This window comes from Microcaecilia unicolor, chromosome 3 (genome assembly GCF_901765095.1).
Source record: "Microcaecilia unicolor chromosome 3, aMicUni1.1, whole genome shotgun sequence".
NCBI lineage: Eukaryota > Metazoa > Chordata > Amphibia > Gymnophiona > Siphonopidae > Microcaecilia > Microcaecilia unicolor.
Genome location: NC_044033.1, coordinates 164,232,099 through 164,376,277, shown reverse-complemented (window position 1 = coordinate 164,376,277; position 144,179 = coordinate 164,232,099). Strand labels below are relative to the sequence as shown.

At 42.7% G+C, this 144,179-nt stretch overlaps 2 protein-coding genes across 2 annotated transcripts in view; one reads left to right on the top strand and one right to left on the bottom strand.

The window, feature by feature from the left end:
• Positions 1-55,011, top strand: part of LOC115464300 (rho GTPase-activating protein 18-like) — a 118,027-nt gene extending 63,016 nt beyond the window's left edge. The window contains exons 8-15 of the mRNA XM_030194691.1: positions 1,522-1,599; positions 4,478-4,637; positions 8,334-8,416; positions 12,029-12,235; positions 26,337-26,483; positions 42,728-42,852; positions 52,177-52,238; positions 53,894-55,011. Coding sequence (XP_030050551.1) covers positions 1,522-1,599; positions 4,478-4,637; positions 8,334-8,416; positions 12,029-12,235; positions 26,337-26,483; positions 42,728-42,852; positions 52,177-52,238; positions 53,894-53,985 — 954 coding nt within the window. The 3' untranslated portion in view covers positions 53,986-55,011. The remainder of the gene's footprint in view (positions 1-1,521; positions 1,600-4,477; positions 4,638-8,333; positions 8,417-12,028; positions 12,236-26,336; positions 26,484-42,727; positions 42,853-52,176; positions 52,239-53,893) is intronic.
• A 3,803-nt stretch (positions 55,012-58,814) lies between these two features.
• Positions 58,815-132,923, bottom strand: LOC115464858 (enoyl-[acyl-carrier-protein] reductase, mitochondrial-like). Its single transcript, XM_030195215.1, has 10 exons — positions 132,711-132,923; positions 122,263-122,360; positions 111,242-111,373; positions 103,303-103,446; positions 98,870-98,972; positions 87,910-88,012; positions 87,623-87,696; positions 76,938-76,998; positions 70,352-70,424; positions 58,815-59,489 (listed from the first exon to the last, which is right to left on the bottom strand). Exons 1-10 carry the CDS (start codon positions 132,872-132,874, stop codon positions 59,326-59,328), a joined length of 1,116 nt encoding a protein of 371 aa, XP_030051075.1. The 5' UTR covers positions 132,875-132,923; the 3' UTR covers positions 58,815-59,325.
• Between the last annotated feature and the right edge of the window lie 11,256 nt (positions 132,924-144,179).

The window sequence follows — 144,179 nt, the reverse complement described above, 5'->3', positions numbered from 1 at the left end:
CACTGGAGTCCGCAAATGCCTCTCCGGAACTATGTAAGCCACATTGAGCCTACTAATGACTGAGAAAATGTGGGATACAAATGTAATAAATAAATAAAAGTATACACTTGGGAAATATAACACTCTCAATGGTTAGGTGTTCTCAGGTGGAGAATGGGTGGAGTTGGGAGCAAGATCGACACCAATTTGTATTGTATAAAATACTGTGCACCTATTCTTATCGGCATGTCTTGGAGCAGGAGTAACTTTGTGTGGGAGCTTTCTGGTGCACTGTTTTATAAACACTATAACAATCCAACACTCAACTCACTATAGTATACATTTATACAAAACGGAGTGCAAAAATTATTTTTTTCCGAATGACCCCAGTGTCGACTCATTTCACATAAGATCTTATTGCTATGACTCACCAAAATCGTCATCGGTCAATAAACTTATTAACTTTCTTCATCTTTCAACCTAACCAACTTTTTATAATCATTTTTAGCAATATCTTTAAAATTCTTAACGTGCATCACAATGCACGTACCTTTGATGGAAGGATCCGCAACCAACATGATTCATGTTTCGTCCTCAGCTTCTTCAGGGTATGGTCCTCTAAAATGGAGAAGGAGAAGATACATCTCAATGCCTCAAGAAACAATTCAGTCCAATGTAGTGTCACCTCAGTGTAACATTTTCCATTTATTTGACCCTTAGTCTGTTGTGATAGAGACATATATCTGTTCACCAAGAATTGCAACCAGCTTCAGCTTTCATCTCTGCTTCAAAATGACCCAACTCATCACTGTTCTGTTCGGGTGGAGACCATTAACCAGTTCAGCAAACACAGGCAACTCCACTGTTCTCATAGGCTGTATTTCCTGAACAGCAAAATTGAAGATAAAATGATCCACTGTTTGCGTGGCGAGGTGTTTAATAACAAAATCCTATTCCAGGTTTTGCTGTTTCATTTGGTTTACTTAGGAATCATCATTTACATCTCGTTTCTGCTTCTACTTTTACTTATTACTTTTAACTGCAAGCATCAGATGTAACTGAAAAAAATTATTAAAAATTGGTGAAATTATTACTAAGGGACTGCTTTTTTTGGCACAGCAACCAATGTTTTATTTCTGTGGAATAGCAAAAGCACAAAGAAAGGATGATGCTAATATTATCCAGTATTTTTCTGAATGGATGGAGACAAAGAATATGTGAAGTTTCCTTCAAGTTTCCAGAGCTCTCAATGTTTCTTTCCTTTCATTGAACTGGACAGGTTTCTCAGCTAATCCAAAACAGCCCTTAAGCACCCATTAATTAAATTACAACCTTCTGGTAAATATTTGCTGTTCAAGGCAACCACCAAGAGCAATAAAAGTAGAATTAAAATGTTGTTGGCAAGCAGGATATAATAGAGAAGAAAAGCCAATAACATCACATTATTTGTAGTCAAAGCAGAGTATAGCTTTCTCAATTTAGTTATGGGAAATATACTATTTTTGGATGTTTGTCTGAAGCGAAATTGTATTATACTTACAGCTGATTTTCCATATAGAAGGCAAAGGGCTGGAAACTGAAGGTCTGCTTCGTATACCAGGTGGTGCAATGAGAATAAAGGTAAGCTTTCGTGGTTTTCCACAGTGTCTCAGAAATCTCTATATCGACTCTTTCTGGTTTACATTTTTCTTATGTCTGGCATTGTGTGCCATCAAAATCCATTTCACAATATCCTCCAGGAGTTTATGGTGTAGTGACTTTTTTCCCACCAAAGCGAATGTGCTTTCTGCTGCAAAGGAAACCCAGAGGTCTCCGAGCTCAACTGACAGCAGATTTTTAAAACTCATGGCTTTGTCTGTCATTACAGCAGCGATGCTGCGTGTCAGTCACACATAGGAGGCAGTCTTAGAAGGGACTTTATCCACTCAGGTAGGATCTTGTAAAATTGCCCAGGCGACACGTATGTAAAACAATATGTGCAGAGAAATTACAGCATGTACTGAGGATGGAGAGCAGATGGAAAGGAAGCAGAATTGACACATTTGTGCAATTTTATAAAATATGAGTATGTGCATAGATTCTTCCTGGCACACATGTTTGTGTATTATTTTGGTGGGGTAATTTTAGAAAGTCATGTAGACGTCTTATGTTGCCTTTATGAAACAGGCACAACATATAAATGCAGTTCTAAAAACTGGCACCTAGAGGTCTGCGCCGTTTAGTGCATCAAAGGCACAATTGATTGACAGGTGCTTACGGGCACGAGGTGCTATTCTACGAGGTAGCGCCTAACTGCAAGGGGAGAGTACTTGTGGATGGAGCTTGAGCAGGCTATGGGCATGTCTGCCAGTTACGTGTGTAGTTTTAGAATACCATAAATTGGGTGTGTCACTTGGCGCATTTAGGCACGCCAATTTATACCTGCTGTTGACATGGCATAAGAGGGCATGTCTAAAGATGGTCTTGTCAATGCTGACTTACACTAGTGTTCTATAATGGAACCATGGTGCCAAACTTCTGTTATAGAATTGACACAAACTGCACAGCATGGGGCACCTAAACTGAGGTGCCAGTTCATAGAGTTGCCACCTATGTGTCTGTGCTTTCACAGAGTTAGGTGCATTTGTGCATTTATAAAACTTCCTCTATAGACATGTAGATTCTGATGGTGGATAATGACCACTAGGCTTATCTAGCTTGTCCACTTTCTCTACCCTACTACAGATCTACACAGTGGCCAGATTTAGCCGTATTTCCCCATCACTGAAACGCCCACTGGACAGGATTGTAAGGGCCTCCAGGTTCAGGGTGTTTGCCTAGGTAGCAACATGGTGGAGGGTGAGCAGCACCTCCTCTCCCCTTTCCTACCCCTTCCTATTTACCCCTCCTCCCAAGTGGCCAGTATACCCCTTTTCTCTCCCGCTCTCTTCCATTCAGCATCTACTTTTCCCATCCCCTGTCCAGCATTTCTCTCCTTTGTCCTGCTACCACTGACCTATCTGTTCCCCAGCCTGAATCGCAAGTAGATGCTGCACTAGTATGGGACCTTTAAACACAGGCCTGTGCTCATGTGCTGTTGTGCCCTGCTCGCTCTCTCTCTCCAACACTTCCAGTTGGAGAGAGACAAGAGTGGGACGTTTCAGAGGATAAGCATGGGCCTGTGTTTAAAGGCCCCACACAGGCACGACATCTAACTGCATCTACTAGCCATTTGGGAGGAGGGGTAGGAAAGGGGAGAGGAGATGCTGCTCACTTGACATCCCCCTTCTATACTGCCACCTATGTAAACACCCTGATCCTGATGACACAGCTCTGTTCAGTGGGCATTTCAGTGATGGGGAAATACATCTAAATCTGGACGTTGAGGGGATCCTGAATAAGAAGGAGGGAAAAAGGGTATACTGGCCACCTGGGAGGAAGGGTAGGTAGGGAAGTGAAAGGCTGGCCACCTGGGGAGGGGGGAAAAATGCTAAACAATGAAGGAGTAAGGAAGGGAACTCAGATTCTGGACTACCGGGGGGGGGGGGGGGGGAGGTTGGGAAGGGGAGATGCTGGAGTACAGGTCATTAGGGCTTTGAACCATCCCAGGGCAGGGGTCTGGCCCTGACCAGGGTAGTCCTGTAGCACTACCTCTTCTCTTCTGTATCCTGATCCTTTGTCTGCCTAGCATTGGGCTTTCTCTAATTTGAAAGGACAGTTGTGGTGTTGGAAGAGCAGTGTCTCTGTAGGCTCCTCTGCTCTGTCTTAGGGCTCTAGTATAATGCCTTCCTTCCATAGCACTGTTACAGTATTAGGTGGTGGTAAATATAGCTGGATGTGCCCCCAGCCCTTGCAGCACCACTAGGTCTGAGCCGCTTTTGTTTTCCAGTGCACTTCCAGGGTTCTAACTTTAGGCTGTAGAAACTTTCTCCATTCCAGTCATCTTCCACTTCCTCAGAGAATCTAATGGTGTGATTAAAATCCCTCACCTTCAGAAAAGTGCCCAGAAGCTGATACCATGAGGCTGGGAGTCACAGAGCTCAATATTCTCCCACTTAACACTATTGTCTGGGTTTGTTTATATCTCTTCTGCCTCCTGATCTCCCCACACCCAAAGCATTTTCTAGTCAAGGCAATGCTCTTCATAATAAACTCTCAGGATTAACAACATATTTAACTTGACTGAATTTTTTTGCTCTTTAGTTTCTCTTGTATTACATACTTTATATTTGATGCATGTTTGTTCAAGGCTGTTGTCTTGTCTGTGTCTCCTTCCGGGTCAGTGTCAGGCTTCAACCTGGTTTTAAAAAACTATAAGACCAGTTCATCCTGTCAACATATCCTTAGGGATCTGGACACAGAAATATAAACTGAACCATGTTAGTGAGTATTTCCAATGATTCTTCCTTTCCAGGTTATCTGAAGTCAGTCGCCATTGATTAGAAAGCAGTTGGGATTTTAGGAAAACTTTTAAAAATATGACTTGCATGGAACAAACAGGTTTCTTCTCCATTTTTAGAGTCTTTGCCAAGAACTGGAAACCAAGTTTTACGAAGGACTTTTCAACTGGGATAGTGTAAAGCAGCATGATGCAGCCAGTCTTCTGAAGCTGTTCGTCAGAGAACTGCCCCAGCCTTTGCTCACCATAGAGTACCTCAAAGCTTTTCAGTCCGTGTGCAGTAAGTCATGCTCCCTTTCTTGAGCCAGAAGCACTAAGAGTCTAGGGAGAAAATGCATGAAGGAAGTGGGGTAGATTTTCAGTGCTATTGAACTGGGCAGGAGAGTAGGGCTGTCCCAAGGGCAGTGTGGCCACACAGGGTGCAAGGGTAATGGGGGTGTAGAAATCGCTTCCCGTCTATTGTCTCCTCTGTAGTGGCTATGGCACAGTGGGTGGGGTGGCAGCACTGAGGGGCATGTGCTGCACAGGGCATGAGTTCAGCTCAGATCACTCCTGCAAGAGAGACTCCCACCTGGTTAAATTATCCTGGCTAGCCCTAGAGCAGATATTCAGTGGAGAATGCCGCTTAATAGGTGCTCTGACAGCTGTGGCACTCTCAGGTTAGTGTCACAGTGAGGGTGGAGTTGGGGCAGAGCCATGAGTTCTCTGGGCACTGCTAATATTCAGGCAAGTTAGGACATACAATTAGTAGACATAACTTTCCTGGGAAGGTGTCTGTATGTCAGCACTGAATATTAGTCACACCTGGGTAATTTCTGATGATTGGGCAAGACCTGATAAGTCAGTGTTGTGCTCAGATAGGCCTGACATTGAAAATCTGGCTCAAATTCAGTCTGTGATGGTCAACGCCTTAAAATTAACTGACCCATACCAGCTGAATTTGGGGGGGGGGGGGGGGGGTGTTGTACCTCAAGGGTTAAGTATAACGAATGTAAGCCAACTGAGCCAGTGTAAGAAATAAAGCTCTATTTTCCAGCAGACTGCCTTGTTCCTGCATTGATGCATCTGCTGCCTAGTATGCTTGCAATCCAAACCTCACTCTGATGTGCCAGCAATTCAAGCCTCATTCCAAGTTGTGACATCATCAGCAAGTCCTTTATTAAGCACCTGGGAACTCTCATGTTTTGCCTTTGCAAGAGGTCTCTTAATCTTGTGTTACCTGTTTAGGACATTTCCCTGCTTGGCTTTGTTCCTGAGAATCTTGCTCCTGAAGGTCTGTTCTGTGGGTTTTTTTGAGTCTTGTGTTTCAGTGCTTTGCTTTGTTTCTGTGTGTTTGCTTTTGTACCTTGATCCTGAAAGCATGGCTCTAGAGCCACACCCTGCCCTTGTGCCCGTATGTGTTTTACTCTACCCTTGGCTCCTGCTTTTAGTCTAGCCCTTCTTTTGACTCTTGCTATAGTTAAGCTCTGTGTTTAAGCCAATCTCTGTGTTTAGCCAAGCTCTGTTTCTGTTTTCCCTGTTCTGTTTCCTGTGTGTGTAGTTCCTGTCTGTTAATTCTAAGAGTCTGTAGAAGCCAGCATCTTCCCTGATTACTTCACTGTTATGCACCTGTGTCTGCTTCCTCTCAGTCTGCCTGGCCTTTCCATTTCCAGCTGTGGGTGCTGGTAAGCACATTGCTTCTTTGTTTGTCTTCCCCTAGTCTGCTTAATCCTTTGCCTGCTATGTTTGCTTCCTGGCTCTTGATCTCTGTTTCTGCCAAGTTCTGTTCCTGTGTGTGTTTGAGCTAGGTTCTACTCCTGCTCTATGTTTGAGCTAGTTCTGTCCCAGTTCCCTGCTAAGCCAAGTCCCTTTCAGTATCCTGTTCCCTGTCAAGCCAAGTCCCTTCCAGAACCCTGCTCCAGAACCCTGTTCCAGTGAAGCCAAACCTGTTCCAGAACCCTGTTTCAGTGAAGCCAAACCTGTTCCAGAACCTTGTTCCAGTGAAGCCAAACCTGTTCCAGAACCTTGTTCCAGCTAAGCCAAGCCAAGTCTGTTCCAGAACCCTGTTCTAGTCCAGCCAAGTCTGTTCCAGAACCCTGTTCCAGCCAAGCCAAGCCTGTTCCAGAACCCTGTTCCAGCCAAGCCAAACCTGTTCCAGAATCCTGTTCCAGCCAAGCCTGTTTGAGAATCCAGAATCCTGTTCCAGCCAAGCCTGAATCCTGAATCCTGTTCAAGAATCCTGAATCCTATCCCTGCCTTCTTTATTGTCTTGCTTCTGTTATTCTTGTTGCCTAGCTCCTGCCCTGTCTTGCCTGCCTAGTTGTGCTTTGTCTTGTCTCTCTAGTCCTGTCCGAATCCAGCCCTTGCCTTGTCCTTGTCTTGCCCTTTTCTGGACCCAGTTTTAATCCAATTCTGTGTTTTGCCTTGTCTGGCATTTCTGGTTCCAAGTCTCAGTTTTAATCCAGTTCCGAGTCTTGCCTTGTCCTGTCTGGGTTCCAGTTCTGACCCTTTGCCTTCTTTTCCTTGCCTCGTTTGGATCCGGTTCTTATGTTGTCCATTGTGTTTAGTTATCACTATCCTGCCTTGTTGAGTCTGTTAGTTTATCGTAGTCCAGTCTGTTCTGATTCCTGCCTGTGCCAGCCCAGGTGATTTGTCTGCCAAAGCTCCAGCTTTGGTCTAAGGGCTCACCATTCCTGACAGTTGTGACAAGCCAGGAGGAGACTTTGTTTATGCCTATGCTTTAGATACCACTAACTCTGCATCACTGAACTTTTGACTGCATAACAGTATGGCCTATAACCATAGGATTGAATGAGAGTAAATAAAAGTGCAAGATAGCAGTTAAACAGTAGGGAGCAAGAATAGATCCTTGAGGGACACCACAGACAGAAGTGATTTTTCATATGTATAAGTTTATACTTGTTCAATCAAATTATTTTAAGATTTCCAAGTCAATTAATTTAGAGGGAGAAAAAGACCTCAGATGCTCAGCTTGTTGTCCATATTTTACAACCCACACATCTATGCGAACATCCTCATAGGTCAGAAAAACTTCCTCTAATAATTTTTGGAAATTTTTATAATTTTATTTAATTCTTTATCAATCACATTAGTTGCTTGCATGTTATTGCTAACATCGGGTCAATAATTTTCCATTCAAACCTTAGTACTTGAAGAATACTTATCTGTTTCAAAGAAGTCCGTCTCTTGCTTGTTCGGTTTGCTCAACAGAGCACCTCCGTTTCACAGTGTGCTTCTTCGGGAGCCAAACCGTTAGCTTTACTTTCTTAAAGTCCTGATAGAGTGCCCTCAAGTACATCCCCACTCTGTGGACTTCTTTGAAACACATAAGTGTTCTTCAAGTCCTAAGATTTGAATGGAAAATTATTGACCCGATTTTAGCAATAATATGCAAGCAACTAATGTGATTAATAAAGAATTAAAATTATAAAAATTTCCAAAAATTATTAGATGAGGTTTTTCTGACCTATCAGGACGTTCACACGGCTATTTGAGTTTTAACAATATGGACAACAAGCTGGGAATCTGAGGTCTTTTCCTCCCTCTAAATTAATTGACGTGGAAATCTTAAAATAATTTGATTGAACAACAAGTATAATCCTATTATTCTTGTTGTCATTGATTATTTGAGTATTCTAAGCAGCAAGATACTTGCCATATTAGGTTTCAGTAAGACATGTATAACTTTGAAATTAAATTTTTTGTTGTCTAATTTTTGAAAAGCAGTGATTTCCAATATTTCCAAAAAAACTGTTCTTTAAAACATGTAAAACATTTTTCCTAATCCCACCTTCCCCCTTACCTTCAATAAGCTATTACTCACGTGCAAATCTCAGGTTAAACTAAGATTTCCCTTCTTGATACACAGTCTAATAGAAGCCCAACATAGTCATTGACATCGTCTTAGGAATGTGCATAAGATGTCTGAGTTTTGCATTTTAATGTATTCCTTTTATTTTATTTTGCATTCTGACAGATCTTCCAACTAAGAAGCATCAGCTCCAAGCTCTGAATCTCCTTGTGCTCCTTTTACCTGATTCAAATAGAGACACACTCAAGGTAAAGAAATGTACTTAACTTTCAGTAAAGTACACATTGGGAGACAAAAACATTTAGGATTATTCTAGACCTGCTGCAATATAAGATTTATTCTTAGAAATAGACCATAGGGCACATGGCTCTGGAATGGGGGGAGCCACAGAGGTGCATTTTCAAAAGAATGTCCAAGTCAGAATTGGGATGTCCTGCTCATAACATCCAAAAAAAAAAACCCCATCCACCTTGCAGCAATTTTTGTACATGAAAGACGTCCAGATTTCCGGTTCAAAAATACATGAGGACATCCATCCCGAACAACCATTTAACATACTGAAATGTTTAAATTATAAATTGAGGAAAACAAGGCACATGGACGTCTGTGTGTTTAATTGTAATACATAAGTATGATGACTAATAAGTATGTACAATTTCTAATTGAAATTCAAAATGGCTGCTGAGAAAACTGCAAAAAAACTGTAGGGGGGTTACTTTTTTTTTTTTTTTTTTTTTTTGCCTCACCCTGTATGCCCACAAGTGTGCGTCCTGCCCATGTTGCACCCAAATTCCTCCTATTCACAGAATAGCGCTTAGGTGAAATGTTGACATTTTATACATGTATATAAATAAATAAACCCTCTTAAATGGCTGCAGGGGGTTGGGTGTGTGAGTGACACTTGGATGGCTATTCTGGCTGTGAAGAACTAAGGCCTGTGCCAGGCAGACTTTGTAGGTCTGGGTCTGTATATGGCAATCCAGTTTAGGATGGGCTGGAAAGGACTTCAATGGCAACTTCATTAGCTGGAACCAAGGACAGTGCTGGGTAGACTTTTACGGTCTGGATCCCACAAATGACAAGACAGATTTGGATAGGTTGGAGTGAGCTTTGACAGCAACTCCAGTAGGCGGAACATAAGGACAGAGCTGGGTGGACTTCTACGGCCTACGGCCCAGAAACGCCAAAGAAAGACTTGTGATAAAGTATATAATATAACATTCATTGTTGATTTAATCATGAATTGATAATGAATGTGATTGTTGGGCAGATTGGATGTTACTATATGCACACACATGCCATTATTCAAATCATTTACCTGCTTTTTTTGGTGCATAAATGTTAGTGTCCACCTTATAGAAATACTCCCTAATTGTCTGCCTGTAGGCTTTTCTCCCCGGGGAATCATTTTACGGTTAGGGGTATCCCGCTGTACTTTATATTTATCATTCTGCTTAGGGGTTTAATTTTGTGTTCAAATTTTCCACGCCTACTTTTTCCAGGGCTTTTCTCAGATGTAGGGGTGACTGGGAATATGCACTCCGTCACAAAGGGTAATCTTATAACGAGCCACCTAACTTTTATGCGGCAGGTATGTGTGTAAGTTACACCACATTTCTAATGGTTGTATCCCTCTGAAACTTTTTCCCACAGCAAGTACTAGCACGTGCTTATACTGGTTTACTTTCCAATTGAATGTATTACAGAATTAACATATAGTTTTAACAATTGATGCTTTTCTGTGCTTCCAGTCAGAGTGGTTTACATATTTACATGCAAGTACTTATTTTGTACCTGGAGGGTTAAGTAACTTGCCCAGAGTCACAAGGAGTTGCAGTGGGAATTGAATCCAGTTCTCCTGACCCTCATGTCACTGCACTAAACAGTAGGCTATTCCTCTGCTCCAAAGAGCTTGAACCTGGGTCTCCTGGTAGTCGGTCTGCTACACCAACCATTAGGCTACTCCCACATAAAACAACATTCTACCCATGGGAATAAGTTTTAAAATTACTCTCTATAAGGCCTGGATGATGATCAGCTGATGCAGTCACCATATAAGTTAAGCACTAAACCTGGTGCTTAAATTCATCTATATCTCAGTGCCATTATCTTTATTTATAGTAGCACTGAATATACCATGGGCGTAGCTGCTATGGGGCCACGGGGGCTTGGGCCCCCGTAAATTTGGCCCTGGACCCCCCTGCCGGCGACCCTCTCAACCCCCCCTCCCGCCGCCTGCTACCTTTGCTGGCGGGGGACCCCAACCCCCGCCAGCCGAAGTCTTCTTCCTTCGTTTGGTTTCTGACTCTGACGTCCTACACGTACAACGTGCAGGATGTCAGACTCACAGAAACAGAACGAAGCCCTGCAGAAACCAAACGAAGGAAGAAGACTTCGGCTGGCAGGGGTTGGGGTCCCCCGCCAGCAAAGGTAGGCGACGGCGGGCGGGGGGTCTAGAGGGTCATCGGCTGGGGAGGGTCAAAGTTGTTGGAGGTGTCGGCAAGGGCGGGGGGGGGGGGGTCGGTGTCGGCAATGTCGGGCGGGTGGGTCGGCAGCGCCGGGGGGGGGGGGGGGCTAAAATGTGCCCCCTCACCTTGGCTCTGGACCCCCCCCCCCCCCATCATTGAAGTCTGGCTATGCCCCTGGAAATATACATATTGAGCAGTGGCCACGTGTGCACTCTCATTTAGTTAAAGCCGGCTATTCAGCAGGCCTAAACTAAATAGATCCAGTTAGCGGCTGAATTTTGCTGCTGCGTGGTTAAATTCTAGCAACATTTGCACCCGTCCCCAAACCCAACCCTTCTTTCACGGATATTTGTTTATTTACATTTGCTATACTGCTTTTGCTAACTTGCAGATCAAAGTGGTTTACAATCTAAAAGGAGAAAGGAACTACATAATCTGACAGGAAAGAGTAATCAAACACTGAGAAATAAAACAGGCTTAATGACATAACAGACAGTGGGAGAGCAGGAAGGGGGAGGGATATGGATTGGGGAAAAAGGAGAAAATATGAAAAAGAAATTTCAAAAATGTACAAAACATCAGAAAAATTACAAATCCAGTGATTGGAGTTTGCAACCAGTCTAGATAGAGTCAAAGGCACGGTGAAAAAGCCAGATTTTTAAAGCTGGTTTAAATTTTTTCAAAGACAATTCAGTTCAAATAGATAAGGATACAGAGTTCCACAAGAAGGGGCAGCTAAAAAGAAAGCACAGTGTCTAGTAGATTCCAGTTGGGCTTGTTCTGGACTGGGCAGCACTAACCAATGATCATTGATAGAATGAAGTATGAGCCAGGGTATATCGAATTGTGAGAGATGATAAATAAAGGGGCAGACCTACCCTACCTGCCTTAAATGGAGTGGAGGAGTAGCCTAGTGTTTGGTGCAGCGGACTTTGCTCCTGTGGACCTGGGTTCAATTCCCACTGCAGCTCCTGGTGACTCTGGGCAAGTCACAACCCTCCATTGCCCCAGGTACAAATGAGCACCTGTAAACCGCTTTGAATGTAGTTGCAAAAAACCTCAGAAAGGCAGTATATCAAGTCCCATTCCATTTCCCGTTCCCTTAAATGCAAGCATAAGAGTTTTAAATATTATCTGCTGTTCGATACCTAGTTGTTTGGTGATTTAAATGGCATGATATTACCTGTAATTTTTGAAAATATACAAGTACTGGGTTTATGCAGTCGCCCCCACCGGCAAATATATAACTCCCACTGAATAGTGGCCCGACTTAGTTTATCCCTTATTTCCATAAGCATGTATGAAGAAAGGAATTGAAAAGCTTTTTCTTGAAGCTGCATCATGATTTTTCTTCCTATATTCCCCCCCCCCCCACCCCCCATCCCGTTTCAGGCCCTTCTTGAATTCCTTCAGAGGGTGATAGATTGTCGAGAGAAGAATAAAATGACTCGGAGGAATGTCTCAATGGTGATGGCCCCCAACCTCTTCACCTTTCATGGATTTCGCTCCAAGACTGTTGAGCAAAATGAGGCTTTGATGGCTGCTGGGACAGCCAGTGTCATGCTCCTTATGATTAAATATCAAAAACTCCTTTGGACCGTAAGTAAACGTTCTGTAAAGAATTACTTTTAGTTAATTTTAGAACATAGCATCATGACAGAAAGGGTCTGAAGCTGTGAGATAATACTACATGCTCGATTTTCTTTACTGGTCTTTCAAACTGAGTCACAATCAGGTGAGAATTTTAAAGCAGTACTACTAGAAAAACCAGATTTCAGTAATTGTTGGTTGACATTTAAAATAAATGAAATGCTGATGATCCTTCTGTCTTGTTATGACAAAATAATTGTGTTGACTGTTAAATTTGTCTCTTTAGCCAATCCCTATAACATTTGGACACATCTCTAACGGCTTTTCAGAAAACCATGCAAGCATGACATTAATGCACCAGTGATTCTTGTTTCACTTTCTTGTGAGGCACACTGGGTACTGGGAGCCATCAGGCACCTTATGAAGTTCTGGGTTCCTCTGACAGAGAAAGGATAAGTTTAAAAGTTCTTTCGGGTTTTGGACCTTCTTTACGTTTTCCAGTAACAAATCGCACAACCATATAGGTGTTTTGGTTGTTACATAAATAAAAAGGTTACTGATGTACAGTAGTTGCAAAGAAACAAAATCCAGTCACAGCAGTATTGTTCATCTGCAATGTCATTAAACGCAGCAAGAGGGGGTGGGGGATTCTACGGGTTCTCAAACTTTTGTCTTGGTTTTATGTAGAGACTTCCCAGGCTAGTCCCTGAACACACACTGATGTTTCTTCCCTATCTTGCTGTTAATTGCATAGCAGTTTTCTCTGCACAGGATCACCTTGGACATTCAAATTCCAACTAATAAAAAGTTTGATGCACGAAAACCTGACATAGTGGTGATGGAGAAAAACATGAGCGATATAAATGACAAATTATTATTCCTTGAATCGTGTACCAAGAAAATGTGGCAGAAGAATACAGAAATATTTCCCATTGTATTGAGTATCCAAGCACACCGTGATAAGTTACCTATACATATTGCATCTTATGAACTCCAGAAGGAAGCTGTTTTTGGCACAATGGAGGTACTAGGGCAAGCTTTAGCAGTCAGTTTCGAGAGACTGAGATCATACTCCACATACCCTGGCTTAGGAGTGAGATTCATTACTATCATGATGTGCACAAAACTAACACATTTGAAGACATTGCCCTGTCAATGAAATGTTGTTAAAGTCTTGTGTATGACCTTAGAAGAAGACTCCTGGTATAGAATCCCAAAGAAATTTATGTCATCATTGTCTTGGTGGAGAAGCTCATAACAACAGAACAGTCACAACCTGGAGTGTGACTTTCCACCTCTCTTCCAGCAACTTCAGAGACCAGAAACCTGAGATAGGCTGCTTCTCCAACATAAGACCTTTTTAATTGATCCAGTTTTCTCCTGGGCCTTAACTAAGTATGTATTGCAAATATCAATTTCCTCCAACACTGTTGTCTTGTTATCCAAATAGAGGTAGTTTAAAGCCTCTGAAATTCTCAGCAGTCAATTTTTTCTTGTCGCTGATCTACTTCCAAGTTTTGGAAGGTGCCATCCACTTCAGGTGACCACTTAGAAAAACTTTGATTAGAAAGTGTTCTGTCCATGACTATTCTGGTTTTCTGGGATGTTGACTACTTTGCAGAATATCAAGTCTAGTATAAGACTCTAATTTTTTAAAAAAAAATTTTTAGGTTCCAGAATTGATCACCTGTGTTAATTTTAGTGCCACCTTTGTGTCCAGAAAGGCAGCTGTGGTGGTATTTGGGGTTTTAATATGTAGATCAAAATCCCTCATGATCAACAATCTAGAGAAACTCTAGATCACCTCTTTAATCAGATCAAGAAGTTCTTGAGTAGGTGATGTATTACAAGCTACTTATATTAACCATAAGCAGACAGATTGGTCTCTCTTCTCCTAGCTGGATTAATTAGTGTCCAATGTTCCCATCAATCTGTTCCCATATGGCTTATTACGGGAACATTGGATACTAAAGGGTTAAAAGACATTTTGATTTAGTTAGATGGAGGCTGGTGACTCTGTGTTGTGTCCCCAGGTCAGGACTGCTAACCCCTCCACCTCATTTCCCTGGTCTTTATTGACGTTGGATATTAAATCATGTTGGGCATAGTTCAGCGAGCTGTGATCTCCTGGTTTCAAGTAGTCAGGTTTCCGTTATTCCTAAAATGTCTAAATGGTGTTCACAGAAGGCATCATGGTTCATTGGGGATTTCTTAATAGCTGATCTGGCCTCTGGTTTAATGGATAGTCTTGGAGTGCTGGGGATAGCTTAGGTATGGCAGGGAGGTAATTGTTTGGGTACTTTTAGACAGCTGTTTCATCTTTACCATTTATGTCCTCCCTGTTGATGCTGATCATAGTTTTCATTTTTCTACACCACTGCAATGCCTGAGGTCTGTTGTTCTACTGGGACAAGGCAGATTTTTAATGTTTTCAGTGATGATTAGACAACTTTCAATAGGCGGCCAAGCAGGATTAAGCTCTTTGGGTCAACAGGCTTTCAGTGGTGTTGGGTACAGATTTCACAAGTTAACACCGCAGGACTAAGGCCTTTCTGTATCATACATTAAATTACCTTGTTTTGCACTTCAGTGTTTGTTTTTATTGTTATCCTTATTAGATCTCGCTTTCAATGTTTTATAAGATACTTTTTTTTTTTTGCTTAAATAGCCATTCTCCCATCACCTTTAGGAAGCTGGCCATTGCTTGGTGGTCTTGGGCGTAATTCTGTAACCCTGTACTGCCTATTCTATAAAGAAAAGTAGGTGCCCATTTTCCTTTATAGAATAGTAGTATAACCAGGTAAGTATGTACATATGCATTTAAGTGCAAGCACTTATTCCAGCCATAGAGCTGGTGTGTGTACATTGATGATAATCACATAACTTACAGTATTCTATAAGTTAGACATGTAAATGTGCACCCATGTGCACACCCACCTGAAAAATATGCACTATATAAGATATGCTAGTATCTTGAATAGTTATGCTTATAACTGGTATGTAAATGTTAGCACCTATCTTATAGAATTACCCTTCTTATAACTGTTTGTATATTGTGCAATACGTTTTATCAGGGCTTTCAAAATGGTGCCCTAAAATTCACAACTGCTCTTTTTTTGTTTTCTATACCACTTCCTCCCTCCCTTTTGCTTGCTTGCTATGGAGCATTGTAGCCTTTAAATTAATTCTATAATGTGAGTGATTCTGTTAATGTTATACGAATGACCACATCTTTCTTGGTTGTCATATTTCTGATTCAAAGTTTTGGTTGGCTGTAACAAAATAGTAAAACTGTTGAAGTACAACATTTTTAATGATTTTCAGCATATGGATGTTGCCAGTTAACATTTCCTCCTGAACATTACAATAGACCATCTGCTTTATGATAAATTGGCATAACGGAAACACAGCAGACAGCAAAAAGGGAGACAGTGAGACAGCAGATTTAGCTGCAGAATACATGAGATCTTTCACCAGGCCAGAAAATTTAACAATTTAAGCAGCTACCCATGTAAAACCAGGGATTGAAAATTGCCCTTCCTTACTGCAACTAATGCTACTGGGCTGGGAAACAGTACAATTATTTTCATGTATGCTGCTAAGCATTAGGGAAGGGTAGGTCGCTGAGCAACATATGGAAATTTCAGTGTGCAATCTCCACAGATGCTTTAGGTCATGAACTCTGCACGTGCAAAATCAGGAAGCTGCAATTTGTAATTGTTTCCTGCTTTTTATAATACTTTGGCAACATATGTGAAAATTTGCTATGCAAGTGGAGGTTATTTTTAATTTAAGATCAGTAAAATTGATGGGGTTGTGCAGCATTTTTTATGTATTTGTTTTGCTGGGAAAGACAGATGTGTGTAAGCAGGGAAAGCAAATTAATTTTGATTTTGACCTTTTAAATAACAGTGACTGGCATTCAATACAGATCCTCCTGATTTTGCACTGTGATAATTTTTTAGAGTAACTTAGTAGATGATGGCAGATAAAGACCTGCACGGTCCATCCAGTTTGCCCAATAAGAAACTCATAGTATAACATAACATATATATTCTTGATCTTGATCTGTCATTGCCATTTTCAGGGCACAGACCATAGATGTCTGTCTGGCATTGGACATACTCTCTCCATACCTCATACAGAACAAGAGGGAAAGTGGACACAGCAACAATCTGGCAATCAATGTACAAAAACAAATGGTCATCACAAACCAATTTTATAGAATTCCTCGCAGAATGGGACAAAAGATGTAATATCATACTAGACGAGATAGCACCCATACAAACCAAAACCTCAAATAAATGCAACACAATCCCATGGTTCAACGATGAACTTAAAGAACTAAAAACACAATCCAGAAGACAAGAATAAACTTGGAAAAAAAAACAAAAATAAACATTGAATACATGGAAAGAAGCACAAAATAAGACAAACCAAAAGGAAACATTTATAAAGATCAAATAGGTACCAATTATAAAGACATGAAAAAACTATACAAATTAGTGGACAATCTACTAGACATCAAAACAGTAACAACATCGAACGTACACCTCCCACCTGCAGATGAACTAGCTAAATACTTCAAAGAAAAGGTCATCAACCTAGGCAGAAACCTGCCTCAGGAAAACACCAACCTTGAAACCTTCATTAACGAACTAGATCCACACCCAGGGGAATCCCCAGCAAACCGAACATGGACAAACTTCACCCATTTCACCGTTGAAACAGTGGTTCAGGCAATTAGAAAGTTCTCCTCCGCTCACTGCTTACTAGATACCTGCCCCAACTATATTATGAAAACTCCCCCTGAACCCTTTATTGAAGATCTCAAAGCCCACCTAAATTTCATGTTCCATGAAGGTCAATTTCCACTGGACAAAGGAACATTTTACTCTCACCCATTCCAAAAGACACCAAGAAAGGAAAAAAAAATGAAATCTCAAGCTACAGGCCAGTTGCATCAATATCTCTGGCAACGAAGATGATGGAAGGCCTAGTGACCAAACAATTAACAGAATACATCACCAAATTCTCCATACTGCACGAATCTCAATCAGGCTTCAGGCCCCACTTATAGTACTGAAACAGTGCTAATCACACTCCTGGACAAATTCAAGCAGGAAATCGCAATAGGCAAAAACATCCTCCTACTCCAGTTCAACATGTTGCGCGCATTTGACATGGTAGACCACCACTTCCCACTGTGAATACTCAATAAGATAGGTCTTATCAAGTAAAATCAAATTCAGAAATCTCCCCACCTTGGAAAGCAGAATGTGGCGTACCACAGGGATCACCACTGTTGCCTATACTATTCAACCTAATGATAATCCCATTAGCAAGGTCCCTATCCAAACAAGGCCTCAACCCATTCTTATATGCGGATGATGTTAGAATTTATAGCCCTTTCAAAAATAACCCATCAGATGTCACCTCTGAAATCACAAACAGCATGAACGCCATGGAATCCTGGGCATCAGCCTTCAAGCTGAAACTCAATAGAAAAAAACACACTGCCTCATTCTCTCATCCCAACACAATACTGAACATCCCACAACCATCAACGCCTTGGGCTCATCTCTCCCAATCTCAGACAACCCGAAAATCCTATGCATCACCTTAGACCATGACCTATCACTTGAAAACCAAGCCAAAGCCACAGTGTGGAAACTCAACGCATAAAACAATATTTGCCAAGGGACATATTCCACAATATGACCCAAACAATGGTTTTAGCCCACTTGGATTACTGCAAAGGAATCTACGCAGGATGCAAAGATCAAATCTTAAGGAAACTACAAACTGCACAAAACACGACAGCCAGGCTCATCTACGGAAAAACACGATTCGAAAGCGCAAAACCCCTCCTTCAAAAACTACACTGGTTACCAATCAAGGCACGTATAGCCTTCAAGATCTGTTCGCTGGCACACAGAATAATCTTTGGCCTAGCACCGGGCTACATGATCCAACTAATTGGCTTACCAGTTAGGAATACAAATAAATAGCCGAGATCATACCTAACCCTTCACTTCCCCAGATGTAAGGGCCTGAAATACAAATCAACATATGCCTCTAGCTTCTCCTTTATATGCTCCAAGCTATGGAACGCATTGCCGAAAGACCTGAAACTCATGGACAATTACCTAAACTTACAAAAAAAAACTAAAGACCCACCTTTTCTGAAAGTTCATCCCCACAGAACCAACTTAAACATCCAGAATACTGAAACATAACCCAAGTAATCACAAAAATAGACAGCAACAATACAAATCTATTGCTCAACCCTCCCCCCACGCCTACCACATTCTATTACACTACTACATCCAAATCAAATTCTAAGCCACCAGTCTATACAAAATATAATTACAGTCTTTCCACTCAAACTGTCAAAAATCCCCTATGATATCTCAATAGTCCCATACAAACTGTTAATTTAGACTGTTGTACTAGGCTGCGCATTTGGTTTGCTATTCTCTAAACAACTTACGAATTTTATAAAATATTAGGACAAAAATAATAAATGAAAGAAAGATTCTTAGATATAGAGAATTAGTTTCTACAAAGGGGGGAGAGCACCCCTTCGGGAAAAATCTTAGGTCATTGGATGGATCTGAAACTCTCTTTCCAAGCATGCTTAGTTTGTCAGAGTTTCTTTGTATGCAGCGTGGTTTTATAGGCTTTGGTGAGCATCCACCTCTCCTGCACCCTGGACCAATCATAGGCACTGCATATGTGCTGGAGACTTGTAATTGGGACTTTCATATGTGCTGGAAGCTTGCAATTGGTGTCCTTGCCATTCCTCTTTTCAGTAAATTACTTTTGTAACAAGATATACCAGGTATCTGAGTTGCCTTAGCAACATGAGGCCCCATCAGAGCATATGACCAGCCAGAAATTCCTTCATGTGGCTAATAGGAAAAGAGAGATGGGGGATGGGAAATAATGCAGCACACCTGAAGTAAAACTTTATAGCTAAAAATTATAGACACTGTGCAATCTATAACCAATTGTACTATGCACTTAATTACTCCGGAATCTGTAACCATCTCTCTGGAACCATGTAAGCCACATTGAACCTACCAATAGATGGGAAAATGTGGGATACAAATGCAATAAATAAATAAAAATCTACTGGATTTGCTGTCAAAAGCCCACTCTAGCCCATCCAGATGTGTCTAGCTGTAATTGGGGCACATAGAACTCTGCCCTGCATTAGCCTTATTTCCTAATTATTGGAGTTACCGTCTAAGCACCGCTAAGTTTTCTTTTGCTTCTGTTCTCTTTCCGTATAGGAATCCTTTGTGTTTGTCCCAAGCATTTTTGAATTAAGTTACTGTTTTCATCTTCACCACCTCCTGCAGGAGGGCATTCCAGGCATACACAACCCTTTCCATGACAAAGTACTTCTTGACGTTACTCCTTAGTCAACCCCCCTGCAACCTCAGTTCAAGTCCTGTAGTTCTATCGCTTCATTTATTTGCATACTAATACCTTTCAAATATTTAAACATCTGTATCATATCACCCCCTAGCCTTCCTTTCCTCTAGGGTATACATATTCAGTTCCTCAAATCTTTTCTCATACATCTTTTGGTACAAACCCCCTTATCATTTTGAGGTATATCTAAAAAGAGAGCCCTTTTAACTAACAATAAATAGATTTGATGGTATTATGATCTCATATTGAATGTCTCTGTGTGGCTGCCCCCCCCCCCCCCAGATAATTTTGAATTAACTATACCTAGTTCCATCAAAGTTTGTTGTGGAGGTGGTTCACTGAGGGGCATCTGACTTTTCTATTATTGGGGGTGCAGTAAAATTGCAGGTTTTCTCATAAGAAATGTATATAAGTTGAGCAATTTTACAACTTGGCACCTAGTTTAAGAGGAAAATCAGGTGCCTAGTTATACACTATGGGGTAGATGCACTAAACTTAACGAGCCATTAACGTGGGTTTTAAACTGGTTCTAGCCAGTTTAACGTGCAAGTAGTAAACCAGGACATGCACAAAAGGGCATTGTCCGATCACGTTAGCAGATGACGACAACGGAATGCAGATGAGCAAATTAGTATTATAATGTATATAAATTGTATTGTAATGAGATGCACTACCGTTTTCTGATTGCCTAACTGTGGAAAATCTAACGGGAGGTCTGTACCTCTCGGGGCTGCGCAGGATTTATTCGCCTCTAAAAACTTCTATAAATGTAACCCAAAAAAAAATCGGGAAAAAAACGTCCAAGTGCTCGTCAGGGACGTCCTTCACTGCCTAGCCACCTCCAAGTGCTCGTCAGGGACATCCTTCTAATGTGCCTAACATGTTCACGCTATCCAAAAATACTAGGACTAGAGGGCATGAGTTGAAGCTACAGTGTGGTAAATTTAAAACGAATCGGAGAAAATTTTTCTTCACCCAACGTGTAATTAGACTCTGGAATTCGTTGCCGGAGAACGTGGTACGGGCGGTTAGCTTGACAGAGTTTAAAAAGGGGTTAGATAGATTCCTAAAGGACAAGTCCATAGACCGCTATTAAATGGACTTGGAAAAATTCCGCATTTTTAGGTATAACTTGTCTGGAATGTTTTTACGTTTGGGGAGCGTGCCAGGTGCCCTTGACCTGGATTGGCCACTGTCAGTGACAGGATGCTGGGCTAGATGGACCTTTGGTCTTTCCCAGTATGGCACTACTTATGTACTTATGACATCCTTCACTGAAACAAAAAAATAAGGACGGCCCTGACAAGTACTTGGACGTTTTTCACCCAGATTTTTTTGTGATGGGTGTTCTTCTGTAATGACTACCACTGGAGAGAATCGGGACGTGCGAGGACGTCCAAATCAAAAAACTATTTGGACGTCTCTTTCGATTATGCCCCTCCTCCAGGTATCTCTCAGCCAATTACACCGTGTTTAGCTGTCACTGGTCCGCTAAACACTCTGTGATTGGCTGAGAGAGACCTGGAGGAGGGGCATAATCGAAAGGGACGTCCAAATAGTTTTTTTGGATGTCCTCGCACGTCCCGATGCCGGCGGTGGTCATTTGGGGCAACTCTCACCCCCCAACGCGCAAACATTCACAACCTGTTTGGCTTTCAGAACAGAAGTTGTTTTCTGGCTGCTGTGTGCCGGGCCAGCTCATCTCCACCTCCAGCGGCAACTATTATTGTTTCAGGAGGAGAGGGCGGGGAAGAGAAGCCCGGACTGTTGCGACACCTTCCTCTCCCGCCCCCCGAGCTGCGCGTTCCCGGGGAGGAGGGTCTGCATGGTCAGCCGCAATCCACCCTCTCCTTCCGAGAGTGGGGCGGCAGGGATCACCGGCTGTACCAGCAGTGACAGCTTGCACTCCGGCCCGCGGCTCTGACAAGTGTTCGTCAGGGACGTCCTTTTTGGACATCTTTGGCAATGTACAGAGCAGCCAGCATAACGCTTGGCTGCTCTGCACACGCTCGACCGGCCAACTGGCCTCCGAGGGAATAGAGAACGCAAATGGGCTGCAACGAGCAGCTCATTTGCATTCCATTTCCTTGATGCATGGCTGTTCCCTACCGATTCGCTATGGAATCGGTAAGGGAACGGCTCTTCCAAGGACCTTAGTGCATCTAGCCCTATGATATAAAAGTACATAGGCCCTGGAGGGATGTCACAAGCCAAAATGAATGGCTGAGCTATTAGCTGTACACACCCCACAACGATACTGTCGATTATCCCCGGCATCCTACCGATTTTAGAACATACAACATATGTACATAAGTGTATTGCCATACTGGGAAAGACCAAAGGTCCATCAAGCCCAGCATCCTGTTTCCAACAGTGGTCAATCCAGGTCACAAATACCTGGCAAGATCCCAAAAAAGTACAAAACATTTTATACTGCTTATCCCAGAAATAGTGGATTTTCCCAAGTCCATTTAATAACGGTCTATGGACTTTTCCTTTAGGAAGCCGGCCAAACCTTTTTTAAACTCCGCTAAGCTAACCACCTTTACCACATTCTCTGGCAACAAATTCTAGGGTTTAATTACATGTTGAGTGCAGAAAAACTTTCTCTGATTCGTTTTAAATTTACTACATTGTAGCTTCATCGCATGCCCCCTAGTCCTAGTATTTTTGGAAAGTGTAAACAGACGCTTCACATCTACCCGTTCAACTCCACTCTTTTATAGACCTATATCATATCTCCCTTCAGCCGCCTTTTCTCCAAGCTGAAGAGCCCTACCCACTTTAGCCTTTCCTCATAGGGAAGTCGTCCCATCCCCTTTAAAATTTTCGTCGCCCTTCTCTGCACCTTTTCTAATTCCACTATATCTTTTTTGAGATGCGGTGACAAGAATTGAACACAATATTCAAGGTGCGGTCGCACAATGGAGCGATACAAAGGCATTATAACATCCTCATTTTTGTTTTCCATTCCTTTTCTAATAATTCCTAACATTCTGTTTGCTTTCTTAGCCGCAACAGCACACTGAGCAGAAGGTTTCCTCGTATCATCAACAACGACACTTAGATCCCTTTCTTGGTCCATGACTCCTAATGTGGAACCTTGCATGACGTAGCTATAATTTGGGTTCCTTTTTCCCACATGCATCACTTTGCACTTGCTCACATTACAACACAGGCATCAATAAGTGGATTTGAAACAACAGCGCTTAGTATTGGTATGTCGCATCAGTTGATCGCAGTCTTCTACACTGGAAGCAGTCGAGATAGTGTCACTGAGCAGTTCCTCTGTCCCTGGGGATGTGCATGCTGGAGATGCAGGGAAGCAGATACCCTCTGGTGTGTCACCTGAGCCCCTCTCTGAGTTTCGGGAGCTTCTTCATGAAATCAACTGACCTCAAAGCAGTTTGAGAAGAACTTTCCACTTTGGCTGCTGATCTTCACAGAGAGATCATAGACTTGGGACGTAGGATGGAGGACTCAGAAACATGCTTGGAGGAACAACAAGAGGTCCTCACAGTGTTGGAGGCCTCTTTGAATGATCAACATATTAATCAGGTTTACTTGATGGACAAAGTAGAAGACTTAGAAAACCAAAGTTGATGCTTTAATATCCAACTTCGGGGGATATCCTGACAGTGCTGACTGGAATAACTGTGAAATTGTAGTACAAAAGATCTCCAGTATGCTTCTCTCAGAGTGTGACTAGTTGATACCACTGGACCATATATAACTCGACATGCTGCGCTGTGTCAGAAGTGAGTTCATACCCCTCACTTAGATATGTGCGAGACAAGGCTGTAAAATACCACTGGCAACATCTGTTTGCTCTTGCTTTTTATACGGAAGGAAAATTGTATCTTATAAAATCCTTGAATGAGGCATGAAAGATGTACCCAGATTTCGTGTTGGACTCTCCTACCTCTATACCTGAGAAAGTTGTAAAATCTGTGGTGACAGTGCCAAGACAGACTCATCCAAAGTGGAGAGGCCATGTAACTCGTCAAGAGTCGGGGACACAGCGCCCAACTGTGGACGTTGCCTGAAGATTTGGAGCAGTGATACAAGGGGTTCATTTCCCAGTTTCCTTTTTTTGGCGCTTTTTTGTGATACTGGTGATTCTTGGGGCAGTTTGTTAGTCCTTTCTGTTGTTTCCTATGAGACTTTTTCCTCATATCAGTTTGAGAGTCTTTTACCAGTTTTCACTATGTTGTTTGAATGTTTTACAGGAATAACAACAGGAATAACAGGAATGACTTTGAGACTAAAAATATGAAGGGGGGAAGTGTGTGTGGCATTCACTCTCTCCCATTTTGTCATGCCGTATCTGGCATTAGCCTTGCCTTAATTGGTGAGATGGGAAGGATGAGGAAGGGAGGCAGAGAGAATGGGAGTAGGGAGGGGGATTTGGGGATAGGAGGACAGGATATTTGAATTTTAGATGGTCATGTGCTATCTTGATATTTTCAATGACATGTTTTGATGGTGAGTGATGGAAAGCAATATGTTTACTTGTAATTTCTTGTGGCTGAACTAATCTGTATGTCTCTCAATGTGAAAGGCTTGAACGTGCCAACAAAACCCCAACTACTTTTTAAAGAAGCGGTGTGCCTGAAGGTGGACACGGGGATGGGGACGAGCCCACAGGGATGGAGACGGGACAAACTTTGTCCCCATGTCATTTTCTACTTTGAAGCCTGTTAACAAACTGGACTGTTATTTATGTTTGAGTGATGCAGACGATGGTATTTTGATTTTTTGGAAAAACAAGCAAAATGCTGGCCACAACTAACAAAATTTGCATGGGGGATCATGTACATTCTTCTTCTTCGTCAGATCGGAAATAAGCAAGTGTTGGTAGATGACAGTATATATAAGTGAAGCATCAAAGCATTTCAGTGACAGTCTAACAGGATGGGGGTGGATAGGTGAGAGACCAGGGATATGCATGGGAACATCAAAGCATTTCAGTGACAGTCTAACAGGATGGGGGCGGATAGGTGAGAAGAGGGTGACAAACAGAGCAATACAACTTTATGGTTTATAATGGGCTAGAAAACCCAGATCTCTGTTAAGTCCTGTCTGGTGGGTGTCAAAATATTTAATCATTCTGACTTCAAAGGTCTTATGTTCCTGTATTGTTTTAAAGTTACCTTTCAGGATTCTTACTATGAAATCACTGGTAGTGTTCTGGTTTTGTAAAGTGCTGCCCCACAGGAGTGAAATCCTGGCTGGCATACACCGTATCTGCTCTGACCTATATTGGAGAAACAAGCCAGATACTAAAGACAAGATTTAATTTACATAGATATCACATGAAAAATGCCAGTGCCAGTGATTTCTTAGTAAGAATCCTGAAAGGTAACTTTAAAACAATACAGGAACATAAGACCTTTGCAGTCAGAATGATTAAATATTTTGACACCCACCAGACAGGACTTAACAAAGATCTGGGTTTTCTAGCCCATTATAAACCATAAAGTTGTACTGCTCAATTTGTCACCTTCCTCTCACCTATCCACCCCCATTCTGTTATGCATGGGAACATCAAAGCATTTCAGTGACAGTCTAACAGGATGGGGGTGGATAGGTGAGAGGAGGGTGACAAACAGAGCAATACAACTTTATGGTTTATAATGGGTTACACTGATATTCTATAATGCACTCTCAACACCTTGGTTTCATTATAGAACAGACCCCTACCACATGGCTTCAAGGCAACTAAATACAGGCTCCTAGTTACAGAATTGCTCTTCCACTCCCTCATTCTATAAAGTGTGCCAACTTGGTGCCAAAATGGGGTAAATTTTTTATTTATGACATTTATATCCCTCAATTTCCCAAGGAGTCTTGAGTTCAATGTGGCGTACATCAAATAATCAAAATAGCTGTGGAAAGGAACATAGTAGTAGTGGAGTAGTTAATTAATTGTAAGTTGAAAAATTATATCAAGGATATACATGCAAAAATTGTTTGCAATAAACTGCAAGAGAAAATCAATTAAGTGCACTTTATTGCTATTCTATAGGGGGGTGTGCCTGTGGGAGGGGCAGGCCATGGACAGATTGTATGCTTAGGTGCAGAGCGTATAGAATACTGTAAGTTGCACAAGTGCCAATATTTAAGCGGTAACATTTACACCTGCCTTTCATATGGCATAAGTGATAGCACCTAAATATTGGTGTACAATGCTGACTTGCACTCTATTCTGTTATGGAATCTGGGCACCCAGATGCCCTTATAGGATACTATTTATAGGAGTGGATGAGTGGCCTAGTGGTTAGAGCACCGGTCTTGCAATCCAGAGGTGGCCAGTTCAAATCCCACTGCTGCTCCTTGTGATCTTGGGCAAGTCATCTAATCCTCCATTGCCTCAGGTACAAATTTAGATTGTGAGCCCTCCTGGGACAGAGAAATATCCAGAGTACCTGAATATAACTCACCTTGAGCTACTACTGAAAAAGATGTGAGCAAAATCTAAATAAATATCTATCGCAAAGAATTTTGGCATCTAACTTTTAGAGCCCTTTATAGAATCGCCCCTTATGTTTTATCTTAAGCTGTTCTGTTTGTGCTTTTCTGTGATAAATCTTTTAGTAGTTACAGTTCTGAATATTCCATCTTCTGGGTTTTCATAAAGCACAAAATTTCTTGTTTTGTTATTTAGATTCCAAAATTCATTATTGACCAAGTGAGAAAGCAAAATCTTGAAAATCAGAAGAAACTCTCGAAAGACAGGGCTATGAAGAAACTACTGAAGAAAATGGCCTATGATCGTGAAAAGCATGACAAACAAGAGAAGACCATAAATGAAGTAAGAAAATTAAAGTACTGGAAGTGTTTATAATCTACTATTAAATAATATTTGGAAGATACATGAGGGCCCGAAAGTGGTGGAGGGAGCCGAGACAATTCCAGTTGTCTCAGCCATATATCCATTATATGTGGTTTTCTGGTTAAACAAAAGTTACAGTTTACATTTGCTCTGTGAATCTCGCTATTCTGTTCCGTTCTGCGTGCGTAAGGGGTATTTATTAACAACAGCTGAATGAGAGAATTTGTAAAGTTAAAAGTAAGTATACCACAGTAATGCAAAAAAAAAAAAAGGGAAAATCATGCTCAAAGTCAACCTTTTTTAAAAAAAAATAATTTATTTATAATTTTTCATTTTACATGGATCACTTGCAAACAGTAATACAGAGATGACTGTACATTAATACAATATTAGAAGAAAACAATCTCAACTAAATAAATAGATTGTATACAATCTTTCTCTTTCTTAGACCACAAAATAAATAGGGAGAGTGAAACAAGACAAGGAGATCAATTAAACAACAGTAAACCAAGAAAACGTGGTATTAACCTGAGATTGTAAGCTCTTTGAGCAGGGCCTGTCCTTTTATGTTAAATTGTATAGCGCTGCGTAACCCTAGTAGCGCTTTAGAAATGTTAAGTAGTAGTAGTATTATCCCCAGTTACTATTTATCTGAATCATTATTCCACATTGATCATCTGGTTGGCTTCTTCAAACCCAAGACGATGTATAGTCAATTAATTTCGTTGGAAACATACTTATTGTCCAATATTAGTGGAAATAATACACCTGATTTCATTTCCCCCCCCCCCCCCCCCCCCTTTTAAAACCAGAAATTATTTAACAATTAAAGTAATCCCAGTTTCACAGGCTTCACTCCTTTTGAATTAATATACTAAGTGGAATCATTTCAGAGGAAAAAACTTTAGGAGTCATACCCGGAACTCTGGGAAAACAATCTTGATATTAATCATCTGTAATAATATTCATTTTGTTCAAACCTTTCTGGTCTATTAACATTTTAAAAATCTTAACCGTTTCCTATTCCTGTAGAAATTCATTTGCTGTATCAATTTTTCATTCTCAAAGGAATCGATTAGATTATCCATGTGGCTCACTAATAAGATTATATCTGAAGCAAAATTATTTACTATCATCGTTAGGTCCTGGTGCCTTCCAGATGATATTCAGTGTAACCTCCACGGGAGCCCAAAACTCCAAGCTGATAGCTCTTACAGGTTTAGGAGTGGCACTGCCGACATGGGTTCAGATGTAAACGACTTCCGTTTCAGCATACACTCCTAACTCACTCCTCCACTCCTTTGGACATGGTGGTTAAATGATTTGAGAGCGATGAAGTTGTTTCCAGGTCCAAGAGCATCGACGCTCCTTCGTCGACGCTAATCAAAGGACTCATCAACCCAGTCTTCTGTGGGCAGCTCGTCGCGCAGCGATCCCACACTTGCTGCACAGGGGACAAAACGCTGGCCATCGGCGGCTGTCCCCTTCCTCTCAGTTAAGGTAACTGCAGATGCAAAGAGGAAATTTCAAATAAACAAAGACAGAACTTCAGAGGACAGCTGGGTTGAGCGTACGAGCTTCAGGTCACCATCTTTCCACTCTCCCTAGTTTGGGACACTTTTTGTCTAGTTTCTCCTCAGAGGCCTGTCTGATATGGGTAACCCTTCAGCATAGCCCACTTAGTCATTGAAACATGGAAGCCCCTCCACCACTACAAGGTGGTGTCCCTTCGGAGGGGTCAAAGTCAACCTTAATGGTACCACACATAGAGCGGACAAAATGCAAAATCTGATTCACACCACTTAACAAAAGATAGAGGAAAAGACCTCAGAAAGACAGACCTGCCACTGCAGGTCTGTGGCAATCAGACAATCCTTGTCTCGTGCCTGTTTTCTATAATCATGAGTCAAAAACCCCCGACCAACCGCAAAGGTTGGAAGAAATTGTTCATATCTTTTGATTATATTTTTAAATATTTTTTTGCCTCATGCAATTGAAAAAAACAAAACAAAAAGGAAATAATTACTGTGTAACTGGTGCAATATAGTTTCGGTTGTCAACCGGGAGAACTATATACGTCAAGCTCAGACATCCAAGTTAAGCTGAATTTTGATTTATTTTGCTTGCATTTTGCATGTTTGGAACTATACTGCACTGGTTACACAGCAATTATTTCCTTTTTGTTTGTTTTGTTTTTTCAAGTGCATAAGGCAAAAAAAATATTTAAAAAATATAATCAAAAGATATGAACAATTTCTTCCAACCTTTGCGGTTGGTCGGGGGTTTTTGACCGATGATTATAGAAAACAGACACGAGACAAGGATTGTCTGATTGCCACAGACCTGCAGTGGCAGGTCCATCTTTCTGAGGTCTTTTCCCCCTATCTTTTGTTAAGTGGTGTGAATTGCATTTTGTCTGCTCTGTGTGTTACAGTAAAAGTAACCCACATTAAGCTGTTGCAGAAAAGGTGTGAGCAAAGGAGGCCATTTCGCAAAGGGGAGCTAAACTTGGCATCGAGAAATGAGCGCCAGAAACAATAATGTCAAGCGGTATTGTTTAATAGCAAGTATGTGGGTATGTGTCATTTAAGAATATTGGAGTACGGAAGGAGATGAACGCTAGCACATAACTGCGGTCCCTTATGCCACGTCAATGGTGGGCATAAGTGTTCATGGTTATCTTGTAGCAATTTGGTGCATAACTTACACTATTTTGTAAGTTATGTGTAAATCTGGTGATCCCGTCCATGCTCTGCCCTCACGCACACCTACCCCCCTCACATATACGCAGGAATAGCAATGCCCACATATGTTAGAGTAGTGCCAACCACATACAAGGGTACATGTCAATTAGTGGCATGTCGTACCCATGTTTGTGCTAGTATTCTGTAACATATGTGGGTATTTGGCGCCTACCTATAGGCACAAATTTTTAAAATTACCTTTTGTATCCAGATACCCTTTTTCTAGAGTGGACCTAATGATCTGTAGAGCAGCTTCCTGTGGTACTATATCAAGAGTGACCAAAATATCCAGGTCTTTTAAATCTGTGAGATCAATTATTTGGTGATCCACAACTTATGGAGACTGATTTCATTGGGGGTTTTTTGTATCTTTTATATCCTAAAATAAATATTCTGCCACTTAATATACTTCAAATAGCTTCACTTGCCAGGGAGATGGGGACTCGCATAGTAATAGATTTATGATAGGTTGGAAAAAACATAAAAATTGTATATTCTTAAAAGGGATTGAGTATACAGTTCAGTGTAAAAAAAACACTTTTAAAAATGTTAAAAATCAGCTTAACTGTGGTCATCTAATTGTAAATATTAAAATAATAAAAAGGTAATAAGAAAATAAAATATACAGTACTGTCTCAATTATCAGACCTAAACAAGACCGACCCATTGTTGGGTAAGCGAAAAGTTGGTTAATACAGAAAACAATGGTAACCCCTCAGATGGTGCATATAACAAAGGTACAGAGTTCCTGATTTTCAAAAATTCTCATACCAAAAAGTTCTGAAACAACTTAGAACTGATGATGACGACATCACCGGGGAGGGTCTGTTGAGTATGCCAGATGAGCGGATTAGTGAAGGTTGGATAATCAAGATTGTACTGTGTATCAAAGTATTTACCTTCTCCTCAACAAAATCCCACCATTGTCTATTATTTAAAAAAAAAAAACCCTTTTGTAGAATATATCTAACAATTAACCCTTTATCTGAACTTTACTGATCGGAATCCTGGCCGATCGTTGCCAATGATTGTCCATAGCAGTGTGACTGAATGTGACTTTAATTGAAAGAAGCTGAAAGTGTTCTAGTCTTAAATCTGGGAAAAAGCAGCACATGTTTTCAAACTTCAGTGGTGTAAAAATACAGTTAAACGCATTCCAAACCACCTTGTATTTGGTGTAAAGTTGTAGACGTTAATACTGCCCAAAATGATCCTTCAGATTGAGTGGAGTCTATCGGTGACCATAACCAACTCCCTAAAATTGTACTGCAGCACCAGTTTTAAACACACTTGCAGATCATTAACATGCCACAATACAACTAAATTTTAGATTGAAGGAAGTATACCAAAATCCCATCTGTAATATTCATAGGGTATGTCAACCAATCCTGGACAGTGGTATAGTGTTTACATTACGAAAGCATGTCAAACTCTTCCAAGTAAAATGGAAAAAGTTGTGAATCCCAACATTATATTCATATATCATCTAGGTCTGTGGCTTTCAACCCAATCCTCAGGAACAACCTGTCTAGTCAGGTTTTCAAGATATCCACAATAAATATGCACAAGATGTATTAGCATGCACTTCCTCCAATGCATATTCATTATGGGTATTCTGAAAACCTGACTAGCCAGGTGGTCCCTGAGTTCTAGGTTGAAAACCACTGATCTACACTACAAAATGACATTCAATTAAGGGCATTTCACAATGTGCAGTGTATTTTAGGAAAGGTTTGCTGAAGCTGGTGCCTTTTGTAAAAGAGATAAGACTGTGGAAGAAACATGTGTATGACAGCATATATAGTGGGAACTAGCATGTTGTAAAAGAACATGTTAAAAAAAATAGCAGCGTCCTTCAGGGCTTTTGCACATGTGAGCACTGGCACAAATTTATGTGCAATGGTACCTTTCAACACCATGGCTTATCCAGTCTGCCCATCTGTTCCATTTACTCTCCCTATCACTCCCTTAGAGATCCTATGTAGTTGTCCCAAGCTGTCTTGAATTCAGATACTGTTTTTGTTTCCACTACTTCCACCGGAAGGCCTGTTCCATGAATTCAGCACCCTTTCTGTGAAGAAGTATTTCCTCGGGTCACTTTTGGGTCTATTCCCCTTTCACCTTCATCCTATGCCCACTCATTCCAATGTTTCCTTTCAATTGAAAGAGATTCACTTCCTGTGCATTTTGTGCTATATAAGTATTTAAATGTCTCTCTCATATCTCCCCTCTCCCACCTTTCTTCCAAAGTATACATATTCCTCTCTAATGGACTTAAAACTCTTCAATTGTCAACAAATATTCTTACACATTAATTTAACACTTTTTGATGACTCTCTAATTAATTAAAGTCTTTATTAAATCATAATCAACTTCAACATACAAACTGTATATATCTTATGTCATCGCAACTTACATGACATATTTCAACACTCCCTATATCCACATTCAAAAATATTTAAAACCAAACTCTTATAAATGTGCTTTGCTGGAATCCCCGTTGTTAAGTCCTTCCATGTGACATCAACCGTCACAAAGTACCCAAAAGGCATCAACTGCTTCTATACTTGAATATATGGCTAATGACAAAAAAAAAAGTGTCGTGTTGCACAGTCCTGCTGTCCCATCTGAACAACACAATGTGATGAAAAATCCTTGTCATACAGTCCCACTTACCCCAAAAGCGGAGCAATGTTAATAAAATACTGGAGAATGAAAATCTTTCATCCAAGAAAACTCTTGAGGAAACTGATTATTTTGATGATTCCGTTCAAAATGTCCACTTCACAATCACATTTTTGCTCGCAGTCTCAACATCGGCCATGTTTCACATAAAGCATCAGCAGGAGACCACACCGAGTGAGACTCGCACTGCTCCCACTATGGCGTCTGATACCGCTGAATCAGTGGGTGGCGTTAAGGGCTCAGGCCAGTTTTAGGCATGCGCTGGTTTCAGTTTTACCGCATACCCTTTTCCTCTCCCATTTTTAAAAAGCCCTTTTTGCAGACACGGTAAAAATGTGGCCCAGCGCTCACCTAAATCTCGCGCCTACACTACCGGAGGCCACTTTACTGCGGCTTAGTAAAGGAGCCCTTGGTTATTAGAAAACTCCCAAACTCTTATAAAGCAACTCAGGTTTGGAATGGCCTCCTTTTAATCTTCTTTTTCAGTTTTCTGTAGACATCTGAAAACTTTCTTGTTTGAAAAGGTTTTGGTTACGTGCTAATTTTCTGTTTTTATACTATAGTTTCTGATGTATATTTTCTTGTAAACCACTCTGGGCTCAATTAAGGGGGAAAGGCAGTCTATAAGATTTCCCTGAGGAAACTACAGCAAAACCTTTTAGATAGGTTTTACTGTAGTTTCCTGAGGGAAATCTTACCCATTAACCCTTGGATTTTATATATGGTGCCAAAAATTAGGCACAAAAATTTGGGCACAATCCTGAGTGGGCAACTTAATTGGCTAATGAGCCAGTTAATGGCAGTAATTGGGCACTAACAGTTATTGATGTTAATTGGCACCATTTGGGTTTGCATTTTCATCTTGCTAAGCACTATTCTTTAAAATGGGAAAAAAGAAGCAGTAGATCTAAAAAATAAAACTCCACAAAGTGCAAAATATACAAAATGTTCAATTTATTCACCACTAAAATAATAAATACATAATTACAAGCCCGACATGGCCATGTTTCGCCCTCTCAAAGGGCTGTGTCAGGGGCTTGAAATAGAACTGTCAATAAACATACAAAAACATATTAGTATAAATGATAAAATCAAAAAATATCTTTAAAAATTAGAATACAGACCATATGTAAAAACATAAATAATTGTTAGCCATATGGATGGTATTTATTTATTATTTTAGTGGTGAATAAGCGCTGCACACCTTGGAGTTATTTTGAGATCTACTGCTTTTTTTCTGTGCTGAATTTTGTAGATCGATTGCCTATTTGTTTTCATGGGACTGTTCTTTAACACTGCATGTCCAAATCTCATAGCACCCAACATGGCCACGGGAAGGTCATGGACTAGTTCTGAAAATGTGCACACAGTGTTGTTATGTCCCGTGTATTTGCGCCCAATTCAAGGAATTGCATCTGGTTTCAGCAGGCGTAAGTACTGGTGCCCAAATGAGTAACTATCATTGAGCAGGGGTATCATTTATTCTACGCTCTAGCTACAAGCACAGTTGAAAGCTAATGTTTCTGATAGTCACCCTGATGTTTATGTTAAAATGGTAATTAGAAATTGTAGAGGTGTGAAAAGAGGTGGGAGGTTGACCACGGATACCAAAGACTGGAGAGATGCAACCTGGAGTGAAAAATCCTTTATTGATAAAGCGACTCGACACAAACGTTTGTGTTTCAGCCGCTGGGCCTGCATCAAGGGGCTGGAATTGGGGGTGGAAGAAAGGGGCTGGGGCTGACAAGAGGGAGCAGTGGCTTGGCAGTGGCCCTGATTTAGGGGCTAGGAGAAGGTGGCTGGGTATGAGAAATAGGGATTTATGGTACCAGATGGTAGGCGTGGCAGAAGTGGTTTGATGCTGGGAGCAGATGCAAAAACTTGCTCTCATTGATGTGACACCAGAGTTTGAACAGAATGTTTTTGTAATTGTACTTCTGCTCTGCGCCTGTTGCTCTGAATTTTATTGGTTGATTTGGGAATGCTCCATGTAATTGAATAATTATACCTTATGGGGGCAATTTTATAGCTGGGCAACCCAATTTGGGCCTGCTAATGCTGCACGCTAAGTGCCATTTCTATGAAAGCATTTGTGCACCAAGATGCTGTTAAGGAATACTAACCTAAGTCGGCATTGATGCAGCTAAATGTAGGCGTGAACATTACTCTATGTCTATAGCAGCAATAACTGTTCATGGCTAAATGCTGTTCTTCAGCAAGTAGCTTATTACGTGCACACTCCTTGTACTTATGTGCTAAGTGACTTGTATGTGTGAATATTATAGAATAGTGCTTTAGCACAAGAGTGCATGAACATGAGAGTGCATTATGGACCCTTTTACAAAGACACGTAAGGGCCTATGCTTATCCAGCACGCGGAAAATGGGCATTATCACCTGGCTACCGCATGCCCCAGTCGATAATTCCAAATTTGGCGAACACCAAAAACACGCAGTAGAAAATATTTTCTACTGCAGGGCGCCTACCTGGCGGTAAACGGCAGTTGGCGCTGCATGCTTACCGCCCAGGTAGCGTGCGAGACCTTACTGCTAGGTCAGTGGGTGGCGTTAAGGTCTCAGGCCAAAAAAGGACGTGCGCTGGTTTCAATTTTAGCGCACGTCCATTTCCAGCCCCTTAAAAAAAGGCCCTTTTTCTTAGACGAGGTAAAAAATGGCCCGGCATGCGCACAAAAGACACGCTCGCACTACCACAGGCCACTTTTTACCGCAGCTTAGTAAAAGGGCCCCTATATGTGTGTAAATGCTAGTATTCAATAACATACGTGCATAAATAGTGCTTAACTTTAGCACCATGTTATAGAATCAGTATATATATGATTTACAAGAAATGTATTAAATGTAAATTGGTGTGGGAATTTGGGAACTGAAGGTGAAACAGGGTGGAGCTTAGATCCCCCAAACAAAAAAGCATTCTGCTGCCCCTGGGAGGAAAGGGAGAAGGTGCTAGACAGAGGTAGGGGGGAGGGAGGGAGAAGGGTTTGGAGGACAAAAGAGAGAGACAGGGAGAGGAGATGGGTGGGGGGGATGCCGACTAATGGGGGGAGGGGGGTTCGCAAAAAAACCCTAGCACTGGCCCCGATTCTGCAGTATCCAGCATAACTTGCTATGAGCCCTGGCCTAGAAGAGCAAGTAATTTAATCTAAATCCAGACGTTTAATCGTAATTCACCAGCACAGTTTCAATTAGAACATTTACCCAGATCTACAATTTTTCACAAGGTTTTTCCTTTATTCTATATCTCAATTGCCTTTCCAGTGGTAGCTGAAGGCAGATAATGGGGAAAAAATTAAGTCAGTGCTTGGTATTATTATAGGATTACTGTGCTGAAAGAAAAATGAAACCGATAAAAATTCTTAAAAACATTCTGTGGGAGTAAGTCAAATACTCCCTAAAACAAAAAGGGGTTGTTTTTTTTTTTTTAATCCCCTACAAGTCCCATGTTTGGAGGCAGCATATGAAAACAATATCACAATGAAGACTGCACACTGTATAATAAGTCACCAGCACAAGACCTCAGTTATGTGAGGACATCTTGTGGTAAGATCTGGAAATTGAGGCCACCTTTTGATTCCTCACTGAGGGGCTGATGTTCAAAGCTTACTGTGCTAGCAACGTCTGCTTTAAACTGGTTCTAGCCAGTCTAGTGATCACGTTATTCAGCGTCTAATGCACAAAGGAGCTCTGCATAGTTTTTACCATTCGGGGTAGCAGCTAACGAAAATCCTATGCAAATGTATTGCAAAGAGCTCATTAATATTAAAAAGAGCATTCTGAGCGATGCACAGACATTTCCATGTGATGCACAGAAAGGAGCACCCATCTTTAATGTGCAAAATTTTCTGTCTGGTCTGGAGCTGTCGTTGTTGGGCTGATGATCAGAAGCAAACGCAGGCGCTAGAGGCTGTTATTGCCATACTGGGTCCTGCATTTGCTACCGCCCCATGATCAGAGCCCCCGAGCATGTGAAACAACATGCTCACAGGCTCTGAACGCAACTAGCATGCAAATGCATGCAAAATAGGGCTCAGCGCAAGTAGCATGCAAATGCATGCTAAACATTCATCCCCAATGACCAGAGCACCAAAGATTGGCTTGCTGGCCGTGGCAAACCCTTTGCCATTTTGGAGCTGATGTTAGGGTTTGCAGACCATTGGGGAGGAATGGTGAGCCCTGTCTAGCATGCTTTTGCATGCTAACAGGCCCCCATTCCCCTAAATGCAGCAGCTCTCCGCAGGAACCCCGACTTGCCCCTCCCCCCAGCGACAGGGGGCTGGAGGTCTAGCAGACCTCTGGTTCCCCCGGACACTGGTTCTGGGGGCTGGAGATCCAGTGGGTCTCCAGCCCCCCCCCCCCCCCCCCCCCCAAGCATCCCTCAGATGTCCCTGATGGCCCAGTGGGCTGCTGGTTAATTCTCCCCCCACCTAGTGGTCTAGCGGCCCTTCCCCACCCCCCCCTACCTTCAGTTGGAGGAGGGAGGTGGCCTCCCTCCTCTTCCATCGGATGCGCTGGGCAGGGCTTCACACCATATAAGAGTTTCTCCCTTATATGATGTGAAGCCCCACCCAGCGCATCTCAGGATGCACTGGGCAGGGATGGGCGCCTCCATTTTTGAGGCGGTGCTGATGGAAGAAGAGGGAGGCCACCTTCTTTGCAGGTATTCTGGTCATTTACACACATTCTTAGTACCTTCATATTGACACCCTCCTTAGACAATTATCTCATAGGGGTGAATTCTATATATGACGCCCCCCCCCCCCCCAAAAAAAATCGGTGCCGAAAAAAGCGCTATTCTATAAACCACGCTTAAAGTTAGGCGTGGTTTACAGAAAAATGCTTATGCTTGGGAATCGTGCATAAAGTCCATCTGCACCAACTGAAACATGTTTTGCTGCTTTTTATCCCTTTTCCTCCAGTATTATACTGAGGGCCTGATATTCAGCCACAGAAGTCAGTGGTTAAATCTGCCAGCCGCTGTGATTAAAATAAAACCAGATATTCAATGTAGGTACCCGGATACCGTCTGGTGCTGGAGATCAGCTTTCAGCACTGACCCAGAAGTGTTAATCGGTTAGCTGTGATATTCAGACTACTAACTGGATAACAAACCAGAAAAAGGACGGCCTTTTTTTGCAGTCCTAACTTTATTCGGTTGGTTTTGTGGTTAGTGGTCTGAATAGGGCTGCTAAATAGATAACCTCCAACTCTTCCCGATGTCCGCCCACAGACAACCCCAGCATCCTCTGGATAGGGCAGCTGAGAGTATCCCATTTGCCAGCCCTAGCAATGCCTATGAATGTCGACCACTGACATGCACGCCAGTGCTTTACTGCTTGTGCTTTTCTGGGAAGGAACATCTTATTTTTTTGTCATCTTATTTGTATTTTGTTCCTGTGTTGTCTTGCATGCTGTCTGGCACCTTGTTTCCAGTTCAGCTTTGTCAGTGATTCGCGGTCGCATAGTCTGGATTTGTGTGCTTGTATTGCTGATGGGTGGTATTCTGCTAGTGTGTACATTTGTGCAGGATTCTACACCAGTTTAACATTGTTTTTTTTTCTTTTCCACTGCCTTCCAGCAAGAGGTGCATTGGTATTCTAGGGCTGATTATAATTGCACTGCCACATTTTCATAAGATAGCCGCTGTCTGAGTCCCGGGAATTAGTGCCATTATGATATTTTAGGTTTGCTCTGTAGGTGCTGAATGCGTGTGTTTGAAGGGTTTGTCTTACTTTACAGAGTGCCTAGTAGCAGAGGGAATTTGTGCTGTGGTTCAGGTGACACTACGATTTGAATGTTCTCTTTTGCATGATGATTAATAAGGAGAAACTGAGTTCTGCTGCACACATTATTGATGGAGTTTCTGTGAATGCAAATATTTGTTTACAGAACTGGAAGTAACAGGGTTTGTATAAGTGATTTGAATCATTTTGTATAGTTTTGGATTAATTAATTTGTTACATTTGTATCCCGCATTTTCCCACCTATTTGCAGGCTCAATGTGGCTTACATAGTACCGTAGCAGCGTTCGCCGGTTCCGGTCTGAACAAATACATAGTGTGCACAAGTACAAGTTGTGATTGTGGTAGAATATGGTTCGTATACGGTAGATACCTTGGGAAACATTAGGTAGGAAGAGGGAGATTGGGGTGAGTCCATTAATGAGGAAATAGGTTATGGACTAGAATTAATAAAGTGCAATAATGCTTTTAATGCGCATTATTAGTTAATAGATCATATTGCATACAATGGGCCCTGCAGGAAATATTGCATATTAATGTACATTAGCATAATCTAATGCAGTAGTGCACTTTCAAAAATCTAGCCCTCAACTCCCATGTACTGGGACTGATTGAAGGATGTTCACTCCTTCTATCTCTTTGTCTTTATCTCTCTCTTCCCTTTACCCATCTACCTATGTCTTTTCATTACATGTGAAGTATTGCTTCTGCTCTTCTTTTTCAACTTGGTTGGCCCCAAATTTTCCACCAGTCTGTCTTGCTTTTTGTAACACGCTTAGTTAATAGGCAGGCTATAAATATTTTAAATAAATAAATACTGTAAACAGTAAGCCTGTGCTTTCCTTAGAAACCTTCTGTGCCTGCGAGCCAGGGGCGTATCTGGGGTTCGGCGGTAGGGGGGGCCAGAGCCAGAGTAGGGGGGCACATTATAGCCCCCCCCCCCGCCGCCATTGCCACCCTCCCTGCCGCCGCCAACACCTACCTTTCCTGGCGAGGTCTGCTTCCTCTAAAAATATTCCTTGAGCTGAGGTCTTTTAAGTTGTTCGTCCTCGCTCCCACTCCTCCGTGCTGCTGTTCAAACTCTGCGGAATCCAATTTCGGAGTCTGTCTGACGTCACAGCACGTCGACGTACAACGTGCTGCAACGTCAGACAGACTCCGAAACTGGATTCCGCAGAGTTTGAACAGCAGCACGGAGGAGTGGGAGCGTGGACGAACAACTTAAAAGACCTCAGCTCAAGGAATATTTTTAGAGGAAGCGGACCTCGGCTGGCGGGGATTGGGGTCCCCCGCCAGCAAAGGTAGGTGTTGGCGGCGGTAGGGGGGTCCAGGGCGAAATCTGCGGGGGCCCAGGCCGCTGTGGCCCCACGCAGATACGCCCCTGCTGCGAGCTGGGAAGACCAAGGATCCTGAAAGTCAAGTTCTTGAAATCCCCATAACCTTTCCTTCTTCTTCCCCACTGCACCCAGTGATAATTGTTGCTACCAGCCCCAACCCGAAATGTTGCAAGTCTTCTGCCCATTTCTGTTTGCTGCATAATTTCTGAGTAGCATACTTGCAGGATTTAGTGTTTCTTCACAGTGTTTGGCAGTGGTGGGATTTTGTGTTGCTGTTACTGAGGTGACAGCAGAATTTGAACATACATTTGTTTTGTATGGCAAGTGAGAAATTTGAACCTGATGTGTTGTTTCCAGTTATTCGATATGAAATTGAATGGTAGGTAAATTCACACTAAGCTTGGTGTCAGCAGTGAAATATGTAGATTTTTTTTTGTTCAGCTGTGAAGTTTAGTTTTCAGGTGTCACATACAGTACAAGTCCAAAAATTCAGACTGCTCAAGGATTGGGTCAGTCCAGATTTTTGGATTTTCTGTATTCTTAGGCAGTACTTTTAAAATTGAAATACAACGTCTCTCTTCCCCATGCAGCGTTTCTCTTCTTCAAAGGAGGGGGCCCAGGCTTCTAAAGCCTCCCCCCCCCCCCCCCCCCCCCACTGTACAGTCCAACATCTCTCCCCTCCCGGTCTTGCCTGTGTCTAGCTCTCTCCCCAGTGTACAGTAACTTTTCAAAAGTCTTCCTTGCTGCTGCACCAGCAGTAGCTTTACTCAAAGGCTGCATGCACCGGGCCTTTCCCTCTGACCTGTCCCGCCCCTTCTGATGCAACTTCCTGATTTTGGAAGGGCATGATGGGTCAGAGGGAAAGGCCCAGTGCAGGCTGGAGGCAGCCTGTGACTACTACTCCTACTTATCATTTCTATAGCGCTACTAGACGTACTCAGCACTGTACACTTGAATGTGAAGAGGCTGTCCCTGCTCGACAGAGCTTACAGTCTAATCAGGACAGACAAACAGGACAAATAAGGGATAAGGAACTTCTAGGGTGGGAATGATAAAACAGACATGGGTACTGAACAAGTGAGTAAGGGTTAAGAGTTAAAAGCAGCATCAAAAAGGTGGGCTTGCCAGAGATAGAGCTTGACATACTGACTCAGGAAGTCTATTCCAGTCATAAGGTGCAGCAAGATAAAAGAAACGGAGCCTGTGAGTAAGGCTGCCGCTGGTGCTGCAGTATGGAAGACTTCTGAAAAAGTATTGTACATCGAGTGAGAGAGTACCATGAGCTTGGCCAGGAGCGGAGGGAGCCACGCTAGACCATCTGTGTGAGGTGGGAGGGGGGGGAGAGAGGGAGATGGTGTGTAGCACTTGTAGTCCCGATTCTCGAGCAGTCCAGATATCTCAATTTTTAGGGGTCTGGATTATCAGGCGGTCCGTATTGCTGGCATCCAGATTTTTGGACTTTACTGTGCATGAATATTGTCTGTCAGGTGTATAACAACAGAAGAGAGGTTGAGAACCCTACTGCTCTAGAGTAACAATGAAGATGAATTAGCTGGAGAACATTTGGCTGATTTGGTGGAGAATCCTTGGAAGATTTGCTGCAAGGTTAATTCATCCTCACTGTTACTCCAGAGAGAAGTGTGCTTTCTGATATGATCTCTCTAGTTTTCCCTCTGACACAACCTTCTGGCAAGACATGTCCACACTGGGCACATTTGACTAATTGAATTAAAATCCTTATTTTTTTAGTCCTCTACATTTGTGGGTCTGCTGTTTGTTCTGTTTTGTTTTGTATCACAGATCTTCTGCCTCTTTTGTGGCCCCTGAACTTTATTGTTGTCATAATCTTATGTAAACCGCTTCGTGTCCTATGTTTAGCGAAAAGGTGGTATAGAATGCCATGATTAGATTAGAACATGACTAAAGCAATACATATTTTTGCACATTAACACAATAGCACACTTTTGTGAATAAGCTTATTATAGAAACCCGGAACAGATTGGCAGATAAGAAAGCATATGGCCTATCCATTCTGCCCATCTGCCTAACTTCTCAGCTCTATAGACCCTTCCTCCCCCTCAGATCTTCTGTGCTTGTCTCATGCTTTCTAAAATTCAGATACTGTCCTTTCCACTGGGAAGCTGTTCCATTCACCCCCCCCCCCCCCCCCAACTTTTCTATAAATAAATATTTCCTTAGCTTATTTCCTACTCTACCCCCCTTTCATTCTCTGTGACCCCCTTGTTACAGAGCCTCCTTACTATTGACAGATGCCCACTGACCCTGTAGGTATTTAAATATCTCTGTCATATCTTCCCTATCCCACCTTTTTTCTAGGGTATACATATTTAGAACTTTGTTCCCATATGCTTTATGATGGACCATTGACCATTTTATTAGCTGTTCTCTGGACTGACTCCAGAGAACCAGACTGACTCAGCCTGGTTTGGACAATTACCTGTTGATTTTGCTGACTACCTGCTATTTTGTCACAACTGTAGCTTTTTTTGCATTTGGGCCCATAGATAGATCTGAGATTGGCATACATTTATGGAAAATCCACAAATTTACCCAGTAATACCCCTGTCATAACCATAGTAAAATGCTTCTAGACACATGTGCAATGATAGTAAAGAGCTTACACACCGGGAAGGGGGGAGGTGCAATGTGTTAAAGTTGGAAAAATACACATGTGCACCTGGGGGTAATTTTCTGAAGGATTTTTCAAGTGTAATAGCCACTTCTTCTGTTACCCCACAGGATTCACAAGTACAAAGATACACTAAGATAGGAAGGCATGTATTTGTGCAGCATTTCTGATGCCATTTCAGAAAGAGAGACATAGGGCCGGATTCAGTAAACGGTGTCCAGAGCTATTCTGTAAAAGGCGCTCCAGGATTAGCATTGGGTGCCGAATTCCACGCCCAACTTTGGGCACGAGGACTTAGCACCAACTGAAACCAGGTGTAAATCCTGGTACACATATGTGGTATTCTTTAATACTGCACGCAGTTTTCCAGAACACTCCGACCCACCCATGCCCCTCCCAGGTGAATGCCCCTCCCCCTCCACTTTGTGGATACACTTAGGCACTAACCTATAACAACTGGGCGCATGATGACCTGCCATTTCAGCCCTGTTTCCATGCTGAAAGTTGGCCACAAAATTAGCACCTAACTTTAAATTCAATTCTTTTGATAGCCTCTTCTTAGGTGCCTGCTTAGCCTTCAAACCTAGATGACCTGTGTGCACCCGCGTGTTTTATACAATACATGCGTATATGAAAACCTTTCTCCTCTCCACCCAAACTACACCTCTGGGAATGCCTACATGCAACAGTTTTAAATGCAACATTCATTGAAGAGGCTAAGGGGAAATCAACTTTATTTTCTGCCACAGAAAACAATAGGCACTGTATTATAACAACACACAGAGCTAAGAGCTACAAATACTAAACTCGGGTTTCCTTTCTAAAATCTACCTCTCTAATTTTTTCCAACGTATCTCAGTAATTTACCTCGCATAGCAGGCTGAAAATTTCTTTCATATGTGGTTGCTGTAAATGTTTGGAAGATGCACGTGTAACTCTGCTGGAGTGTTTTACAGTTATCAGCGTACTTCCATTCTAAGTAGAGTAAATGATGCTGCCTGCTACCTGTCTGAATTAGTAATGTTTCTCCTTGGGTCTTTTGTTTTGTGCAGGTTGACGTTGCTCAGGGCGTGATAAGGGTACAAGCCCCTCATCTTTCCAAAACCTCCATGGTTATACAGCTGACTGAAGAGCTGAAAGCCAGTGACGTGCTAGCCCGATTTCTCAGTCAAGAAAGGTATGTAGAAATCCCTCACTACAGTTTCAGTACCAAAATGAGTAAAGTGGTGTCGTAGCCGTTTAAGGTAATAACATAGAAATAAAATAAAACATAGAAAAGAAAATAAGATGATACCTTTTTTGTTGGACTAACTTAATACATTTTTTGATTAGCTTTCAAAGGTAACCGTTCTTCTTCAGATCAGAAATGAGCAAATGTTGACCTATCAGAATACCTAAGTGAAGCATAAAAGCATTCCAATGACAGTCTCACAGGAAGAGGATGGGGTGGGTTAGGTGAGAGACAGGAAGAAATAGATTGCTGATAGTGACTAAGCAGTAGAATTTTATGGTTTATAATGGGATACAAAACCCACATCTTTGTTAAGTCCTGTCTTGACTTTCCAAAATAGAAAATGTATACTTACAATTCAATAGTAATAAAAGATGAGTGAAAAGTGTTTTGATAGCAATGATATGAGTTAGTTGGGTAAAAGAACAAATATGTTCCTATTTTTACCTATCAGTAAAAAAAAAAAATTGATATTCCAGGTGTGCTTTCATGAGCAAAAACATCACGTTTAGATTTTGTTGTGGGTATGTTTTAATTTTGCTAACACTAGATGGTGCCCAAGATTTTCAAAGACACTATCTTCAAGTCAACATCCAAAGCTTTCTCAGTAGTTGAAAGATTGCACCGTTCTGATTTGGGAAAAATTATTATTTTTTATTTGTTTTAACGGAAGAAAAAATATTCCATTTTGAAATATGGAATTGCAATGCAGGAATAAATCTAACAAATCTGTTCCCATTTAGATTTTTCTTCAGAGGACTTCTTAGCTGTTTGACTGGAGAGGTGAAAGTTTAACATAAAGTGTATAGAATCCAGAAATGCTTATTATTCGTTCCAAGCACTTTGCTTCAGAAATGAAATTGTTTCTTGGATGAGAGCATCTACCACTACAGCAGACCCATATTTATGTACTGAAATACCAAAACCTCTCTCTCTCTCTCTCTCTCTCTCTCTCTCTCTCTCTCTCTCTCTCTCTCTCTCTCTCCTCTCTCTCTCTCTCTCTCTCTCTCTCTCTCTCTCTCTCTCACAGTGGCATACCTAGGGTAGTTGACACCCGGGGCTGGTCGTTTTTTAACACCCCCCTCCAAAATCCAGTACTAGGCATACCGAGAATACAAAACACTCAGGACCTATAAAGCAACTCTAGCATACCAAAAGCAGTCATTTCTACAAGTCAGACAAGGAAAAGGAAAGCATCTTAAACACTACAGTGAGCACTAGAACATCCAATTCACCTATTGTAAAACGAAACCAGACAGAATAGTACAGATCGTCAATCCTGCACAGTCAATGCCAACTGAAAGCCATGTCTTTTTCACAAACACAAATACACCCTAATCCACTATAGAATAAGTAATCATAAACTTTCTATTTAGACAAAAATTAAACTGAACTCCCAAGATGCCAGACTCTACATACAATGCAACACCACAGAAACAGAAAATGTCCCATAGTACTATGCAAAATATAAAGACAGCAGATGAAAATTTGAAAAACAAAACTAAAATACCAATCACCACAAATTAACAAATATAAATAAAACAAATATAGAAAATAAAATAATAGCATTTTATTGGACTAATACATTTAGCTTTCAGAGGCCAAAACATCCTTCCTCAGGTCAATACAGTATAGTGCTGTTACAGTATCCTATCCTGAGCTGAGGAAGGGGGTTTTGTTCTCCGAGAGTTAGTCAAAATGTATTAAAATTAGTCCAATAATAAGATTACCTTATTTACATGTTCTGTTTATAAACATTTATAAGCTTACAATTACTCTATATTTGTGCAGGTTTGGAATCAGGGATACCTTAACCCATAGGTTCCCAAACTGTACGCCATGGCGCCCTGGTCTGCTGCAGCACCCTGGTGCGCCACATTGAACTCTTAGAGGTGCCATGGAAAATCCTGACCTCCCTGCTGCTTCCCACAATCCAGCTTCGCTCCCTATTTTCCCCTACCGCAGGTCCAGGATCTACCACTTCCTCCTCCTTCCCCCGCCACCACTTCAGTGCTTGCAGCTTACATTTTTGGGCCATCCGTGATTCACACAGGCTCTGTGGGGACTTCACTTTGCTGTGTCCGGCCCTTGGAACAGGAAATTGCATCAGAGAGGGCTGGACGTGGCAGAGGGAAGTCCCCGCAGTGCCTGTGTGAATCGTGAACAGCCTGAAAATGTATGTAAGCTGCAAGCACTGCAGCGGCGGTGGGGGAAGAAGAAAGCGGCAGCAATCCTGGACCCGAGGGAAGACAGGTAGTGAGTAATGCTGGATTTGGGGATGGCAGAGGTTGCTGGACTTATGGGAGGAGGGGGCTGCAGGGAAGGGAGAGGTGTGTTGGATTTTCTTGGAGGAAGGGATCTGCAGGGAATGGAGATGTGTGCTGAACTTTCAGGGAGGAGAGGTGTACTGGAGTGAGAGGAGGGGACTGTAGGGAAAAGGAGACCTATGTGGCTGGGGGGGTACAGAGACCTATGTGTGTGTGTGTGTGGGGGGGGGGGGGGGGTGCTGCAAAAATTGCTCAGACACAAAGAGGCATATTTTCAAAGCACTTAGCCTTCCAAAGTTTCATAGAAACCTATGGAACTTTGGAAGGCTAAGCGCTTTGAAAATATGCCTCTTAAGGGTGCAATGAACTGAAAAAGTCTAGGAACCACTGGCTTAACCATTAAATGAAGTGTGCAGTCTGGATGGCAGCTTCTTGGGGGATTGGGAAGGGAGTGAGGGACAAGTAGCTGCATTCAAGACAAGCAATAGGTCATTGCATCCATTCAAATGCAGAGAACCATTACCATGTACTTTATCTGCAGGTAGGATGGGCAGTTTTCGAGTATCCATTTACAGAGATTGACTTTTAGAAATTGTCATCATTATGTAAATGTGTATAAAATAAACAAGATGCTCAAAGCTCCAATGCTGTACAGAACAGCGCCAGAAAATAACTTCCTAATGCTCAACGCTAATAGTATGCAAATCATCTGTATGCTGTTAGCGTCAAGCATTAGGAAGTTAACAGGGAGGATTGTGTCTGGCATAAGGGTTCTGCTCATGTGCCGTCAAACTTAGGAGCAGGAGGCACCAGTACGGCAGAGGTTGTGGATTCTGGATTTAAATAATGCAATAATCCAGCTCGCTGCATACAGCTTTGCAATTTACTCATGCTTTTAACATAGAGGGTGGAAGAAAAACAACCTGTAGATGTGATCAGCAGATCACAGAAAACCCCCAGAAACTTTCCTCCTGATCTTTTGTGGTTCCAATTCATTCTGAACCACATATGGGACTCTGGTGCTGTTTAGTGGCAGCATTTGCACAAGTGTCTGACTGGCACGATGGTTCCTGTGAGTTACCTTTTACTTGGGAGATGAACAGAAAGAATGCCTCTCCAGACACCCTAACACGAGCTCTGAGCTGGCATTAGGTTTCCAGCGCTAAGGGCGCCCTTATGAAGTGCTCTGTTCTTTGAGCATCAGAGAGAATAGGAAATGGCCCCATTTATATCCTTTTAACTACATTAACATGCTATTTACGCTGATTGTGGGTGAGCACGTTGTTCCCACAGTAAGTGCCTTTGAACATTTTGCGCTGGTAAATGCAGGCACTAGTCCAGCGCTAATGGCCTCTAGCACCATATTTGCTTCTGAGCATCAGAGCCAAAGTGCAATGTCGGTTCGGTGCAGGATTGTTCTGGGAAGGGGGTGATGCTGGGGTGATCATGTGTGATGGGTTCTATGTCCTGTCATGTAGGAAAACCCAGGGGCTGGGGAAAAGGATGAAGGCGAGGACTAGAAACTAAAAACTGAGATCAGCCTCCACAAGGAGTTACATAACAGAAGTCTGTGATGAACCATTGAATCAATCGCTGTGGATAAATGCAGAGAAGGCAAACCACCTGAATGCTAAAGACGCCCCCCTACAGTAGTGGGCTGTTATTCCTCCCAAATCCGGTTCCTGGGTGGGGCTTAAATGAGGAGTCTACTGCCCTATAAAAAGGTAGAAATTGAGGCCAGTTTTCCTGTTAGAAGGCCAAATGGAATGAAGCTGGGCCAGAGGCTGAAGACTGAGCTGCATGGAAGGAAGGTACTGAATTGTTATTATTTTTCCTTGTGGTCTTTACCAGTTGGGCTGTTTTCCCAACATAGTGGAAATAGGATTATGTAGATTTATACCCTACCAACAGGTAGATGTAGCTAAAAGGAAAACATGAACGTACCTAAATCTGCACTACCCAAGCTGCAAAGGACTCAGATACAAATCAACTTACGTGTCCAGTTTTTCCTGCATAAGCACACAACTGTGGAACGCATTACCAAAAGCCTTAAAAACTATGAACGACCAACTAAACTTCTGGAAAACACTAAAAACTAACCTGTTTAAGAAGGCATACCCTACCGATCCAATATAAATGCCTGATCTCTGCAACACAACAAAACTAAAGAACGTAATGGACATAACACAACTCTTCCGTTCTCCGATTCCCTGGTATGGCTGTGCCACATGAACTTTATCTTACCACAACATCACTTTGTATTTGTTTACACCGGAGTCTGTAACGCCTCTCCGGTACTATGTAAGCCACATTGAGCCTACAAATAGGTGGGAAAATGTGGGATATAAATGTAACAAATAAATAAATAAAAGGAATAAGCTATGAGTGTGGTGACAGGAAGGCAGGCTCTTACAGTACATCTGATCCAATATTTAGTTTTAATTTGCATTTATAACCCACTTTACTGACAAGTTCTAAGCGGTTTACATTTAACAGTATGTTATCAAAAGATTAGCTAACATTAATTAGTAATAATTTACAGCAGAACTGTTCAGGATTCAGTAACAATATTACATTACATCTTAACTAGCTAGACATTATATAGATAGATATAGATAGAGAGAGACCCCCCCCCCCCCCCCCCCCCCCCGGATGGTTCACATCTTACTTTGTCTGCTTCCTCTTTCTCCCATGGTCTTCGCCGTGGTCTGCATCTTTCTATCTGTCTTCTTTTCTTTTTTATGCTTCCATTTTCTCCCGTGCCCCACCCCTGCCATTGTCCCATGGAAGTGTAGTCAAGATCTCTGGTGACCCCAGAATGAGGCATGGAATGCCCCGAGAGACAATTGGAGCATCAGAATGAGGCTTAGAACACTCATTGGTTGAATAGTGAATACCATCCAAAAAAACCCACAGGAGTCTGTTGGGATTAGGAGAAAACAGAGGTCTGCGAGCAAGTAAATAATAGCATTGACTTTTGCAGGTACGAGTGGGGATGGAGGAGATTAATTGTGGGGATGGAATGGATCTTAGCGGGAAAGGGCGGATATGGATTAGATTCAACTGTGGATGACCAGGATGGGTGAAATTTCAGTCTCCATGTAACTCTGTAGTCCAAAGAGTGGTTTTCTTGTTATGAACATAAGAGTAGCCATACTGGGTCAGACCAATGGCCCATCTAGCCCAGTATCCTCTTTCCAACATTGGCCAAGCCAGGTCACAAGAACCTGGTAGAAACCCAAATTGTGGCAACATTCCATGCTACAAATTCCAGGGCAAGCAGTTGCTTACCCATGTCTGTCTCAATAGCAGATTATGGACTTTTCCTCCAGGAACTTGTCCTGGCTGCTGCATAGTCTCAATACATGTTTAAGCCAACAATAGTACTTACTAGCAACATTTTACTCACTAGTTTCAACCGTAATGTGTTTTCCTCTCCACCACTGAGATACACAGCACCCACAACGTATGATCATTGTGCTGTTCTGCAATTACACATCTATCTTTCATAGCACATATTTGCAACAGGATATATATAGGGGTAGAGCTCACACCTACACATTTAACTTATAGAATACCATAAAATACACAGCTATCTCTGGCATATAGGTGTGAGAATATACACCAGCTCTATGGCTGGGGTATGTGGTTACGTGGAAATACTTTGTGTGCATATACCCAGTTAAGCTGGTATTTAAGGTTTCCAACTGGAGATTCACCCAACAAGGTTGATCCAGTCCTGCGTTTACCCCATTGCATTCCGGGACTTGTAGTCTTGCTAATCTTAGGGATGCAATAGGCAAATCAGAATTTCAAGTCCCAGCATGCAGTGAGGTAAAACCCTGGACTGGTTCAATCCCCATCGGGCACTAGTATTCTATAAAGGAAAGTACGTGTCTATATTCCTTTCTAGAGTAGACTCCTACTAGATGTCCTGTTATGGAATTGTCCTTTTTGGATGTTAATTCCGCCAAAATATTGTTTCTGCAATAACGATATGATTGAGCCTGGCCACATTTCCTTATCAGAGACTTAGTTCCTTCTCTACATTCTGCCTGTCTCCCAGCAACTTTTTTTCTTCAGTTTTGCTGCCTGATGTGCCTAATTGGCCAGCAGGATTTTTTCCTTAAAACATTCTGCTGGAGATTTTGAAAGTAGCAAATTAATGTAAAGTACCATGTTAAATGGAACAGCATCAGGAACTTAGTAATTATGCTGCTGCTTGGCCAACAGTGTCTTGTGACATGCTATGTTTTATATATTTAATAGCTTATGGTTTATCTGGATTTAGTGAATCACCTTTCCTGGGTAAGATAACAAGACAACGTACATTAAAATCAAAATAGCTTAGAGAGAAAGGAACACCATTTCATTACAGGAAAGTAGCAGCAGGAGATGAGTCAGTCATAGGTATGCAGCCTTTCATCTTGTACTTCTCCCTATTTTTGTCCCCTGCCATCCCTGGTGATTGAGCATGTAGGTTTCTATTACGGATGGGCTGTCATTTGCAATGAAATGTAATTCACCAAAGATAGTGAGCACACTGTGCAAAGAGAGCATACTCTTATCCAGTAGTGCACACAAACATGATGGTTTGCACATTCTTCCACCATCAGAAAGAATGCATCCTCTTTGCACATAGTACACATTTGTTTAAGAAAAGTGCACACTCATAAGGACATTCATATTTTGTTTCATGTTTAAACATAAGTAAATGGGCTATAAGCCCTTAATGCAGTCCATTGGTTTTGTTATATTTTGTTTTTCGATGACTTATAGAGGGGCATAATCGAATAAGTTTTCCTGAGGACGTCCTCACAGGACATCCTGGTGAAGGGGCGGGGAAACCCGTATTATCAAAACAAGATGGGCGTCCATATTTCGTTTCAATAATACTGTCGGGGACGCCCAAATCTTGACATTTAGGTCATCCCTAGACTTGGTCATTTCTGATTTTCAGCGATAATGGAAACCAAGTACACCCATCTAAGAAATGACCAAATGCAAGCCCTTTGGTCATGGGAGGAGCCAGCATTCGTAGTGCACTGGCCCCCCTGACATGCCAGGACACCAACCGAGCACCCTAGGGGGCACTGCAGTGGACTTCAGAAATTGCTCCCAGGTACATAGCTCCCTTACCTTGTGTGCTGAGCCCCCCAAACCCACTCCCCACAACTGTACACCACTACCATGTCCCTGGGGGGAATAGATGCTGGATAGGGGGTGTAATAGATAAAACTCTCTCACCCATCCCCGTAAATAAAATATTTTCTAGAATGGCTGTGAGACTGAGATGTGCCAGTGGGTGGAGCACAGGAAGAATGGGGCAGGGCTGGGGCATGTACTAAAAATCTCCCTCTCAAAAATCAGGACCCCTGATGTACCCTTTCTACATAGATCCCACATCTCACCTCACACTTCTCTGTCTCTCATTTATAAACATGCACACCATCATACATCCCTCTCACACACACATACACATTCCCTCCCTTTACACACACACATATATATATCCCTTCCCTGTCACCTAACTAAAATATATCCCAGCATGCCTCTCCACACAGACCTGCCGGAGCCTGCCAGTGATGTAAGGGCAAACACACCATTCTATCACACTGTAAGTGATCACTTTCCCACTTGTATATGAAGTTTTTATCATTTTTAATTTAAAATATGAGTTAGCTCTATATCTGGAGGTACTTGATGGTGCTAGAATTTTAGCCCCAGAATATTAGATTATTCTGTCGTTTTTCGCTGGGGGGGGGGGGGGGGGGGAGGGAGATAGGTCCTACATATTGATTTATCCTTCATAATCACATCTGGAATCTATTTTCTTTTTGTATTATACTCTGTAGACACTCAGGCTTATTTTCAAAAGAGAAGGGCACCCATCTTTCGACACAAATCAGGAGATGGGCGTCCTCAATTGCTTTCCGTCGCGGGACTACCAAAGTTCACGGGGGTGTGTCGGAAGCATAGCGAAGGCAGGACTGGGGCATGCCTAACACATGGGCGCCCTCGACCGATAATGGAAAAAGAAAGGGCGTCCCTGACGAGCACTTGGGCGACTTTACTTGGTCCATTTTTTGTTACAACCAAGCCTCAAACAGGTGCCTGAACTGACCAGATGACCACTGGAGGGAATCGGGGATGACCTCCTCTTACTCCCCCAGTGGTCACCAACCCCCTCCCACCCTAAAAAAAAAAACTTTTTAAATATTTTTTGCCAGCCTCAAATGTCATACCCAGCTCCATGACAGCAGTATGCAGGTCCCTGGAACAGTTTTAGTGGGTTCAGTGCACTTCAGGCAGGCAGACCCAGGCCCATTCCTCCCTACCTGTTACACTTGTGGTGGTAAATGTGAGCCCTTCAAAACCCACTGTACCCACATGAAGGTGCCCACCTTCACCTCTTAGGGCTATGGTAGTGGCGTACAGTTGTGGGGAGTGGGTTTGGGGGGCTCAGCACACAAGGTAAGGGAGCTGTGTACCTGGGAGCAATTTCTGAAGTCCACTGCAGTGCCCCCTAGAATGCCCAGTTGGTGTCCTGGCATGACAGGGGGACCAGTGCACTACGAATGCTAGCTCTTCCCACGACCAAATGACTTGGATTTGGTCGTTTCTGAGATGGGCGTACTTGGTTTCCGTTATTGCCAAAAATCGGGGACGACCATCTCTAAGCTCGACGTAAATTTCGTGAGTTGGGCATCCCCAACTGTATTATCGAAATGAAAGATGGACGTCCATGTTGTTTCGATAATACGGGTTTCCCTGCCCCTTCGCCAGGACATCCTGCGAGGACGTCCTCAGGAAAACTTGGCCGCCCCTTTTGATTATGCCTCTCCACATCGACAATGAGCAGAATGCAGATGTCCAAATAATTAGTGACAATACTGGCTAAAATTGACTTGCTACCATCATAAAATCCCACAGGAACTCTTAAAGGAAGTGAATATTTGCTGCTGGCCAGATAACTGACTGACTGGTGTTTGTTTTCTAACAGTGGTACTGCTCAGAATCTTAAAAGCGAAGAGGTTTGCTTGTACGAAGTTGGAGGAAACATTGGTAAGAACTCTTCTTCCATGCAGCTGTGACGTTATTACCTTGGGCTGTTTATAAGAGTAATTTGTATTATAGTTTATTGCATATCATGGAGGTCATTTTAAAAGTGTCTGCACTAGAAATTACAGCATTTTCACGTGTAGATTCCCAGGTGTTGTCAGGTTTTACACCGACTCGGAGGCCTGCACGGATTTTTAGAAAGTTCTCATTTCTGTCAAGATCATATACGAGGAATTAAGGGAATAATTCTCCTTAGTCTCCCATTCTTTTATTTTGACTTCCAAATTTTTTAAATATCACTAGTTAGCATTTATATGTATAGGTGCATAAAAAGGCTCCACCTTTATAACCCATTTTCAGAGGTAAAATACTGATTTGCACTTTTAAATAAGCTGTTCATTATTATCATGTGCTTGGTTTATCCTTGATTCTAGTTTTCTGTTGTGGGGATAGAAGTTTATCTTGCCTCTTTTTGTACCTATTTGATATGAATTACTTTGCTTTATATTGTCCTGTGCTGTAAACATTCTGGAAATAAATTAAAATTAATCATGTTAGGCTAGTCCAGACGTACAGGTTTTGCCCTTCTTCCAGCAGATTGGTGGAGAGAGGGGACACAACGTCTTCCAGTGACATCATCATTGCTATTTAGAGTGGTGCAGCTCTGCAACTTGCCAGTATTCTCTGTCTCCAGCAGATGGTTGCATTTGCTGGACTGGTGCAACAGGATCATGGAGTGATCCTAAGGACCCAAAGTAGGCTGGGAACCCTGGTTGAGTGGATCATGGACTTCCAAGGCAGTGGTCTGCGAATATAGCCCTATGATTGAGCTGCCCATGAGGGGAAAAGCTCCTGGAACACTGGCCTGCAGGCGCCTACTTTATTTGAGCCGGGAACAGCTGGGGTCTCCTGACTGAAGTTCTTAGTGTGGTAAGGGGTCTCCCTTAAGAATTGTCCACTAAAGCACAGCTTCTCAACCCAGTCCTTGAGGCATATCTAGTCCCGTCAGGTTTTCAGGATGTCCACAGTGAATATGTATGAGATAGATTTGCCTGCACTGCCTCCATGGTATGTAAATCTATCTCACACATATTCACTTAAGGACTGGGTTGAGAAGCACTGCATTAAATTCAACAAGAAGGGATCAAATATCAAAGGGAAACTGGCCTTCTGTGGCTGTGCTCTATGCCAAGAGAGTGCTTACAGAGCCACAGCAGCAGCCAAGGAATTGGGAGTCGGCACCAGGGAAGGAAGTAGGGAAATCCCCAGTAAGCTCTGGTGATGCCTTACCACAGAAGTCACTGCAGGGCCTGTCAGAGCTGTTAGCAGTCAGAAGATAGATTTGGAAAGGACTATATCTTATTGCTGGATGTTTGAAATCTTGACAATTAAATCTGAGATCCCCTATTAATTAATATATGTCCCTGAAGCAGGCACAAGCTGAAATGTGGCCATGTTGGGCAGGTAATTTTTGTACCAGCCAATGAACTAAACATTATTAAAAGTCTTTTTACTGTGCTGCTTTGTTTTCTTGATTTTTCAAACTTTTTCTTACTGTGGCATTGTCTGTTGGTTTTTTCACCTCTCTTTGATGGAGCTGTTAGCAGAGCACTTCTGATGGCAGCTTACAAGTTACATGCTGTATTGCCTTTTTACAGGGGAGCGTTGCCTGGAAGATGAAACCTACATGAAGGACTTGTCCCAGCTCAACCCTAATGCTGAATGGGTTATAAAGCCGAAGTCTTGTTAGAACTCTCAGAGAGCCATAGAGGAGCAATCCAAGTAGCATCTAGGAATTCACTTTCATTTCTCTTCCATTATAGTGATAATAGAAAATTCTCATTCCTGTGGCATACTGTACGTATGATCCTGTGTTTCTCAAAAAGATTCCTTCCCATCTCTAGCCTGGAAGCAGAAGCAACCTGGCCACTCAGGTTTTCAAGATGACCCCTGTGAATATGCACGAGATGGAGATCCACAGTATGCAGATCTCTCTCATGCACGTTCGTAGTGGTAATCCTGAAAATGTGACTGGTTAGGTGTGCCTCCAATAGAGAGTTGAGAAGGCTAGACTAAAGAGTCTAAGCACACTTCTGCGTGCCGGCTGTTAGGAAAGTACTAAATGTACTGCCAAGAATCACTTGCCAATTGCTTCTGGAACCTTTCTGGTACTCTGGACAAAGAACATAGAATAGCAGAGACAATAAGATTATGGTTTTAATTTTCCAAAGAGTGAAGGTGAGTGGTAGTGGTTGGAGTGGTAGAGTAAATCTGGATGTTCACTGCTGGGGTTGCTTCTGTTGGCATGATCTACTCTGGCATATTAATATAAATGCAAAATGCAGTGCACTTCTGTAAATGATAAAGGAAGTGTTTTGTATAGATAAATATTTTATATATATATGTATGTATGTATGTATGTATGTGTATGCATATTGTATCTGTATATTTTGTAAAGTGACTTGCCTTTCCATTGAAGCAGGATTTTCTCCATACGAACAATGGATTCTTGCATGTTTGCATGAGGATTCAATAACTAAAGACATGTATTGATATAGATCAGACTCAAAGCACTGTTTCCCAGGGATTCTGCCACTCCATCTTATGGTATTTGTAATGAGAATGGAAAATCTATGATGTAAATAAGCAATTTGATGTGTGATCGTACACTAAAGTAAATATTTTCAGAGCACTATGTTGTAGTTAGTCTTATAGCTGTGCTGTTGGAAAGGTGTAGAGCAAACAGAGCCTGTATGTTTAGTTGCACTTTAGATTTCACCAGATATATTACTGGTATTTTGATGGTCTTTTAAATCATAGTATAAGAATATAATGCACTGTAAATTTCTGCAGCCTGCTCTCATGGATATGAGATAAGTTTAAATGATTTTGTTGGATTAATGACTTCAATTTTTTTTATTTGAAAAAAAAAAAAAAAGATATTTTATAATGCAATAAATTTAATGACTCGTCCCTTCTGGTGTCGGTCTTGTAGAAAAGTGTGAACAGCATACAATTTTTAAAGAACACAGAAAAATCCTAGGCAAATCTACAAAGCTGCTTTGGGTCTGTAAAATGTTTGAGCAGGTTTTCTCAGTTTTGCAGATCAGATAAAATCCACTTCAAGGTTTTCAAAGAGCTGCTTCATATTCTTTACATCATCTTAGAATTTTCCCAAGAGCAGCCCGAACAGAAATGGATTTTCCTAGCAGATCTGAGGAAGAATTTGTAATTTCCATCAGATCTGAACAAGGTTCAAATCCTCCTTATTTGAGCTTGTTCTTGAATCATTTATATATCTGTAGTGCCTTGTACACCTTGAAAATGCAGAAAACTCTGTAGGAAAGCTTTACCTAAGTTTTATAAAGGTACATCCCTTATTATGAGATCTGCACAGACTTTTTTGTAGTTGTATACATAAGAACAGTTTCACCTGGGTAACTAAGCAGTTATACAGGTAAAATCAGCAGCTGCAAATTGCCCTCCTCAGGTAACACTACCTCCTTCCTCAGGTTTGTTCCCAAAGAAAATGTGGTTTCCTTAAGTGGAGCCTTACGGAGTCTTTTAATAAAGTGTTCTTAGTTTTTGCACTTAACGTGCCTTAACAGCAAATATTAGTAAGCTAACTTTAAAAGCTGTGATCTAATTGTTGGGGAATACCTAGCACGTCCTCAGCAATTAATGCACTGAGGGGCTCTTTTACCTTGCGGTGAGGCTTACCGTGCGCCAGGCTGGAGCTACCACCAGCCTAATGTGGGTGCCAGTGGTAGTTTATCCCGTTTGCACGGCATTTCTGACACTAGCTGAAATATTACCCGGTGGTAATCAAGTAGCACCACGCGCTACCCAGTTACTGCTGGGTTAGAGCGGGAGTCCTTAGTTGGCGGTAAGTGCTCCCCCTCCCACCTGGCCACTCCTTAAGAGCAATCTTACCATATGGCCATTTCTTTTTTTTTGGCCTTTTACCCGCTGCAGTAGAAAGGGCCTGAGTGTGTGGCAAAAATGGCCTTCGCCATTAGTGCAGGGCCCTTTTTACTGCAGTTTAGTAAAAGGGCCCCTGAAAGTTTATTAGTGCATGTACACTTTTTGTCGATTAGCGTGAAGGCACTTAGCATCTCCCATTTAGGAAATGGTAAGTAGCTCCGTACAGTTAGTGTGTGGTAAGTACTACATGCCAACTGTGACATGAAGTCTCTATCCATTCTTTACCTACTCCTCGCCTCTTATAATAACAAGGTATAACCATATCTGCCAAACTGAAAAGCTGAGGGCCTTGGTGATACCTCTGTCCAGGCCTCCACATTATGCTTTACCCCATCCAATGGTCTTCAAGGGCAAGAATGATCTCCAGTTGGTCCTGTCTTCAGAGTGAGGGCCAAGAGGGTGATGGCACCAATTCATTGCTGGAAGTGGGATTTTGTTTTGTTTTTTTTGGTGGGAAGGGGTGTTTTAAGACTGTTGTAGCCTTTTACTTTTAACACAAAACAAGCAAAATTGTTTCAAATGAGAGCACAACCCCACCTTCAACCTCTTGCTGGATTCTACCCCTAAAAGAGGTAAATACATAGTGTTTCAAAACATGGTTGAGATGGTCATTCTCGTGAACTGAGATGGTTACCGCAGATCCAACTCTGGGTAGTTGTCACGAAATGCCTAGCCATCTGCCTGGGGTTACCCTGCAGCCACTGAGAGGGCTATCAGCACAGCTCAGGTCCACTTGCACCTGCCACTTGTGCTCTACATTAGAATCCTCCTCCCATTGACTGGGTCACAACCACCTCTGGGCGAGTCTCCCACTCTCATATTATCCCCAGTGATTTCTAGGTTACTGGAGGCCACACTCCCAATGGTCCCATAGTTCCCAGAAAGCACTCACAGACTCAAAACAGAAACCTCCAGGATTCTTAATCAGTCCAGACAAGCAGGGGTAATAAACTAAAAATGTTTATTGTAAGAACTTGAACATTGCACTTTTTCTGTTTCAATCAGCAAAACAATAACAGGCAACTTAAATATGGTTAAATATGGATCAATTATAACACTATCTAAATATCTGTATGCTATCTAAGTAATACCTGGGAAGACCAGGACATATAACTGTTCACAGGGCCTCAGCAAAGATACCCTACTCTCTTTTCTTCCTGGCTAAGACTGGAGCAAAAGTCAATAACTCCTGGGTACCTTCAAACTCCAGGCTAATCAGAGCCTAGAACAACAGTGTTTGAAAATAGCTGGCCACATCACTATAGGCACTTCCTGTTTCTGTGTTAACAAAAGAAGGAAAGGTCAGTTCTCTGTAATGACTTTAAACAAACAATCACCAACTGCTGGCTGAACTAGAAAAATACATTGCAGGAAAATATCAAAACAATTATCACAGGCTTAAAAACCCACTGTTCTATCATAGGAGTGTATGTTTTATTCATATATATATATCAAGCTTGTTGGACGAGGGGGGCAAGAGCTCAGGAATAGTATGTTAGCTAACTCTTGTTACCTTGATCATGCCACAGACTCTGAAAGCTGCCCTGCCAATGGGTGATGTCAAGCATTTGGAAAGCTGCTTTACATTTAGTTAGTGGTCATGACTGTGTACGAGTTTATAAAAAACTAGATGACATGAAATGTTTAGAAAGTGGAGGAGTAGCCTTAACGCAGCAGGCTTTGATCCTGGTGACCTAGGTTCAATTCCCACTGCAGCTCCTTCTGACCTTGGTCAAGTCACTTAACCCTCCATTGCCCCAGGTACAAAAACTTAGATTGTGAGCCCTCTAGGGACAGTGAAAAGTACTTACATATAATCTGCACAGCACTACGTACAGCTAGTAGTGCTATAGAAATTATTAGTAGTACTAGTAGTAAAGCACTTATTTTCACTTTTTGAGTTGTTCCTAGCATCAGATTGTCTTGTGGTTAAAAGAAGGCACAGTGAAACTTGGCATGAATCAGGGAGGAGAATGGGGTGAAAATGATATGCTGAATTCAAGAAGCATGAGCAAGACACAAGGTGGTATGCAGTGACTCCATTTTGTGCTTCCTGCAGTCAAAAACTATTTGCACATATACTTCAGATAATAGTAAATCAGGTCAGCCTTGTCAAATTATTAGATGGTTGAATGACACCACAGGCTTTAAAGAGCAAAGGAGCATGAGGACATGTACATATTAATCAACCTGCTATCTTCGGGTAGATAAAGCGATTTAAGCGACCAGAAATGGCTCCTGGCTGGTTAAATCCACTGTTCAGGGCTAACTAGGCATTTTCAGTGGCATTTAACCGGTTAATACCGCTGAAAGCGTCCGGTTAGCACCTATGCCAAAACCGGTATTTTGGGGGTGTTCTGGGGTGGAATCAGCACTTGGTTGGTTAAGTGCCGACATTCAGCACTTAACCAGCCAAGGTCACTACATAAATAGGACCGGGTAAAAGTCAGCCCTATCATAGCCGGTTAAGTTATGGATATTGCACTTTATGGGCTCCGTATTTGCTATCTCTGCAAACCTAGAAATTCAATGCCAGTGCCTGGATATGGCCTGGCATTGAATTTCTGGGTAAAATACTGGTGTCACTGGCTGAATATCAAGTCCTTATTTTTTTTCTCACATCATAGTAAAATACATTTTAATATAACTTATTTTTGCAAGTCAATAGCTTCATAGATGCATTAAAATGTCTCAACAGATGGTGGCAGGGAAATGAGGGTTAACTAAATCTGTTGGCCTTGAATCCTATTTCCACTATCCAGGTCAATGGGGGACCATCATAAACCAACAACTCCCCCCCCCCCCCCCCCCCCCCCAGCTACTTGCCCTGAATTTGATGTACATAAGCATAATAATGAAAACACTGTGTTAGAACAGACGGTGTTTCATAGCTTCTTATGGAATCCTATTTGCCATTGTATACTGTCATAATTTGCTTTGAAAAGTTTATTTTAAATCAAGCAATTCAGCATGTTACATCACACTCTTTAAACTGCCAACTTTTCTCAGTTTCATGAAACAATGCTATTCTTTGAATGCTGTGTACCACAAGAAGTCCTCAATTTACTGTGTTGTAATTTCCTCTCAGAGCAATCACGTGCAGTATTCATTCCATCATTAGCACATGTTTCTTGGAATAAGATTTCATAGTGGCGTCCAGTGCCACTTTGTAGTCCTGAAATGGAACCTGTGTGCAGGTTGGAGCAGATAGTTGTCCTCTTCTAACCAGCTCTGCCAATTCTGCAACCATAGCTTTTATCTTGCTCAGATCTGTATCAAAATGAGAATTGTAAAACACAAATCATCTTTCTGCTCTCTCTTCTCCTGCCTCCATCACCTTCTCCTCTCCACTCAGAAATACCCATATTACATTTCAGTGACATAGCCAGACTGCACATTTTGGGTGGGCACACAATGCATTTCCTCTCCGCTGTCAACCCCCTGCCCATATCTGCTCCCCATCCCTCTCCCATCTCCTTAAAATTTAAATACCTTATTTGCTGTGTATCCCCAAGCTCCTGCCAGCTGAAGACATTTAAAGGCCCTCTGCCTTCCCCCCAGCTAAGCTTGACAGCCAGATGCAACGTTCATGAGCCTCTGACGACAACACCCCAAACACGAACTGAGTATGTGCACAGTGCTGGTATCAGTGACTCAAAAATGGACTGCTGAGTTTGGCTAAAGGGAGTTTTGGGGTTTTGGATATCTTCAGCTAGTAGGGCCTGGGGTCGCTGCTAGCTACAGCAAAGGTTCATCGCTACTGGATCGGCATGGGCCCAAGCCCACCCAGGTGCACCCGTGGCTATGCCTCTGCTACATTTTCTATGTAGTTTTGATAGAAAATGAAGAAAACCTAGAAACTTTACTCTTACCCTTCCATGTACTCTGAATCTATGACACAAGGCCTTTTTTGATTGGGTTTTTTTGTAAGAGGAATATGTATATTTCATCCTAGTTTTGACTTGCTTTATAATTACTCTACATTTCAATAGGCACATTGTGCAACAAGACAGACAGAGCAAGACTAGTTGTGATCAGTGGAGGAAATGGTGCATATGAAAGCAGCTTTTTAGGGATAAGGGTTGGGGGCATAAGAGAAGAGGGAGTGTGCTTATGGTGTCGCTTAGGGAAGTGGCTTCAAATGGTTTAATTTTGGGCGTCCACCAAAAATAAAACCTTTCACTTACTGATTACAAAGTTATTTACAATATTAAAGAGGAAAAGACCACAGAAACCTCCACATTCCAAATAAGCAGTAAAGGGGGTTACTTCAGTGGTTTCCAAACCTGGTCCTGCAGGTACCCCAGCCAGTCAGGGTTTTAGAGTATCCACAATGAATATTCATGAGAGAGATTTGAATTCACTGCCTGCACTACAAACAAATCTCTCTCATGAATATTCATTGTGGATATCCTGAAACCCTGACTAGCTGTGGTTCCTCGAGGAACAGGTTTGGGAACCACTGGGTTACCTATAATGGGCAATCCAAAATGGCAGGGCCTTCTTAACTACAAAACAAAAAAAGAACCAGTTGGGGTTGACCAATGTGAATTCAAAATGAACCTATCAGAAGCAGATTTACAAAAATACAGCCCAATCAATGGAAATATTCAAAACCTCAGGATTGCCGAAGGCTGAATGATTTGGCTCAAATGCCTCTGAAGCAATGATTGGAATTTTGCAAAAGAAAAGCCTCCATTGGGCAGGAGAAATGGACTTTATAGTTTGAGAATTGTGAATGACAACATGGTTTTGCTGAAGATAAGTGGCATTTTTGATTATATTGTATTGCATGGCATGCTAGTTTTAAGGGGTTTTTTTAGGACTGATGATCATAAGTAACTCATTTATTGCGTGTTTGGCATTTGGCGGTTTCTGAGGTCCTTTTCCCATTAATATTGTAAAATTTGTAATCATTAAGCAAATGGATTTTTTTTTCTTGGATGGTTGTCATATGTTTGCTATCCTGCTTTTGAATTTTAAGTGGGCATACCATGACAGAAATGAGCTTCACACCAGCGCCAAAGTTATGTTGGAAATGATCTCAATTCTCTGAGATTCACTACTAGTGCTCATTTCAACACTTTGAGTTGTTTCAAAGAGAGTGTCCTTCTGGAAGTTATAAGGTGTAATATATACAGGCAGTACAGCAAGGTGTGTGTTATGATCCTACTGAGATATGCATGGTAGCGACAGGATCTCGGTCCTGATTGGCTATGTCAAGGATTGGGCTGACGTCTGAGGCAGATGATGTCAGATACCAGACCCTATTTAAGCCTACCTCTGCTTCTTGAAGATGTTCTAGTGTTAATTCCCTGGGCTGTGAGCTTATCTTGTGATTCTCTGTTTGTTTGTCTGTGCATGTGGCACAGTGTGAGTTCTCTCTGTGTAGTTAGCCTTTAACCCTTTACTTTCTGTATTTGCTGTTTGTGAGAACTAGCTCCTTCATTTAGCTGTGCTTTTTAGCTCAGCTGTGAGCTGTTCCTTTGTGTGGTTCCCTTTAACCCTTTACTTGCAGAATCTGTTATTTGAATCTGTTTGGGCTGCTCTTCTGTTTAGCTGTGGTCTCTGATTGCATTTTGTGGTATGTAAGGGTCTTCTCTTTCTCCACCCATAGTTCAGATTAGTCACTTGGCACTGATGTTTCTATTAGTAATGCTGTGTACGTGCTTTTCACGTATAGACAATATCCTGTTTTCTTGCATCAAGCTTTTTATTTGTAGGAACAGGAATGGTTCGGGTGATCACAACTTCTTAATTTTCCACAGTTCTATTGGGATCATGATCTCAGTGTTTTTGTTTTTTTTAACACAGCAAATATAATATTTTGATAGTTTCCAGTGGGTGTAAGACATGCTACATTACTCTGACTTTTTTGTATGCAAGTTTTCTGACATTGGGACCTTACTCCCAGCAATCAGATGTGGGCCCATTTCCAGATCAGGGATACAGAATCTGTTTTTGCTGTACACTATTTTTTTTATTGTTGGGAATAGCCAGATATAAAGTAGCAAAAAGACTAAACTTTGTGGGAGAAAAACGGTGCTACAAATTTTATACCACCTAATATATGATATATGACCAGTTTCGATCACAAAGAATCTTTATACCTCAGTGAAATCACTATGCTAAGACTCAATAAAAGCCTGGTTTTATAATTTCACGCATCAATCCAAAAAACATTTTATATTCAAAGTCCATCAATTATGAAATAAAATATCAAATCTGGTTCAAAGTTGCTGAATCATTCAGTCATAAAATGACTTTTAAAATGAAAACAGCAAAATGAACACCAACAGTACTAGCAGTTCACATAATCTATCAATAAGCCCCCAAAATGTAAGATTATCTATAATGCTCCAGTTCTTCATATCGATTGTTGCAAATTTATTTGCACAACCTATAGTGGAAGAAAAGAAAAGATAATGACACCTCCCCTATCATGACTACCAAGACAGTTACTAAGTGTTAACTTGAAAAGATGGCATCTCTGCTATTTATTATATGTACAAAGTGATATACATTGATTATGTGAGTGAACCATCCAATCCACAACATTTTGCAAGTGGCTAACAAATGATAATGAGCAGGGGAAAAAAAATGACATTTTGTGTTTTTTTGCTGATACTGCGACACGCTATTTGGAAATAGCATTCAATATTTTCAAAGAGATTGCACTCTTAACAAAAAGACTCCTCACAGGAAAATGAATACAAATCACGACATGGGGAAATAAAATGAAAATTTGGGGACTGCCCATCTCTAGTGTTTATTGTTTACTTTTAGAAATGCTTAGAAAAAATAGTGCCATTCAAATGAAAAGTTCAGACTATTGGGATATACTAATCAAAGATGTATGCTTAGACCATGTATATCCTGATGTTCTGAATGCTTCATCTGAATGGTTTTCATTTATGTAGAAATTCAATGAAACAGCCTAGATCAGGAGTTCTCAACCCAGTGCTCAGGACACACCTAGCCAGTCAGGTTGTCAGGAACAAAATGAATATACACTACTACTAATCCTTTCTATAGTGCTACTAGATGTATGCAGCACTGTACACATCTATGCAGGTACTTCCTCTGTCCCTAGAGGGCTCATAATCTAAGTTTTGTACCTGGGGCAAAGGAGGGTTAAGTGACTTGCTCAAGATCACAAGGAGCTGCAGTGGGACTCAAACCCAGGTAGCCAGGATTAGAACCCACTGCACTAACCATTAGGCCACTCCTCTTCCATGAGATAAATATGCATACCATGGATGTAAGGCGTGCATATCTATCTCATGTATATTCAGGGCCGGCTCAGTTTATGGACCAGGTGAGGTGGTCAAGGGCACCAAATGCCCGAGCATTTGATGTCACCTGGCCCATAAAGCACCAAAGTTTTAAGTTTCTCTTACCAGCGGTGATAGATCCCGATTCCAAGGAGGTGTGGGCACTGGACAGCACTTGTCTTTAGTACTTTTCTCTTCTCTTTGCCTTCTTCCTCCTAGCCTCCTTCCTCCACTGGATGCTGACTGACATTCCTCCCAGGGCCTCAGCAGCTGATAGGTGCACATCCTTGGAACTGCCCTCCCCTCTCCACTTTGAAGACACGCTAGTTGTAGCTTGCAAGGCACACTGGGAATGGATGACCAACATCCAATCTCAGCATGCCTTACAAGGAGGAGCAAGGCGCTGAAGCATTTATACTGCTTCAGTGTCGACCGTGTTCTTTTTCTTCGGCCTTCCGCCTCCACTGCCTCTGCCAGCATGCTGACCAACCCACCCACATGCCTGCTGAGTGCTGTGATCCGCTTTTGCTGCCTGGACCACCCAGCGCCCACTTATACTACCTGTTCCTGCAACCGGAGACCAACGGCACCACACCTCTGCCATGGCGCTGCCTGTACGAGTGCCGATGACTGCTTCCTACCATGCGTGCCAGCTGCCTCTGCTGGACTTGCTGCTTCTGTTCTGCTGCTGCCACCGCCCAGGTAAGGGGTTCGGTCTTGTAATGTTTTCAGGGGGGGGAGGGAGATTGAGCGCTATAGAAATGATAAGTAGTAGTAGTGAAACAGAACGGTGGAAGTTGAAATTGCTCTTGGTGGGGGGGAGTGGAATAATGAAGTAGTTGGGGGGGGGGGGGGAGTTCTGCAGGACTCCAGGGAACCTGCCTGGCCCTAGAGACTGAAAACACAATATTGAAGCACCACCCCTTCCTGGTAGCAATGCAGTTGGAGGACACCCGCTCAGCTTAGAGGAAACAGTGCTACCCAGTCCATGGCCCCCTTGCCACATGCACATTGAAGAGTTTTAGAAATGTATATTCCAGCTTATGCAATATAGATATCTAAATGTTGGTTTATACACCTCTAAAACCTGAATAGTGTTCTCAAAGAGAGGGGCATAATCAAACGGGGCTGGACATATATATGGCCGGACATCTCTAAGGCCGGCCCCATAAAGCGGCATACCCGACCGCATTATCGAAACAAGATGGCCGGCCATCTTTTGTTTCGATAATACGGTCGGGGCCGGCCAAATCTCAACATTGCCGATAATGGAATCTAATGGTGGCCATCTCAAACCCAGCCAAATCCAAGCCATTTGGTCGTGGGAGGAACCAGCATCTGTACTGCACTGGTCCCCCTCACATGCCAGGACACCAACCAGGCACCCTAGGGGACACTGCAGTGGACTTCACAAATTACCTTACCTTGGGTGCTGAGCCCCCCGAACCCCCCCCCCCAAAACCCACTCCCCACAACTGTACAACACTACCATAGCCCTTAAATTGTAAAGGGGGGCACCTACATTTGGGCACAGTGGGTTTCGGAGGGCTCCCATTTACCACCACAAGTGTAACAGGTAAGGAGGTGGATGGGCCTGGGTCTGCCTGCATGAAGTGCACTGCAGTACCCACTAAAAACTGCTCCAGGGACCTGGGTATGACATTTGAGGCTGGCACAAAAATGTTTACTTTTTTGGGGGGGGGGGGTGGGAGGGGGTTGGTGACCACTGGGGGAGTAAGGGGAGGTCATCACCGACTCCGGTGGTAATCTGGTCAGTTGGGGCACTTTTTTGAGGCTTGGTCCTAAAAATAAATGGACCAAGTAAAGCCGGCCAAGTGCTCGTCAGAGCCGGCCTTTTTTCCATTATCAGCCGAAGCTGGCCATCTTGTAGCCATGCCCCTGTCCTGCCTTCGGTACCCTGCCAACACGCCCCCTGTAACTTTGGCCGGCCCTGCAACGGAAAGCAGTTGAAGCCGGCCAAAATCGGCTTTTGATTATACTGATTTGGCCGGGTTTAGGAGAAGGCCGGCCATCTCCCGATTTGTGTTGGAAGATGGCCGGCCTTCTCCTTCGAAAATAAGCAGGATAAGCACCTAAGTCAATTAGCATACCTTAAAAAAGTTCTAACGTGCATTAAAAGTTTGTTATTAAAATGAATGTGTGGAACAAACTGCAAAAATGTCTGCAAAATCAGAGAAAAAAACCCCGAAACAAATGAAAAACGAACAACATTTTTTCACCTTGCGCACATCCCTATTGGAAATGTTTTTCTTGGTGGAGGTGTGGGGGGGGGGGAGGTCTACACTAAATAGAGTGTCTCAGACATAGCTGAGTGTCAAAGCCAGAAGCAGTAGGAGGACAAAAGCTCTCATTTGGATCAAGGGAAATGAGTTGATAGTGGGGGACGCAGGCTAAGAGCTTCCAAGTCATCCAGATCTTTTCATGCGGGATTTGCTATGTGGATTGAATGAGATTGAGCCACAGGCCAGACATTCCTCATCTGTGATTCAGGTGCTCTAGATCCATTTTCCTAGCATCTTTCCAGTAGCCCCTTCAGGGACTGATAGATGGTGCAGGCAGGCCTATGGTGGGCTTCAATAGTTTTTCGTTTGATAACACTTGAATTTTACAGATTGTGGGGCAGGCATCACTAATGGAAACCAAGGGGTCCTTTTACTAATTGTGGGGCAGGCATCACTAATGGAAACCAATGGGTCCTTTTACTAAACTGCTGTAAGAACTAGCATGTGCTTGCCGCAGAATAAAAAGGTACTAATGTGGGATCCACTCAAGCATCTTGTGGTAGTTAAAAAATAGCTTTTTTTTTTAGCATGGAAGCTGTGTTTGGACTCTGGAGGTGGAGAGTAGGCATGTCTTGCACTAATTGGTTAGCGCATGGGCATTGGTGTGTGAGGACTGATTAGCGCAGGATTAGCACGGAGCTCCTACTACCTACAAAATAAGTGGCGGTAATGGCTCCCTTGCTAATTGGGAAATTAGTGTGTGACCATTAATAGAAAAAAAGAAATTGTGGCCTCAGCGTATAGGAAACATAGTAGATGACGGCAGAAAAAGACCTGCACGGTCCATCCAGTCTGCCCAAGAAGATAAATTCATATGTGCTACTTTTTTTTATTTGTACTGTCCTCTTCAGTGCACAGACCGTAAGTCTGGCCAGCCCTATCCCCGCCTCCCAACCACCAGCTCTGGCACAGACCGTATAAGTCTGCCCAGCACTATCCCCGCTGCCCAACCACCAGCCCCGGCACAGACCGTATATGTCTGCCCACACTAGCCCCGCCTCCCAACCACCAGCTCTGCCACCCATTCTGCCACCCACACATTAAAAATAGCACAGGGCCACTTTTTAGCGCAGCTTAGTAAAAGTGTCCCCAAATGAAGCGAAAAACAAACCAAATTGTTATATTTGTTTGTTTGTTTTTTTCATTTCATTTTCCTAACAAATGAAACAAAAAGCATATCCCAGCTTTTTTTTGCATGGTTTTGTATTACTTCTTAAACTGCCTGATAAAAAAGGAGCATATGATTCTTACTGAGGATTTAGCTATTTTTTTTTCTATTACTGAGGTGACCGCAGAATTTGAATTTTCTTTGCCCATGGTACGCCAGCAGTGTCAGTCATTTCAAACATTACTTTATTTAATTAATTGATTTAATTTTTGTAGTCTATCTTTCAAAATTACAGATGACACATTCATCAGACACTGTGACATGGTTTCTGAAAAATTTATATACATGCAATCCAAGTTTAATATTAACAAGTGTGATGTTCATTTATGAGCTTTTAAAGGGCTGCTCTGGGAGGGGGTAGAACTGGCATGATCCTGACTGTTAATCAACATTTTAAAGGGAAGCTCAGGAGCCTGAAAGTTATCTGGGGGAAGATATACAGCTGAAGATTAAACCTAGGCCTCGTAGATGCCCTGAGAACACCTTTGAAACTTAATGCCGAATACCTTTTTGATGCCAAATGCGGAAGCGAGTCAAAACTCTCATCATTAAGACCTCAGCCTTGGTTAGTGTGAATTTGTGCATCTTTCATAAATGCTCATGATTTACTTATTTTAAACTAGAGATACATATTCATTTGAAATGACATGGGACGTGTCAATTTTTGTCGTTTGTAACTAATGACAGGAAAAGAATCAGAAATTGTATTTTTTTCCTGCGTCATCAGTAATGGAACACTGTTGCTCAGGAATGCAAACCTTTTATCAATAACAGGTCCTTTTATAAGCTGTGGTAAAAAGTGACCTTAGGACGCTCCTAGGCTTGGTCTTTGCCATGCGTTAAGGCCATTTTTACCGCAGCCATAAAAACATCTTTTCTTCTATTTTTTTTGCATTAATAAACAAGCACTAATTTTGCCATTAATGTGTGTTTTTTCAAAATTACTGCCACCCAGTTTGTAGGCAGTAAGGACTCCTCAGTTATCCATATGCTAATGTAGATGTGCTGATTAGTGCAGGAATGCACACTCTCTGCCCCTGACATGCCTCCTCAAAAAAAAAATTTTTGAAATATATTTTTAGTAGATTTTAAAGTTACCTGTGGATGCCTGTGCATGTCCTGTGGTACTCCATTTGTTGTTGTTGTTGTTGTGTTAGGCACACATTAGTGCCAATTGGAGCTTGGCAAAAGGACCCCTAAGTGAACTATGGTGCAGTAATGAGCAGCACAGCACCATTGATGCCATTGCCCTCAAAACAAAACACTCCCTTGCCTCTTGCTTGGTATTAGTGTTCATAAGAACATCCTAGGACAGACCAAAGGTCCATCAAGCCTAGTACCCTGTTTCCAACAAGTACCTGGGAAGATCCCAAGCAGTAAAACAGATTTTAAGCTTCTTATCCTATAAATAAGCGGTGGATTTTCCTAAGTCCATCTTAATAATGTTTTATGGACTTGTAGGAAATTATCCAAACCTTTTTAAAACCCTGCTAAGCTAACTGCTTTTCCCCACATTCTCTGGCAATGAATTCCAGAGTTTAATTATACATTGAGTGAAGAAATATTTTCTATGATTTGCTTTAAATTTACTACTTAGTAGCTTCATTGCGTGCCCCCTAGTCCTAGTATTTTTGGAAATAGTAAACAAGTGATTCATGTCTACCTGTTCCACTCCACTCAGTATTTTATAGACCTCTATCATATCTTCCCCCAGCCCTCTCTTCTCCAAGCTGAAGAGCCCTAGCTGCTTTAGTCTTTCTTCATAGGGAAGTCACCTTTCTCTGTACCTTTTCTAATTCTACTATACCTGTTCTAATTCAATCTTTTGGAAAGCAGGGTGTGACAATTAAAAGATGGTTTGGGAAGCAAAGAATAATTTTCTATGAATTACTGTAATTGTAATTTTTATTTGTTTGTTTTTTTTTGTTTATTCTGAGTTTGTAATCTGCCTTGTACGTTTCTATTGAAACAAAAAGGCCGAAAATAAGTTTCTTGTTAAAATTAATATATAATAGATTTTGCAGGATTTTCTTTTACCAACTAAAGGTTTTATTTATATGATGGCTACTGAAATCACAAACAAATCTGTAGAAATCCCCAGAGTGTCATAGCAGCCTATGGTGTCACCTCTGCTCACCAGAGATGTTTGGCAAGTTTTTAATATGGGCAGGGCATCAGTGTTCATTAGCCAGTAGTAGTGTGGATATGAGGAACCACATACGAAGGAGCCAGCAGCAGTACAGGAAGAGGTACAGTAGTGGGGGTCCCACACAATCAAAGCAGTTGCACCACACCCTCTTCTGCCATTAGGTTTGTGGCAGTGGTGTCCAAGTTCAGTCCTCAAAGGACACAAACAGGGCAGGTTTTCAGGATGTCCATAAAGAATAAGCATGAGATTTTTTTTTTCATATAGTGAAAGCCTATTAATTAGGAATACCCTGAAAAGTCAGCCTGTTTGTGGTTCTCGGGGACCAAACTTGGACTCCCCTGCTCTATGGTTTCTGTGAGTGATGTATTATGGAGTTTAGAGCCCAGGAATATGTATTCATTTATTTGCGTCGCTTATAGCCTGCTCAGAGGTCCTGGAAGAGAAAGCGGTAAGCCTGCATTGGGCTTACCGCTTTCTCTTCCAGGACTGCTGCCAGAAGTAGTCCTGCCCCAAGCACGTGCCATTTCCAGGGGAAAAAGAAAACCCCCGGAAATGGCTTGCGCAGCGGTAACCTGGCTGTAGTTGGGCATCGCCATATGCTGCCCAGTTACCGCTGGGTTATCGTGGGAGCCCTTATCGCTACCTCAGTGGGTGGCGGTAAGGGCTCCCCGTCGCATGGACATGCGGTAATAGTTCTCTTACCACATGGCCATGTGTGCCTGGGGTTTTTTTTTATCCGTTGTTGTAAAAAGGGCCCTGGCGTGTGGGAAAAGCGCCCCCCCCCCCACGCCGCTAGCGCAGGGTCCTTTTTCCCGCAGCTTGGTAACAGGACCCCATAGTAACCAAACAGGTACCAGCAGAAACATACATAATAAAATTAAAAACATACATATACAACAACATAATAAACCGAATCACAAATCTCCACCCCACTTTTCTCATCAAGTGTATGTTCGCACAAACAAATATGATTTTAACCATCTCTTAAATTCATTCATTGAGGACAAAAGACACAAAGCACCACATAGTTTGTTCCATAGCAAAGGGCCAGCTACGGCTATGGACATCGCACTATCACAAGTAGCTGAATAACGGACTGCTACTAAAAAGGCAGTGTCAATTATCACGTCCTTACTGATCTCAGTGAGCAGGCTGGGTTCTAACGTTGCAGAACTCGGTTAAAATACTCAGGAGCCATCCTATTCAAGATCTGCAAAATATGCATCAGTGAGACTTACCATGCATGTTGTTTCTCTTCCACTGTGTCATCCAAAACCCACAAATGTTGATATCTTTGAATATCAGTGATTTCTTTAACAGAAAAACATTAATGATAAATATCAATAGTAACGCATTATTCCCTAGAAAATAGCTCAAGGTTTGAGATTTAGAAAGCTGATCAAAGATGAGAATAAAGACCTGCTTTACTGAGGCTTTTTTTCCAGTTTGTGTCCATAGGTGGAAAGGCTTAGTTAACCTGGGGCCTAGATAAACCTTCTGCCATTACTCCCTCTTTGACATTTTGGCTTCATTGGCTACCAATATAGGGCTAAATTTAAAACTCTATGTCTGATCTTCAAGGCCATGAAAGGAAATGGCCCCGAGTATCTGAAGAATAGGATGATCCGCCACACACCGCCAAGGGAACTAAGGTCCTCCCAAGGACTTTCATTAACTACACCCTCTCCAAAAGACATTACACGATATGATACCCGCAAGCGAGCCTTCTCCGGAGTAGCCCCCACACTCTGGAATGCATTGCCTGAAAGGCTCCGCTTAATGCAAGACTACCTCTACTTCAGGAAGCAGGTGAAAGCTTGGATCTTCAACCAAGCCTTTAATGGAAGAAGTAACTAACTTGTTAGTCTCTCTCACACACACAAGGATTGGCTCGGGCTGCACATACTGCAGCGGAACATGTTTATCCACTCCTACCCTAGCTGATATAATATTTAACCAGCTCTCTGACCTCACGTGCAACTTTCTTCAGATCAATCACCTTACTTTCTAACTCTTCCTACTTTCTTACTCATCTATATGTTACAACTTTGCCTTACCCTTCACTACCAATTATAATGTTCTAGTACATGTTGTGTTGTCATTGCTAGTAGTATACCATGCTATACTTTGTATTGTTGTTCGAATATTTTTACTGCTCTGCCTCCTACTCATGTTTGATCTATTCTTACTGAACACCACCTTGAGTGAATTCCTTCAAAAAGGCGGTAAATAAATCCTAATAAATAAATTTTGATAATTAAACTCAACAATCAAGATCATTCCAATACCCCCTTTTCCACAACAATCCTGTTAAGATGCATAATTGGACATCATGACTAGATTCTATAGATGGCACCTGAAAAATTGGCACCAAAAATATTTCCACCTAGGCGTATTCTGTAAACCGTGCCTAGATTTAGGCACGGTTTATAGAGTATGCCTAGCCAGTTTATAGAATATGCCTAGCGGCCATTCCTGCGCCTAACTCTATGTGCATCCATTTATGCCAAGTAAAACTTAGTGTAAATACTGGCAACTAAGTTAGGCACAGAACAGGTGTATTCTATAACCGTGTGCATAGATTTTTGGAATGCCCATGGTCCGTCCATTCCACACCTATAGCCACACTCCCTTTTTGGCAGTGCACATTAGAATTTATGCACACCATTTTACAGAATACACCTAACAAGTTGTCTGCATAAAATTCTAATTACCAATTAGTATCAATAATTGCTTATTAAGTGGCAATTATAGGAGCTGATTGGCTTATTAAGTAAATAAATTGTGCATGCAAATTTAGAATACAACCAGATTTGTGTGTGCAATTTCAGTCACGCTATATAGAATCCGGGGGCATGCTTCTAAATATTAACCTTTGCTTTGTAAGTACGCCCACTCTCCCTTCAGGTGAAAGCATGTGCTGTTGGTTCTTTGAGTTAGTGGGGCAATAAGACTTATCGTTTTCCTTTGACTCAATGTAGGGAATGTTTTTTTCCAGAAGTCCTCTACTTTTGCAGTCCCAAATCCTCAAGGAATCTGTTCTAAGCAAAATTTTTCATCATTTCAATACCTAGCTGCAGAAATCTGGAATGCTTTACAGTTAAGATTCAAATTATTTCAGATTACATGGTATTCAGAAAACAGTTAAAAACATTAACTTTTTAACAAATATCTTTATTCATTTTTTGGTTATTGTAATATTTGTTTTAATTTGTTAGTTGTTTACATTTTTGTTATTTGTAATTCTTCAGGTTTGTTTGATTTCTTACAATGTATATAATTTGCACTGAACTTAAATGTTGTTGCAGAATATGAGTATCCGTATCAGTACTGATCTTGCCACCCATCAGAAGCTGTAGCCTGGGGCAACCGCCTAGTATTGCCTAATAGATAAGCCAGTGCTGCTCTATTCCACCACAGCTGCTGACACGCTGCATTCCTTTTAACTGCTTGCTTGATACTGGGGATATTGTAGCGCATCAGATGGCAAGATTTTTGATCATACAACATCTGTTTTGAATGGATTGCATTGGCTACCAGTTTCAGCCAGGATTTCATTTAAGATGCTGTGTTTGGTGTTTAAGGTTTTTTATCTGGAAGCACCAGTGTATTTAAGGGACAAAAATATGCAAGCCACAGTACTTTCATAAGAACATAAGAACAGCCATACTGGGTCAGACCAATGGTACATCTAGCTCAGTATCCTGCTTCCAACAGTGGCCAATTCAGGTCCCAATTATCTGGCAGAAACCCAATTAGTAGCAACATTCCATGCTACCAATCCCAGGGCAAACAGTGGCTTCCCCATGCTCATCTCAAAAACCTCTTCCTCCACTTTCTATCTCAGTTGATAACACCCTCATCCTCCCCGTCTCATCTGCCTGCAACCTCGGAATCATCTTCAACTCCTCCCTCTCCTTCTCTGCGCATATCCAGCAGATAGCCAAGACCTGTCGCTTCTTCCTCTTTAACATCAGCAAAATTCGTCCTTTCCTCTCCGAGCACACTATCCGAACTCTCGTCCATGCTCTCATTACCTCTCGCCTTGACTACTGCAACTTACTCCTCACCGGCCTCCCACTTAGCCATCTATCCCCCCTTCAATCTGTTCAGAAATCTGCTGCACGTCTTATATTCCGCCAGAACCGATATACTCATATCACCCCTCTCCTCAGGTCACTTCACTGGCTTCCGATCAGATACCGCATTCAGTTCAAGCTTCTCCTTCTTACCTACAAATGCACTCAGTCTGCTGCCCCTCACTACCTCTCTACCCTCATCTCCCCTTAAGTTCCCGCCAGAAACCTCCATTCACAGGACAAATCCCTCCTCTCAGTACCCTTCTCCACCACCGCCAACTCCAGGCTCCGCTCATTCTGCCTCGCCTCACCCTATGCTTGGAACAAACTTCCTGAGCCCTTACGCCAAGCCCCTCCCTGCCCATCTTCAAGTCTTTGCTTAAAGCCCACCTCTTCAATGCTGCTTTCGGCACATAACTCTTACCTTTCAGGTAATCTAGACTGCCCCAATTTGACTGCCCCTATCGGACTGACTGTTCACTTGTCCTTTAGATTGTAAGCTCTTTGAGCAGGGACTGTCTTTCTATGTTAAATTGTACAGCGCTGCGTAACCCTAGTAGCGCTTTAGAAATGTTAAGTAGTAGTAGTAGTAATAACAGACTATGGACTTTTCCTCCAGGAACTTGTCCAAACATTTTTAAAACCCAGATATGCTTAGCGCTGGTACCACATCCTCCAGCAGTGACTTCTAGAGCTTAACCTTTCTTTGAGTGAAAAAATATTTCCTCTTATGTGTTTTTTAAGTATTTCCATGTAATTTCATTGAGTGTCCCTTGGTCTTTGTACTTTTTGACAATGTGAAAAATCGATTCACTCATTCCCGTTCTACACCACTCAGGATTTTATAGACTTCAATCTATGATACAAAATACGGCTGCTCGTATTATTTGCCGAGCCACAAAATACGATAGGATAACACCCCTCCTATACCATTTAGATTGGCTCCTGATTGAAGTTAGAATAAAATTCAAGTTAGAATTGAAGTTAGAATAATTCTTACTTTTAAAGAATTATATTCATCAAGCCCGGCATATCCAGCAATTTTACTGTACCATATTTACCGACTCGTACGCTCCGGTCTCTCACTGATAATAGATTAGTAATTCTGTCACCTCAGAAAGCTAGTTGGGAAACTACACGAGCATAAGCTTTCTTTTTCTTATCTCCTACACTCTGGAATTGTCTTCCAAAAGAAATCAGACTAGAGGAATCTTATACTCGCTTCTGTAAGATTTTAAAAACACATTATTTTTACAATACATTTGAAAATAATGTAGGGTGAAGCTATAAACTAAGCTGAATTTGTTTTGTTTTTAATATGCAGAATTATATATTTGTTTGTGTGAATGTTATTTAATTCTTAGAATGGATGATTGTTTGCTGTGCTTTTCTATTGACAAATGGATTTCTTTGTATATTTGTGTTTTAATTGTATTTTATGATGTAAACTGTTCTGCTTTGCAAAGTGCAATAAGTAACGGTATAGTAAATAAATAAACGATAAGCATATCCCCCCCAGCCATCTCTTTTCCAAGCTGAAAAGTCCTAACCTCTTTAGCCTTTCCTCATATGGGAGGATTTCCATTCCCTTTATCATTTTGGTTGATCTTCTTTGAACCTTTTCTAATTCTGTTATATCTTTTTGAGACGTGGTGACAAGAATTAAACGCAATACTCAATCTGGTCGCACCATGGAGTGATACAGAGGCATTATAATATTCTTGATCTTATTTTGCATCTCTTTCCTAATAATTCCTAGCATCCTGTTTGCTTTTTTGGCTGTTGCTGCACACTGGGCAGAAGATTTCAGCGTATTGTCTACAACGTCATCTACATCTTTTTCTTGAGTGCTGATTCCTAGGGTGGACCCTAGTATCAGGTACCTATGATTTGGATTATTCTTCCCAATGTGCATCAGTTTGCATTTGTCCGCATTAAATTTCATCTGCCATTTGGATTCCTAGTCTTCCAGGTTCCTAAGGTCTTCCTGCAATTTTTCACAACTGGCATGCGATTAAGAGGATGGCATGACTCCCCTATGAGGAAAGGTTAAAGATGTTAGGGGCACAATGAAAGTTTGTGCTTTTGGCCGCTTTACTGGTTAAGAAGTGCATACTACAGTCCTGGGTGACCCCCACTCCTCCCTTAATAGCAACATGGCACTGCTTTATAAGGGAGTTGGCGGAGTGGTTATCCACCCAGTTTGCCTTGTCCACCTCTGTGGGGCAGCGCCCATATCGAGACATCTGGCACAGATATATGGCGTACCAGCACCTTTTTTCACCTGTCCTGACTTTGAGCTGCACTCTCTCTCTCTCTCGCCGCTGCCTCTGCACCAACGGTAGCTGTCCTAAGTTTCTCTCCCGACCCCCCTCCCCATACCTGTTCCAATTCAACTTCGGAGCACTAACAGAAGCAGTGTTTCACATTCAGCTGCCTGTTCTGCATCAGCCCAGGAATCTTTCTTTCTCTCTGCCACGGTCCCTTCAGAAACAGGAACAGAAAAAGGGGGTGGGGCGGAGCGCAGCAGAGAGAAAGAAGGACTCCTGAAACGACACAGGGCAGGCAGTTGAAGGTGGAATGCTGCTACTGTTAGCGCTCAGAAAGGGAAAATTATTTTGAAATGTACGTGGTAGGGGGGATGCATGGGGAAATGTTTAGCGATGTTGGCAAGGGAGGGGGCGCAGAAGAGAGACACGGGGAGGGGAAAATGTTCATTTGACCCAGGCACAAGGGGTGGGGGTGCAGGAAAGAGACATCCTAGACTCTGAAGTGGAGGTTAGAAAAAGCGGGAGACGGCTGACGGGGTGAGCCTATCACAGTGCTTCACCAAAAGCCTTATGTTAGCCAGCTTCTGGTGGGTTTCTAGCTGGAGACTGTTGTTGTGATGGCTGGGCTGAGATGGGAGGGAGATATGAAAATAGAAGTTGTGAATGAAGGCTCATGGCACCATCTCCCAGTGAACACTGCGTCTGATTGAGCTGGAAGCCCAAACCAGTAGAAGGACACTTCCTGGCTTAAAAGTTTTAAAAAAAAAAAAAGCCTAGGGTTTAAATATCTTTCACTGCTTTGCTACTTTGGGGATATTCTGATGCACAGTTAGTTTGAGATGTCATTCATTATGATCCTTTCTTGGAGACATAATTCTGGTAATGTTTCATGTATCTAAAATTGAAATACAAATGTTCAAATTTCACACACATCAGCATAACTAATACACATTAAAAAAGTTATAAAGACTCCTGCTTATTGAAAATTAGTATTGTAGTCACTCTGGAAGCAATTTTCAAAGTTATGTGGGTAGGCAGATCTGAAACCAGTTCTCAAAGGGCAAGTGCACATAAACTTTCAAAAATTATCCAAGGAAGAAAATACATGGTGATTTGCAGAAAAACAATACATCATTTAGTATTTTCTGAATCTTCTCCTAGTCCTGGGAACTCGTCCCCTGCACATGGGAAAAATAGATTACACATTGTTCCACAGCATCCACCCGTGATTTTGACACTTTTCAGATGCCAATTTACCCATGCAAAGCAGTGCTTCTCAACCCAGTTCTCAGGGCACACTCAGCAAGGAGGCTGTGCAGACATATTTATCTCATGCATGTTCAATATGGATATCCTGAAACCTGGGTGTGTCCCAAAGCTTGACTTGAGAACTGCTGATATAACAGTTTACCTGGATAAATGACTTTTGAAAACTGCATCTTAGTACTATTTCCTGTGAATTGAGATCCACTTACAGCAGGCACTGGCACTGGCTTCTTTGCCATTCCACCATAAGTCACCATAGTGCTCCCATATCTGAAAGACAGAAGCATTTAAAACAAACTGGAGAAAATATTTCTTCTCTCTACATGTAATTAAACTCTGGAATTCTTTGCCAGAGAATGTAGTAAAAGCGGTTAGCTTAGCGGGGTAAAAAAAAAGGTTTGCTTGGCTTCCGAAAGGAAAAGTCCATAGACCATAGCAGCATAAAATGTACTGTTTTAGGATCTTGCCAGGTACTTGTGACCTGGATTGGCCACTGTTGGAAACAGGATGCTGGGCTTGATGGACCTTCAGTCTGTTCCCGAATGGCAATACTTATATACTTATGCAGAGTGAGAGCCATTACAAGGAAAACACCAACAGATGCAGTCAGTAAACACACACTACATTTTAACCTATATTGCTGCATTGCATTGATCTGAGTCTATATTAGGGAATTTCATATAGGTAACATCGGGGAGATGAACACTTTCTTACTTGGCTTCAGGCTTCTCCTGGTTCTACCAAAGGGGTTCTCAACCCAGTCTTTGGGATACATCCAGCCAGTCAGGTTTTCAGAATATCCACAATGACTATGCATGAAATAATATAGTTAAGGTAGTATATGCAAATGTATCTCATGCATAGTCATTGTGCATATCCTGAAAACCTGACTGGCTGGGTGTGGACTGGGTTGAGAACTCCTGCTCTACCGCATTCAAACGTGGTGAAGTTCTGAGATAGCAGCTCTTAGGGTAGCATAAAAGGGAACTTTGAGGCATAATCTATTAGATAGTGGTTAGCTTCAAGACTGCAAGAACCTTGTTCAGGGGTCCTTTTACTAAGGTGTGCTGAAAAATGGCCTGTGCTAGTGTAGGCGTGCGTTTTGGATGTGCACAGATCAATTTTTCAGTGCACCTGTAAAAATGCCTTTTAAAATTTTGACCTGAAAATGGACGTGCGGCAAAATGAAAATTGGCGCATGGCCATTTTGGGTCTGAGACTTTACCGCCACCCACTGACTTAGTGGTAAGCTCTCAAGCATTAACCAGGCGGTAATGGCTATGCGTGTAGGTCCGATGTTTTATATCCTGGAAGCGCGGTGGGGCAGAAAATAAAAAATATTTTCTGGTGCACATAGGGGATGCACGTAGAAAATGAAATTACCACCCGAGCCACGTGGTAGCTGGGCGGGGCACCTACGCGGCTTAGTAAAAGGGCCCTTCAATTCTTTGCTACTGGACAGTAAGATATGGCAGTGCCGATAGCAAATTGCAAGCGCTGCTGCGGGGGTGGGAGATGGAGGCTGTGAAGTGCTGGAGAGGAGGCAGCGCCAATAGTATTAAATGGAAGCGCTACGGCGGAGGTGGGAGAAGGTGAGAGACACGGTGACAGAGGTGGTGGGACTGTTCTGGATGGGCCTGAGACAAACCTAGGCAGGCTTGGGCCCATCCAGGCCCGCCCATAGCTACGCCCCTGCTTTATACAGGCACTATCATATCTCAAATATTTGTTTTGCGCATGCCCTTAGATTAGTTTTTTTCTGTTGTGTACTATACTTCTGAGAGGGTTTAGACATGAATGCGCATGCATTTTTGCCCTAGGATTATATACATTTTGAACTTTGTTTTTGGTGTGCTGTTCCTTTAGCATTTCAACAAGGTTCAATGTTTGTTGCTTGGTTTTTCCTTAAGAGTATCATTATACCATTAGGTTTAGCAAGTTTTGGGTTCTATTTGCACACACACTATCTGTTTCCAGAATCGAACACTGTTTCCTGCCTTCTCATTCAACAATGTATAGTGGAACCCACAATTTACTGTTGAAATATATTTCAGATCGCTTGTAGATGCGTCTTCTATTGTTTAAACACTGAGTTTATGTCTCTCCACGGAATATTGTTGCTTAGCAACATTTTCTGTTTTCCTGCACCAAGGATTAGACCAACAACATACAAATAGTATACACCGTATTCTCAGGTTGGTTTCTGTGCTTTGAAATAGCCATTCAACTTCTTTGTCCTTGTTTTTATCTCACAGTGATTTGTATGTTAAGCACTTTTTCCACTTTGTATATATCTAGATATTAAGTTTTCATATTTTTCTCCTCATCTGTCTCCTCAAGCCATAGCTATAAATGGCACACTTCCATTAAATCTCTCTCTTGTACCTTTTTAAAATTATACATGATCTATGGAACTAGCCTTATAGAACTATCCAACACTGACATTTCTATGTTCATTTATTTATGTAAAGATTCATTGTTTTGTGATTTTTCACATAGATTTGGTAAATTTTACATATTGTTTTTACCCCTGTAAATGTATCACATACTGACATCTTTTTGATAGTTCACTATGGGCCCTGTTTACTAAGCTGCACTGTAGGCGCGCTAGCATTTTTAGCATGCACTAAAAACTATCTCACGCTAACACTAGAGACACCTGTAGAAATATATGGGTATCTCCAGCATGAGCACACACTAAAAACACTAGTGATCCTTAGTAAACAGAGCCCTATGTCTTATGCATATACTTTCCTAGCTAATATATATTCAGATTGTTTATGTTAATTCTCATTTGTATTTTATGTTATTATATTTAATTCTGTATTGTTGTTATTTTACATTTAATGTACTTATATATTATTTTATTTATATATATCTACTTTAGACTCCTGAGGCAGGCACCTTTGTGCTGAAACACAGCTGCTTTGTCGAGTCTTTTGGTGTAATTTCAATAAATTCTTACAGTCCAGTACTTTGGCATCTCCCATGTGTTCTTTGGAAGAGCCTGCCCACCCTACTCTTTGATTCGTATATACTATGGTCCTAGGAATAGAGCATTCCTCCACATCCTTTGGCTGATCTCTCCTGTTCAGATGCAGGACCATCCTTGAGAAAAAACATGTGTACCAGCAAGAAAATCCTAACAGTCTGAGAACCATCTTTCAAGCACCTTGCCTTACCTGACTTATGAATTTATAAACATAAATGCCCTCCTATACTTTAGTTCTTAAAAAGACTTTCTAGTGCTGAATTGAGGGGGACCTTGCCCCCCCCTCAATGTAATCAGCTGGATCTTCAGAGGGATGTAAGTGTTCTGGAACCATCTGGAATATTACTTAACCCAGGCAACACTTTGATTCTAAGTGTAATAAATGACCCCACATGGGTGGCAATGCTTTCCTTACACTAACTTTATTTCCTGCACTGTTTAGCCAGCACTTTATATGATATTTTCCTTTTTTGCCTGGAAGGTGATAAAGTGGACATATAGTTTAACCTTTGCTTCTCTTTTCTAAAATACCTGAAGGAGTGCACGTATAGTTTTCCAGTATGGGGCTAATTCTCTATGTGGGCATCCCAATGCTGTACAGGTAGAGACTATTCTAGAATGGAATCTGGGCACCCAGATTTTGTTATAGGATGCTGGTGTAACACAGCATCGATGTATCTTACATTTATGCATCCCTCTGTTACACCAGCTGTTCTGCCCCCATTTGCTTTGAGGCAGGCTATTTATTGTTTGTGTGTATACGTTAGAATTGCCTGGATCTTTAAAAAGGGTTGTATCATACAGCTACAAGTCTCTGTAATCTTATAGTTCCCTGTAATGTGCTCTTTCAGAGCACATGTCCAGTTCTCTATGTCTTATGGGACTCTTTCTGTTGGCTTGCCTTGTTCTCTGTTCATGCTGAGCAAATTGCCCATCCCCCTTCTCTCTCCATTGGGTCTGTAAGAGTTAGTCTGCAGCATAATTCCTCTGTGAACTGAAACTGCTTATACTGTATTTCTGTTGCATGATCCCTTCAAGCTACTGTAACTCTATAAAGATTTCACCAATATAAAGTATAAACAGCATTACTATTCAGCATGTTGCTGCAATTCTCCCAGCCTCTTTTGCATGGAAAGAGAGCTGGGTGAGAACAGGCTCCAAGCTTGCAAGGCAAAAAGTCTTGTCCAGCACATTTGAACTGTAAGTTATTTTTCCTTGTTTAATTACTGCGTTAAAGATGATTTTGGTTCAAGAGTTCTGAGTTTTCTCATAGGGATGTTCTATACTCTGGTTTAAAGTGCAGCCAATGACCCCAGTGAAAGAGCAGAACACCAGCCACGGAGCTGGAATAACTGTAGATGCCTAAAAGGGCATGCATAGTTTATGCTCACCTTTTACAGAACAGCACTTTCTTGCTTTGCTGCTGCTTATGTGTGTAAATATAGACTTACCCGCAAAAGTGTTGGTATTCTGTATCATTACCCCTCAAGTGGTGCATAAATGCAGGTGCTCAGTTATAGAATTTGCCCTTCATGTGCCTAGAAAGCAGCCATCTTACAAATTTACACATTGACAAAATGAATGGCACAAACCCAGCAACTTCCACATGGATAAATTAGACCCAGATATGCCAGGCCATGTGCAAGCACAGGCACTGAAACTCCAGGTCAACCATGAACTTGGAAGCTATGTGGATGCTGACCAATATTCAGAGCTGGTGCCCAGAATCCTTATTGGGCAAAGATAGGACTGTTTTTTAATGTGGTCCTGTTTGCTCACTTAGTTATGTGGGCTCAGGCACAAAATATGGTCAATGGCTGCATATATGCATGTTCCGTCCAAGCTTGTGCCCCTGTATTGCCCTGGCATGAGCTGGACAGTGCCATGGTGTTTAGAGGGTAAGTTCAACAGCTCTACCTGGTTAATTGCTGCTGAATATCTCCTCTTGCTTTGTTGATTGGGTTTATATGGGCAGAAGCCTCTCCTCCCTGCTTAAACCCCTTTGAATATCTACCCCAACTCCCTTAACCCCTCTGGCTGAAACAAGTACTTTTTGAAAACAAACACATGTCTTTGAGCTGGTGTAAAAACCTGAGGTGAAATTTCTTCCCCATACAAACACATTCGCTTTGTAAAATGAGGACTACATGTGTGGATTCTAGTCCTGCCAATATCACGTTTCCAGACATGTCTGCATGGGGTGGATCTCCACATGTACATAACGACATTTACACTGATATACTGCAGACGTGTGTAAATACCAATTTCAGGAAGCTGCTGTTTCCATATGGATGTGTTTCTAAAATAATGACCATAATATTATTGGCTGGGTCACTTAGAAGAGTCATTGGTATCTGCTCTTTTCATCCCATCCTACAGTCACTGTGGTGAATAAGGTGTTGTACTGGAAGGACAGAGAAAGGTGAGTAGATTGTGGTGGCATGTGCTTTCCCTTGGCAGCTCTGATATTGAGTGAGGGCTATGGTGAGGGACTAAACTGAGGAGAGGTTGAGAGGCACATATTAATATTATATAATCCTATATAATAAAACTCACCCTCAACGTTCTGAGGACACTGACGTTACTGTCAGTTCCTGCGGGCACTTCCTTCCGGTTCGAAGCTTTCGTGGTGGTGGAGCCACCAAAAACACTGTGTCTGGGCCCCGCCCACGCGTCAAACGTGATGAAGTTGAGGGTGGAACAAAGGCATCAAAGAGCGAGGGCGGAGCATTGACACTCCAGGAAACGCCATCGACAAGGGCGCAGCGCTCAAACTCCCTTCCAATTGGCTATGACTGCCTCCTGCCACTCCCTGGCACGCCCTCCCTCTCTCCCCTCCAACTTCCAGCCCCACCCTTGGACCACTCTCCAAAGTCGCCGGCGCCGCTGGACATCACCCCGCCCTCAGCCCTCCCTCACTCACCCTCCTCCCCGATGTTCACTGCCCACATGCTCTGGCCACTCAGCGACCCGTACTCTCCGCACGGCTACAGGTCCCACCTACAACCACTCAAATGCGGCGCAAGCGCCACCGCCTCAGTTCCCGCGTCAAACCTCCCAACCATGGATCTTAGTGAACCCTTCTTCCTCCTGCTAGCCTTTCCCCTTTCTCCCCGACCTCCTCCATCAGGGTTGCGAAGGAGGTGCAGCACCGGCTTAAGCGGAAAGGCGAGGGAAATAAAGGCAGCCAATCACTAGCGCTGAATGGGAGGTGTGTGTGCGAGCCCACATCGTCTGCTGGGAGTGTCGTTTCCGGTACCTGCATGGACACAAACAAGAGCGTGCGACTCAGTAACTGATGCGCCGACAGCTGTTGTCCTTGCTCCGCGAGAGATAGCACCAGTTGCCTTTTCCGCAGCCAGCGGCTATTCCCCGCTCCCGCACGAAGTAAGGCTGCTCTCAACTTTTTCTGTCCGAGGGAGGGGAGACAGTTGAGCGCTGCATGAACAAATCTAACAAAGAGAGTCATCTAGCTACAGCCAGAGTGGTTTCAGTCCTTCAATCTCTAGGCTGGGTCGTCAATATGGCCAAAAGTTACCTGACCCCCTCGCAATCTCTAGAATATTTGGGGGCCAGGTTCAACACAGCCTCGGGCTATGTGTTTCTTCCCGAGCAAAGGTGGTGCAAGCTTCAGAATCAGGTCCGTCTGCTCCTGAGGATGCCCGCCCGTGAGCTTGGGACATTGTCCAGCTGTTGGGATCGATGACGGCCACCTTGGAAGTGGTGCCATGGGCGAGAGCGCACCTGAGCCCTCTACAGTATTCTCTACTTCAACGATGGTCTCCAGTATCTCAGGATTATCAGTGCAGACTTTCCTGGCTCCCTGCGGCCCGCCTCAGTATGGAATGGTGGCTCTCGGACAGCATGTTGCGGCGGGGAATGCCACTGGCGCTCCCCGATTGGTGTCTAGTGGTGACAGATGCCAGCTTGAAGGTCTGGGGTGCACATTGCCAGGGGAAGCATGCCCAGGGTCTGTGGACGCCCGACGAGTCGGAGTGGTCTATCAACCGCCTGGAGTTGAAAGCAGTGTTTCTGGCTCTTCTGGCCTTTCAAGTGACCCTGGAAGGATTGGCTGTCCGAGTGATGTCGGACAACATGACAGCAGTGGCCTACATAAATCGACAAGGCGGCACTCAGTGCAGAGCTCTAGCCGCGCAGGCCGAACAAATTTGCCACTGGGCCGAGCTGCATCTACAGTCCCTGTCAGCAGCTCACATTGCAGGTCAGAGCAACGTGCAAGCCGACTATCTAAGCAGGCATCAGATCGATCCAGCGGAGTGGGAACTAGCAGACGATGTATTCCTGCAGATATGTGCCAAATGGGGCAAGCCAGTGATGGATCTTATGGCGACCAGTTCCAATGCCAAAGTCCCGTGCTTCTTCAGCAGACGGAGGGATCCTCTCGCTGCCGGGTTGGATGCCTTGGCTCAACCCTGGCCCCTGGGCTTGCTGTATGACTTCCCTCCGTGGCCCTTGATAGGGCGAGTGCTCCTGCGGATTCGACTGCATCCAGAAGTGGTGCTCATCGTCCCGGATTGGCCCAGGTATGCGGACCTCCGACAGATGCTGTTGGAGGCTCCCTTTCCATTACCTCTGGTTCCGCACCTGTTGTCACAGGGTCCAGTGGCCATGGAGGACACCTGCCGCTTTGGTCTTATGGCATGGCGATTGAGAGGGTGCAATTGAGAGATAAACTCTACTCAAATAAAGTAATTTCCACTCTCCTGCAGGCCCGTAAGCGCTCCAGTTCCGTGGCTTATGCCAGGATTTGGCGCCAGTTTGAAGTCTGGTGTGTTTCAAGAGCGCTTTCTCCGTTGCGGGCTCCTGTCTCGCCGATTCTGGACTTTTTGCAGGATGGTGTACACAAAGGCTTGGCCTATAATTCCCTGCGGGTGCAAGTGGCAGCATTGGCCTCCCTGCGTGGCAAGGTTGAAGGCGCGTCCTTAGCTGCTGTTTTAATCCAGATGTGGCACGGTTTCTTAGAGGGGTGCTTCGGCTCCGTCCTCCCATGCGGGCACCTTGTTCAGCTTGGAACCTGGGGTTAGTATTGAAGGCCCTTCAGGGGGCTCCCTTTGAACCGCTTCGGTGTGCTTCAGAGAAAGATTTGACACTGAAGGCCGTCTTTTTAGTGGCCATTACCTCGGCGAGACGGGTGTCAGAGCTCCAGGCGCTGTCCTGTAGAGACCCTTTTCTGCAATTCTCAGAGTCAGGGTCACGGTTCGGACCGTGCCTTCCTTCATGCCTAAGGTGGTTTCAGCGTTTCACCTAAACCAGCCTGTTTTTCTTCCCTCCTTTGTTGAGGAGGAGTTTCCAGGTTCATTTGGGCAGTTGCACCTTTTGGATGTGCGCAGGACTCTGTTGCAGTATCTGCGAATTGCAACTTCTTTCAGGACCTCTGATTATCTTTTTGTGCTGTTTGCAGGTCCTCGCAGAGGGTCTTCAGCGTCTAAAGCCACTATTGCCCAGTTGGCTCAAAGAAGCTATCTTTTCAGCATATCTGCTGTCTGGCAGGGCTCCGCCTGAAGCCTTTAAGGCACATTCCACAAGAGCGATTTCCTCTTCCTGGGCGGAAACTGGAGCACTATCTCTTCATGAGATTTGCAGTGCTGCAACATGGGCTTCTAAGCTCTCTTTCACCCGACATTACAGGCTGGATGTGGCTGCCAGGAGGGATGCGCGTTTTGGAGCACAGGTGCTAGCGCGTCTTGTGGCTTGTTCCCACCCTATTTAGGGATTGTTTTGTTACATCCCATACGTAATGGCTTCATCTGCTTGATGACAAGGAAGGGAAAATTAGGTTCTTACCTTGGTAATTTTCTTTCCTTTAGTCATAGCAGATGAAGCCATGAGCCCTCCCTGTATGATTGTCTGTATTGCAGTGATTCTGATTTTAGGTGCTGTTCTTGTTTCCTGAAGTTATATTCCTTCCTTGGGGAGTCTGAAAACAGTCTTCAGGATTCTTGTTACAGTTATAGGAGGATGAGTTCATTCCCTCCAGTTCATGTTTTGGGAGGATGAGTTTATTCCCTCCAGGAGGATGCAAGCATTCCCTCCGTTTATACAAAGTGGAGGATGAGTTTATTCCCTCTAGGAGGATAAGTTCATTCCCTCCTTTTTTTGAGTTCATGCCCTTGTTAAGGGGCCATCGTTCGCTGTGAGGAAAGTTCATGTTATTCCCATTGCAGTTTGCCATACTGCTTTGGAAGCTTCAAATACTGAAGAGGCAGTGGAGCTGGCTGGCCATGAGGCACTGAGAAAAGTTGAGTGCTCTCTATCTCCCCCTGCTGGTTGATGGACACAACCCATATGTAATGGCTTCATCTGCTATGACTAAAGGAAAGAAAATTACCAAGGTAAGAACCTAATTTTCCCTTCTTCTCCTTGATATGGTATGAGTACTTTCATGCTGCCATTACCGAAATCATTTGGCTCAATGCGGATTTATAGCTATTTCTGGGATGTCACAAATCAATCTAATATTCCACATAGAATAAAATTAGATATGATAGAATTTCCTGAATAACTGCCTACAAAATAGCTTGTAAAGTTTTCAGCTCTTATATTTAAGGCTAAAGTGTTCCAAAATTTAGCTGCTTGAAAACCGTAAGATGATATAAAAACAGGTACTCCCAGTCTGAAAAATATACGAGTTCTAATCAGCAACTGATGCAATTTGACCCAAAGCTCTTGCTAAATCTCTGCGATTACCTCTCTAGCTCTTGACCCAGTTCTTTGAGCTAGATGCTTATTCCTCAACCACTATAGCAGTAGCAGGTAGGCTGGCCAGAACACAGTGGCTTAGTATGAATGCATGTTCCCATGTCCAGGGCTCCTGTAACCTGCTCTCCCACCTAGCATGTGATCTCTGAGGTTTGAAGCTCTTGAGTGCTTCAAACTTCAAGGTGATCATGCAGCAGAGAATCTCATTTGGACTCTGCAAACATGGGGTTCCCAGTGCCTGGAATCTGGGGAAGCAGCATCGGTCCTAGAAAACAAGGATTTACTTGGGGCTAGGAAGAGCAGAACAGGGAAATGATCCAAGCTTGTGGGAGATGATGGGTAGTCACAAATTGAGAGATGAGTTAAATCCAGGGCTTGATTTGTGTCAGAAGGGGGTAGAGCAGCATTCTAGCACTTCTTGTGCCTCTGGAAGTAATGTCACACAACCTCCAGTGTTCTCCCCGCCCACTGTCTCCTCCCCCTCCCCCTGGGTCTAACTTCTCTCACTACTGTTCCCTCTTTGGCTGGTGATCTGTCAAGTCTTGTTGTTTCTCAGCTCACCCCCCCCCCCCCCCCCCCCCATCCAGCATTTCTCCCTTCTGGCAATCCAGCATTTCCTCTTCTCCCTTAACCCCCCCTCCCCCCCCCCTCAGTGTACCTTTCAGAAGTTCTCTTCTAGGGTTCACTGACAACTATCAGTAATTCACATACACTACCGTGCCAGCCCCACAGCCTTCTGTCTGATGCAACTTCCTGTTTCTGCATAAACGGGAAGCATCAGAGGCTTTAAAACCATTGTCTGACTTGGGTTGAATATTGCCTAGAGTGTTATTTTTTGAATGACTGTATAACAAAAATTGTCAAATAAATTTAAAAAAAATGAAGGATTGGCATGCTAGCCTTTTCCTTACCACCATCCTCTGCTAGTATCATTAACTTTCTCACAGCTGCATGAGAAAGTTAATGTGCTTTAATGCATGGGGGATGTGAGCTTAGAAGCTCAACATTCCTCATTTAAATAATTACCTTGCAATAAATTTGATCCTGAATCACACTGGGACAGCAACATTTTCTGGTGCACCACTAATTTAAGCAGTCACTCTATAGCCCTGACCTCCGCCGGCCTGCAAAATGTTCAGTTGGAATCCAAGCACTAGATCGCACAACCAAAACTGTACTTACTCCATGTGAGCGAGCAGATTTCCAGCGCTGTGGCCTCCCACACAGTTCAGAGCTAGCTTAGGTTTCCTAATCTCCTGGTAAAGAAAGCAACACTGTGACCAGCATAATATGTACAGTACAAGAAAGAATTCATTATCGCTGTCACTAGGTTTTACTCTGGACACGCTTCTAACAAAAAGCAATCCCAGAGTCTGCACTGAAGCTCTGTGAGTAAAGCAAAGAAAGCAATTTAGAAAGGCAGTAATAGGATGGAATGGAGCAGATGAAGCGTATTCACACAAAATTACCTTAAACAGGTTAGTCACTTCTGGTTCCTGCAGCGTTTCTTCTGTAATTACAAGGTTGGCTCCCAGGGATTTCAATTTCTCTTTTAGTTCTTTCAGGTTAGGTCTGTGGAAGTCATGTGGGAGATCACAGAACAGGGAATTCAGCCCAGTACAATAAAGATTAGCTAGTCAATGAGGGGGAGAGTGCTGGCATACAGGTGTACATTACCAGGGCAATTCTGTAAAGTCTGCGCTGACAGTTATGCACTAATTAAGCATGTCAGTTCATTAGAATAATGGCATATACTTTCATATGTGTCCTCATATATACACAAATGTCAACACCTGCGTATCTTACAGGTGGGGTCTGGTTGGAGCACTGGCAGGATGCCGCTTGCATGCGTAACTTATAGCATACTGTAAATTATGCGCATATCGTGCACACCCACATTTCTCCCAGCTTGGGGTCGCTGCTAAGTGCCTGCCCCTAACTTATAAGTACATATTTTATTTATTTATAGCCTGCTCAATCTACCATTCTCTGTTATGCTAGTATTCCTCTATAGAACAGGTTCCTATGAGACACCCTCTGGGCACCTCTCTATAGGCACCCAGTTATTGAACTCTACCCTAAGGAGGCAATTTTATAAGCAACCTGAGCCTGTAGAACAGCAGTTATAAAATTATTCCCATGTAGATGCACATAATAGTAAACACTAGGAGGGCGATATTGAGACTGCAGAAGGGAGCCTGGCTAACTTCTGCAGTCAGCGGTGAACACGAAAATTCAATGCCTTGGAGGAAAGGAGAAACAGGGGTGATATGATACAGACGTTCAAATATTTGAAAGGTATTAATCTGCAAACGAATCTTTTCCAGAGACGGGAAGGCGGTAGAACTAGAGGACATGAATTGAGGTTGAAGGGGGGCAGACTCAGGACTAATGTCAGGAAATATTTTTTCACGGAGAGGGTGGTGGATATGTGGAATGCCCTCCCGCGGGAGGTGGTGGAGATGAAAACGGTAATGGAATTCAAACATGTGTGGGATAAACACAAAGGAATCCTGTTTAGAAGGATTGGTTCTGTGGAATCTTAGTGGAAATTGGGTGGCGACGCCGGTAATTGGAAACAAAACGGGAGCTGGGCAGACTTCTACGGTCTACGCCCTGATCGTGAGTGAATAGATAAGGGATGGACTGGAGTGTAAATTTAAGGGGCTTCGATGTTAGCTTCAGAACTTAGTACAAGAACAGTACTGGGCAGACTTCTACAGTCTGTGCCCTGAGAAAGGCAAGGACAAATCAAACTCGGGTATACATGTAGAGTATAACATACCATGTAAAATGAGTTTGGACAGACTGGATGGACCGTACAGGTCTTTATATGTCATCATTTACTATGCTACTATGTTAATGCTGGGGCCGTATCTGGTGAGTGGCATTGAATTTCCAGGGTTTTTTTGGCAGCTAAAAACATTGGCTAACCGGCTAAGTTATAACAGCCAAAGATAGACCTGCTATTTACATGGGTCTATCTGGCCGCAAAACGTAGCCAGTCACCAATGAATATTGGCACTAACAGGCTAGCTCTGTAATCAGATTGTAAGCTCTGTCGAGCAGGGACTGTCTCTTCATGTTGAAGTGTACAGCGCTGTGTACATCTTGTAGCGCCAGTGTGTTTTTTCTAGCAAAAAGGGTTCCGGTACTCAAATGCTAGGCCACCCTTTAGGGGTGGGGTGATCACTGAGGGACCCACCCCATCATAGCTAGGCCCCCTGCAGCCAGTCATAGAATTTATGACAAGACAGAGTTGGTGTGTAGAGCCTGAGCTCTTTCATTAAAACTTGGGGTCCAGGGGTCAATTTTAGCAGACAATGGAAAGGTACTCAGTACCCCCAAGTACCCCCTCAAAAAAAGCCCTGTGTAGCGCTATAGAAATGATAAGTAGTAGTAGCAGTAACGTCGCAAACAGGGCTGGCTGAAGGGATAGTGGTGCCCTGAGCCAACTGGCTTTGGCAGCGACCCTCCATCGCATCACATCACATCCAATGCCACCCCACCTTGGGATAGCATTCTTCCCCTGATACAGTCTCTTCTTCTCTGTCCCCTTCCCCAAGGGGCTAGCACTGCTTCTTCACATCTCTCACCAACCCCCGTGGTCATGTAAAGTTTACATTGATCGCCAATGGTAGCAGCAGAAGCTTGACAGGCTGCCTTCAGCCAGACCCTGGGTCTTCCATATGCTGCATTCCACCCACAGGAAATTGCATCAGAGGAGGCAGGATGCTTCAGAGGAAAGACCCAGGCTCTGACCACCTCCAACTGACATAAACTTTAGAGAACTGCAGTGGAATGAGTGAGGTGAGAGAGCAGTGCTGTACCTGTGGGGTTGAGAGAAAAGGCTTAACCTTTAGAGCAGGTGAGGTCAGAGGCTGGGTATTTTGGCACCTTTAATTGCCAGCCCCCTAGGCCAGAGCCTCACCTGGTCCATTGGTTAAGCCAGTCCTGGTCACGCGACATAGCCGGTGACCGGGCTAGCCGCTAAGCGGTAAGATTCAGCCAAGATAGCCAGCTATCTTATGCTGAATATTAGCGCTTAGCTAGCTTAAGGCTTTTTAACTGGCCAGAAAACATTCCTGACCAATTAAATAGTTTTAAATATTGGACAGTTGGAAAATATAGCGCCTAATTTTGTGCAATCAGGCATTTCTGGGGCGGATCGGGGCCAATACTTGCAGAAGTGCAGATTCTCATTGGCACATATACACACAGTTATGTCTGCCTTGGAGCCAGGCAACACGTTGTGTGGAAACTAACTGGTGGGCTATTTAATAAAGGCATGTATAAAATAGGCATAACATATATTCCTATGTGCTTTCCAGTCTAGCAAACCTGTTATAAAAATACCATCCCGGGGAGCAGCTTTGACTAACCCAAACTGCTGCAAAGTTTTTGTGTACTTATAGCTAATTAATCCAGGTAGTTTCCCTTTCAAAACTGCCTATAAACTGTCCTCAAACATACTATTTGTGTGGGTGGCCAATCAGGAGTAAAATAGTGCCGTACGGTACATTCAAAAAGCCAAATAAACATATGCCGGCCAATATTCAGCGCTATCGAGCCATCCAGAAATAGCCACTGACCAGTTAAATAGCATTTTGATGCCTAACCGCTAATATTTAGTACGAGATAACCAGTTAACTCTGCTGAATATTGCCAGTTAGTGCCAAAAAGATAACCAGATATATCGCACGATAACCGGCGATATTCATTGCTGACCAGCTACGTTTATCAGCCAAATCGAACTGCCTAAATAGCAGTCCTGAATTTGGCCGCTATAAACTTAACCGGCCAGTGCTAAATATTGACATAGCCGGTTAAGTTTGATCCAGTCAAAAAAAAAAACCCCCTGGATATTCAATGCTGGTTACCGGAAACAGCTCGGTATTGAATTTCCAGGGCCGGCGCCAATCGCTGCACTTAGGCAGGCTGCCTCCCACGGGCTGAATGTTGACCTCATGATGTTTGTTCCTCTGACTTTAACCCTGACCCACCACCATCTCGAGAACTCCTCTTTTTATTCTGGAACATATGCACACTTGTGAAAGCCCCCACAAGTATTGTCAGATGCTCTAAGGCGGTATGCTTTTAGCTGGGACAATACACAAGATAAAATACCTATTTGCCTAGGTGAATCCTTTAAACCATTTTCTACCCCCAGATTTTGCCACACACCTCAAGTGCATTTCTGAGTGCACGCAACATCTGCTTAGAACTGTTTGAAATGAGCTGTCTGGGCCAAATTGAGGAATCCTTTTGGATGATCAGATCTGTGGCCCCCCCCCCCCCCTTTTGAGACATTGCTATGTCAGCATGTCAGGCCCCTCAAAGTGATTGAAGTATACCATTGTGAAAGAAATTCAGTGAGGTGGTTGCTGCTTGATTTTTGTTGTGAGGATATCTGATGAGTTTGGTGGGGAAGGTGAGTGCTAGGTGGAGGGTTTGGTGATGTTGAGGGTGTGCGTCATCGTTGTGTGAAGGCTGTTGGATGGGGCTAGTAGATAGTAGCCGAATTTTGTGATTTATTTCTTTGTATAGGGGCTGTGAGTGTTATGGGGATAACAGCTGGGGAAGGTGTGGGGCTGATGGATTTCCTGTCCCAGTTGTATTGGGAAATGGGTGGTAGAAAGTGGCTGGGGGAGTGAGGCAGTGGTGTGAAATAGCTGGATGGGTGATGGATAGGGTTTGGTGTCAGTTCCTAAGGCAGTGTTGTACAGTAACTAAGGGGGTCTTTTACTAAAGCTTAACCCGAGTTATCTGCAGCAGGGCTCGTAGGAATAAAATGGGCCCTGCCGCAGATAACTCAAGCTAAGTTTTAGTAAAAGACCCCCTATGTAAATATAACTAGTTACTGTACTTAAGTAGAAGTTTTGTCATTTACAAGTAAGAGTGACAAAACTTTTACTTAAGTAAAATTTGTTACTTTTACTTTTACCAAAATAATACTAATTTTTACTACTTTTACTTAGTTACATATGATGTTTGCAATTAAAAGTAAAAAGTACAAGCAGAAGTGAGACATAAATAAGAATTCCTCAGTAAACCTAACAAAATTGCAAAACCTGGAACAGGATTTTGCTATTGCAAACCTCATCATGCAAACAGTGGATCGTCTCATGTTCAGCAAATATACCCTATAGTTGCCTGTGTTTGTTGAATTGGTTACTGGTCTCCAGCCAAACAGAACAGTGATAAGTTGGGTCACTTTGAAGTGCAGGTGAAGATGAAGCTAGTTGCAATTTTTGGTGATCAGACATATGTCTCTACCACAACAGACTGCTGGTCATCCCATGGAAAATTTTACATTGAGGTGACTGTCCAGTGGATTGATATATTCTTTAGAGAGAAAATCTTCTTGTCTGACCCTAAGACTGAAGGGTTCCTACACATTGACGTTCTTGCACCAGTTCTTGAAGATATTCAGAGTTTGCTTTCTGACGAAAAATTGTTAGAAAGTGATTTCAACTTTGGAAAAGCCTTCTCTGTAATTGGACAGCATGATGATAATGAAGATGAAGATACAAGTGATGAATTAGACAGTACTACTTCTAATTTAGATGTTAAGGACAATGATAATGATAAAGTGTTTCAGACAAGAGATTCCCTTGATCAATATATGCAGACCCAGTGAGAAGACATCAATAATACTGCAGCCTGGCCTGATTTGAAGGAACTTTTTATCAGACTGAATAATCCACTTCTGCTAGTACAGTTGTTGAACACCTTTTTAGCTGGTGTAATAATGACTCACAAGCTCACTTGTATGAGTGATAGTCATTTTCAAAATTTAGTTTTACTAAAACAAAGTGGATTGAATTGTAGAACAATAAAGTTGTTGGAATAAAAATGTTAACAATAGCTGCATTCATCGTAGTTGCCGTAATTTTTGCTTAAAAAGTATTATATTAAGCAATAACTCTTTTACTTTCACTTAAGTAAAATTTTTACTATGTTCTTCACTGTACTTTTACTTAAGTATTAAAATATAAATTTATTTCTACTTGTATTTAAGCTGTTTGACCTAGTACTTTGAACAATATTGTCCTAAGGTGATGGAGTCTTTTGTTTTCATGGGAGGGGTGGGTAGGTACATTGTAGGAAGAAGTTATGTCGGATATTGACACCAGTCACTGTTTTGTTCGGAGTTAGGGCAGGGGCTGTAATGTTGGAGGAAAGTTTAGTTTTGTGAAATGCTGGCTCATTGAGGAATAAGGTTGAGCTATTAGTTGAGGAAGTCAAGAAGCAGGCTTGCAGAATAGCTTACAACATGGAAACTTGGCTAAGGGAGGTTGTGTGGGGAGTGGGCTTATAGGGTTGGGAAGCATGATGAGAGTGTTAGCATTATTTTAAGAAAAACCTAGGGGTGGTATGGGTTCCCTTCTTTGATTTGTTGAAGATGGAGTGGTTGTTGGTGAAGTAGGTAGTGGGGAAGATGTTGGGTATTTTGTTCACCTATCTGGTCATGGACCTGTCGCTGGGGCAGATGGAGAATTTGCTTTAGGTGATTGGGGAGATTGTAGTAAAATCTGATAGGTTAATTGTGCTCAGAGATTGTAGCACACATTTCTCTGAACCTACACCTCCTTTTGAGCAGTCCTTGATGTTGGGAATATCAGAGTTAGATGGGATTGCATTATTTTATCACTCTCTTGTTGCCTACAGAAAAAAAATCTGTTACACATAAGCAACATTGTTGAATCAAGCACACAAATGGGTATATCCCTAGCTTAGGGCTGTTCAGCAATATATTGCCTTAGTTGTAAGATCAGACTGTTGTCAGTTCAGAAGGACAAATTGTCCAGTACCACTTGAGCAAAGGCACCATACTGTGGTGAAGGTAGTCCTATACAATCACGTGTAGTGAAAATATTAAAACTGGAGAAAGCAGTAGTTTTGCAGATTGTATTAAGAAGGCAGATTGCTGTAGGCCTTTTGCAGCTGCAGTATTTCTGATTTGATAAAATGTGAACTTTGGAGCTGAGAGAAATACCTGCTCATTCATAATTGAATTGAATCTCAAATGTCAGCTACTTCAGTATAATTTTGTTTGTAAATGGCATACCAGTTCTATTAGGATTGAAGAGTTTACAACGCAGCATAGATTTCCAAATGAAGTTTGGTCCCTTCAAGTAGCTAACTAGGACCTACAGACAAAGTAAAATATGTAGGGTTTCTTGCCAAGCAGTGACTTGAAACTTCACACAGAATATGAGAAACTGTAGTAGTTCATTTAAGGAGAAATTAAAATTTGGAATTTATGCAAAGAACAACTTTGTGATGATGGAGCTGAATATATGGTTCGTATATCATTACTCTTGAAGTTCACTAAGTCTGGCCAATATAGTATCCTGAGAAGAGCTGTGCATGAGTTCTCTTCATGTGCTGCTGGTCTCTTTAGCTATTTTCATTTTGGGTTTTTTTCTCCTTTGTGTTATTATGCTGAAGAGGAAAGGAAAACAAAAGGAGGTACCTCCTCAATCCTCCCAAGGTCTTTTCTGCCAGGCCATTATAATAGAGCAGCTTACATTGCCTCAGATGGATCTGGAGATCTGCTCGCTATACCAGGCTGGAAATGGCGGCTCCCCATTCTGAGCTGAAAACCTAAAACGTTTGCACACCTACAGCGCAGCTTAGTAAACAGGGCGCTAAATCTTATAGCTGATGTGACTGAAGAGTGCTTTCTGGTTAGGACCTTAAAGGGTAGTAGTCCTAAAGCTTCAAGAGGGTGCTTATATTTATGTTTATTAAAAAGCTTGTTATCCCACTATATCTGAATGCAGGTCATAATGGCTAACAATTAAAACAATACCAAATTTATATAAAAAATAGAAAAGAATGCCAAACTAAAATAGGAAAGTAAAGAACCAGTCAACAAGAACCATTCATATATATTCTATAGGGATCAGGAGGCCTAGGGGCATGTATTGAGCTGTTGAAACAGACAGACCACCATGAAACCCTAAAACATCATGGCAGAGGTACTACAATTAGTGAAGCAAGGACCAGACTGAAGTGTAAGGTACAGGGTGCTGTATACCACAGTGTTTCTATAAAGTAGGTTGCTCATGAAGTTGGTTACTGGCTCTGATTGGGAATCTGAAAGATTATTTGCTGGAGTGTGTTCACCATGAGTGTACCCATATATAATTTCATGAAAAAGGTTGGAAATTAAGATAATATAAGGGGTGTAAATACCTAAGAATCGTTGTAGGGGGGGGGGGGGGGGGGACACATAATAGGGTCATGGCCATTCTTTGAGAAGTAGAGAGAAAATCCCTTCCCATTAAAAATATTCATTTGCCTGGTGGAAGGCTCTGAAGTAGCTATTCCAATCTATTGGGTAGGCTGCAGAACATCCAGAGTATGCTTAATTTCCCAAGCTATGAGATCCAGAAATATGAGGTCTGAATACGGAAGTGGACCCTCCTATTGTGTGTAAAGGAAAGAGAACTAATTATGTCAAAGCTAGTAGGGCACTATAAGAAATGTGGCACATGACTTGCACAGGTGTTAATGAAACATGGGTAGCACTCTAGGTCTGAGTGGAATTGAAGGTATGACGAAGGAACAACCAAGTCCTTGGCAATGCTAGTGTATCTGAGATGAGTTGTAATTGAGAAAGCAGAATAGAACAGCAGAGAGGATGCTTTGGAGCTCATTTTCTAAAGAGAAGGATGTCCGTTTTTCGACACAAATCGGAAGATGGACGTCTCCAACTGCACTCCGTCGCAAGGGCGGCCAAAGTTCAAGGGGGCGTGTTGGAGGTGTAGTGAAGGCGGGACTTGGCCGTGCCTAACACTTGGACATCCTTGACCCATAATCGAAAAAAACAAGGACGTCCCTGACGAACACTTGGACGTTTTCACCTGGACTTGTTTTTCTTACGACTAAGGCACAAAAAGGTGCCCAAAATGACCAGTTGACCACCGGAGAGAATCGGGGATGACCTCCCATTACTCCCCCAGTAGTCACTAACCCCCTCCCACCCTCAAAAAACATCTTTCAAAATATTATATGCCAGCCTCAGATGTCACACTCAGGTCCATGACAGCGCATGCAGTTCACGGGAGCAGTTTTAGTGGGTACTGCAGTGCACTTCAGACAGGCGGACCCAGGCCCATACCCCCCCCTACCTGTTACATTTATGGAAGAAACAGAGAGCCCTCCAAAACCCACCACAAACCCACTATACCCACATATAGGTGCCCCCTTCACCCGTAAGGGCTATGGTAATGGTGTACAGTTAGGGGTATTGGGTTTTGGGGGGCTCAGGACACAAGGTAAGGGAGCTATGTTCCTGGGAGCATTTTATGAAGTCCACTGCAGTGCCCCCTAGGGTGCCCGGTTGGTGTCTTGGCATGTCAGAGGGACCAGTGCACTACAAATGCTGGCTCCTCCCATGCACAAATGGCTTGCATTAGGACGTTTTTGACATGGACGTCTTTGGTTTTGAAAATTGCCGAACGTCACAAACGTCCATGTCTAGGGACGTCCAAATTTAAGGATTTGGACATCCCTGACGGTATTTTTGAAATGAAAGATGGACGTCCATCTTATTTCGAAAATATGGGTTTCCCTGCCCCTGGATTTCGCCGTTTTGCAAGGACGTCCAAATCACAACTTGAACGTCCCTTTTGAAAATGCCCCTCTTTGTGTTCTAATCGCCATGAAAAATCAACGTGAGGCATTTTGAAACTTCAAAAGAGGAATATCAGAAATCCCATATGGAAGGAGTGTTCACAAAGGTTGAAATACCTGCTGTACTTGCCAGCTAACTGATTATGTTGTCTGGGTATGTAAGTGGTCTGTATGTGGATAGGGCGGTGGGAGGAGTGACCTAGTGGTTAGGGTGGTGGACCTTGGTCCTGAGGAACTGAGTTCAATTCCCACTTCAGGCACAGGCAGCTCCTTGTGACTCTGGGCAAGTCACTTAACCCTCCATTGCCCCATGTAAGCCACATTGAGCCTGCCATGAGTGGGAAAGCACAGGGTACAAATGTAATAAAAATAAAGCCCCAGATCATGGTTGTTCTTTGGCAAAGGAGAGCCCAAACCCCTTGCCTGTTCACATAAACATCACAAGTTAAATAGTCCATCTGAGTCAGTATACAGAACTGTGAGAGGGTGAAGGAATAGTCCTAGGGCATTAAAATTGGCCCTGAGCACCAAGTGGTTAATGTGGAGAGATGTATCATAGCTTGGTCACACTTTTTTATACAAATGTTAATTCTCGCAATGAGTCCCTAATCTCAGGTGTGTGTGGAAAAGACTAAGTAATGTTGTCATAGTAGTAAGAAAGTTCATGTAAGAACTTTTGGAGTCACTGCATTTAGGATGGTAACATTCTTAAGACTACCCAGTTAGGGGGTAATTATCTGGAAAGAAGGAAAAGATAAAGGGCAGCCAAAAGCTGAAATGTTGCCGAATGTTGAGTAGACTATGAAACAAACTATCTATCTATCTATCTATCTATCTATCTATCTATCTATCTATCTATCTATCTATCTATCTATCTATCTATCTATCTATCTATCTATCTATCTATCTCATGCCAATGCTTATAACAGCTGTATCTCATGAGAAAATGGAAGCAGGTTTCTAATTCTCTTGCTGTGCAAAGTGGGAAAAATGGATCCCATTTACTTGTTGTACATAAATATCCTAGTATTTTAGAGATGGAACTGATAATGGAGCCTGGAGAAATTATCAGAAGTTATGAAGGTGCTAAAAGAATTTAGGAATTGGTAGAAAAAGGAGTAGTAGTTGAAAAGGGAATATCCAATTATGTTTGAAATCATAGGCAGGTGAACCACAGAGGCTACCTATGCCGAGGGGGTGCACAAGAAAAGATTACCGATGAACAGATGACATTGGTACTAGATATTAGATTTCTTAGTTTGGAACTCAAGGGCTTATAGTTAAAACTAGAGGGGCCCCAGATTCCATTATAGATACTAGAGGGGCCCCAGATTCCATTATAGAGTACTAATGGTGTGTAACCTAACAATTACACACACCAGCTATTACAAGAGCCATAGACTGGCTGTGGTCGCATAAATACAGCAAGGGCACATATAGCTTACATTATTCTGTATTGTGCATGTTAGGTGGCAGCTTCATCCAGACCTCTCCCATGTGAACACCCCCTTGCATTTTCACACTATGCCACTTATGCACCCCCTTACAGAATAGTGGTTTGTCACCGTGCTGGTATTCTGAACATTTGGGTCATCAATTATAGAACTGCTCTTTTTGTCTTCTCCAGAGCAGACTGGCTGTGTAAAGCATCTGGGCTATGTTCTTACAGTCTTTTCACTGCTGTTCAAATTCTTTTTCAGTCTCCTATCTCTGGACTACAGTTTTAAAATAAATAGACATATCTCCCAGGCGTCAAGATGATCAAGAGCAGTGTGCAGTTACCTGTCTCTAATTATGTTAATGGTATTAAGTCCCATTGCTGCAGCAATCTGAATGACAGCTTGTCCAACTGCACTGTTAGCACCATTCTGAATCACTGTGTCCCCTGAAGAGAGAAATATATATCATGCATGGCCAACAAAAATCACATTTTCAATTGCTATATGCAAATTAATAGCTCTGTCCAGCAGATAGCCTGATGACCTCTTGGTTAGTGCTCTAGCACGCCATAATTGAAATATTGGTGTTGTTCTTGACTCGGCAGCAGTCTAGATTTAGGGTGCGGAAGAGGTAGAATGTGCATTGAGTCTGGAGACTCCACCAATGCTTTCTCTACCATAGTACAGAACAGGACAACATGGTAAAAGTGCCCCAGGCTTCTTTTTTAAAGGATAGACAAGAAGCACAGCTCACAACAAGCAAGGTTGCTGATGCTGGCCAGACCAGCTGAAAAAAATTGTTTCAGTACATGTAGCAATCAGGGAAAGGAAGGGGCCAATGGAGCCCAACCTGCCAGCAGACAAACAAAGGGGTTGATAAGTTGCTGCTTCTACCTCACACCCACAGAAATAGAGAAGTGGATTAGTGCAGATGGAGAGGAGCAGAACACATTAAGGAATTGGTTGGCAATGCTGGCTGCTGCCGCTTGCAGATCAGGCATTGGAGAGCTAATGTGGCCCCTGCCAGCTGCCAGTGAAAGCAGAAAAGATAACTGGGAAGATATATTGTCCATACTAATGCTACTACGTCTAAATCATTCTCACCTGATTCTGAAGTTTCACAAGGATCTATTTTAGCTTCCACGCTTTTCAACATATTCCTTGCACCATTTCTTACTCTCGCAAAATCTTTAGGGCTTACAGCATACGTATATGTTGATGACATACAAATATTGTGTACCCTTGACCCCTCTAATGTGCATCAGATCTTGGATGTCAATGATGAATTCACACAACTAACCAATTGGTTAGCAATTAACAAACTGGTTCTTAATCCTGCCAAATCAAAATGCTTGCTTTTTAGTAAACAAATGAATAAGGCACCTGTGATCCCTATTCTTCTCCGAGATACTCCTATTACTCTGGACTCAACCACCAAAATTCTGGGTGTCCTGCTTGATAACTCTCTCTGTTTCATGCCACAAGTAGGAGCAATAGTGAAGAAATCCTCTCTCAAGCTCAGACTGATTCGCAATCGTTATTACATCCATCAGCTTTGAATATTTTGGTTCACTCCTGGGTCATTAGCCAGTTAGATTATTTTAGTGCCCACTGCCCTCCATATTGGAACTCAGAATAAAAGATCTTTAGAGACTTCAATTGATACAGAATACTGCCATTAAACTAATTGTAAGTGTGGAAATTTGACCATGTAACGCCACTGCTGAAAACTGCCCACTGACTACCTATATCTCATCATATCATCTACAAGACATTACTTCTGATTTTTAAAATTCTTCATATGGGAAATCCACTGTATTTGTCACACTTCATAGTTCCTTATTGCCCATTTTTTTTCTCTCTGATTATCCCAGTAAATCCGACTGATTGTTCCCTCATTCAGAGAGATTATCCATGACCCCTTATGACATTCCATGTTCTTAGTCCAAGGCCTGGAACAAGGGAACATGATGCCACAGCACCTCAGATTCCAAACTTCCCAACAACAGTTTAAAATAGACCTTAAGACATTTATTTTTGCTGATTCATTTGCATAGTACATTATTCTTTCTTCTCCTTGAGTTACCAATGTGGGCCCAGAAGACACAGTTAACTCCCTCATGTGTTGACTGCGCCCCCTGTCCTATCAAATATTGTAGTTCTCACCTATCTACCCTCCCCACTCTGTATTGTTTTCTCTCTCTTATTCCATCCAATGTAAGCTTTGTAAGCCGATCAAATAATCATATTTTGATGAGCGGGATAGTAAATCCAAAGGGGCAAAAGCGGGTTGGGCACAAGATTATGAAGAAGGCAGAGGAAGTGTAGGAGAATTGGGAGGTAGGGATAGATGGAGAATGAGGGGAGTTGTCAGGGTCAGAGGTTAACTAGAAGGAGGGTTGGGAGGAGGTTTACAAATAAATAGGCAGATAGGCCAGGAGGGGGAGAGAGATGAAGTTAGTCCCCTGATATTCAAAACTATTTGACTGGCCAAGAACAGCTCCTGGACGGTTAAATAGGGTTTAAGTGTGTAACCACTGATATTCAGCAGAACATAACCGATTATGCACAAATATTCAGCGACTAACTGGCTATGCTTAAATAGTAGGCCTATCCTTGACTGCTAAAAAGTTAACCAGTTAGTGCTGAATATCGGCATGATAACGTTTTAGCGGCCAAAATAAACCCAGATATTCAATGCCGGTCGCTGGATATGGCCCGGCATTGAATATCTGGGTTTAACACTGGCGTTAGGTACAGGATTTAAGGGAGGAACCAAAGATGAGATTCAGAGAGCAAAGTGGGGGAAAAGAATGAGAAATGTATTTGGGAAGGGGGGAAGTTTGAAGAAGTGTAAAGAAAAGAGAGAGAATGAAAAAAGAGAGAAATAAGAAATTAAGAGGTCAGTATACTAGACTGCATTAAAATCAGCTGTTAAAATGCATAAACCCAGTGTTTAATGGGCCTATTGACAATATTAGTGATATGCAAATGAGAAATGCATTACTGCAGACAGTAAAGTAAGCGCTTTAATGCAGTCAGCTTTGTAAAATGTAACTACAATTTCCTGAAGTAGAGTTAACTTTTATGAGTTCCTAGTGCATCTGCGTCACATTTTTAGCATTCAGATGCATTCACTGTGCAGAAAGGTAATGCGGTAGTTTGCATACATTTGCTTTTTTTGACCTCAGGATAGATTTTGCACAAGTACTAATACAAGCTAGTTTACACATGTTAGCAGCTCTGCTGGCAGTCAGTAGTACAGGGGTGTAACATGTGTTAATGCTTGTATTAACATTAATACAGATCAGTACGTTGTCCCCAAAGTGACTGCGAACACTGGGTGAGAACGGTGAACGAGCGATAAGGTAAGCTATTTTAGGGGCCCTTTTACTAAGCTGCGGTAAAAGGAGCTATGCACTAGCAACAGTGGCTGTTTTTACTGTGTGCTGAGGCCCTTTTTACCACCATAAGTAAAAAAAGATCCCCCTCCCCCCAAAAAAGAAATAGCCATGCGGTGAGTTTGCACTTATTGTGCAGCCATTTTGGGAGGAGCATTTACCGCGACTCATTGAGATGGTGGTAAGGGCTCCCGTGCTAACCCGGTAGTTTTGATGACCCTTTTATGGCTATTTTCTGCAGGTTACGATATTTAAATCAATAAAAAGATTTCAAACTAAAAAAAATGCCCATGAAGGCAAAATCTCTTGTTGATCCATGGAAAGTCCCAGGCTGAAATCTGCTATGTTTTGAAAAAAGTCACCAGCTCTATATCAGATTCTTCCAAATCTTCTTAGTTTCCCAGCTCCTATTGGGAATAGTGATATCCTGTGAATGCAAAACGGGCTGAGGTCTGCCTGGTTTTTAAGATTCACACCAAAAAGAAAAAAGGACAAAAGCAACCCTATGTATAAAAACAAGGCAAAAAAAGTAGGGATGGATGAATAGCCTTCCAATGAACCACAATATGAGGCTAAAAGAGGTAGAAAAAGTATTTATATATTTATTTAAAGCACCAGCTATGAGAGGATCCAATGTTCATTCAAATTTCAAAAGATTCGACAAGATGGCATGCTTCAGCATGAGAACGCCTGCATCAGGAGTTGTACAATCTATGTATAAACGTATAAACAAAAAATAAGAAGCATATATATAATATAAATAACAAAAACATAAGGACATTCAAGATATTATCAAATGGTAGCTAACATAATAAATGCATTACATTCCCAATAAAACCAATAAATGTACACATCATAAACATAAAGGGCCCAGTTTACTAAGGTGCGCTAGCATTTTTAGCGAGCGCTAACACTAGAGACGCCCAAAGGAATAGCACATGCTAAAAATGCTAGCACGCCTACAGTGTGGCTTAGTATACAGAGCCAACAATAAATTATGTTACCTCTATTGTATAATTTATAGTTAAATAAAACATATAAAATCAACATATGACATAGGAATGACACTAAATTGTTATAAAATCGCTGAAATACGACACCATGTTGAGTCTTTTGACACTTGAATGAACATTGGATTCTCTCACAGCTGGTGCTTTAAATAAATATATAAATACTTTTATCTACATCTGATATCCTCATATTGTGGTTCATTGGAAAACCTTTTGTCCATCCCTACTTTTTTTGCCTTGACTTTTAAGATTGACATTGAATAATAACTCTACATTCCATCGGTTGATAAACTTCTGATAATGGAACTTCATAAACTGTTTAACCATGTGAGCAAATTTGCTACTGTATACCTCAAGCTATTTACCAGGCTTTAAGGTTCCAAAATCCTTCAGCATCCGATAAGCGGTGCAAGGATTTACACCGAGAGTTGCAGCACTAAGAAGAGGGATGTCCTTCGCAACTGGGATCACATCAGTCACTTTACAGACTGCTTCCGTCCTCCAGGTACCTAGATGAAGAAACCAACAGCATTTTGTTAGCAATGCAAGCTCTATCTGGTATTTATATGGATGAAGTGAGGTAAACATCCCCTTTCCTGCAAACTATTTGATCAATTTGAAATGAATTAATATTTTCACAATGATTCCAGTATTATGCAGTTCATAAAATTAAGAATTTGCATGTTTTGTAATAACAGGTGTAGAAATTTGCATCTTCATTTTGTAGTTTAGATTTGTGCCCTATATATATATATTTTTTTATTATTATTATTATTTTTTAACTGCTTCTCCAGATTTTTTGGTCTGGTTTACAGTTTGGTTGGAAGTTTACTTTCATTGGGATTGATTCCCAGTTTTTTTTTTTTTTTAGGGGAAATCCTTCTAACTCCTCCACTCAAAACTCTAAATAATGATTTTAGGGCCCCCTTTACCAAGCTGTAGCAATTGGGGGCCAGCGCTGGCGTCTGCACATGTTTTGCATGCGTGCCGAGGCCCCTTTTACCACAGCTGGTAAATAGGAAGTCTCACTTTCCTTCAGGAAATGGCTGGGCAGCAAGTAAAGCACTTCCTGTGCGACCATTTCGGGGGGAGCCCTTACCACCACCCATTGAGATGGCAGTAAGGGCTCCCGTGTTAACCCAGCGCTAACCAGGCAGTGCGCTGGAGATGACTAGGGTGGGAAATACTGCCAGACTGCTGCGGTAGTCTGGTGGTACTTCCTGTATAGTGAGCGGTAAGCCCGCGTTGGGATTACCGCCGCTTAGTTAAAGGAGCCCGTGGTGTCTTATCTAATTACTGATGAGTTGAGTATTCCAGTCTTCATCAAAATCTTGCAAGGCCAATAGCTAGACAACTGGTTGATTATTTAGATTCAACTAATCTTCAAACAAGGATATAGAGGAATAGATCAACTAAACCAAATCATCCAAATGAATTCCACCAAAAACTTAATATGGGACAAGGCTCAATCACCTACTCACATATGGTATACAGAGTTTTTCTCACTAAAAATTTGCATAAGGAGGAAAAAGCCTCTACAGCCTCCCATTCCAAAATCTTTTTCTTAAATTCAAAGAATTATTGCTGTCATTATCGGCTAAAAAAAAACCTCTTTCATTGCAAAATTCTTTTAATCAAAATATAATCCATTGTGAAAAATGCACCCAACATTTATCGTGAATGTGCTGAAATGCCTTCTGTGGTTCCTCCAAGGTCAACGATGGCCAGTGTTTCGATAGCCTGCTTCAGGATCCGTGGGACTTGATTCTTACACACTCCGGCATCTTGGCTGTAAACTCTACAGGCTTTAAGAAAAAGATTTTGGAATGGGAGTCTGTTGTGGCTTTTTTCTCCTTATGCAAATTTTTAGTGAGAAAGACAGTGTATACCCATATGTGAGTAAGTGATTAAGCCTTGTACCATATTAAGGGGCCCTTTTACAAAGCATTGGTAAACCCAATGCAGGCTTACTGCACACTATCCTGGAACAACCGCCAACCCAAAGGGGCCACCGGCGGTAGTTCTGGCTCAAGCACTGGAAAATACTTTTTAATAGCACAGCGCTAACCCAGCGATAATTGGACATCACCACGTGCTGCCCGGTTACTGCTGGGTTAACGCGGAAGACCTTACCACCACCTCAGTGGGTGGCAGTAAGTGCTCCTCACCGCAAGGCCACGCGGTAAGAGTACTCTTACCGCGTGGCCATTTTTTTTTTAGGTTTGGACAAGTTCCTTGAGGAAAAGTCCATAGTTTGTTATTGAGATGGACATGGGGGAAGCCACTGCTTGCCCTGGGATTGGTAAACGGAATGTTGCTACTAACTGGGTTTCTGCCAGGTACTTGTGACCTGGATTGGCCACTGTTGGAAGCAAGATACTGGGCTAGATGGACCATTGGTCTGACCCAGTATAGCTATTCTTATGTTCTTAACATTGGATGACTTAAGGACACAAACGTTTGTAGTAGTACAATGTTGCTGACAATTAATAAAAACATGTTATATTGTGATGCCACTTTGATAAAGCTTTAATTCAAACCAAAGCATATGAACACCAATTAAAATTCATGTTCACAAAGAGGCAGGTAGGGCATGAGAAGCTGGTGAAATTCATATCATAAACTTACCACAACCTGAAGTATATCCCCTCCTAACCAAGAGAATGGGTATGTTGGATGGGTAAACCCACAAACACTAGTACATCAATTTATTATCACCAATAGCTCATTGCAGAGGCAGGTGTTACTACATGAGGTGTAACATTTTCTGTAGAGCACCATATATTGATATATCTTTACCTTCAAAACTCGAAGCACTTACGGCCATCGTATATGTATGTGCAAGTTACTGCACTGTTGCGGGAATCCCCCTTTTCATAGATCTGGGTAGGTGCTATCTCTACATCCAGTTTCAAGGGCAACTCTCTCCAATCCCTTGAGTCAAAGGTTTACTCGTGATAACAGTACACGTCAAACTTGCTGTAATGGAGCCATCCATGGATTTTGCTGGCTCATTGTGATGGTTCCAAACAATGAGCCAGCATATTCCCTGAAATAAACTGAAGGCAAGAACTGGGTTCCATGCTGACAAATTGGTTCCATGGGCTATATTGAGTGCAACCTGTACAGTCTGTATCACTTATGTATCAGTGTCGGTCTTTTGCCATAGAAAGTAACTATCAGTGCTGTATGATCATAGTCTTAAATGGATTTATCAACTCATCATTACTTTTTTTTTTAAATAGCCAATGTTATTTATGAAAACCGCCAGCATCTTCCTCTATGACCTCTACTCCCAGCATGGATCCTTGTTATGCCTTGAAAACATTTTTCTCTTCCCCAAAATCCTGCATCTGTTGGGCCCCTTCAAACCCCTCCCTCACTATAGTCCATTATCTGTAGAAACCTTTTTAGCCCTCCCCATATTCCAGCATCTTTGTTACCCCTTTGAAACCCTTACCTTACACTCAACGTAGCCCAATATCTCTGCAACCCTCTCCCCCCAATCAGGTATCCATAATGCCCTCCACCTCTGTTTAAATCATTCAGGTGTTCCCCTAGCCTCCTCTCCCTCACTCCACCCCCCTCCCCCTGCGGTCCTGGACACTGAACATCTTTGGTCAGAGCTACAGCATCAGTGATTACACAATGCCTGTCCACTGCACCAGATCCTTCTTACTGTCGTGTCCTCCAAAAACATAATGTGGTATTAACATCAAAGTTGCAGGACGAAGTAGAGGGAATTGACCATGGCACGGAAAAAGACAACGTGTGATCATTGTTGTGCCCACTTTGAGCAGCAGTGCTACCATTTTAATGGTCCAAAGGAGGTCCCAGGCTAAGAGATCATTGATGAAACAATAGATGGCAGAGGGAGGTAGTGCAGTGTTACCAGGAGGACAGATTGAAGAAAAAAGGAGAAGTGTTACAGGGGGAATAAGGGATGGAGAGGGAGCGATGCTGCATTTGCACAGGAGCTGAAGGACAGAGAAATACAACTGATGCATTTGCTGTTCGAACTGGAGTAAGGAGAGACAGTAGTGATGCTTTTCTTGGAGGGAGTGAAGGGCAGAAGAAAAAAAGAAGGTGAGATGCGGGAGCAAACCTAAGGATATGAATGATGAAGCACTGGACTTGCTGGGAGGTGGAATGAAGGATAGGAAAATGTGCTGGACCTCTGGTGGAACAGTGACATGAGAGAGCTTGACCTATGGAGAGGATGGTGAACTGTGAGCAGACCATGGCAGAGCCATTGGGGGAGGCTGATCTGGAGAGATAACAGATTAGGGGACAGGGATTAGAGGAGAAAATGTACAGATAACTGCCTCTGGAGGGAGAGGAAAGGGATGAAAAATGAAGAATGATTATGGCCATGGGGGATGGAGTTAAAGAAGGGAAGAGACACTGGTCAACAGAGGGAAGATAATAGAATGGACAGGGAATGGGAGATATGGTTGTGCAGGAGAGAAATGAAGATATACTGTAAGGCAGAGTGGAGAGGGAGTAACTGGGAAACAACAATACATGTTATCTTGTTGTTTGGAGAGTTTGGGGGCTGCACACAGAAGAATAGAAACATGGAAGATAGATGAAAGGCATGGGTAGAGCAAAGTGGACCGAGAGTAGATGGGGGACGGCAAAGGAAAAAGAAAGTTCAAGGTGGATATTAAGGGAGGAATTATGGAAATGAAGTGAAGATTTGGGTTGTGGTGCGGGGTGTAGCAGTAGAAACACAAATGTGTAATCCAGAGTATGAAAGGAAAGGGACCAAGAGATGATACTGAAAAAGGTGGGTGGTGTATCAAGGGTGCAGTGTTAGATAAGAGAGGAATATGGATATAAACTGGGGGTTGAATTGATGGACACTGGTAGAGGGATGTTGACACAGAAGGCCATAGCTTTGAAGGGGTGAACAAACATGTAGATAAGGGTGAGCTGGTTGATATTGTGTATCTGGATTTTCAAAAGGCATTAGACAAAGCACCTCATGAGAGACTCCTGAAGAAATTGGAAAGTCATGGGATAGGAGGTAATGTCCTATTTTGGATTAAAAACTGGTTAAAAAATAGAAAACAGAGAGTACGGTTAAATGGTCAGTATTCTCAATGGAGAAAGGTAGACAGTGGGGTTCCCCAGGGGTCTGTGCTGGGACTGCTGCTTTTTAACATATTTATAAATGATCTAGAGATGGGAATAACTAGTGAGATAATTAAATTTGCTGATGACACAAAGTTATTCAAAGTTGTTAAATCGCAAGAGGATTGTGAACAATTGTAAGAGGACTTTACGACAGTGGGAGACTGGGCATCCAAATGGCAGATGACGTTTAATGTGAACAAGTGCAAAGTGATGATGCATGTGGGAAAGAGGAACTGAAACTATAGTTACATGATGCAAGATTCCATATTAGGAGTCACTGGTCAGGAAAGGGATCTAGGTATCATCACTGACGATACTTTGAAATTCTCTTCTCAGTGTGCAGCGGCAGCGAAGAAAGCAAACAGAATGTTAGGTATTATTAGGGAAGGAATGGAAAGCAAAAATGAGAATGTTATAATGCCTTTGCATCTCTCCATGGTGTGACTGCACCTTGAATACTTTGTGCAATTCTGGTCACCGCATCTCAAAAATAGATATAGCAGAATTAGAAAAGGTACAGAGAAGGTTGGCAAAAATGATAAAGGGGATTGGACGACTTCCCTATGAGAGAAGACTGAAGCAGCTAGGGATCTTCAGCTTGGAGAAGAGATGGCTGAGGAGAGATATGATAGAGGTCTATAGAATACTGAGTGGAGTGGAATGGGTATATATAAATCACTTGTTTACTCTTTCCAAAAATACTAGGACTAAGGGGCACACAATGAAGTACTAAGTAGTAAATTTAAAATAAACTAGAGAAAGTATTTCTTCACTCAAGTGTAATTAAACTCTGGAATTTGTTGCCAGAGAATGTGGTAAAAGCAGTTAGCTTAGCAGGGTTTAAAAAGGTTTAGATAATTTCCTAAAAGAAAAGTCCATAAGTCATTATTAAGATGGACTTGAGAAAATCCAATATGTATTTCTGAGTTAGGCAGCGTAAAATCTGTTTTACTGTTCTGGGATCATGCCAGGTATTTGTGACCTGGATTGGCCACTGTTGGAAACAGGATACTGGTCTGTCCCAGTATGGCAGCGCTTATGTTCTTAAGGGAGATCTAAAACATGAGGATATAGGGACAAAGGAAAACAGATATGCTGAATATGTGCGGTGGGATAGGGACACAATGAAAGGAGAAGTAGAACCAAGGAGAAGGTTGTGGACGCATAGAGGAGAGATGGAGGATCACAAAGGAGAAAGGTGGGATGTCAAAACTGACTGAAAAGACTGGTAGGAAAGTTTGGAAATAACAGAAAAGCATAAACTAGAGACCAGGACCAATAGTACAAAAAATAAATGCAATGACCAGATGAAAACAATTGGAAAACTAATTTTTATTTCTATATATTTTGATCTGAATATGTCATTGTGTAAAAAAAATGAAAACCTAAGCTAGTGGTGGATGTGGTATGAGCACAGGGCATGGACGTTTTCAGGAAATAGCAAAGCCGTCAACCAGCCTATGTGTTCCTCATTCCGATGCAGTTAGTACCACTTTTTTGATAGGGGTTCCAGGGAAATTGCCCTTATTGGACTACACCCCCCCCCCAAAAAAAAAAAATAAAACCTATCCAAGACATCTGGTATTTTCACAATTGTGACAGATGTAGGGGAAAACCATCTCTGACTAGTTTTCAGGTGTTGTGCTAAGTGTAAGGTTGAGCTTTGTGTGCTGTCTGCTTTATTTCTGTCATCATATGTCAACTCTATTTCTAGCTTTGACTAATTTTTCTGTAGTTTTAATCAGAGTTCTGTATGATGGACTAATACCATGTCTGTTTTTAGGTATAATTTTTATGTGGCGTCCAGTATCAATCAGCGCTGTTCAGAGGTATTGAAATGCTCTGGTGCTCTGTGATATAACGGGAACTTTTTTTTAGTTTGGGGTTATTGTTTTTGAAGCGAGATATTTTCTCTGTCCTGAGTGACTTATGAAGTAATACAGTTCTTTAAACAAGACGCCTGGTACAGAGAGACTTTATGTGGATGGAAGTGAGAGCATGCAAAAATTACACATTTTATTTGTCTTTTAAGAAGGAATATTTTAGCTTAGCTCAGAATCTATGGAGATACTGTGTATGTTCTGTGGGTGCAGAATACATTTCAAACTGTTTCGGTACAGAATACATGTGGTGTAAGACCAGGGGTCAATGAGTGATGAAGATTTTGGTACTTCAACCATCTACCAGGCTTTTGTGTAGCCCTCCAAGAACTAAATTCTGTAAGGTTGCCCTAGCTAGAGTTATTTTTTAAGGGGGAGGGGGGAAGTTTGAGTGCGGGTAATTTTTTTTTAAATACAGGTCGAAACTATAGCTCAGTATGGTCCTGATCACTGGTCAACCAGCTTTGTACAGTTCTTCCAAGCCATCTGATGGCCACTGCATGGGTCACCCACCAATCTGCTGGCAACTGGGGCCAAGATGGTCCAGACAGCAGATAGGCCCCAATCATGCCCAGGAGGTGGTACATCCTGGTAGTTTTGACTCTCGTTAACTAAACTTCCCCACCCCAGGCTCCACTGCAACATATCATAAGAAGAATGTAGAATGAACAATTAGAACAATCACTACTTAGTTATATGATTTGCTGCTTCTGTAACACAAATGTAACTATTTGCTTATTTTAAAGCCTGTCTAAACAATCATAGCCATTTATTTTAATAGATCTGGGTACATCCATCCTAAACAAGATTTGCATAGGGGAGGGTAAGTGGGAAGTGCAATGCTGTAGCTTAGGAGATAGGACAAACGATCCATAACCAGTAGTGTGGCCCTTTTAACTCTCATGCCACTGGCATCCTCTGTCTCCCACCCCAATCAGGCCTCAAGTCTGATACAATGGGGTGGGGGGGGGGGGGATGGAGGGATGTGTCTGAGTCTGCCCTCCTCCCTCAAAAAACCTGAGAGTTAAGAATGCATGACTTGCCATGTCCTGTGTGCCAAACAAATCCAGAAGATGGTCAGGAAGAGGTGCTGTATGAGGCATCTTGCAGTTGTGCAGACACTCCCCTCCTCCCATACACAGAGCAGAGGAGCCACGGCTCACCCCCCACTTCCCAGCAGATATGAGTGGCATCTCCTCCAGCCAACCAGGTGCACCACAGGTGTCTGCACACCCGGTATCATATCAGAGTTTAGTATTAGCATAAACTGTGAATTCAGCCTTACCAAAACCAGCATCTACTGGAATCACCCAGTCTCCGGGCTTAGCATCACAGACTTTGCTGCCAACTTCCAATACCTCTCCTATACCTTCATTCCCCCCTACTGCAGGAAACGGCGGTAAGATAGCATATGTGCCTAAAAAAATACATGGGAATGGACAGCTTGTTATGAAGGAATATGCTTAGCCATTGCTGTAGGCATTCTTTGTAAAAGATGAGTTGCTAGGTCCAGCTCAGAATATGAATGTCCAAGTCAGAATGTCACAAACGGACGTCCGTCTCGCATGTATTTTAGAGCATGACACAGCCTGTTCTAAAATACATACGAGGTGGACATGCATGTACTGGAAACGTTTGGCAAGAGCATCTGTTTTACAAACTGGAACCTCCGTGTTATGAACAGGGGAACACAAGGGACACGGAAGTCCATGTGGCAGCAGAGGAACGTCCATCTTATAAAATGGACACACAGACGTCCCTGCAGAGCAGAGGGGTAGTCTAATGATTAGAGCAGTGGGCTTGAGAATCAAAGGACCCAGGTGCAAATCCCACTTTGGATGTTTATGATTTTATTTTTTTTTTAATTGTGAGCCCTCCAGAGACAGAAAAATACCTACTGCACCAGAATGAACACCACTGCAGTCTTATATATTCAGGTACAGTAGGTATTTATTTTTAAAATCCCTGGAGGGTTCATAATTAATTTAAAAAGCTCAAGAATGATTTGAAGCTGTCATAGAGCCTGGTATCCCTTTGCTGTTTTCATATTCAGGAGAGAGAGGGGAGGGGGCAGCAACCACTGGGAGATTAAGGAGGTTTCGTGCCTTAATCCCTCTAGTGGGCAGCTGCTCAATCAGAGCACCTTTCTGTTACCTGGACGTGACAAGTACCAGATCCAACTATGAACATCCATCTTTTTAGACATAGATGTCCATTCTCCTTCTGTGATTAGAGTTGGACATCCATATTTTGCAGTGCCTTTATAAAATTTGGATTTTGTAAATGGCAGTTTTCAGATATCCAAAGCAATGATAGAGCTTCTAAATTAGTGTTTCTGTTGTCATTTTCTCCATAACCAGCTACTGTAATCATGCAGCATGGCATCCTATAACCATCCTTCTGTCATTATTTTAATCATTAATCACAATTTTAAAATGTTGACTGAAGCTTTTTATTCAAGAGGAGGACAGTACCATATGTTAGTCCAGATATACAATGGGAATATTTATCAAAAGATTTCTCCACTGTAAAGCTGTACTTTTCCCCCAAAAAGAAACAGAGATATTTTCACTGATAACCCTGGAACATTAGGCCACTCTTACTTGCCAGGCCCAATGCAAATAGAATATATGACAAAAAGCAGAAATGGTGATCAATCAAAATATAAAGACATAAAAAATATTAATATAAAAGTGCCAAAAAGTAACTCCTAATATTGCATAAAAACATATAAAGTCTTTTATTACAAAACCCACAAAATCACGCAGAAGAGAGACAAAGAACACCAAGTGAGAAACATAATATTTGAATGTCTTTACATTTTGGGTCCCTCATTAAGGTTTTGGAGGCCCTTGGTGCTTTTTTCTGGTTTGTTTATAATTTGATTTATTACATTTGCAGTTTGTTCTCATCAGAGGATGTGGTAACAGTGATTAGCTTATCTGGGTTTAGAAAAGGTTTGGACAAGATCCTGGAGGAAACGTCTATAGTCTGCTATAGAGGTAGACATGGGGTAGCATTACTACCTAGCAATTTTTGCATGTTAAAAATGTTAGAGCTTAAAAACAGTAAAATAATGTCATTCAAACGGTACAATTAACAATATGTCAGAATTTTGCAGTCACTGTAGATGCTCCAAGTGTCTACCCTCAGTTTTAACAGAAGCCTTCAGTCGCTTTGGGAAGTTCTTAACAACCTTGACAATTGGTCTCTGTGGCTCTGCAGCACTTCCTTGAGTTTGATGATTGTTTGCAGCTTTGGGTGGAATTTATGATAGGCCTTGAACATTGCTCCTCAGACAAAAATCTATGTCACTGTGATGTCATTAACACTAAGCTGGTAACACGTTTTTGTTTTTCAAATAATGGTAGTTTTACAGTGCAAACATTGTTGGGCACACAAAAATCACTGGGTAGTCACACTAAAAAGTCTGTAACTTCGCCTTGTTTAAAGGTAATCTCATTCTACTCAGTACATAAATGTAGATAGAAACAGCAAATAAAGTCATAAAATTTCACTTTGAAATTCCAAGCGGTTGCTGAGAAAGCAGCAAAAATCTCTAGGGGTTACTGCTTTTTTGCCTCACCCTGTGCATGTAGAGAGAGAGATATTATGGAGACAGTATTCAGGCTGCGGGAGGGAGCCCGGCTAAATCCCGCGGTCAGTGGTCAGCCTGGATATTCAATGCCATAGATAACCGGTTAAGTTTAAACCAGCCAAAGGTTTCTCAGCTGTTTATGTGGCCTGATGTGACCACTTACAATAGCCAGTTATGAGCGGAATATTCAGGGATAGCCGGCTATATCACGCAATATAGCCAATTATCTCCTAGCCACTAACCGGGAATCCTCAGCAGGGGATAACTGGTTATTCCCTGCTGAATATCACCGGATAGCCAGTTAAGTGCCATTTAACCAGCCAGGTGCTGTTCCTGGTCAGTTAAATGGTTTTGATTCAGTGGTTCCCAAACCTGGTCCTGGAGGCACCCCAGCCAGTCAGGTTTTCAGGATATCCACAATGAATGAGAGAGATTTGCATGCAGATTTGTTTGGGAATCACTGTTTTGAATATTGAGAGGTGTGTGTGTTTGTGTATATTTACATATGTGTAGCCCTGGCATAATTTACACAGATAATTTCCCTTACACTATCTTTGCCCGGTTAGGTGTGCGGCTACTGGCCCTGAGTATTGGCCAGCATTCGCATAACTTCCAGGCTCATGGATGACCCAGACATTCAATGCAGATGCCGGAGCATGGCCTGCACTGAACATCCAGGTCTAAGTCGGAATAGGTGGTAAAAGAGGGTTGGAATCACAGAGGGAAAGGAGGAGAGGGGAGAAAGGGGGGTGGTGAAATGAAGAAAAGGTGTTTTGACTTAGGAGACACTTGGAGTTATTAGTGGGCTATGCTACTGTTCATTTTGCCATTCCTGTTACTACAGGTGACAGAAATATGGTAGTGGTTATCATATTTTCTAATTAGGAAATGAATGATTATATAAAAAATAATTAAAGGGTTGCATGTGTGTTTGCATGTCAAGTGGTGCTTAGATGGCAACTCTGGCTGCATTAACTAAGGCTGGTGCTGGGCTGGCTTGTACTGGGCTGGCTTGTATGGTCTGAGTCCTACATTTGGCAATCCGGTTTAGGGTGGGCTAGGGAGAGCTTCCACGGAAACTCCAGTGGTTTGGAACACAAGGAGGGGCATAATCGAACAGAAACGCCTATCTCCATGGGCGTTTATCTCCGAGAACGGGTCCGTGAAGGGGCGGACCCAAGCGTATTTTCGAAAAAATTAGACGTCCATGTTTTATTCGCCAAGTTGTGAGCTGGGCGTTTTTGCTTTTCAGCGATAATGGACAATGAAATCGCCCAGCTCAAAAACGAATAAATCCAAGGCATTTGTTCGTGGGAGGGGCCAGGATTCGTAGTGCACTGGTCCCCCTAACATGCCAGGACACCAACCAGGCACCCTAGGGGGCACTTTTACAAAAACAGAACAAAAGGTAAAAGAGCTCCCAGGTGCATAGCACCCTTCCCTTTTGTGTTGAGCCCCCCAAATCCCCCTCAAAACCCACTGCCCACAAGTCTACATCATTACTATAGCCCTAAGGGGTGAAGGGGGGCACCTACATGTGGGTACAGTGGGTTTGGGGGGGTTGGACGACTAAGCATTAAGCCGCACAATTGTAACAGGTAGGGGGGGATGGGCCTGGGTCCACCTGCCTGAAGTCCACTGCACCCCCTAACAACTGCTCCAGGGACCTGCATACTGCTGCCAGGGAGGTGGGTATGACATTTGAGGGTCAAAATAAAAAGTTGTGAAACATCATTTTTTGTGGTGGGAGGGGGTTTATGACCACTGGGGGAGTCAGGGGAGGTCATCCCCGATTCCCTCCAGTGGTCATCTGGTCATTTAGGGCACTTTTTGGGGCCTTATTCGTGAAAAAACAGGGTCCAGGAAAAGTGCCCTAAATTCTAGCTAAAAACGCATTTCTTTGTCCCATTATCTGTGAAATGCGCCCATCTCTGTTCGGCAGATAACCACGCCCCAGTTCCGCCTTCGCCACACCTCTGACACGCCCCCATCAACTTTGTCCGCATCCGCGACGGAGTGCAGTTGAAAACGTCCAAAAATCGGCTTTCGATTATACCGCTTTATTCGGTTTTGTGAGATAAACGCCCATCTCCCGATTTAGGTCGGAACTTGGGTGTTTTTCTCGTTCGATTATAAGCAGGAAGGACAGTGCTGGGCAGGCTTTTACGGTCTTTGTCCCTCAAATGACAAGATGGATTTGGATAGGCTGGAGTGGACTTTGACAGCAACACCAGTAGTTGGCCATCACTTACTATGTTACTATGTATATTTAAAATGACCAGAAAAATGTAGAAATTGACCTTCAGGAGCTTGTCTCCTTTATTGGTGACTTTTAGCATTTGTAGTTTTGTGAAATCTGGTTCTTATACGTGTTGAGTGCCAGTGGCCAAGTGATGCCTTTCTTTTCTATCAAGAATCTTTAGAAAATGGTTGATCATATTGCATGTTTGGGGAAATACGTGTTTGGCTCTCTATATATTTTACAAAAGACTCATATTCAAAGGGGTTTAACCAGCCAGGAGAGTCTCCTGCCCAGTTAAATACTGCCAATATTCAGATAAAGAGCAGACCTTGCTGAAGAAAATGCAGTCTTGATTAATGCTCCCAGGATACACTCTCAAATGCCCGACATGGCCATGTTTCACCTAGAATACATCAGGGGCATACAATACCAGTTGATGCAAATCTAAATACTCCAGAGGTGATCTGGTGGTGAAGTTTGAGCAGAACAATACTTAACCGGTGAGCAGCGATATTCAGTCTGCTAACCAGCTAAGTATGTGGATGAAGTTAGGACAGCAAAAAAGCCAAGTTAACGTCGCAGCAGTCTGAATATCAGGAGGTGCCCAGTTAACTTCTGGGTTGCCACACATAGCTGGAGATTCAATGCCAGGAGCTCTGCTTACCACCGTGGGCTGAATATTGCATGTCTAGGTGGAAAATGGCATGCTCCAGTCAGGATGTTCACAATTTCCAGCCTACATACCTTATTCAACATGGGTCTTCACAATTCTTTTCCTACCTAGTCTTCTGACTTGAATGCATTTCCAGTTTGTACTATGAGTGCAATAACTGATCAACTATGCACCTAAAAGGAAGTAGATGCCAAATACCCGTGGCTGTTACAGAATACTAGCACATATGTGGGTATGAGGCACCGGTAACTAGCACTTGCTCACATATATGCTAGCTGTGAAATATGAACATATTCTCTCCCTCCCCCCCATTCAAAACCATTTAACTGGCCAGGAATGGCACCTGGCCATTGAAATGGTATTTAGCCAGCTATTCGGTGATATTAGCAGGAGATAGCAGGCTGTCTCTTGATGAATATCACCGGTTAGTGCCTAGCAGATAGTCGGTTATAACACGCGATATAAGTGGCTATTCACCGATTTTCAGCGCATTGATGGCTAAGTTTGGCAGCCAAATTTGATTACGTCAATAGCCAACCTATCTTTGTCTGGTTCCAACTAACTGGTCAATGCTGAATATCGACTTGGCCGGTTAAGTTGGAACTGGCCAATAATAAACTGGATATTCAATACCGGTCACTGAAAACATCCCAGCATTGAATATCTGGATAGAGCATGGCCTGGCAATGACTGGCTGTACCGGATATGCACAGAACTTACAGTAGTATGTGAATGTGGAGACACATAGCCATGAACACTTATGCCAGCTATTGACATGGTTACGTGATTGCGGCTACTAGTACTACTACTACTTAGCAATTCTATAGCGCTGCCAGGGTTACGCAGCGCTGTACAAGTTTAACATGGGGAAGGACAGTCCCTGATCAAAAGAGCTTACAATCTAAAGGTTACAAACTATGTAGTCAGTGTAGGTAACATGAATGGGGAGGGTGGTTAGGCGCTAAAAGCAAGGGAGAAGAGATCTTTGAGTAAGGACTTGAAAATGGGCAGGGAGGGCGCATGGCGTATGGGCTGTGGAATTCTGTTCCAGGTATAAGGTGAAGCGAGGCAGAAGGGGTGGAGTCTGGAGTTAGCGGTGGTGGAGAAGGGTACAGATAAGAGTGATTTGTCCTGAGAGCGGAGGTTACGGGTGGGAACATACGGGGAGAGGAGGGTAGAGAGGTAATGGGGGGCTGCAGATTGAGTGCACTTGAAGGTCAATAGGAGAAGCTTGAACTGTATATGGTAGCGGATCGGGAGCGAGTGAAGCGGCTTGAGGAGAGGGGTGATATGAGAGTATCAGTTCACGTGGTAGATAAGCCGTGCGGCGGAATTTTGGACAGATTGAAGGGGGATAGGTGGCTAAGCGGGAGGCCAGCGAGAAGAAGGTTGCAATAGTCAAGACGAGAGGTAACGAGCGAGTGGACGAGGGTTTGGGTGGTCTGTTCAGAGAGGAATGGGCGAATTTTGCTAATATTATAGAGGAAGAAGCGACAGGTCTTAGCTGTCTGCTGGATATGGGTAGAGAAGGAGAGGGAGGAGTCGAAGATGACTCCGAGATTGCAGGCTGAAGAGACGGGAGGATGAGGGCGTTGTCAACAGAGATGGAAAGTGAGGGAAGAGGGGAAGAAGGTTTGGATGGAAAGACAAGGAGTTCAGTCTTTGCCATGTTCAGTTTCAGATGCCGGTTGGACATCCAGGCAGCGATGTCAGAGAGGCAGGCCGAAACTTTGGCCTGATTGCGGCTACAAGTTCACTTGTAAGTGGTACCTTGTTCCTGAAGTCTATGACAGCAGTTATCTGTGTAGGTGCCCATTGAGGCATATTTTCAAAGCACTTAGCCTTCCAAAGTTCCATAGAAACCTATGGAACTTTGGAAGGCTAACCTGCTTATAATCGAAAGAGAAAAACGCCTATATTGTGACCCAAATCGGGAGATAGACGTTTATCTCCCAAAAACGAATAAAGCGGTATAATCAAAAGCCGAATTTGGACGTTTTCAACTGCACTCCGTCGCGGATGCGGACAACGTTGATGGGGGCGTGTCAAAGGCGTGGTGAAGGCGGAACTGGGGCGTGGTTATCTGCCGATCAGAGATGGGCGCCTTTCGCCGATAATGGAAAAAAAATATGCGTTTTTAGCGAGAATTTAGGGCACTTTTCCTGGACCCTGTTTTTCCACGAATAAGGCCCCAAAAAGTGCCCTAAATGACCAGATGACCACTGGAGGGAATCGGGGATGACCTCCCCTGACTCCCCCAGTGGTCACGAACCACCTCCCACCACAAAATATGCCGTTTCACAACTTTTTATTTTCACCCTCAAATGTCATACCCACCTCCTTGGCAGCAGTATGCAGGTCACTGGAGCAGTGGACTTCAGGCAGGTGGACCCAGGCTCATCCCCCCCCCCCACCTGTTACACTTGTGCTGGTAAATGGGAGCCCTCCAAACCGCCCCCCAAACCCACTGTACCCACGTGTAGGTGCCCCCCTTCACCCCTTAGGGCTATAGTAATGGTGTAGACTTGTGGGCAGTGGGTTTTGAGGGGGATTTGGGGGGCTCAACACCCAAGGGAAGGGTGCTATGCACCTGGGAGCTGTTTTACCTTTTTTTTTTTTTTTGTAAAAATGCCCCCTAGGGTGCCCGGTTGGTGTCCTGGCATGTGAGGTGGACCGGTGCAGTACGAATCCTGGCCCTTCCCACGAATAAATGTCTTGGAGTTATTCGTTTTTGAGCTGGGCGTTTTCGGTTTCCATTGTCACTGAAAAACAAAAACGCCCAGCTCAAAAAAAGATAAACGTCCATGTTTTTTCGAAAATACGATTCGGTCCGCCCCTTCACGGACCCGTTCTCGGAGATAAACGCCCATGGAGATAGGCGTTTCTGTTCAATTATGCCCCTCCATGTGCTTTGAAAATATGCCTCTAAGTGTCATAATTTTGTAGTGACCGTTGAGCGCCCTGTACTGAATTGCCCCCAAATTTTTTTTCCACATGAGCACTTACACCAGCCAGAGATCTGGTGTAAATGCCTGCGCCTAGATTGGCAAAGTTTTTACTAATAAGTAGATATTCTAATCCTTCATGTGAAAAATCATTCAAAATTAACTATCTAGATTATGCTTTTTTTTTAAAAATTAGAATATTGGGAATAATGGTCGATCAAACTTTATCACTGGATGCCCAAATAAATTCTGTCATCAAAAATCTTTTTTTCTTGATGAGGATATTACCCATTTTCTATTGTTGGTTCAGTCACTTCTGCAATCTCACATTGATGATTGTAATGTTATTTACTTAAATTGTTCTAAAACTGCTCTTTAAAAGCTTCAGACAATTCAAAATATAGCAGCACGGTTGATTTATGCTGTACCTAAAACTGACCACGTGTCTCCTTTGGTTTTGCGCAACAAAAATCACAGAAGTGGAAAGAACACCGATATCCACGGAGAATCACAAGAAAAAACAAGGAGTGGGAACAGTCAGGCTCTTTAAAACAATCCAGAGACGCTGGACGTAGGTCAAAAACTTTAACGAAGGATGACTCAACAAGGTACCATGTTTCGGCACACAACTCCTTCTTCAGGAGTCTTGCTGTCCGTGTCTGAACAAGTACATATTATATAACTTTGGCCCACCTTTAAGGCTCTGATCAATTAGGCACCTGAGTTCTTTTACCTGCCCAAGACCTAGAGAGAAGAAATTATTCCATTTGAGTCTTCATTTGCTTTTCAGGCAGCCAAACATTGGAAAACTCTCCCAGTTGAAATACGGTCTACTACTGATTATAAAACTTGTAGAAAGCTTTTAAAGACATTTTTATTTCAGCAGTATGTTGCCTATCATTGATCTTGTTTGTAAGCTTGTTTGATGTTTATTAGGATAGATACTGTGCTAATTTATCATTTGTTGCAGAGGCATAGCCAGATGGACAATTTTGGGTGGGCCTGAGCCCAAGGTGGGTGGGCATAGAATTCACCCCCTCCATCCCCCTCTGGTTTGCTCCTCTCTCCACCCTTCCCTGCCCACAAACCCCAAATATTAAATACTTGAGGTGGTGGGGATCCCCAAACCCTGCCAGCTGAAGATTTTCTCCTCCTTCTCGAGGAGCCAGCACTTCCAAACGGCAGCCAGCAGCACTTGCCTCAAACTGATGCTGCTGCCAGCAGGCCGTGCATGCTCAGTGCTTTTGTATGTGCAAAAACTGAGCATGTGCAGAAGGGCCAGTCTCAGCATCAGCTCAAGGCAAGTGCTGTTAGCTGACATTTGGAAGAGTGAGGGCTGCCCAAGGAGGAAAAAATCTTCAGCTGGCAACGTTTGGGGATCCCCACCAGCCACAGCAAGAATTTCACAATTTTGGGTGGGCCTGAGTCCAAAGTGGGTGGGCCCTGGCTTACCCAGGCCCACCTGTGGCTATGCCACTGATTTGTTGTACTTCTCTGGGTTTGTCCAGTTTTCTTGTAATTGTGATCTGCATTGAACCAGTTTTTTCAGGTCTATGCGGAATAGAAGAATAAACGCTATGCTATGCTGTGCTCTCTATCATTTATATGCATTAACCCCAGGATTCTCTATAGGTCATCCAAATTTGAGCATGCAGGACAGATGTGCATGCAAATTAATGAGTTAATGAGGTGTCAACAATCAATTATTGATTTTAATTGGCACTAATTTGGATTTGTGCATGCATCTGCCTGCAAGCTACTCTATACCACTGCCCGCCTAAATTGTCTCGCACATAACTCAAAAGAAGGTGTGGCAATGGGAGGGCATGAGTGGGTTAGGGGCATTCCCAAAATCTAGGCACAGTGTTATAGAATACCAGGGTTATGCACACAACTTCTGCCCCAGGATCTTCAGCAGGTTTCAGGAGGTGTAAATTCTCACGTGGGAATCTACGCTAATGGCTAAATTTTGAATATGGCACCTGAAAAATCCATGTGGAAGAAAATACGCCTAGGCGTATTCTTTAAAGTATGCCTAAATTTTATAGAAAAGGAGTAAATTTCTGTGTGGTATATAAAATACGCTGAGTGCCTGCCCATAGAACCAAATTTGATCACATCCATTTAGGCCATGCTTTACTTGGTGTAAGTCCAGACCCCTAAATTAGGTGCAGAGCAGGTGTATCCTATAATAATACATATAGATTTTAGAAACGCCCATGTCCCGCCCATGACCACGCCCCCTTTTCAACGATGCAACTTTGGCGCACCATGTTACAGAATACACTTAGCGAGCTGTGCATGTAAATTTTATTTAATGCCAATTAGTGCTAATAATTGCTTGCTAACATTCAATTATCAGTGCTGATTAGTTAGTTAACCAATTAATTTACGCACATTGTTATAGAATACGCTTCAATTTCCGCACAGAAATTAAGGCACAATATATAGAATCCTAGGGTAAGTGCTATTCTATATAAGGCTTTCAACCCCAAGCACCCTTTATAGAATAGTGCTTGACCTGGATTTTTCCAGTGCCAAAATTTGAGCACCATATCCTGCATCTAGCCCTAAGTTTGCACTTCAGTCAAACTCTGCCCAAATGATACCCATGTAAATGCCTACCTGCAAAGTATGCCTCATCAGAGATTGGCAATTGCGTACAGAATGCCTCGGAGGTTGGTTATTGTCATTTACACACAAATATGTTCACATATGTACTTAGGTGACTAGAATACCCGCATTTATGTGAATACATTATATCTAAATCTAGGCAGCTCCATATAGAATTGCTCCCTTTTTGTCTATAATCAACAAGGTAAGAAAATGATCTACTGTGATGTTTTACCTTGTAGCATGTTAAGGTCTGCGGGATTGACAGGTGCAGCCAGCATCTTAATCCGAATATCTTCATCACCAACTAAAGGCAGCAGCACTTTTTCTAACCTGTAGTGGAAAGGTCTATGTTAGGGGTTTGCAGCAAAAACATTCTATTTAGTTCAGTTTCATATGCCATTTGCAGGCTTTTTATTGTTTTGTTTTGTTTCCTTTAGTGTTTATAACTTTTTGTGTTTTTTTTTGTTGTGTTTTGTTTTTGAACAATGCTGAAACAACAGTAAACAAGCCCTGAGGCAGGACAGAAACCTTCAAGCCTGCCCTGAGATGGTTCCTTGCTGAACCTGTCAGGAAACAGGAACTCAAATTACCAGAAACAAAAATAAGAAACAGCTAGACAAGGGCTGGGTATACCACAGCCTCAAGAGGAACCGTTCTTCCTATAAAGTGAATGTTTTCCAAACTGAAAGTCATGGGTTCAAGGCTGGTTTGTGAATGACAGAAGGTGACTGAGTTAATCTTTCAGTACCTTTACTTTGGCTAGCTCATTATGGGGCTCATTTTCATAAGAGAAAAATATCCAAAAAGTAGCATAAATCTGCATTTTGACGTTTTTCTCACAAAAACGTCCAAATTGGTATTTTCAGAACCAATTTTTAGATGTTTTTCTATGACGTCAGACACGGCTATGAATGTGCTGATTATAAGAGACTTTTAAGAATCAGAATAGCTCCTTCTAGAAGATAACTGCCTGACCCAAGGGTCATAGGTTCAAGACTGGCTTGTGCTTGATAGCTATAAATAGTGAAATCCCCCCTGAAATTTAACAACACTGGAAAGAAGCCATATATACATACTTTTTTTTTGGGGGGGGGGGGGCAGGGGGAGGATCCTCTCCTTTTGTGTTAGATTCAAATTTAGCCCAGTTCTTCTACAAGGCCTTTTATTTTTTACTTTGGCTGCTTCATTCTGTCACAGAATCCCTAGCAGGGACTCCTGAGGCTTGGATACAAGACTAGAACAGAGAGAGGAGGTAGGATGCATATAAAAGAGCACACAAGGATTACTGAAAGCAAAGAGCCAGTCAAGAAACAGAAACTAAGATTGCCAGAAGTAGGATGCACAGCTAGGTATAGGCTGGTTATAGCAGCCTTTAAAGAGGGAAAATATCTCCTGCTGGAAGGTCACAGGTTCAAAGCTGGCAGATGCCTTTTACCGATTAACACCCGGGGGGGGGGGGGGGGGGGGGGGGATGTTCATATTTAAAGACACTGGAAAGTAACCTGTTATTTCAAGTTAAAAATGTTACAAACAAATGCACATCCTTAGTCTCATGGGCCTGGTTTAACATGTATACCCTGGAAGAAAGGAGAAACAGACAGACGTTCAAATATTTGAAAGGTATTAATCCGTAAACAAATCTTTTCTGGAGATGGGAAGGCGGTAGAACTAGAAGACAAGAAATGAGGTTGAAGGGGAGCAGACTCAAGAAAAATGTCAGGAAGTATTTTTTCACGGAGATAGTGGTGAATACTTGGAATGCCCTCCAGCAGGAGGTGGTGGAGATGAAAACTGTAACAGAATTAAAAAATGCAAGGGATAAACATAAAGGAATCCTGTTCAGAAGGAATGGATCCTCAGGAGCTTAGCGGAGATTGGGTGGTTGGGAGGCGGGGCAAGTGCTGGGCAGACTTCTACGGTCTATACCACGAAAATGGCAAGGATAAATCAAGGTCAGGTATACATATAAAGTAGCACATATGAGTTTATCTTATTGGGCAGACTGGATGGACCATACAGGTCTTTATCTGCTGTCATCTACTATGTATATAAACAACCATAACTATTAATCTCTCTCTCTCTCTCTCTCTCTCTCTCTCTCTCTCTCTTAGAGTTCCATTTTACAGGATACATAAGGGCACCCAGAGGGCAGAAATGTCAGGTATTGTTATTTAGGGTGGGAGAACTTGCTTTCTCCAATTTAGAACCAACCAGCAGTGTGAGTTTGGCCAAATGAAACAATGGGATTGGTATTTAAAAAGATTTATATCATTAATTTTGCAAAATTTGGGGTTACCCTCAGCAATCTTTTGGCCAGATATCTGTATATCTGACAAATGTTATCCATTTAAGAGGAGGAGGGCCAAGAGGTGTGTTATAAGTAAATTTAAAATGGTGAAAAAAAAAACAATAAAAAAGCACGGTATTGCATGACCAACTTAATACATATACACAGAAGCAGGACAAAGAAAAAGAAAGGAAGAGCCCATACAGATATCATTTAGAACAAGAGCAGAGGAAATCCCTATGGCTTATACAGAGAAGAAGAAAAATTCCTTGGGGAACTGTTTCCTTTCAGTATCTTTTCTTCAGGAACTGTTGTTTGTTGTTGCTAATGCAACAGGGTAGGATGTAGAATGTGTGATAAAGTTGTGAATGTTTATATTTTAGTTTATTGCATAACTTTCTTAACCACCTTTCATAACATAATACCAAAGTGGTTTACAATACAACTATTATATAATCATATATAAACATAAATAATAAAATGCATCACAGAGACCTGCTGACATTTCATACAGAACAGCTGTCTATTTACTGAGCTGTGAGAATATTGTTCTAGAAGTTTCTGTCTCTAATTAAATTCTGACTGCCTTTGCTGAATTAGTTTTCTGTTACATTGACACAGACCACATTCTTTCAAAGTACTAGTTGTAGAGATGATTACGTAGCTCATTAAAGACCAGTCTGTATTCTACACTCTCCTCTTTTGTTTTTGAGCAGAAATCATGAAACGTTTTTCCCTTCAGTTGTATGAGTCTTCCCACCTAGTAGGACACTTCTATTGTGATTCCTGCCATCCGGTCCCTTATTGGAATAGAAGTGGCATGAGCTGGAGAAGGAAAACCTCTGCAATATAATCTGAAGCTTTCAGCATGCCAAGTCAAACTACCAATGTGCAATCGTTCAAAAACACTTCTGAACGAAGTGGTTGGTTGCCACTTTGTGTCATTGCACTTAAAAAGAAAATGAGTAGGGCAATTCTATAACTGGGTATGTGCACTTACGCACACTTTAATTGGCACTTAAATGTGCAAATGCACTGCATGCTGTTCTGTAAGGGATTGTGCGAGCACCATAGCACATAACTTCTTAGCACGTAACTCCTATACATAGGTGGAGTTTGGGCGAGACGAGGCGTGTCATCTACTTACACACACATCTTATAGAATACTATGGTGGTTGTTGTAGAATCTCTGCTCGTGCTTTGGATGTCTGAAAACTGGCATTTAGCCGTCCATGTTGCATGGATATCCAAGTTCCAATTTTGCAAAGGCAGGATATAGACATCTAACACTACAGTACGTCCATACGGCAGGAGGGTGTGATCTGGGTGGGTTTTGGGTGGGGTTATAGAGGGCCCAAAATATAGGCGTCCAACGCTGATCACAGAAGAGGATGGGGCATCCATGTCTAAAAAGATGGACATCCGTACTTAGACCTGGTGCTTGTTATATCCAGATTACAGAAGGGTGCTCTGATTGAGCACGATGGCACGACAGCTCCTTAATTCCCCCCCCCCCACCATGGTTGCTGTCCCCCTCCCTCTCCCCTGAATGTGAAACCACCAAAGGGATGCCAGGCTCTATGATAGCTTCAGGTATTAAGGACATTCTTAACAACATGAACAGGGAAAACAAGGAACATAGATGTCTGTATGGCAGCATAGGAACATTCATCTTATAAAATGACCACGCAGAGGGGTGTAGCTCCATATAGAGAAGAGGGGTGGCCTAATGGTTAGAGCAATGGGCTGAAAATCAGGGGACCTAGTTTCAAAGACCAGTTCAGCTATATGTGAATTTTTTTTAAATTGTGAGCCCTGCAGAGACAGAAAAATACTAGGACTAGAGGGAATGCAATGAAGCTACAAAGTAGTACATTTAAAATGAATTGGAAAAAATATTTCTTCAACCAACGTGTAATTAAACTCTGGAATTCTTTGCCAGAGAATGTGGTAAAAGCAATTAGCTTAGCGGGAGTTTAAAAAAAGGTTTGGATAGCTTCCTAAAAGAAAAGTCCATAAGCCATTATTAAAAATGGACTTGGGGAAAATCCACTGCTTATTTCTAGAATAAGGAGCACGAAATGTATTATACTGTTTTGGGATCTTGCTAGGTACTTGTAACCCAGATTGGCCACTGTTGGAAACAGGATGCTGGGCTTGATGGACCTTTGGTCTGTCCCAGTATAGCAATACTTATATACAGCAAACATATTTTTTTTTTGTTATATTTGTACCCCATGCTTTCCCACTCATGGCAGGCTCAATGCAGCTTACATATTGTATACAGTTACTTATTTGTACCTGGGGCAATGGAGGGTTAAGTAACTTGCCCAGAGTCACAAGGAGCTGCCTGTGCCTGAAGTGGGAATCGAACTCAGTTTCTCAGTTCCCCAGGACCAAAGTCCACCACACTAACCACTAGGCCACTCCTCCACTGTGGGCACAGGCAGCTCCTTGTGACTCTGGGCAAGTCACTTAACCCTCTATTGCCCCATGTAATTAATACTAAACTAAGCTAACCTCAATGTTCCTGTGCAAAATGGGGTTTGACATCTGCAAACTGCAAGGGTGACAACATTTTAGTTTCTATTCTTTGGGCCTGATAGACTGTGGGAGGCAACCCACATAAGTGCCACGATTGGTGCTGACCCCAGATATTCAATGCTGGACTGTTTCCAGTGCCCGGCACTGAATATCCATTTTTTTTTTGGCCAGCTCAAACGTAACCAGCTAAGTGAATATTAATTTCTGACCGGTTAAGTTTATAGTGGCAAAAGAAAGGACTGCTATTTAGGTGGTCTAATTTGGCCGCTAAACTTAACCAGCCAGCACTTGAATATTTGCAGATAGTCGGCTATATCGCATGATATAGCAGGTTAACCGCTATGCGCTAACCATGAATATCTGGCAGAGATAACTGGCTATCCCCTGCTGAATATTAACGGTTAGCCAGCTAAATGCTATTTAACCAGCTAAGAGCCATTCTTGGATAATTAAATAGCACTGAATATTGGCTGGATTGTAGTTAAAACAAATTAAAACAAATAAATTACAAAATGAAGTGATGGGCAAAAGAAAACCTGAACATGAAATGAAACAAGAAATTAACTGGCACAATTTCTTGTTTGGACAAGGTACGTATTCCACTGGTGGTTATTAGCGGGGATGGCCCAACCATTAGGCCACTTGAGGCAGGGGCCTCCGGCAGCACTCTTTAGAAGCGGCATCTTGGATGGCGGCTTCGCGGCGTTTTATCTCAATACGGTGACGTTCCAAACCCGGCAGCGGTAGTGATTCCCATATGCTGCCGCCAGCATCTGCCACTTCCCTTTACTGCCGCAGCCTGAAGTAACTTCCTGTTTCGCTCAGGCAGCCTCAGTAAAGGGAAGAGGCGGGTGCCAGTGGCGTCGGGGCATTGTATGGGAAATGCTGCTGCTGCTGCCAGGTTGGGAAAGTCACCATGACCAGGTATAACACCCGGTGGGGGAGGCATTTCAGCCTGGGGGGGGGGGGTGGTATGCAAGCTCCGCCTCAAGCGACATCTTGCAATGGGCCGGCCCTGGTTATTAGTATTACTGATGATCTTAAGAGCAACAGACAAAACACAGTGCTAGCTGAGAGTAAAAAAATCTTTATTTTAAGAAACACCAAGATTGCACAAAGGGTCCAATATCACTTAGTTTAGCTGCTCGACATGTCTTGGAGGTATACACCTCATCGGGCAATTACATACTACATACACAATAAGACCACCTATATGTTGATATGTATGGGATTATGGTCTTAGTTCATATTTTGTACTGTCTTCTTGTAACTTGTTAGCCACATTGAACTCAAATTTGTGCGGGAAAATGTGGGGTATAAATGTCATAAATTATATGTGGGAGACCCAGAAATCATACATGCGAACAAAACATAACCAAAACCATATTAAAATCATGAGTAACTAATCAGGTATTCATCAAATGAAAGAGGAAATAACATATCAGAACCAAAGAAAGGAAACAAAAAAAGAGAGCAAAAAAAGGGAAGGGGAACAAGGAAGGACAATGCCAGTAATAGAGAAATACTGTGTTTGACAAAACAGGAACAGTGTCCAACTACATACTAACATGGCAAAAGGTTCTTTAGCTTAAAGTTTATACTGGTAAACCCAAGAGTCCCAGTGCCAAGTAAATCAACGAAAGCAAGCTGCAGAGAGTGAAGTGCTATTAATGGATAAAACTGCTTAGAATAACTAATTGCTTTTCCTTTACCAATACCTCATCCTAGAATCAGTGGCGTAGCTACATGGGGCTATGGGGGCCTGGGCCCCCGTAGATTTGGCCCTGAACCCCCATGCCGATGACCCTCTTGACCCCCCTCCCACCGCCAACCCACCGTCGCTTACCTTTGCTGGCAGGGGACCCCAACCCCCGCCAGCCCAGGTCCTCTTCTTCCGGGCAAGGCTTCTTTCTGAGTCTGACATCCTGCATGTACAACATGCAGGACATCAGACTCAGAAAAAGAACGAAATGTGCCCCCTCACCTCAGACTCTGGACCTCCAACCCACCGAAGTCTGGCTACGCCCCTGCCTAGAATATTTATGGTTAAAGCCTTATGGTACGTGTAGAGGTAAAATATCCATCTTCTGCTCAGCCCTAATATGAATATTGCATAACTCCATCTCTCAATGCTTATTTCAAGGAGGTTTGACCAACTCATAGAAACAGAGAAAAATGTAGGCAGATAAAGACCATATGGCCTACCCAGTCTGTTCATCCATGCCATTTACTCTCCCTATCACTCCCTTAGAGATCCTATGTACTTGTCCCAAGCTTTCACGAATTCTGATACTGTTTTCATCTCTACCACTTCCACCGGGAGGCCGTTCCACAAGGTCACTACTCTTTTGGTGAAAAAGTATTTCCTCAGGTTAATGCGGAGTCTATCCTCCTACAGTTACAATACAAGTAATTTTGTCTGCATTAAGGAGTGTTGTCTCGGAAACAGCAAAGGCAAGGGAACAACATGTAGATTTCCATAATCAAAACTATGTCTGCTGTTTTCAGCAAAAAAAATGAATCCTAGAAAATGCAGGATTAATTCTGTGTGGCATAATAAGCAAAGCAGCAGTATGTGCACACATGTGCCTTCTTTACTGCTGCAAACATGTATGTGCTGATTACACATGTAAATGTGTAATTAGCACATATAGGTAATCAGAAGTTGGAGATCAAGGTCAGGTCTGTGCCCTGAAAATGGCAAGAACAAATCAAGATCAAGTATACATGCATAGTATCACACCATACCTTATGCTATCAATTTGTCTTGTTCAGCAGACTGGATGGACCGTGCAGGTCTTTATCTGCCGTCATCTACTATGTTACTATGTAATGGCACATACATGTGCAAATGCCAAAATTCCATCTACTACTACTACTACTACTTAACATTTCTAAAGCGCTACTAGGGTTATGCAGCGCTGTACAATTTAACATGGAAGGACAGTCCCTGCTCGAAGAGCTTACAATCTAAAAGACAAATGTACAGATAATCTGAAAGGTCAGACAGATTGGGTCAACCTATATGTTCGAAAGGTTAGGTTACGAATGCAGCATTGAAGAGGTGAGCTTTAAGCAAGGATTTGAAGATGGGTAGGGAGGGGGCTTGGCGTAGGGATTCAGGAAGATTGTTCCAAGCATAGGGTGAGGCAAGGCAAAATGAGCGGAGCCTGGAGTTGGCAATGGTGGAGAAGGGTACTGAGAGTAGGGATTTGTCGTGTGAGCGGAGGTTACGGGCAGGAATGTAGGGGGAGATGAGGGTAGAGAGGTAGCGAGGAGCAGCAGACCGGGTGCACTTGTAAGTAAGGAGGAGAAGCTTGAATTGGATGCGGTATCTGATCGGAAGCCAGTGAAGTGACTGGAGGAGAGGGGTGATATGAGTACATCGGTTCTGGCGGAATATAAGACGTGCGGCAGAGTTCTGAATGGATTGAAGGGGGGATAGATGGCTGAGTGGGAGGCCAGTGAGGAGCAAGTTGCAGTAGTCGAGGCGAGAGGTAATGAGAGCGTGGACGAGAGTTCATCTATGGGCTATTCTGTAAATTTGTGCATATTTCCATAGTGCATATATTATAGGTAGACATACGTATAGGCGGAGTGTGGGCAGGACTTACATATGCGTATCTCCAGCATCTAGGCGCTAGCATTTCCACCAGCTCTATGATTAAAATTCTGCTTAAGTGCCTTTGTGTAATTACACGCTTAACAAGGATGCATACACATGGGCGGGACTCAAACATGCGTGGGATAAACATAAAGGAATCCTGCTCGGAAGGAAGGAATCCCCAGAAGCTTAGCCGGTGGTGGGAGGCAGGGCTGGTGGTTGGGAGGTGGGGATAGTGCTGGGCAGACTTATATGGTCTGTGCCAGAGCCGGTGGTGGGAGGCAGGGCTGGTGGTTGGGAGGCGGGGATAGTGCTGGGCAGACTTATACGGTCTGTGCCAGAGCTGGTGGTGGGAGGCGGGGCAGGTGGTTGGGGGGCGGGGATAGTGTTGGGCAGACTTATATGGTCTGTGCCCTGAAAAAGACAGGTACAAATCAAGGTAGGGTATACACAAAAAGTGGCACATGTGAGTTTGTCTTGTTGGGCAGACTGGATGGACCTTGCAGGTCTTTTTCTGCCGTCGTCTACTATGTTACTATATTAACTTACAGTACTATCAGTTATGTAAGTATCTCTGACATTTAGGCAGGTTTATGGCTGGCATACGAGCTGACACCCTAAATTCTAGGCATGTAGTTCACCTGTTTGGCTAGTATTCTAAACAGGAAAGTACGTAAGTACATAAGTAATGCCATACTGGGAAAAGATCAAAGGTCCATCGAGCCCAGCATCCTGTCCCCGACAGCGGCCAATCCAGGTCAAGGGCACCTGGCAAGCTACCCAAACATACAAACATTTTATACATGTTATTCCCGAAATTGTGGATTTTTCCCAAGTCCATTTAGTAGCGGTCTATGGAGTTGTCCTTTAGGAAACCATCCAACCCCTTTTTAAACTTTGCCAAGCTAACCGCCTTCACTACGTTCTCCGGCAATGAATTCCAGCGTTTAATTATGCGTTGGGAAAAGAAAAAGTTTCTCCGATTTGTTTTAAATTTATTACACTGTAGTTTCATCGCATGCCCCCTAATCCTAGTATTTTTGGAAAGTGTGAACAGATGCTTCACATCCACCTGTTCCACTCCACTCATTATTTTATAGACCTCTATCATGTCTCCCCTCAGTCGTCTCTTCTCCAAGCTGAAAAGTCCTAGCCTCCTTAGTCTTTCTTCATAGGAAAGTTGTCTCATCCCCGCTATCATTTTTGTCGCCCTTCGCTGCACCTTTTCCAGTTCTACTATATCTTTCTTGAGATGCGGCGACTAGAATTGAACACAATACTCAAGGTGTGGTCGCAAGTGTGTTCGCACGTGTGTTCTTTTAGGGGTCCTTTTACTAAGACGTGTAGGCGCCTGCGCACATCCAACATGCACCAAATTGGAACTACCACCCGGCTACCACGTGCCCGTTGTGGCAATTCAATTTTTGACGCATGCCCAAAACACACAGTAGAAAATGGCGCTTACCCGGCGGTAATCGGCAGTTTATGCGCGCTGGCCGCTTACTGCCTGTTAACGTGTGAGACCTTACCACTAAGTCAATGGGTGGCAGTAAGGTCTCGGTCCGAAAATGGATGTGCTCTGGTTTTAATTTTGCCGCCCGTCCATTTTTGGTCCCCCCCCCCCCAAATGCCTTTTTTCCAGGCGCTGAAAAATTGAACTGCGCGCGTCCAAAACACATGTCTACACCAGCGCAGGCCACTTTTAGGTGAACCTTAGTAAAAGGACCCATATAGACTAGTCTCTTACTAGGCAGCATCCGCGTTGTTGTCTATGTTTAGGCCTCTTGTTATAGAATCGCCCTGTTAGTTTCTATTACAGGCAGGGCTTTTTTTGAGGGGGTACTTGGGGGTACTAAGTACCGACACCTTTTCCATTGTCTGCTAAAATTGACCCATGGACCCCAAGTTTTAATGAAAGAGCTCAGGCTCTACACACCAATTCTGCCTTGTCATAGATTCTGTGACTGGTTGCAGGGGGCTTGGCTATTGTGGGGTGGGTCCCTCAAGCCACCCTTCAGGGGTGGTGGGGTGATTACTAACATTTGAGTACTGGCACCTTTTTTGCTAGAAAACAACGAACTGATTACAGGCGTCCTCATACTGACTGTAGCATACCCTGCAGGAACTGCAGCTTTTGTAGAAACCTGTGCCTTACAGAAAAGCAACCCAAGTCAGTTACAGTGCAATCCATCATTTGAAACATTTACTTAATCCATGACCCTTAACCTTTTTTTTTTTTACTTACTGCAAAACATCACTGTAGTGCCCATGTCTTTTGTAGACAAGTGCTTCACTGGCTTGCTGAGCTGCTGCGTGGCTTGCAAAGGTCCTTTGCCAGGATCTCGAAACATCAGAAAACTGAGCTATGCTTGGAAGTTGGAGCCTGGAAAAAGCTCTCATTTTCTTCATCAGTATTTCAAAGCTGTGCCTGCAATGCTGCCCATAAGGTATGTGTTGCTTATTGGTTTACCACAGACTGGCTCTGTTCATTCTGTGGCATATATATTTCAAAGAAGGAGGAGGAGCCATATCAGAAGATCATGATATAAAGTTTGCACAACTGTGGTTTGGCTTTTAACAGGAAGATGTAATCACAATTTCCTAGGTGGTTGCAACAGATTCTGGGAACGTACTTTAGGTACAATGCTGGATCCCTAGAAAATCGTAGTCTTGATATTGAAAAAAAACTTTCATATCCCCATATTTTGAAATATTATATGGATAGTATCGGGTTGAAAATCAGACTGAACAGCCTGATATAAGAATGGACTGGGTTTGAGCTGGAGCAAGAGCAAGGCTAAATGATTATTATTTTTTTTATTTGTGTATTTATTTATGACATTAATATCCCACATTATCCCAAGGATTCTTGAGTTCAGTGTGACTCACAGTCAATAAAACATTAGAAGGTGAACAATTAGTATAAGAAAATTATTGAATATAAAGTACATCAATTATTATAACAGTAAAAGATGAGGTAATAACAATAATACATTATAGAATTATTATCCTGAGTAATATACAGTCTAAATTGACACGTGGAATTATAGTAAGAAGTAGAGTTATTTGAATTATTAATTAAAGTGTTCAAGTAAGTATACAAAAACTAATTATCTGTTTAGCTGTGATATTCAGTGGCTATTCAGATAAGTTATATGTTTACTTTAGGCCTAGTGAATAGTAGGCCTAAAATAAATGGATAATGTTGACACATACAATTGCCCCCATACCACTCAGTGCCGCCCTCTGTTAGGCAACCCGAAAGCTGCACTGTGAAAGCCTATTCTGTAATGGCATCTGCGCAGCCAGATTCTATTATAGAATACTAGCGTAACCCAGCAGCGGTACACCTTTCATTTATGTGCCCACAGTTATACAAGCCACTGACCTGATGTTACTGAGGTCGCATAAATAAGGCAAGAGCACACATAGCTTACAGTGCATAAGGGAGAGACAAGCCTATGTCCCACCCATGCTCTGCCCATGTGAATGACCCCTTGTATTTGTGCTTCATATCACTTGTATGTGCTGTTCCAGAATAGTGCTTATTTATTTATTTAGATTTTTCTCACACCTTTTTTCAGTAGTAGCTCAAGGTGAGTTACAGTCAGGTACACTGGATGTTTCTCTGTCCCAGGAGGGCTCATGATCTGAGTTTGTACCTGAGGCAATGGAGGGTTAAGCAGTGGTGTGCTGGAGCAGGCTCTCACAGGCTCGCAAGAGCCGGTTGTTAAGTTTTTAAGAATTTTGGGAGCCGGTTGTTAAAGTAGGGCCCTCCATGGCTACTTTAACAACTGGCTCCCAAAATGTGGGCTTGGGCCCCCTGCTGAATTATCTTTTACTTTGCTGGTGGGGATGCTGAGCCCTGCCAGTCAAGTAAATAGACTACCGCTGCTCCCTGCTCCTTGTTTCCAGCACTGGGCAGCAGCCTGGGACTTCTCGAGCATGTGTGAGAAGTTCCAGCATGCTACTCAGAGCAAGACGTTGGGAGTGGTGGCAGCAAAGGTATGCCTAGCGTGCCCACAGGAAGGGAGGGAGGAGAGAGAGGCAAGTGTTGCTCCCCCACTCCACCCCCACGGCCACCCCTTGCCCTTCCAACTGCAGAGCTGGCTACGTCCGGAGAAAGAGCCTGTTGTTAAAAATTTAGCTGCACACCCCTGGGGTTAAGTGACTTGCCCAAGATCACAAGGGGTAGCAGTGGGATTTGAACCAGCCACCTCTGCAAAACAGGTCTAGCTCAAAACATCTAAGTTTTAGTCTTGGACATTTTTGTTTTATTCCATTATGGTTAAAAGACATCCAAGTCTGAGGAACGCCCAAGTCCCTCCTTGAACATGCCCTTGGCATGCCTCCTTGAGATTTGGATAGACTTCAGAGAAAGACATCCAAAAAGAGGTTTCAATAATACTGATTTCGACGTTTCTGTGAGATAAACGTCCAAATGCTGACTTACGTCACTTTTTGGATGTCTATCTCTTTTGAAAATGAACTTGTTAGTAACATAGTAAATGACAGAAGATAAAGACCTGTACAATCCATCCAGTTTGCCCAACAAGATGAACTCATTTTACATGGCATGTGATACTTTATATGTATACCCGAGTTTGATTTGTCCTTGCTATTCTCAGGGCACAGACCGTAGAAGTCTGCCCAGCACTCTTCTTGTACTAAAAGTTCTAAAGCTAATGTCAAAGGCCCTTAAAATTTACACTCCAGCCCATCCATATCTACTCAATATATTTTTATTTTACATTTATATATTAACATAAATATTTAGGAATATCACAACATAATAACAAGAAAAATTATAATAAATTGAAACAATAATTATTTCCACTTTGTCCACAATTTTAGATCCAAGTACTAAGAAATAAAGAAATACAGGAAATTATTTTATCAATAGAGCAGCGGAGAGCTGAATGTTTGCAGCCGATATACAGCGAGTTCAGTTATTAGGTGGAGCCAAGGTCTCTATAACTCCTCCTTAGAATGAAAAAAGACATAATTGTTTGAATTTAACGACATTAATCATCTGCAAGGGAAGTTTAACATAAATGTACCACCTAAATTAAGAACTCTTGGTTTTAAAACCAAGAATTCTGTCCTTTTTTGTGTTTCCCTAGCTAGGTCAGGAAAAATTTTAATTTTTGATCCCCAAAACTCTGTATTCATATCAGTGGCGTAGCCAGACTGCCAATTTTGGATGGGCCTGAACCCAAAGTGGGTGGGCACAAAATTTTCTCTCTACCCCCCTCCCCCAGCAAAATTTAGTCACGCTAATCAGATGCATTTGTCACACAGGGTAAAGTGCTGCTTTTCAGTGCATCAGATTTCAGAAAATTTATTTAATAGCCTAACACCCTTTTCAATGAGCTTTCAGAGGCCAAAACCTCCTGCCTCAGGTCAGTATAATGCTGTTACGGTATCCTCGCCTGACCTAAGGAAGGAAGTATTGGTCTCTGAAACTTCATTAACACAGGTACCATATTACTTTATCCTAAATTAAAAATAAAATTATTTTCTTTACCTTTCTTGTATGGCCATTTACTTTTTCTCATTGTGTCGCTCCCAGTCTCTTGATTCTGCTTTCCTTCGTTTTCGCTTAACTCTTCTGCCATGGTTTCCTGGCCATTTCTCATTTTTCTCTCCTTTTTCTTTGCTTTCTTCAATATTTTTCTGCCTCTCTCTCTCTTGATTTAATTCATTCTTACTATCCATTCTTTAATTTCCTTCATCTACTTATGGCTTTTCATCTTTTTCTCACCCTTGTTCTCCCCATGCCCCTTCCTCTTATTCTCCAGTCTTTCACTACTCTCCTTTTCCATCCAGCAGCTCTCTTCTTTCTCTCCCCATCCTTCCAGTCTCCCTCTCTTTCCCTATCCTTCCAGTAGTCTCCCCTCTTTCTTTCTGCATCCTTCCGTCCAGTGTCACCTCTTTCTCCCTACCCTTCCATCCAGCGTCTTCCCTCTTTCTCTCCCCATCCTTCCATCCATCTATCCTCTCTCCTGATCCTTCCATCTAATGTCTCTCTCCCTCTTTCTAACCAGTGTCTCTGTATCACTCTACCCTTTTCTGTTCAGTGTCCCTTCTCTCTCCACATCCTTCCAGTCTCTCACCTTTCTCTCTGCATCCTTCTAGTCTCTCCCCTTTCTCTCCCCATCCTTCCATCCAGAGTCTCTCTCCCCATTCATCCGTTTTCCCTCTTTCTCTCCCCATCCTTCCATCTGTTTTCTATCTTTTCTCCCCATCCTTCCATGTTTTCCCTCTTTCTCCCCATCCTTCCATGTTTTCCCTCAGTCTCTGCCATCCTTCCATCTGTTTTCCCTCTTTTCTCCTCATCCTTCCATGTTTTCCCTCTTTCTCCCCATCCTTCCATGTTTCCCTCATTCTCTGCCATCCTTCCATCTGTTTTCCCTCTTTTCTCCCCATTCTTCCATGTTTTCCCTCTGTCTCCCCATCCTTCCATCTGTTTTCCCTCTTTTTCTCCCCATCCTTCCATGTTTTCCCTCTTTTCTTCGACGAGGCTCGCCCTGCATGCCAGCGCCAGCTCCCATTGCCGGCCACTGCTGCTTTTCCTGTTGAACAGCAGGGCCGGCGCTACAAAAAGAAGAAGCGCTAACGGCGCTAAGGACCGTAGGACAAGAAATGTTTAAACAAAAAAAAGCGCGGCACCGGCAAGCACTGTCTCGGCAGCCTTGAGGCATTGGCTGCTGAGGCATTGGCTGATGGCTCGCAGGCTCCTCCCGCAGACGGGAGGAGCCTGCGAGCCAGCAGCCAATGCCTCAGCAGCCAATGCCTCAAGGCTGCCGAGACAGTGCCTGCTGGTGCTGCGCTTTTTTTTTTTTTTTACATTTTTCATCCTTAGCGCCGTTAGCGCTTCTTCTTTTTGTAGCGCCGGCCCTGCTGCTCAACAGGAAAAGCAGCAGTGGCCGGCAATGGGTGCTGGGGCTGGCGCTGGCGCTGGGCGGGCCTGGGCTGAAATTGGGTGGGCCTGGGCCCAGCCAGGCCCACCCGTAGCTACGCCCCTGATTCATATGATGAAAATAAATTCGAAAAATATTGTTTTTGTCTGGTTCTAATACAAATGTCACTAGAAGGGTAGTCCATTCTGTTATCACTTCCATAGAATTTTCTAGAAATTCAGTCAAGTTCATATCAGATCGAGATCCTATAGTAGGTCTGGAAGTGCCCGTAATGTATTGGCCTCTGACTATGGGTGGGTAACCCTCAGACGGTATTCCCAATACCTCCCCAAAATATTTCTTTAGCAAATCAAGAGCTGAGATGAGTGGTGACTTAGGGAAGTTTAAAAACCTCAAATTATTATTCCTTCCTTGGTTCTCCAAGTACTCCAACTTACGAACTTGTACATCTCTGTCCTTGATAGCCAGTGAGGAAAAACTTTGTAGACGGGCTACCTCCCCTTCTAATGATACAGTTCTCTAAGAGTAATTATCAACATTTTCAGACAAAACTTGAAAGGAATGTTTCATTTCCACAATTTCTCCTTTAAAGGTGTTAGATACCTGAAGGAGAGAAGAGTTTAGTCCCTGGATCACATCCCATAAAAGATCTAATGTTACCACAGCTGGTATCGTCGCTTCTCCAATGCTTCTGGGAGTAGATCCCTGGCTGGGAGGAGAAGCAAGTCAAAATGCCTGATTCTCCTCTTAAGTATCTCCTCTCAGGGTTTGCACAGCCACAGGTCCTCCTCTGTCAGTGGTAGAGGCCAAACCCGTCGGGCGCCCCAGTGCACTGCGACCCCATCGGCATACATCCACTCCCCGAGGTGCTGTGCAAGAGGGAGGACTGAGAGAAACTCCCTTGACGCTACGGTCCTCTTTTAAAGTCGCAGATTCTGTCCTTGCCTCCGAATTCTGAAATTTTCCAGGGTAGTCTGACGGGTGGTTGGGGTCTCCACAGAGCTTGAGGAGGTTAGTATCCTTGGTTTCCCTTTCCTTTTCTCATGTTACCACAGGGGAAAACTCCTATCAGACTGCTCAGGTGTTCAGGAGCTTCGCGAGGCCACGTCTGCTCCATTCGCCATCTTGGATCTCCCATTCCAGCCCATCCATTTCTATTCAGTCACGAGCAGGGCGTAGACCGTAGAAGTCCTCACCAGTACTGGTTTTGCTTCCTAATTACCAGCATTGCCACCCGATCTCCACTAAGATTCCGTGGATCCATTCCTTCATGCATGCAATTAGCGTTCAGAGCTGGCAAGCTTGTTGTTTCACATGCTCACCGGCTTAGAACATCCTGCAGGAGCAAATGCAGGTACTAGTACAGTGCTAATGGCTTCTTGCACCGGCATTTGCTTCTAAGTATCGACCAGCAAAGCCCCACATGATGCCAATTTTTTAAAGCATATTTCTTTATAAAATGATTTTTCCCATTATATGTACCACCAAATACATGCCTTTTTCAAAGTGAGCCTTTTGTAAAACACCTTCCAAATTTTAAACATTCCTTGTTGGATTTTTTAGGGCTTGTTTTCAAAACCATAAAAAGGTCCAAAAAATGTCATAAGATGGCAGAAAGATGTTTTCTTCCCAAAAAATATCAAAGTTGTGATTTTTGACACTTTGATTTTCAATGTTTGCTTCACAGTTCAAATTTGTTCTTGGTGGGACCTGGGAGGCCCCAATGCTAACTGGTACACTTGTGGTGGAATGTGTGAGCCTTCCAAAATACACTAAAGACTCCATTCCTTTTATCTTGCTGCACCTCACGCCTGGAATAGACTACCCGAGCCTGTACGTCTAGCCCCGTCTTTGGCCGTTTTCAAGTCCAAACTTAAAGCCCACCTCTTTACCACTGCTTTTGACTCCTAACCACTACTCACTTGCCCTGTCCTTTTATCCTCGCCTCTTTATTCCCTTACCCTTATTGTTCTGTCTGTTTACCTGTCTTATCTAGATTGTAAGCTCTTTGAGCAGGGACTGTCTTTTTATGTATGGTGTACAGCGCTGTGTATGCCTTGTAGCGCTACAGAAATGATAAGTAGTAGTAGTAGTAAATACCTACAGTACCTAAACATAGGTGACAACTGCAAGCTTGAGAGCTATTGTGGTGGGGTATAGTAAGTACTTTTCTGCTCCTGGAGGGCTGAACATACAATATAAGGGGGTACCTGGGAGACCTTTTATGTGTAGTCCACTACAGTGCCCCCTAGGCTACCCCACTACTCTGCTGGGCAGTCTGTGTAGCCAGTCTACTAAGAATGATGGCCCCCAGTCATCCCAATGGCTGGTTTGGGGGCATTTTTTTCTCTTGGTCATTTTATTTCCTAAAATAGTTCCAAAAGAAAAATGCACTGAGCACAAAATGTCTAAGAAAAAGGCAATTTTTGAACCAAAAGGATAAATGTTTTTCAGGTTCCAAAATGACTTTTTACCACTCAATTTTTGGACATTTCTAGCAAAACGCCCAAAATAAGGCAGATGTTTTATCAAAAATCCCCTTTTTGCCTCCTACTTATATGACCTACATAGAACTGGGTTTAAAACTAGGCTGAAATGGGGGGGGGGGGGGGGGGGGGGGGGGGGGAACAATCAGAATGGAAAAGGCACAAATATGAGAAAAAGAAGTTAGCTAGAGAGATAAAAGGAAATGACAAACCTTTTTCAAGTACAACAATACCTTGTTATGGGGAAACTTACTTAATAGACTTTTGTTTAACAGAAATTCTGTTTTGGGACCTACATTTGATTTCTGAAATGGAGACTCACTGTAATGAAATTTAGACTTGCAGTAACAGACAGGAAACTGGCTATAATGGAATTCAGACTCTCTGTAATGGAATTTTGTTAGAAGAATTTTTTTTATTCTATTCTTTCCCTTAATATACCACCTTACTTTAGTAAACCCCAAAGCAGTTCTCATAAAAGCATAAATGAATGAGCACGAGAAGTAGCAAAAAGAGTCAAAAGTGACGGAGAAAATAAGTGAGATACTGTACTCCCTTAATAGCCTATAGAAAGCGGGTTGTTGTTTTTTTTTTTTCCTTCCTTTTTCATTCACTGTACTGTGGAGTTACAGAGGATATACACAGGAACACATCTCCAGGTTTTGTAATGGAAGTCAGTGGGAAAACAGGTCTTAATTGATGGAATTTTAGTACACAGAAAATGATGGAAACGTATCTCCTATATATAACAGGTTTCTGTATATTGGTGAAAGGAAGAAAACGTGAAGAGGAATTGTGAGTTTAAGAACAGAGGGTGTCAGGTTATTTACTTTGTTTACTGAGCTACAGCAAAAAGTGGTCTTAGTGTACCCTTATGGGGGATTATACTGTCCGTGTCTGAAGGGTGATGGCTGCAGGGACCAATCAGAAAGCACAGAATACATTAAAAAAATGTTTACACAGGTACACAAACTAGGAGAAAATATAGATATGTTTTTGGCCATCTCTGTTGCAAAAAGATCTTGTTACTCCCTTCATATACCATGAACACTGACCTCCTTTCTCCTCCTGTATTGCTTTCAAAATACTTATTACAGTCCACCAAGTGCTTTATTCTCTTTAGTTGTTCAGTTCTATACTCCTCAACGGCGAGGACATAACATAGATTGACCTGAAACTATAAACAACTAAATGAGAGTGCAGCCTCGAACAGAACAAAAATGGGGGGTGGAGTTGGATTCTAAACCCTGAACAGATTCTGCAGCACTGACTGCCCAAGCCGACTGTCGCGTTGGGTATCCTGCTGAAGGCAGTAGTGAGATGTGAATGTGTGGACTGATGACCACGTTGCAGCCTTGCAAATCTCTTCAATGGAGGATGACTTTAAGCAAGCCACTAACGCAGCCATGGCTCTATCATTATGAGCTGTGACATGGCCCTCTAGAGTTAGCCCAGCTTGGGCATAAGTGAAGGAAATGCAATCTGCAAGCCAATTGGAAATGGTGCGTTTTCGATGGCGACTCCCCTCCTGTTGGGATTGAAAGAAACAAACAACTGGGCGGACTGTCTGAAGGGCTGTGTCCACTCCACATAAAAGGCCAATGCTCTCTTGCAGTTCAAGGTATGCAAACTGCTTTCGCCAGGGCGGGTATGAGGATGGGGAAAGAATGTTGGCAAGACAATTGACTGGTTAAGATGGAACTCCGACACCACCTTTGGGAGGAACTTAGAGTGCGTGCGGAGGACTACTCTGTTGTGATGAAACTTGATATAAAGTGCATGCACTACCAAGGCCTGAAGCTCACTGACCCTATGAGCTGAAGTAACACCCACCAAGAAAACGACCTTCCAGGTCAAGTACTTCAGATAGCAGGAATTCAGTGGCTCAACAGGAGCTTTTATCAGCTGGGTGAGAACGACGTTGAGATACCATGACACTGGTGGAAGTTTGACCAGGGGCTTTGACAAAAGAAAACCTCTCATGAAGCGAACAACTAAAGCCTGTTCAGAGATAGGCTTACCCTCTACATGGCGATGATAAACACTAATCACACTAAGATGAACCCTTACGGAGTTGGTCTTGAGACCAGACTCTGATAAATGTAGAAGGTATTCAAGCAGGTTCTGTGTAGGACAAGAAAGAGGATCTAAGGCCTTGCTGTCACACAAGACGGCAAACCTCCTCCATTTGAAAAAGTAACATTTCTTCGTGGAATCTTTCCTGGAAGCAACCAAGACTCAGGCGACACCCTCTGAAAGACCCAAGGAGGCAAATTCTAAGCTCCCGACATCCAGGCCTTGAAAGCCAGAGACTGGAGGTTGGGATGTAGAAGTGACCCCTCATTCTGGGTGATGAGGGTTGGAAAACATTCCAATCTCCACGGTTCCTCGGAGGACAGAAGAAGAGGGAACCAAATCTGATGCGGCCAGAAGGGAGCAATCAGAATCATGGTTCCGCAGTCTTGTTTGAGTTTCAGCAAAGTCTTCCCTACAAGAGGTATGGGAGGATATGCATACAGCAGGCCCGTTTCCCAATGAAGGAGAAAGGCATCTGATGCTAGTCTATCATGGGCCTGAAGCCTGGAACTGAACTGAGGGACTTTGTGGTTGAGTTGTGTGGCAAAAAGATCCACTGAGAGGGTGCCCCACGCTCAGAAGATCTTGTGGGCTATGCCCATGTTCAGTGACCACTTGTGAGGTTGCAATATCCTGCTCAACATGTTGGTCAAACTGTTATTTACGCCTGCCAGATAAATGGCTTGGAGAAACATGCCATAACGGCGCGCCCAAAGCCACATCTGGACAGTCTCCTGACACAGAGAACGAGATCCGGTGCCCCCCTGCTTGTTGGCAACCTGATTTTCTGTCTGAATGAAAATGATTTGGTTGTACAGCCGATCTCTGAAAGCCTTTAGAGCATTCCAGATTGCTCGCAATTCCAGGAGATTGATTTGAAGACCCTTTTCCTGAAAGGACCAAGCTCCTTGAGTGTGAAGTCCATCTACATGAGCTCCCCACCCCAGGAGGGATGCATCCGTCATCAGCACTTTTTGTGGCTGAGGAATTTGTAATGGATGTCCCAAGGTCAAATTGGATCGAATTGTCCACCACTGAAGGGAATTCCGAAAGTCGGTGGACATTTGGATCACATCCTCTAGATCCCCCGCAGCCTGACACCACTGGGAAGCTAGGGTCCATTGAGCTGATGTCATGTGTAGATATGCCATGGGAATTATATGAACCGTGGAAGCCATGTGCCCCAGAAGTCTCAACATCTGCCGAGCCATGATCTGTTGAGACACTCGAGCTGTGAACACTAGGGACAGGAGGTTGTCTGCCCTTGCCTTGGGAAGGTAAGCTCAAGCTGTCTTTGTGTTCAACAGAGCTCCAATGAATTCCAACTTTTGAACTGGGGTGAGATGGGACTTGGCGTAATTGATCACAAACCCCAGTAGCTCTAACACCTGAATAGTCATTCGCATGGACTGTAGAGTGCTTGCCTCCGAGGTGCTCTTCACTAACCAATCGTCGAGATAAGGGAACTATCTCCCCTCCCCTCCATCCATGTGCATCTCCTTCCTCTGTCTTCCCTTCCCTCCATCCATGTCCAGAATTTCTCTTCTCTCCCCTAAATCCATATGCATCTCCTCCTCTGTCTTCCCTCCCCTTCATTCATGTCCAGCATTTCTCCTCTCCCCCTTCCATTCCATCCATGTGCATCTCCTTCTTCTGTCTTACCTCTCCGCCATCCATGTCCAGCATTTCTCCTCTCTTCCTTCCCCTCCATCAGTGTGCATCTCCTTCCTCTGTCTTTCCTTCCCTCCAACATTTCTCCTCCCTTCCTTGCCCTCCATTCCATCCATGTCCAGCATTTCTCCTCTCTCCCCTCCATTCATGTGCAAATCCTTCCTTCTTACCTCTCCTCCATCTATGTCCAGTATTTCTCCTGCCCTCCCCTCCATCCATCCATCCATGTCCAGCAACTCTCCTCTCTCCCCTGCCCTCCCCTCCCATCCATGTCCAGCGATTCTCCTCTGTCCTCCCCTCCCATCCATGTCCAGCGATTCTCCTTTGCCCCTATCCTTCCCTCCCATCCATGTCCAGTGACTCGCCCCAGCCCCACCTGCCCGCCCTCAGCTTCCTGACTTTCCGTTCCTGCCACCCTGCATTGAAATCTTTTATTTTACTTCAAGTCGAAGGCAAAAGCGGCAGTGGCAGTGAAGGCAGCAGGCAGACTCGCCTCCTCGCTTCCCTTCCCTCGCAGAAAGGAAATTACATCTGAGGAAGGCGGGACGCTGAGAGGGA

Bases quoted from the DNA above. Each gene is read 5' to 3' on its own strand.
- LOC115464858 (XM_030195215.1), bottom strand. From the start codon at position 132,874: ATGAAGAAAATGAGAGCTTTTTCCAGGCTCCAACTTCCAAGCATAGCT. The intron at 88,013-98,869 runs GTAACTGCACAC...TGACTTCCACAG, and splicing joins ATTAACATAATTAGAGACAG to ACCTAACCTGAAAGAACTAA. The intron at 59,490-70,351 runs GTAAGTCTCACT...ATTTTGATACAG, and splicing joins GAAGAGAAACAACATGCATG to ATCTGAGCAAGATAAAAGCT.